Source organism: Equus asinus, chromosome 5 (assembly GCF_041296235.1).
Source record: "Equus asinus isolate D_3611 breed Donkey chromosome 5, EquAss-T2T_v2, whole genome shotgun sequence".
Lineage (NCBI taxonomy): Eukaryota > Metazoa > Chordata > Mammalia > Perissodactyla > Equidae > Equus > Equus asinus.
This window is the reverse complement of record NC_091794.1, coordinates 87,383,976-87,528,154: the sequence shown is the minus strand read 5'-3', so window position 1 is coordinate 87,528,154 and position 144,179 is coordinate 87,383,976. Positions and strand designations below refer to the sequence as shown.

Genomic DNA, 144,179 nt, shown 5'->3' with positions numbered 1-144,179 from the left:
CTGGTGGGGGCTGCTGGGTTGGCCTTGATCACACACCCAGACAGAGCCTGTGCTGGATCTGGCCCTGTCAAGGGGACTGGTGTCGTCTTGTCATCACTTCTGGCTAGTTCCACTCTTTATGCTTTAAAATAAATAGGACTTGATCACCAGCTAGGTGTGTCCTCGTGCTGTAATGATGTGCCTCGGGCTGGGGGGTGGAGGTGCAGGTGCTTTGCCTGGGTTTGCTCCTCTTTTCAGTCGTGTGTCCTCTCTCATTGGCCTCTGCAATCCCAACTCCAGCCAGCACCTTAAACCCTCAAACCCATACATGCTGCCTTTCAGCAGCCCTGGGTCCTGAGCACTCCGCCTCTTTAAATGCCTCAGGTATGGCCCTCTTCTTTCCATCCACACTGCCCCAGCCCCCTCGACCTGCCCACTAATCAGTGGCCAAGGCAGTGTCTGTCCCCCTCCTGCCCCACAGCCATCCAGTGCCCCGGCCACGCTGCCCCCTGCAGTGGGCTTCCTTACTGGATGCTCTGCTCCCCAAGCCTGCCTGCCAGCCAAGCCCTTCAGAGTCCACCCCATCCCAGCTCATCCTGGACCCCTTGGTATTTGGGGAGGCAGGTCTAGATCACTTACCCTCTCCTACCCTGGCCCTTTGTAGTCTGCCCACCAGAAGGAGTAACTCAAGTGCCTGCATCCTGTCTCCCCGCCATGCATCTAAAACTCATACAGTGAGAACAGACTGGCAGTATAGAGAGGTGGAAGGGACAGTTAGGGTCCAGTGGAGGGACCGAATCTTGTCTCTGAGTCACAAAGTTTGCAGAAAAAAAAGGAACAGTTGAACTGGATCCTGACAAATGAATAGGAGTTCGCTCTAGAGTGGAAGAAGACAGGTTTTCAGGCAAAGAAAACTCTTCGTGCAAAGGTATGGAGGAAGGGAATGGTCAGGGGGTTGAGGGGGTGCTTAGGGCCTGATGAGCCATCTAGGATGTGGGAGTTTTGGCCGAGGATGAACCCAGGGTTGGCAGAGTTGATTTTCCGTGTGAAAGGTGCTCCAAGTGGAGGGAGCACTCAGGGAGTGGCCCTCAGAGGCCAGCTGGTTGTCCTCCCCTACCCAGGGCTACCTGGGGCTGGGGCTGGGGGAGGGAATAGGTCCATGTCACGTGGCCACATGCGTCTCCTTAAGAGCCTTTACGGCACGTGGGCAACCTGGCCCCTCTCCCATCAGGACCGACCTTTAAAACACCAGCACTGTAGCCTTCATCCCAGGACTCACTCACTCACTCACTCCATGCCCATCGGGTCTGGATGCTCAGCCTGACAAGTCACAGCCCTCTGACTCGACCAGCCTTGGTTCCCAGGGTTCCCTCTGAATCCCTGAGATCCAGTCAGACCAGCCTCCTCATGGCTCCCCAAGGTCACCTGCTGTGTTCTCACCCTGCTCCTTTGCCAGCCTGGAAGGAGCTGGGTGAGGGAGTGCCCTTCCCCCAACCTCCCAAACCCCACCGGCCCTTTAAACAGAACTGCACCTTGGAAAAGGCGGAGCTTGAGTGCCAAGAAAGAGTCAGACGAGCTTTGACACCAGAGGGCCCTCAATTTAAAGGCTGCCTCTAACACATACAAAGTCATGTGGTCCTCAGGCAAACATTTCACTCCTCTGAGTCTCAGTTTTCTCATCTATAAAATGCAGATAACATCATCTGTCTCACAAGTGACAAGAAATAAAAATAAGAGAAAGTATTTGAGTGTGCCTGGCTCCTCGTAGTCACGTAATGAAATTCAGCTCGCCCTCTCCAGCAAGGTTGTCATAGGTCCTTCCCCCTCCGGGAAGCCCTCCCTGACTTCTCCAGCGAGTCTCCAGTAGTGATCTCTACCTCTTAGGAATCTGGACCACTGCTAGGTATGAGCCTATTTCATCTCCCCAGGGAGTCTCTAAGGATCGCCAGGGAGACACTTTTATTCCCCATGGGCCTAGCCCTGCATTCACTTAGCTATGAAATGAGGGATTGAGTTAGACTGGGTAGAAAGTAGGCTGTCCACGCATTGGAGGAGCGTAACTCTAGGAGGCTGAGGTCCTCTTTCAAGGGATTCTTCCCCAGCCAGGGTGAGAGGCCAGACCTGGGGGTTAGAAGTTGGTCTCCTAGAGCCAGCCCAACCTGAAGGCCCTGGGAGCCTGAGTTTCTGGTGTTCCCTACCTGCCCTCGCTTGGAAAGGTAGGAGGAGACAGGATTAGCGGAGTGAGGAGGCATCCTTCCCCTCCCTCAAAGCCCACCTGCTCTGAGCTTGGTGTTGGGGCTGGGGCAGGCCAGGGCCCAGAGCCTTGACTTTGGCAAGGCTGGGTCCTAGAGTGGTGGCCACACAAACACAAGGGCACATGGGCTAGGGGTTTAAGGGTGAGAATAGAGTCGTGGGGATGGGACCACACAGAGTGGGGTGGGGGCAGTGGGGTAGGGTAAAGATTTGTGCAGTGAAGAGGGCTGCGAGCTCCATCCCACCTGCTTTCACTTCCTGGGGCTGTCAGAACAGAGAACCACAAGCTAAGTGTCTTCAGAAAGTCACTGGCCCACGGTTCTGGAGGCTGGAAGTCTGAGATCGAGGGGTCTGCAGGGCTGGCTCCTTCTGAGGGCTGTGAGGGGGACTGTCCCAGGCCTCTCTCCTGGCTTCTGGTGGGTTGCTGGCGACCTTTGGCATTCCTTGGCTTACGGGAGCTTCACCCCCTTCTCTGCCTTTATCTTCACACGGCGTTCTCCCCGTGTGCATGTCTGTCTCCCTGTCCAAATTTCCACTTTTTATAAAGACACCAGTCACATTGGATTAGGGCCACCCTAATGATGTCATTTTCACCTGATCACCTCTGTAAGGACTCTATGTCCAAATAAGGTCACATGCGGAGGTACTGGGGGCTAGGATTTCAGCATACCTTTTTGAGGGGACACAATTCAACCCATACCACCACCCTACAGGCCCCACCTCACCTCCATCACTGGTTTGGGGAGGCCAAGGAAAACGTTAAGTATATGTGGGACCGGGACATCTCCTTGGTGACGTGGCCTGGATGGAAGACAGCAGACTGACACCTCACTTCTCCCGCCTCCTTCTTCCTCCCCCCAGCCTATCCCTCTCCACCACCGAAATCTAAGTCGGCAACAGGCAATTCTCATCACACACGGAGCCACGGGAGGCCTGACTCTTGCCTCCCACCCCTCCCACTCACTTGGCTATTGTCCTTCCCCTCTCTGGGCCTCAGTTTCCCCACTGTGAAATGAAAAGGTCGGATGAGAAACAGATTTGTGGCAATTAGGTATGTAACGTCACCAGTAATTAGGTGTCAATTAGGTATGACGTCATGGAGTGACGTCACGGAGTAACATCACTAATCACCGATCTGAAGCTCATAAGTGATGGGCTGTTTTTCGTGAATCAGAACGGAGTGAACGTTATTTCTAGAATGAGGCTGATCCCCGATCCTTGAATTCACATTGCCTTTCTGAGTAGGAAAGAAACAGATGGGGTTATGTGGAGTGCAGTGGGAATTCTGCATAACCTGAGGTCATCTTATCTGTGACCCATGGGAGCATGTGGACATCATGAGCCACATATAAACAAGGCAGAGAGCTGTCAGGCTGAGTGATGTCAAGACTTCTTCCCAATCTAACGTGCTGGCTCCATGACCACTGGGTTGCTGACCTCATGATTCTACCACTGACCTCTAGGGCCTTGCCTGGGAGTCCTTCGTTTCCCTTTCACCCTAACCTCAGCATGACCGTTGACATTTGCAGGAAGAGGTATCCATCACAAGACTGTTGGAACGTCTTTCTCCCCATTACAGCCTCTCGCACTAGCCCTGGCTCTGACCCCAACGGCCGCACGAGGCTCACCTCTTCTGTCCTTCCCATGCCAGCACCGCAGCCACATCCAGATAGCCACCAGGCCAGCCCTGAGCCTGCTCTTCTGCCATTCCTCCAGCTGACTCTGATTTCCAGAAGCCTCTGGCCAACCCGGAGTTCATCTCCTTTCCTTTTAACATGGGTCAACCTCCTCTGGGTGCTAGACGCGATACTCCTAGACACGATACTCCAGGGGATCAGAATCCAGATTATTACCTCTCTTCCTCAAAACTTCCACCTCCATTACGGCAACCTAGGATTACATTAACTTTTCTATTTTATTTTCTTTTCCATATACAGAAACTTTTTCTGGATTATAAAGTTCATGGATGATCATTGTAGGCAATGAGATCCCACTATCCCAGGGTAACAACTGTTGATATTCAAAAGTAATTCCTTCCAGCCTCTTCCATGCATATGTTTAAGTAAAATCTGAGTAAAGGTGTACCTATGATTTCATAGTCTGCTTTTTTCATTTTACATTAAATCATAAGCCTTTTCCCCATGTCATCAAATATCTTTGGAAACACCACTTAATGGCTTTATCATAAGAGTTTACCACTATCTGCTTAAACATGACCCTGATATTGAATTTTTAGATTGTTTGCAACTAATTATCCTCTGTTATAAATTGTACTGTGGTGTAGATGCCTGTACATAAATATTTTCCAAATTGCCTATTGCCTTAAAAGAAAGACATTACAAGAAGTGAAGTTACTGGGTCAAAAGGTATGAAATGCTCAATTTTTAAAAAGTTAGGGGTTTTTTTTCTGATTGTGAAAGTTATTCACTGTGGATGATCTAGAAATGGAAAAAAGCAAAAGCAAATGACAAGAAGTGAAGGCACCAGCTGCCTCTGAGAATGAGAGAGAACGTGGAGCTGAAAACAGGAGAGCTGACCGAAGGCCGTTGGCCCACGGATCCCCTTCTCCATTCTGCACAGCCAGGTGGCCACCCTTCCCCCACCCTGTGGAGGGATGGAGCTTATTCTCTAGAGAGGATCCAACAGAGATGGATGGGGAAATACCACACAGAGCAGAGGGTGCGAGAACCAAAAAGAACACAGAGGAGTGGAGTGAAGTTCACATACTGAACAGCGACACCCTCAGCCTTCTCCCCCTAAGTGGCTCCCACAATGCTGGTTGACAGACGAGGCCACAAAAAGAAGATCTGATCTAGACTGTAGGCCGTGGAAGGTTGCCTTGAGGATGTGAACTTCGGCGCCTGAAAACTGAGGAGGAATGCTCCAGGGAAGAGATGGAAGAGCATCCAGGCAGAAGGATCAGCATCCTCCAAGGCTTTGAAGAAGAAGGGAAGAGACTTAATGTATTCATTGCTCAGGGTTGTTCTTGATATGAACTACAAGTTGCTTTCCAGAAAAAATTACTCGTATGTTCAACAGCATTGTATGAAAGTGCCCATTTGAAGGCACTATTATACTCATAATACACTAGTATTATTAAACATTTTAAATTCCTCTGTTTATTGATTATTAAGCAGGCAAAAAATATGGTATCACCTTTCAAGGAATAAGCCTTGATTACTAATGAGGCTAGACATTTTAACATATACTTCCTCAGCACTTATGTTTCTTTTGTACTTTTCTTTTTGCCCATTTTTTCCTCAGGTTTTAGTGTTTTCTGATCAATTTGTATAAGCTGTTTATAGAGCTCTTTTATCTCTCTATAAAGATAAAACTCTTTATCTGGCCTATTTGTTATAAAAAAGAATTCTCAGGGTCTGGCCTGGTGCCATAGTGGTTAAGTTCGCGCACTCCACTTTGGTAGCCCAGGGTTCACAGGTTCGGATCCCAGGTGCAGACCTACACACCACTCATCAAGCCATGCTGTGGTGGCACCCCACGTACAAAAACTAGAGGAAGATTGGCACAGATGTTAGCTCAGAGACAATCTTACTCAAGCAAAAAATAAAGAAAGATTGGCAGCAGATGTTAGCTCACGGCCAATCTTCCTGACCAAAAAAAAAAAAAGATTCTCAGTGTGTTATCTTGTCTTTTTTAATTTCTATGTACTCAAATTTGTCGATTTTTTCTTTTCCAATAATTTTATGCCTTTACTGTTTCTCCCTTTCTAAGATTACTTTTCATCTTATATATTCAATACTTTAATCTGTCTCAAACATAACAGGAGACAAATAATTGTGACTAAAGAAAAGAATGAGCAAATAAATTAATTTTAGTATATAATGTAAGGTGAAATGCTTTTTTCCCCAAAACTAATGATTCCACTTATTGAATAATCCTTCCTACACTAGTTCATGATATCAGCTTGACCATATACTACGTTTTTACGCATAAAACAGTCTATTTTTGGGCTATCTAAAAGTCTATCCCATTGATCTACCGATTTATAGGATACCATCACTCTTCAGTAGTGTAGCTTTGTAACACATTTTACTATCCTGTGAATACATTCTCCCTTATTATTTTTACTTTTTTTGAGAATTCTGGAAGCCAGGTCTACATTTTCTAGGCAGGTGTTTGAAAGAGTCTTCTCAGTGGAATCTGACAGACCCAAAAGGAAATACCTAAAGATATGGGCACCAAGGGGCTCCCCAAGGACATAGACAGCGAGATGGCCACACACTGAAGACCAGTCAGGAGCCCCACCCACCCACTCAGAGCATAACAGCTTTTTAGGGACCCACTCTCACATATGAGCACACGGCCAAGGACCCCGGGCACTTGAGGAAAGTACCTTCTGTGAAAGAGTCTGAATCAAACAGACTAAAGCTTTCTAGAGGAAATAGAGGTTACATACGGAGAATAAAACATTTTTTAAAACTATTACTGCTTTCTTCAGAAAGATAAAAATGAGGATTGTATCCATGAAATAAAATGATGCTCTAAGAAAGAAATATGCAAAGAACAACAACAAAACCAAGGTCTTGGAAAAGAAAAACATGATAGCAGAATTGAAAACTTCAATAAAAAGTTTGGAAATTAGCCCCTTGTCAGATACATGATTTGCAAATATTTTCGCCCAGTAGGTGGGCTGTCTTTTTGTTTTGTTGATGGTTTCCTTTGCCGTGCAGAAGCTTTTTGCTTACTCCCATTTGTTTATTTTTTCTTTTGTTTCCCTTGCCTGAGGAGACATGGTATTTTAAAAGATACTGCTAAGATGGATGTCAAAGAATGCACTGCCTACGTTTTCTTCTAGGAGTTTTATGGTTTCAGGTCTTACCTTCAAGTCTTTAACCCATTTTGAGTTAATTTTTGTGTATGGTGTAAGGTAATGGATACCAGAGGGGCTGGGGTAAGGGGAGGGTGAAAGAGGTGAAGGGGCATGTATGCATAGTGATGAATAAAAATTAGACTATTGGTGCCAGAAACAATGCAGACTATACAGCAGCTGAAATATGAGAACGTACACCTGAAATTTACACAATGTCGTAAACCAATGTGACCTCAATAAAATAATTAAAATATGAAAAAAAAGTTTGGAAGATAGCTAGGCAACTGCCCTGAAAACAGAGTAAAAGACAAAAGCGTAGATATCAGAAAAAGGTTAAAAAAAAATTAGAGGACTGGTCCAAGAGGTCCAAGTAACAGGAGTTCTAGAAAAGGGAGGAGAAAGAACGGGAGTGGATATAGTCAGAAAAAATTCCAGACTGAGAGGGCCACTGAGTGCCCGGCCCAACCGACAAATGTGGATTTAAACAACTGAAAGTTTTCAGAACACAGGAGACAAAGAGATGAGCCCACAAGTTTCCAGAGGGAGAACACAGCTCCATAGACGGTCTCAAGAATCAGAACAGCATCACGCTGTGCAGCAACAACAGCGAGAGCTAAAGACACTGGAGCAACACCTTCAAAACTCCGAGCAAAGTGACTTTCAACCTGGAATTGTATACCCAGGCCGATGACCAATTAAAGTGGGAGGGTAGACTACACACTCTGCAATTGTTTTAAGAGCATGATTCCTTGAAGGTTTCAACAAACTTGCCTGTAAAGCCATCTAGACTCGGTGCCTTTTTTATGTCATTATTCAAAATCTTTTTCACTGTCTTCAGCAACGATTTGTCTACTCAGATTTTCTTCTTCACGAATCTTACTAAAAAAAATTGCCTATTTGAATTAAGTGTTTGGCAGCCTTACATGTCATCACACGTATAGTCTCACTTTGCTTACACTTCAAAGAAAAGCCCTAAATTAAACTGCCCCTGGGCCTCTTTGTGTGCCATGTGGAGACATTTTGTAAACAGAGTTACGCTCATTTGGTAAAAGCAATTGGAAAGCTTTGCAGCTAAAATCCCTGAGCCTTTTACATGTGGGCTGCAACTAAGCTATTACTAAGCATGAGCTTATGTAATTGGGAATTGGAGCAATAAAAGTGACAAATCTGACATCTGCACCAGTGAAATGCCATCATGTCCACTTTAGCCCATTGTTCCAACTGACAAGAACCATCCTCTTAAATCTGGATTCTGTTGTCCACAGTATTAGCACTGCTAGCTTCAATAAATTGGATTTATCCTTATCCGATAAATCTGAGTTTAATGCAATTAAATGGTCTTCCCTAGTGGAGACAATGTTTCTTTCCCAGTCTGCCTGTTCAGGGTCTTTGTTAAGTGCAAAACACTCTTTCTAAAGGCCATATGCCTTCTTCCACGCCACTCCACTGGAGGGGAGGCCGCAGAGCAAGTATCACAGAGAACCTGAAGGTGTGAAGGGACCAGATTGCCTAGGCCATGCCCTGAGCTCAGGCAACCTCGTCAGTCCAGTTCAGCTGTGACCCAGAGGGATCTCTAAAACCAGAAACAGGAACTCGAGGGTGGAGAGGCGGGGGGTGGATTCCTGGAAAGGGATATGAGAGGCAGACACAGGAAGCCAAGCCCAGCACAGGGCCCAACAACTTCCCAAAATGAGGTGCGCATTCATTCGGTTAAGACAGTATGGGCACAAGCCAAGCTTTATCCATGGCAAGAACCATTCTTAGCCTTACAGTAGTCAGATCCTCCCGAGAACAGAACACGGTAAGCCAGGGAGCCTGGATGGCTTCCCAGGATTGGCTCTAGAGACACTGAGGAGAAAGACAGGGTGTATCAGAGCCGGACATACCTGGAGTAGAGAGAACGAAGGGACAGACCAAGACCAAGAATTCTACCAATCCAGCAGCAACATCAACGGAGTTTTGACACTATTTCCAAATGAGGTTACACATACAATTGTTTTTTGCACGTGTGTGTTTAAAAGCATCTAATATTCACATATTTGAAACATACCACAATTTTTGTAACTCTGTCTATACAATTCTTCATTATTTAATATAGCAAGAGCCTCAAAAAATGAAAGCAGCCCAAGCGTTTCAACATGTGAAAGGCTTGTAAAAGAGTCAGAAACCTGGACCAAGAATTTTGATATTGATAGTCTGGGTTTCTAGGTCTCCCCCACTAGACCACGAGTTCCTGAGGGCCTGGGCTGCACATCCCCAACACCCAGAACCGGGAAATCCTACAAAGGGCCACCATTTTCTGAACCAGAAAAATGTGTTCATTAAAGCTTGTAGAATTTAATTGACCTGAACTCAGAGATACTGACAGGGCTCAGCAGGGAATACTTGCAAAAGAGTAAAGTCCACGAGCTTATTTGCAGAATATGAAGAAGAGAGCCGGGGAGACTTACCCTGTCCAAAACCAATTTAGGAGAAGAGAATTCCAAAATATGGCATGGAAGACAGGTGAGTGTCACAGAAGGAAAGGAAACGAAGCTACGTCCCCGGAGCTCGAGGCAGGGGTGGGGGACATGGGGCACACAGAGACCCGGGCAGAGAAGAGAAGTCCCCTCTCTGGGGTTAGCAACTGTCTCTGAGCAGGCATCTGAACCCCTTCTCAGTGGGGAGGGGATCCTAAGATAAACTGAAGGCAGGGTCTACCTCCCAATATGGAAGCTGCAATAAGGAGATGGTACCTTTTCCCTGGAGCCCAGCAACCAGGCCTTGGGCCCATGGCTTAAGTTCAGCCAATCAGATGCTTCTACCCAGGACTCTCCAGGAAGTGCTGCCAAGACACAGGACAGTTAGAGATGAGCCCAGTGGTATGATGGTGTCTTAGCTCAGGCTGCTAGAACAAAAATACCATAAGCTGGGTGGCTTAAACAACAAACATTTATTTCTCACAGTTCTGGAGGCTGGAAGTTGGAGGTCAGAGTGCCAGCATAGTCGGATGCTGGTGAGAAGACTCTTCCTGGCTTCTTCGCACGGCAGAGAGAGGGGGAGCAGGGGTAAGCAGGCTCTCTCCCATCTCTTCTTATAAGGGCACTAATCCCATGATGAGGGCTCTACTCTCACAACCTAATCACCTCCCAAGGCCCAATCTCTGAATATCGTCATTTTAGGGATTAAGGTTTCAACTTATGAATTCTGGGGGGGACATAGACATTCAGTCCTTAGCAGATGGTGTGTTCCCAAGGACCACAGAATTCAAGAACATGATAGGATGTGTCCACTGACAACATGCCCAGCCGAGAGGTCCTATCCATTTCCATGCTGGGATCTTGGCTAGGATTTGCCTTTCTTAGTTCCCATTCAAGCCCAGTTCTCAGCCTCTGGGTCAAGTCTATGAGCTGTCTAATACCTTTCTCATTAAATTCCTTTTCTGTTTGAATTAACCAGAGTCTATTTCTGTTGCTTTCAACCAAGAGTCTTGACAAAGCCTGTATAATATTCTCTGACACACTCCATAGATGTCATCCTCCAATCACTGGTTAAGACATTGACCAGAACAGTCTAGGGCAGAGCCCTGACTGAAACCCTCCCTCATTCACATTCTCAGGCTTTGGGAAACCACACTTGGTGAACATTCTGGAAATTATTTTGACTAACGTAATATCACATGTACAACGTAAATGACCTAGGGTATTCCAAATACCGTGGCCATCCATTCAACAAATATTCATCCAGGGCCTGCTATATTCTAACCGTTATACTAAGCTCTAGGATCAGTGAAAATAAAATAGATCTAGTTTCTGTCCACGGGGAACTTGCAGTCTAATGGAGAAGACAAATTAAATACAGCATATAGCAATAGGATTATAAGTTGTTGTAAATGCTATAAAGGAAAATAACTTTCTAGTAAGGAAGAATAACAAGGATACCTTATTTACTGGAGGTTTCAGAAGAAATGAACCCTGAGGGATAAAAGGGTATTAGCCAAAGGATTTGAGGAAGGGGGAAAGGAGGAATCCAGGAAAAGTGAAAAGCATGTACAAAATGGCAATATAGTTAATGCAAGGATCTGAAAGACGTCCCTCTACAAAACAGAATTTTTTTTTACAAACAACTTTTCAAGTGGATAGTTGATCTGAGAAGAGACAGCAAAACTAAAGAGGAAATGTAAAACCAAAGTGAGTATGTGGGTACCGATGCTTTTGGTTGTCCTGCTTTTGGTAACAGGGGATTGGCTTTTAATGATGGTATGGGAATAAGAGACAAGGCTTTGGGCCCACTTGCGGCAGAGAGTTTGAACTAGACTCCTGCAGAAAGCCAGTACTCTGTCTCTCAGCCCTGGTGCTGGTAGGAAAAAGAAAATGCCCCCCTTGAGATTTAGTAATCACAGCCTTGTTCTCACATGAGTATGGGGCTTGAATTTCTGCTCCTTGCAATGTCCAGGTACCCTCAAGCTAAGAAATTAACATAATAAGTAGTCCTTAGCTAACGTGAACCTTAGGGCACCTGAAAGAAACTGAAAGTCTGGGAGTCCCGCAGAAAAGGCCCCACCATATATGAACACACAATCCAAAATTACAAAACACATAAGAAAACGCACCATGAAAGAGAGTAAGCAAAACAAAAAACAGAAGAATTTGACCTCAAAAAACTTCAAATCATTGAACCATTGGATAGGTTCAGTAGATTGAATTGTGATAGATTAACTTCCTGGACCACAAACCTTATCCTTCCTTGCATCCACTCCCTATGATGAGGCCACACCCATGGCCTCAGCACAGGCAGAGTGTACTTCACACCCCTTCACCTAGAGCGTGGCTAGATGCCTTGCACTGACCAGTGGCATGGGGAGGAAGTGACCATGGATTCGTTCCCAGACTAATCCTTAAGAAGTCTCAAGTGCTTCTGTTTGCTCTTTTGTGTTTCTGCAGTCATCCTGAGAAGATCTTGAACCCTGACTGACTGCTGCCCTTTTGGCTGGGGATCTGAATGAACAGTCTAGAAGCAGAACTGTCCCAGCAGACCACAGATCTCCAGTGAGAAGTGGAGCCACACCAGCTGCCACAGTTTTAAGCAGAGACTCCCAACTGAGCCTAACTTCGTTCCACAGAGCTGCCCCAGCCAATCAACTGATGCATAAGAGTAAGTGATTTTTGTATTAGGGCACTATGTTTTGGGGTGATTTGCTATACAATATTATTATGGGACTAGTTAACTGATACGAAAAAGTATACTTAAAATGATTCAGGAAAAAAAAGCGAATCAAAGGTGAGAAAAAAATGTATTATTAAGAAATAAAGGTCCATGCACTTTAGAAAGAGAACTAAATAGAACTTCTAGAAATTTTTTAGAAGTTATTGACATTAAAAAAATAATGGAGAATTGTGCTTCTAGTCACAAAGGATTAACTGCTATGAAAAATTCCCTCCCATCATAAACAACAAGAAAAAATATATGAAACAACACCTTTTGGACATTGGATAATAGGCACTGAAGGACTATGATCCCTGAGAGAAGGGAAATAAACTAGGTGAGCACTACAATTGCCCCAGTTTACTGTGTGGAAACAGTTTCAAGTTTGCAGAGCAGGGAAGGAACCCAAACAGAGACCAGAAGTCTTGCTGAATTGAAGAGAAAGAGATCAGAGTTCAAGGAGGCCAAGAAAGCCAGTCTTTCTGGGGCAGAGTGCCACAGAAGATAGAACTGCACAGAGAAAAGGCTCCAGAGATCCTCAGAAGAGTCCCCTTCAGTCCACAGTGAAACTCCAGGAAGACATGGCAAGAATCATTGGAAAACTATAAACCAAAAAAATCCCAGAGCTCCAGAGGTCTGGGAATAGTTCACATTCCCACCTGCCAGAGTGGAGAAACCACATAAGACATGGGCAGTGAATAAAGTCCTGACAACAGTATCATGTAGCAGTGAGGTTAAACTGGCCACACGCTACAGGATCCTCTGACTCACCCTAACAAAACTTGAAAGCTGGCCTCAAGAGGGCCCAACCAATCCCAAGTAATTTAGTTACATGCTAGAAGAATTCAAACATTTAGGAATACAACAAAATCCACCATCCAAAATGTACAACTCACAATGTCCAACACTCAGTAGAAATTACCAGGCACGCAAAGAAGCAGGAAAATGTAACCCATAACCAGGAGAAAATTTAACAAATAGAAACAGACCCCAAAATGATAGAGATGATGAAATTAGCAAAAAAGTAAGTTTAAAAAGTTATTTTATATATTAAAAAATTATGGTCAAAGATAAATGGAACTTACACAGAGAAAAATGCAATATCTGAAATTTAAAAATGCACTGGGTGAGATTTACATCAGATTAGACATTGTAGTAAAGATTATGAGTAAAGTTGAAGATATACCGAGAGAAACTATCCAAAACAAAGTGCAAAAAGAAAAACTGAAAAAAAAATGAGCAAAGCATCATTGACCTATGAAACAATATCAGATAGTCTAAGAAATGAATGGGAAAATATCAGAAGTAGCAAGATAAAAGAGAGGACAGAAAAAATATTTTAAAAAAGAAATGGCTGAAAAAATTTCAAATTTGATGAAAAACATCAACTCACAGAATCTCAATGATAAAGCTCAATGAAACTCAAGAAAAGTAAATATAATCACACCAAGGTACACATTAATCAAACAGTTGAAAAACAGAGATACAGAGAAAATCTTAATAGCATCCAGAATAAAAAGGAGCATTACAGGGGCTGCCCCGTGGCCAAGTGGTTAAGTTCACATGCTCCACTTCAGTAACCTGGGGTTCAGCAGTTCAGATCCTGGGCACAGACCTACGCACTGCTCATCAAGCCATGCTGTGGCAGCATCCCACATAGAAGAAGTAGAATAACTTACAACTAGGATATACAACTATGTACTGGGGCTTTGGAGAGGAAAAAAAAGAGGAAGATTGACAACAGATGTTAGCTCAGTGCCAATCTTCCTTACCGAAAAAAAAAAAGAAGAAGAAAAAGTATTACATATAGAGGAAGAAAGAAGGAGAGAAAACGTCTCATCAAAAACTAAGCAAGTGAGCGGCCAGCCTGGTGGTGCAGCAGTTAAGCGTGCACATTCCGCTATGGTGGCCCAGGGTTCGCCAGTTCAGATCCTGGGTGTGGACATGGCACCACTTGGCAAGCCATGCTGTGGCAGGCATCCCACATATAAAGTAGAGGAAGATGGGCATGGATGTTAGTTCAGGGCCAGTCTTCCTCAGCAAAAAAAGAGGAGGATTGGCAGCAGATGTTAGCTCAGGGCTAATCTTCCTCAAAAAAAAAAAAAAACTAAGCAAGTGGAAACAAAATAGAGCAATATTTTTGATGTTTTCTAAACCCAGGGAAAATATATTTCAAAAATGAAAGTGAGACTTCCAGTTTCCAGTCTAGTGTGTAAGGACCTTAGGGTGCCACTCCATCCAAACAACAAGTAAAAACTGAACAAACTGAAAAACCAACTACTCTTCTTGGATCTGTAAGAGAAGTGAGGTCACAGAGCAAACCATGGCCCCCCAAAAACGAGAGACCAACAGGCGAGTATAGAAAATCACGACATACTGGACCCGTGAGCTGAAACCTCTGAGAGAACCAGTGCTGGGGTAGGAAAACCTAAACTGTAATTGGTGAACCCCTGGAGTCTCAGAAGGGGCAAGTCTGAGAGTTGAACACTCCAGGGGAATCCAGTCACAGGGAGGTCCTCACAGTTATGTGAGTTTTACCTTCAGGAGTTCAACTAGGTTCTCACAGTGAATATCAGAGGAAAATCCCCTCGTGCTTCCAGCAGGGGGAGGGGGAAAGTAGCCATTTTTAAATACATCTCAGCATTCTGACCTTCTTAGCAACGTCTGTCCTCAGGAGAAACTATTTAACCATAGCCTAACCTGCTAAAGTTTTATCAGAGTCTAACTGACCTGGGGGAAGGGAAATACTCAACTCCAGCCCACTGTAGCCAACTTGTCCCACCTAAGTTGGGGAGGGGAGAAAAACCTGAAACGCACTTGTGAAGCTCACAGTACAGAGACACAGGCTCATTAAAATGCTGAGACTAATCATAGGACTATCAAACATTTCCCTTGCCCCACACCTTACCACCACAATACCAAAGACTTATTTACAGCAGGTCCTTTTACCTAGTACGTCATGACCAGCTATCAAGAAAAAATTACAAGGCATACTACAAGACAAAAACACAGTCTGAAGAGACAGAGGAAACATCAGAACTAGACACAGATATGGCAGGGATGTTGGACTTAGCCTAGGAATTTAAATTGCTATGGGCTCTAATGGATAAAGTAGACAGGATGCAAGAATGGATGGGCAATGTAAGTAAAGAGATGGAAATTCTAAGAAAGAATCAAAAAGAAATATTAGAGATGAAAAACACTCTAATAGAAATGAAGAATGCCTTTCATGGGCTTATTAGTAGACTGGCCATAGCTGAAGAAAGAATCTCTGAACATGAAGATATTTCAACAGAAACTTCCAAAACTGAAAAGAAAAAAGAATGAGAAAAACCAGAACAGAATATACAAGAACTGGGGGGACAACTATAAAAAGTATAACATACACGTACAGAAATACCAGAAGAGAGAGAGAAAGGAGCATAAGGAATATTTGAAGCAATAATGTCTCAGAATCTCCCCAAAATTAGTGTCAGACACCAAACCACAGATCTAGGAAGCTCAGAGAATTCCAAGCACAATAAATGCCAAAAAAAAACCTACACCTAAGCATATCATATTCAAATCACACAAAATAAAAAATAAAGAAAAAATCCTGAAAGAAGTCAGAGGTAAAAAACATCTTACCTGTAGCAGAACAAAGATAAGAATTACATCTAACTCCTCCTCAGAAACTATGCAAGCAAAAAGAGAGTAGAGTGAAATATTTAAAGTGTTGAAAGAAAAATGTCACCAACCTAGAAGTCGGTACCTACAAAAATTGTTCTTCAGAAGTGAAGGAGAAAAGAATTTCTCACACAAACAAAAATTGAGGAAATTTGTTGCCAGTAGACCTGCCTTGCAAGAAATGTTAAAAGAAGTTCTTCGGAGAGAAGGAAAATGATATATATCAGAAACTCAGACCTACACAAAGAAAGGACGAGAATCGGAGAAGGAATAAATGAAGACAAAATTAAAACCTTTATTTTTCTTATTCTTAGTTGATCTAACAGATAGTTCGTTCAAAAATAATAGCAAATATATATTTGAGTGTGTGTGAGTGTGTGCACTTATGTATAAGTGAAATGAGTGAAAGCAATGAAAGTGGATTTGTATTAGTTGTAAATGTATGTTGCAAACTCTAGAAAAACCACTAAAAATATTTTTAAGAAATATAACTGATATGCTAAGAAAGGGAAGAAAATGGAATCATACAAAATGTTCAGTTAAAACCACAAAAGGCAGAAAAATAGTGGAAGACAAAAATAAGGAAAAGAACAAGGGCAACAAATAGAAAAGAGCAACAAATATGGAAGATATTAACCTAACTATATCAATAATCACTTTAAACATCAATGGTGTAAATACACCAATTAGAGGACAGAGATTGTCTGAGTGGATAAAAAATGAGACCCAACTATATGTTGTCTATAAGAAACCCACTTTAACTAAAAAGACACATATAGATTGAAAGTAAATGGATGGAGAAAGAAACACCATGCTAACACTAATCAAAAGAAAGTAGGAGTAGCTATATTAATTTCATAGAGGGAAGACTTCAGAGCAAGGAAAGTTATGAGGAATAAAGAGAAGCATTACATGACAATAAAGGGGCCAATTCTCCAAGAAAACAACAATCCTCAACGTGTAAGCACCTAACAGAGAATCAAAATACACGAGGCAAAAACTGATAGAAGCGCAAAGAGAGAAAGACGAATCCATTATTACAGTTGGAAACTTCAACACCCCTCTCTCAGAAATGAACAGATCCAGGGGCCGGCCCAGTGGCACAGCGGTTGGGTGCGCACGTTCTGCTTTGGTGGCCCGGGGTTTGCCGGTTCGGATCCCGGGTGCAGACATGGCACCTCTTGGCACACCCTGCTGTGGTAGGCGTTCCACATATAAAGTAGAGGAAGATGGGCACGGATGTTAGCTCAGGATGAGTCTTCCTCAGAAAAAAGAGGAGGATTGGCAGCAGTTAGCTCAGGGCTAATCTTCCTCAAAAAAAAAAAGAAAAGAAAAAGAAATGAACAGATCCAGCAGGCAGAAAATCAGTAAGGACATAGTTGAACTCAACAACACCATCGATCAATTGGATATAACTGATATCTATAGACTACTTCATTCAACAACAGTAGATGAACAACACATTCTTCTCAAGCTCACATGGAACATTCATCAAGATAGATCACATTCTGGGCCATAAAATACAGCTTAACAAATTTAAAATAATAGAAATCATAAGATTTCTGCTCTCAGACACAATGAAGTTAAACTAGAAACCAACAATAGAAAGATAGCTGGAAAATCCCAAAATACCTGGAGATTAAACACACACTTCTAAATAATATATGAGTCAAAGAAATCTCAAGAGAAATGTAAGAATATCTTGAACTACACAAAAACACAACTTACCAAAATTTGTGGGATGTCACAAAAGCAGCACTTAGAGAGACATTTATAACATTGAGTGCCTTATTGGAAAAGAAGAAAGATCTAAAACCAATCACCTAAGCTTCCACATAAGGAAACTAGAAAAAGAAGAGCAATTTAAATCCAAAGTAAACGGAAGAAATGAGATAATAAAAAATTGGAGCAAAAAAAAATCAATGAAATTGAAAACAAGAAATCAAGAGAGAAAAATCAACAAAACAAAAACTGGTTCTTTAAAAAGTTAACTAAAATCAATAGGCCTCTAACCAGACTAAGAAAAAAAAGAGAGAGAACACAAATTACTAATATCATAAATGAAAGACAGGACATCAATACAGATCACACAGACATTAAAAGGATAATAAAAGAATACTATGAAAAAGTCTATGCCCATAAATTTGATAACCTAGATGAAATAAACCAATTCCTTGAAAGATACAATCTGCTAAAACTCACACAAGAAGAAATAGATGATCTGAACGGCCTATGTCTATAAAAGAAATTGAATCAACACAGAAAACACCAAACTTCCAAAACAGAAAACAGAAAGCACCAGGCCCAGATGAGCTCACTGGTGAGTTATTCCAAACACTTAAGGAAGAAATTATACCAACTCTCTACAGTTTCCTTCAGAAGATAAAAACAGAGGAAATACTTGCTAACTCATTCTACGACGCCAGCATTACCCTAAGACCAAAACCAGACAAGGACATTATATAAGAAAAGAAAATTACTGACCAAAATCTCTCATGAACATAAATGCAATAATCCTCAACATATATTAGCAGATCAAATCCAACAATGTATTAAAAAAAGTATACACCATGACCAAATGGAATTTATCCTAGGTGTATGCAAGGCTGGTTCAACAGTCAAAAATCAATTAATATAATCCATCACATCAACAGGCTAAAGAAGAAAAATTACATGATCATATTAATAGACGCAGAAAAATATTTGACAAAATCCAACACCCATTCATGATAAAAGTTCTCAGTAAACTCGAAACGGAGGGGAACTTCCTTAACTTGATAAAGAATGTCTACAAAAACCCTACAGCTAATATCATACTTAGTGGTGAGAAACTAGAAGCTTTCCCATTAAGATTAAGAAGAAGGCAAGGATGTCCCCTTACCACACCTTTTCAATGTCATACTCAAAGGAGTTGAAAATTATGTTCGCAAAAATTTGCACATAGATGTTTATTGCAGCTTTATTCATAATTTCCAAAACTTGGAGACAATTAAGATGTTCTTCAGTAGGTGAATGGATACATAAACCGTGGGACTCTAGACAATTGAATATGGCTCGGCACTAAAAAGTAATGAGGTATTAAGCCATGGAAAGGCCTGGAGGAACCTTAAATGCATATTACTTAGTAAATGAACTCAACCTTAAAAAGCTGCATACTGTATGATTCCAACTATATGATATTCTGGAAAAGGCAAAACTATGGCGACAATAAAAAAATCAGTGGTTGCCAGGAGTTAGAGAGGAGAGAGGGATGAAAAGGCAGAGTATAGATGATTTTAGGGCACTGAAACTATTCTGTATGATCTATAATGGTGGATACATGTCCTTATACAACTGTCAAAACCCACAGAATGTACAACACCAAGAATGAACCCCAATGCAAACCACTGGCTTTGGGTGATGACAATGTAGCAATGTAGGTTCATCGATTACAGCAAATGTACCTCTCTGGTACTGGATGTTGATAGTGGGAGCAGAGGAGGAGGCAGGGGGTATAGGGAACTCTCTGTACTTTCTGCACAATTTTGCTTTGAACTTAAAACTGCTATAAAAAATAAAGTCTATATTTTTAAAAAGGATGGCAAAAATATACCATGCAAATACTAACAGATAGTGACTGACTAAATTAATATCAAACAAGATATACTTTAGAACAAGGAATATGACTAGGGATAAGAGGGGAATCTTATAATATAAAGGTACCAATTCAAGAAGATACATCAATCCTAAATGGGTATGCATGCACCTAGTAACAGAGTCAAAATACACGAAGCAAAAATTGATAGAATTGAAGGGTGTTAAAAACAAGACAACAGGCCCAAGATGGAGTAACTTAGGTTGAGCCCCACATCACCAAACTGAGACTTAACTTAATTAAAGTTTCAGTTCTTCCAGAAATGGAATCTTAAGCCAGTCGATCAGGAATCGCCTGATCAGCACTAGTTAGGTAATCTGCCTGGTAGACCCCTGTCATCCGCTAAAGAAAAGAAATCTTGCAATAAACAACCTGCTCTTTTGCCCGGTATAACTTCCTTGTTCCTGCTCCCTTCTGCTTATAAAAGTCTTTCATTTTGTACAGCTCCTCTGAGCTCCTTTTTATCTGCTAGACTGCATGCTGCCCAACTCATGAATTGTTAAATAAAGCCAATAAGATCTTTAAAATTTACTCAGTTGAAGGTTGTTTGTTAACAAGGGAGAATTAGATAAATCTGTAATTATAGCTGAAGATTTCAATCTTTCTCTTTCAGTAATTAACAGAATAGACCAAAAAATTAGTAAGCATATAAAAGCCTTTAACAATATATCTACCAGTTCGATCCAACTGACATTTATACAACTCTCCACCTAACGAGAGCAGGATACACACTCTAAGTGCACATGGAACATCACCAAGATAGACCATATATTGGACCATAAAACCAATCCTAATAAATTTTAAAGGACTGAAATCATACTAAATAAGTTATTTGACCACAATAGAATTGAGCTTGACAACAACAATAGAAAGATATCTGGAAAAACCCAAAATATTTGGAAAATAACACACTTATAAATAAGCCAAGGGTCAAAGAAGTCACAAGGAATTTTTTAAAATATTTTTAACTGAATGAAAATGAAAATGCAATATAAAATCTGTGTGGTGAAGCTTAAGCAATGTTTAGACAGAAATTTGTAGCTTTAAATGTTTCTTTTAGAAAAGAAAAAGTTCTAAAATCAATAATCTAAGCTTCCACTTTACGAAGCTGGAAACGGTCAGATTGCACCTAAATTAAAGAAAAGAAATAATAAAGATAAGATCAGAAGTCCATGAAATAGAAAATAGAGTAACAATAGAGAAAATCAATGAAATCAAACTGGTTCTTTGAAAGACATATAAAATTGATAAACCATCAGCCAGATTGATCAAGACAAAGAGGAAGACAGAAATTACCAATATGAAAGAGTGGCCCCCACCAGAGATCCTACAGACATTAAAAGAATGATAAGGGAATATTATGAACTAATTTGTGCCAACAAATTCAACAATTTAGATAAAATGGGCAGGTTCCTTGAAAGACACAAACAACCAAAACATACTCAAGAAGAAAGAGAGAACATGAACAGCCTTATATTTATTAAAGAAATAGAATTTGTAGTTTCAAACTTTCCCACAAAGAAAACTCCAGGCCCAGATGACATCACTGGTAAATTTTACCAAACACATAAGGAAAAAATATTAACAATTCTACACAAACATTCCAGAAAACAGAGAAGGAGAGAATATATCCCAGCTCAATTTATGAAGCAAAAATTACCCTGATAAAAATAACTGATAAAACCATTCAGGAAGGAAGGAAGGGAGGAAAGAAGGAAAGAAGAAAAGAAAGAAAGAAAGGCTAGACCAATACCCTTCATGAACATAGACACAAAAGTCCCTAACAAAAGTTTAGGAATATATAGAAAGAACAATATGCCTAAGTGGACATTATCCCAGAAATCCAAGTTTGGTGTAACATTAGAAAATCAAAACCACATGAACATTTAACAGACATAAGAAAAGCATTTAATAAAATTCAACATGTGGGGGCTGGCCCAGTAGCATGGTGGTTAAGTTCACGTGATCTGCTTCGTGCAGCCCAGGGTTTGCAGGTTCAGATCATGGGCATGGACCTAGCACTGCTCATCGAGCTATGCTGTGGCAGCATCCCACATAAAGTAGAGGAAGATTGACACAGATGTTAGCTCAGTGATCATCTTCCTCAAGCCAAAAAAAAAAAAAAAAAGAGGAAGATTGGCAACAGATGTTGGCTCACAGCCAATCTTCCTCACCAAAAAAACAAAATTTAGTATGTAATCATAATTTAAAACTCTCAGTAATCTAAGAATAGAAGAGCACTTCTTCAATCTGATTAAGAGTGTCTACAAAAAATCTATAGGTGGGGCCAGCCCAGTGGCGCAGCGGTTAAGTTCTCACGTTCTGCTTCTTGGAGGCCCTGGGTTCACTGGTTCGGATCCCAGGTGCAGACATGGCACTGCTTGGCAAAAGCCATGCTGTGGTAGGCATCCCACATATAAAGTAGAGGAAGATGGGCATATGGATGTTAGCTCAGGGCCAGTCTTCCTCAGCAAAAAGAGGAGGATTGGCAGTAGTTAGCTCAGGGCTAATCGTCCTCAAAAAAAAAAAAAATCTACGGCTAACATCATACTTAATGGTGAATTAGGCAAGGATGTCTGATCTCACCACTTCTATTCAACATTTTATTGGCCAACGCGATGAGACAAGAAAGAAAAAGCAAAAGAGATACATGTTTGTCAATAAAGTCAGATTGTCTTTATTCTCAGATGACATGATTGTTTATAAAATCCTAAGGAATCTGCCCAAAGAGGAGATACTAGAACTAAAAAGTGAATTTAATGAAATCTCAACTTACAAAGTCAATATACAATAATCAACTTTATTTTTAGATTCACAAAGCATAATTGGAATTGGAATTTTTAAAGTACCATTTGCAATAGCATCAAAACTATGAAAAACTAGGGATCAATTGAACAAAATGTGCAATATCTGTACCCTGAAAACGACCACATTTTGTGGAGAGAAATTCAAGAAGATCTAAGTAAACAAAAGGTATACCATGTTCATGGATAATGACTCATTGTTTGTAAGATGTCAATACCCCTGAAATTGATTTATAGATTAAATACAGCATAAGTTAAATATCATATAGATTAAATGTAATCACAATCAACATCCTGGCAGGCTTTTTGGGTAGAAATTGACTAGCTGATTCTAAACTAATATAAAAATGCAACATACCTAGAAAAAGAACTAGGTTGGAGACCATACACCACCTGTTTTTCAGACTTACTATAAAACTACTATAATCAAAAAGGTGTGGTATCAGTATAAGAATAGACACATTGCCCAACAGAACAGAACAGAAAGTCCAGAAAAACACCCCACATGTGTGGTCAGTTGATTTTTTACAAAGAGGCCAAGGTAAATAAGTGGGAAAAGGATAGTTTTTTCATCAAATGGTACTGAAACAATTGGATGTGGAGGAAGAAAAAAGGAACCTGACCCCTTACCTCACACCATACACAAAAATTAACCCAAAATAGGTCAAAAACCTAAATGAGAGCTAATCATATAAATCTTCTAGAAGTAAAAAGAAGAGAAATTCTTGGGTTAGGGAAAGATTTGTGAATTTGGCTTAAGTAAAGATTTCTTAGATAGAACAAAAAATGCACAAACCATAGAAGAAAAAATTGATAAATGTGACTTCATCAAAAGTAATAACTGAAATACATGAAAATATCTCAACAATATTAGTAATTAAGGAAATGCAAATTAAAACCATAATGAAATACCACCATAAAACCCACTAGAAAAGCTAAATGAAAAACACGGCTCATACCAACAACCTGGGTGAATCTCAAAAACACGCTAAGTGAAAAAACCAAACATAAAATACACACTATATGATGCCATTTATGTGGAATTCTAGAAAAGACAAAACCTCAGTGACAGAAAGCACACTAATGCTTGCCTGTTTCCTGATCTGTAAAGTGGGGAGTCATCTCTGTTAATACCTACCTCACAGGGCTGTTGCAAGGATTAAGTGAGAATTAAATGAGATAACCTCTACAGGGAACTAAGCATAATATCTTGCACATGGAAAGAGTTCAATAATTGTTAGCTATATTTTTTAAATTATCAACATTTTTGTAGCAGAGGCTGCTAGGGCTCACCTATATCATGTTGTCCTCTTCTTCTGGACACACTGCTAGACCCCATTTTTAGCTTCCTTGTATCTAGGTAGGACCATGCAACTAGTTCTCACCAATAGCAAGTGGATGAAAGTGATATGAGTTACTTCTGGACAAGGCGGTTAAGAGTGGGTTGCCTTCTCCCTGCTCTCTCTGTTTGCTGGAGGATGGAGAGGATCCAGTGGAGGACTCTGAGACCTGAGAAGATGATGGAACCACAACCTGGAGGCAGCCTGGGTCCCTGAATGACTGCATAGAACAGAGCTTCCCCCTGGCCACTGGGCTGGACTATGAAATAAACAAAAAATAAACCTGTAGTGTACTAAGCCATAGAGAGCTGGGTGGGTTTTGTTTGTCTGGTATTTTTTTAGAGATTTCCCTGAGCTAACATCTGTTGCCAATCTTTTTTTTTTTTTCCTTCTCCCCATAGCCCTCCAGTGCAAGGTTGTATTATATATTCTAGCTGTAGGTCCTTCTAGTGCTACTCCGTGGGACACCACCCCAGCATGGCTTTATAAGCGGTGCTAGGTCCGTGCCCAGGATCCAAACTGGCGAACCCTGGGCCGCCAAGGCAGAGCACACGAACTTAAGCACTCGGCCACAGGGTGGGCCCCATGGGTGGTTTCCTGTTGTTGGTATTGTTGTTACTCTGAACACAGCCCACCAAGAGCCCTAGTTCATGCTGGGCTCAGCTCTTCCGTCTCCATCTCTAGCTCTATGCTCAAACCTCCACCCTGACTTCCAAAGTCACTGATAAACCAAATCTCACCAACAGTTCAAGGTTTTAACTAGCACATCTTTATCTCTAGGCAGTGAGGCACAACAGAATGAACACAATTGGCATTTCTAAGACCTGGATCCAAACTTCTCTATAAATTACCAGCCACGTGACCTTGACCATGTGACTCTCTCTCTCTGAGCCTCAGTGCCCCCTTCTGTAAGATGGGGGTAATAATGTCTTCTTCACAGGGTTGTTGTGAAGATTAAACTAGGTGATGGATGGCAAGGGCCGGCATGGCCTGATACACAAGTCCCTCAGGAGACCCAAAACTGCTTTCCTTAGCCCGAGGGGCTACCACAGCTGACCAGGAGCCAACCCATAATGCAGAGGCTGTGAGTGGGGGGGTGGGGGGGGTGGGGGGGGGGTGGGGGGAGGCACTCCTGGAGGGATAGCATCTGCTCAGCCTCTCTTCCTGTACCCATGGAGACGAAACTATAGACCTCTTACTACTAATCTTGTGACAACCTCCTCTAAATCACACATTGACAATAATACCAATGGCAACAATCTTGTATTAACATTAGTTACAATCTGTTGGGCTTATTATGTTGTATACTCCTCAGGAGAAAATCAAGATTCTAGATTTTCACAATTCTATGAGGTACTTTTTCTATAGATGAGGAAAGTAAGGTTCAGAGAGGTTAAGTAACCTGCTGAATGTCACATAGCCACCAGGTAGCAGAGCTAGAAATTGAACCTATTCATATGTTTGATCTTTCATTGACTTAGTCAACAAATCGCTTCTGCCATCTGCTCTGTCCCAGATCCTGTGCTGGGCCTGAAGACACAAAGACGCAAGGAGACAAAGTCCTCAAGGTGCTTACAGGGAAACAGACCCTACAGTACCAGGCAGAATGGATACTGTGCAATGCCAGCCCCTCTCTGGTTCCCTCCCCCAGCTCTGCTGCCTCCCAGAGCTGTGGAACCCCAGCAACAGCCCAGAGACATTTCCTGAGGCTGCTGTTTTCCTTGGCCCCATGGTGGGAGACAGTGTGCCGAGCAAGGTGGAAAACAAGACAGAAGGTGGGGGAGGCGGGGGGAGCAGACCTCCCAACAACCTGTCCCCATCTCTGGTGGGAGCAGGGAACAGAGGGGCTGCCCTTCCACCCAGCCACCAGCCCATCCAGGCTATTGTTCCCTTGTTGTGACAGGGGGTTTGGCTGGGGCCCGCAGACCGAGGTCTTCCTCCCCAGCCCGCAGTGCTTGGACAGCTGGAGGAAACGGGAGGCTAGGAGCCAGCTCGCCACTCCAACAACAACAGGCTGCCCGCTGGCTGGCGGCCTTGCTGGGGGGCCGGCCTAGAGCCAGAGAGGCCACCCCACTCCACCCCGCCACTGGCAAAACATGTTTTCTTGTTTTCTGAGGGAGAGGAGGAGGCCCGTACCCATCCTGAGCAAACACGGGAGCTGATAAGCATGGACAGGCCTGGCTGCCAGGCTGCCAGCTGGGGCTGCAGAGCAGGGGCAGGCCAGGCCCTCCCTGGCAGTCACTCAGTCCAGAATGCCAGGCTTAGAGGCAGAGGGGGGATAGCAAGGTCCTGGCCACTCCAGGAATAAAGTCCCCAACCCAAAGTCTGCCTTCTCTGAAAAGGGAAGACCCCGGGGGCTGCCAGGCCACGAGGACCATCGCTGACCTCAGAAGCACAGCAGGATAACCTTTGAGAGCAGGAGCGCACCCATCACTGGGTGCCTGCTTCTCGGCCAGCCTGGGTGCCTGTCCCTTGCCCGGCATCACCATTGTCAGTGCTCACACAGAATATGAGAAGGAAGGCTTGCGGCCCATCACCTTTTTCAGGTAAGAAGACTGAGGCTCAGAGAAGCAAAGTGACTTGTCCAAGGCCACACAGTGATGGGTGCACAGTTGGGATCTAAATCCATACGTGCCAGACCACAAAGTCCATGTTCTTTTCATCCTGTCCTGGCTAGCCCCACAGCCCGTGATATTTGTAGGGGTCTTTTTACAAAGCACTTACCAAGTTACTGTATTAGTTTCCTAGGGAGCCATTACCAGCCTGCCATAGCTACCCCTCATTTTTTATCAGAAAGCTCACAACAGACCCATTAGGTTAAAGTCTTAGTTTGGGTTCCCCCTAAAGCAGGCCCTGAGGTAAGGGTTTGAGTGCAAAGCAGTTCATTTGGGAGCTGATCCCAGGAAGCTCCCATAAGGGCAGAGAGAGGGAGAAGGCAGGAAACTAATACACGGGGCATCAGTGGGCAGGGACCGTGGGCAACTGGGGCTCAGTCCCACAGGAGACCTCTGGGACACAGCACAGAACACCATCGTCCCCCAGAGATGCAAGGAAGCTGAAACACTTATCCACTGTGCCCGCCCATCTGGGGTGAGGGCTGCGCCTGGCACCTCAACTCTCCAAGCTTCCAGACCGCCCTGTGAGGGGGCTGAGCAGGCTGCTGCAGCCAGAGAAGGTTCAATGCAAGTTGACACGACAGCAGGTGCAGGAATAGTCGGGGCCAAGGGGACATGAGTGGGGCACTGATGGCCCCTGTTACCATTGGTAAAACAGGGGGCATCACCCCCATCTTGTAGATGGAACCCCTTGTCCCTCTAGGCCACATCACTCCAAAATCCTATGCATACTGGGACTCGGTCCCTGAGGCTGCTCTTCAGCTCTAAGTAAAAAGATGACCTCTCCCAAGGGTCACAGTCCCTGCAGCCAACCCACATGGTCTGAACCCCACCAAATGATTATGAGTCCCACCATCCTCACCAATTCTGCCTCTGTCCAGCGAGAGTCCTTGTCCTTCGATTCCTCCCACTTCCACCTCTGCCTCCCACCCCCATCCATGACCTCCTCCTCCAAACAGTTGGTGCAGTATTTACTTCCTCTCTTTTTGGGGAGAAGATCTTAATATTACTGTCCAGGAGCCATATGGTCAATCCCCAAATACCCTTCGCCATTTCACCCACTGCACCCAGGGGCTCTTGTGCAAACAAGACCTCTGGTGGCCTCGCAATGCCAGAGAGCCAGTGCAGGCGGACAAGAGAGGGTGCACCAGGCACGTCCCTGCACAGATGAGGAAAGCGCCAAAAGTCAAGGGGTTTGTCCAGCTTGAACGCAGCGAGCTATCTTCTGATTCCAAGTCTTTGGAAAAGAGGGAGAATGAAAGAGGCAATAGAAGGGTGCATTGTCTGCAGCAAATTTCAAAAGACTAAGAAAACTCACTAAAACTCAGCCTCCTTTTTATTATTACCATGCACTGGCAATTCTAGAGAACATTAGGGATAAAATAGGCCCCCACCAAGGTGGACTGCTCCCACCCCCACCCCTTAGTGCACCTGCACCGGGCTCCTCCTCTCCCATTCTCTACGACAGACGTTATGACTTAGTCACGTCTCTCTTTTCCACTGAAGTGGGATGCTGCCTCTTACATCGCTCTGAGCAACGGTATTCTGTTCCACAGGCTGTTCTCTGCACTAGGGGTCTAGCTTGGACTCCACCCTCTCACACTTACCCCAACTCCCCACCCCCATCTCTCTGCTGTCACAATCCTCATTCATCTTCCCTCACTGTCCGCAGCTCTACCCTTGCTCTGCCCTTGTCTAACACACACCTGCTTCCTGGCCCCAGGGCACCTATGGCCCTAGCCTGAGAACTCAGTCCAAAAAGGTTTGGCCTCCTGCCAGTCTACCTCTGGGCCATGATCTCCGGCTGGTCACACAGCACAGACCCACAGGGAGCACTGCACAGTGACTTCTCCCCTGTGCCTTGTGTGATCAACCCAACCTTGAACCCTCAGGGAAATCCCCTATAGGGAGACCTGGCATCTAGTGCTTCTAATCTGAGGTTCTATTAGGGGTTTGCTTCTAGGTTTGGCGTCTGTCTCAAGTTCTATTAGAGATTTGCTTCTAGGTTTGGCGTCTGTCTCCCTCCATCAGAAAGTAAATTTCGAAAGGGCAGAAAGCTGGCCCATCTTCTTCCCCGCTGTATCAGCAGTACCTAGAGCAGTGCCCGGGATGTGGCAGGCACTCAGTAGCCAGCAGTTGAAAGAGGAAGTAAATGAGTTTTCCTCCACCCAGATTTTGGTCCCCGAGGCCCAGACCCATCTGGGGTAGCCTCAACACTCAGAATGGCTTCCCCCAGGATCTCAAACTCAGAGCCCCCTTGGAGCACACTGCCCTTCACCCCACAGAGGACCTCCAGCTCTTCTGTCCCCGCAGCCTGTGTCCCTCAGCCCTGCTGTGCTCTCCTGCCTCCTCCCTGGGCTCTCACCTGTCCTCTGGTTCCCTGAGATCTGTGTCTTTCTCCAGTACCTGTTAAAAGAAAGCAGCAGCCCCAGGGGGCTGGCCCAGTGTGGTAGTGGTTAAGTTCACGCACTCCACTTCGGTGGCCATGGGTTCAGATCCCAGGTGCAGACCTACACACCACTCATCAGACCATGTTGTGTGCTCATGGGGCCATGCTATGGTGGCGTCCCACATACAAAATAGAGGAAGATTGGAAACAGATGTTAGTTCGGGGCCAATCTTCCTCACACACACACACACACACAAAATCAGCAGCCTCAGGGATGGACACACAGGAGGTGGAAGGGCAGAGTATTTGAGAGCTAGGACCCTGAAATCAGACAGGCTGATTACCCAACCTCTCTAAGGTTCGTTGTCTTTTCGTCAACAAAATGGCAAAAGTAATAATACCCATCTCAAAGGTCCTTACAGGGATTAAACAGAGAGCTAAGATATACCAGATGTGTAGTGAGTACTCAATAATGTTTACTGTTAACAACACATTATTAATGCCAAGCTAAGAGCTTTTCTAATAGCCCAGAGGAGAAATTCCAACCCACTCAGCCTCTCCTAAGCCTTACAGGGATCATTGAGGAAAATGTTCAGAACTTTGGGTTGCAAAGAACTCAGATTGAGAAACACTGTTCTAACCACCCATTTGGTCTTGCATTAATGACCCTAATTCTTCACTCCTCCCTGGACCACAGCCTTTGTCACATAACCTTGGTTTTTCTCACTGAAGAGATAGAGTCTACTTCCCCACCCCTTGAATCAGGGCCAGCCTTGTGGCCTGCTTTGACCAGCAAAATGCCCCAGAGTGCCTGTGTGCCAGCTCTGAGCCTAGCCCCCAGAGGCCTTGCACATTTGCCTCTCCACCACAGCCAAGAGAACATGCCTAGACTAGCCTGTGGGAGGAGAAGAGATGTGTGGAGCAGAGCCCAGCCACACCAGTCACCCAAACCAAGGCAGTGTCTATCAGCTGACAGCCAAGCAACCCACACCCATGTGAATGAGCCCATCCAAGACCAGCAGAGCTGCCTAGGCAGCTCCCAGCTAACTCCAGACCTGTGAGCCCCAAATCCTTATTGTTGTGTACCACTGAGCTTTTATGATTGTAATGCAGAAAAGGCTGACTGATACACTACCCGACCAGCTATTGGCCCATGTACCGTAGCCTTCCTACCAATGGCTGACCAGCTGCTCCTCAGACAGCTCCATCAACAGAAACCTGATTGCCATCAAAGGCAGCCTATTCCCAAAATCTTTCCATATTTTGAGCTAAAATCTCTCTCCATGTCTTTCAACCCTTGGGACGAACTCCTAGATCTACACACAAGCAGCCAACCTCTCTCCTAGGCCCATGTGCACGTTCACGTGGGAGTCCTCCAACCACTTCAAAGTCAGCATGTCCAAACCAAAAGGCTTCTTTTTTCCCTCTCTGTCTTGCCCAGGACAAGAACCTCTCAGCTCTCTGGAGTCTCGCTCTTCCTCCTCCCAACATTGAAGTAGTTGCCACGTTGTGAAGATTCTATTTCCTCAGAGTCACACATCGCTCTCAGTGCTGACCTCATGTCCCTGGCCTGGATCCCTCCAACACTTGCCTCCCAAGAGTCTCACCCCTCCACTCCTTCCTCCACACTAGCTACAGTTCTCCATCCAGCCATCTTTCCTTCAAAGAATGCTACTCGCATCTGCTCTGTTCCAGAAACTGCTCTAAGGATAACGACACAACAGGCACAACCCCGACTCTCGGGGAGTTCATCCAGTGAAGGGGCTCATCCTTCTAGCACAGGGATCTGATGATGATGATGATATCATCCTTTATTGGGAGGCTGTTATAAAACAAGTACTTTGTACCACACAACATCTCAAATCCTCCCAACAATTCTACTGGGTTTTATTGTATCCATTTTTATGGATGAGGAAACTGAGGCTAAGAGAGTCCAAGTGACCTGCTCAAGTTATAGCTCATCAGTGGCAACATCTGGCTATTGGTTCCAAAACCCAGGCTCTTCCTATGGTACTAAACTGCCTCTCAGGCTGCCACCATGTCCCTCCCTACTCAAAACATCAGCGACTCCCGTGGCTAACAGAATAGAAGCCAGTCTCTTTAGCATGGAATTGGGGCCTTGCCTTTTGCTATACTCACACCGGGTCTGCATGCTCCAGACTTGCCCATCCCCTTGGCTTCTGCTGTTTCCTTAGCCTGGGATGTTCTCCCTCACATCCTGACGTACCCATTCGTCAAGACCCAGCACAGGCACACCTTCTCTGCAGTAGCAGGACTCTCCTGTGTTCCCAGAGTACTGTCAGGCCCTCTGTGCTGGCACAGGCCAGTCTCCCACGGCAGACTTGGGTGTCCTTGTAGCTACTGAGTGCTGTGGAACCAGACAAAATGAACTGGACTGGATTGCTGAAAATAGGAAAGTGGGCTCAATCGTGGGACGGAAATTGGTTGTGTAGAGTCATTCAACCAATATCTATTGGACACCTGCTAAGTGCGCAGTCAGGATTCTTGATGGTGAGTAGTAGTAACAACTCTGGCTAACACATGTGGAAGAAATTACTAGAGGGATGTAGAGTGGCAATAGGAAGATTTAAAACAGAGGCTCAGAGAAGCACCGGGAACTAGGGAGGCTCGGCAGCAGGAGCTCCAGCTGAGGTGACACTGCGGCCAGAAAACTCAAGCAGCGCTGCCGCAGGAGCCCGTCCCTGCTCCTGCAGGCTTGGCCTCTCTGAATGAACCCTCTGTTGACCCTCATCTTTGGGCCGTTCTCTCTGGATTCAAAGTCTGAGCCCAGATCACGTGCCCCCACCCAAGGGGGAAGAGGAGGATATCTTGCAAAGGCAGACCTCTGTAGCAAGGGATGGAGCTCTGCTTCCTCCAAGACTCACATGAGATTCCCTCAAAACAAAGAGGGGGCTTGGGGCACAGGGAAGCCAAAAACATATGAAGAATGTCAGCAATAGACCTTGACCTCGAGGAGCTTAGTAGAGGTGAAGAGGGACCTGAGAGATTATCTCTTTAAACAAGACCCAACATGTTCTCAGTGGAACACCATGAGGACAGGAGTATGGGAAAGGTGAAATGAGAGACACTGGCTAACTCGGGTTTCTCCATTTTAGGACTTCTCAGAGCCTTCGATACACCAGTGGGCACTGCGAAAGTCCAGGGCTGGAAGTCCATGAATCTTCAGCTCTTCTCTTATTTGACCACGCAGCCCTTTTCTTGGAGAGTATTCTGTAGGACTAAGGTTCAGCAGACCACACTCAGGGAAACCCCACTCTAACTCAACCCTCATTTTCAGACAGGGAAACTGAGGGACTTTCCTGGCCTCGCTGGTTCCCTGGGCTCCTGACTGTCAGCCCAGGACTCAGGGAAAGGACCTGTTCCTAGGAAGAGGGGGCAAAGAGGCGGGGACCTGGGCCAAGGGAGCTGCTCGGCCCTCCTCAGCCTGGCGCTGCCTTCCCCACTCTGCCTGCCGACATGAGCTCACCCTCCAGGTGCAGCTGAACAATGCACACCCTCCAGGCCCTCGGGGCCCACTTCCACCCTCAGAAAACCCCTTCTGGGCGAGAACAGTCATGGGCAGAACCAGGCAGCCCGGGCCCAGCTCCCAGCTGCCTCAGCACCAGAGGAGAGTGGGCAGGACACCCAGAAAATTAGCAGGAGCTCAGGGCCCGGCTGAGGTGTGCTAGCATCCAGCCCCAGCTCCACCACACAGCTGTTGGGCCTTGGGAAAGGTTAGTGAATTCTCTGAGCCTCGGTTTCTTCAGCTGAAAAAGAAAGATCAGGTGAGACATTACAAAGGAAAGGATTCTTTTAAAGTGTGAAGCATTCTTCAGATGTGAAGAGTTATTGTTACATTGGGGATCAGATATGAAACAAACTTTCCTAATGAGAGATGCTGCAAAAGACTTCTCAGGGAGGGCGCATTAATTCTGGGGTGACTTCCACAAAGGGAAGTGTCTCTTATTTGGTTATGTTTGGCAGGGCCAAGACCTGCCTGGAAACAGAGATAGGCCAGCATTAACACTGAAGGATTCATTCCAGAAACATTTCCTGAGTGCCACTAGTGTGCCAGGAACTGTGCTCATAGTTATTTTAACACACACACACACGCACGCACACACCCCCCTCATGCTGGCTCGCATTGCATCTCCATGCCCTTGCTCTGACAGCCCAGGCTGCCAGAATATGCTTCCCCCTCTTCACCTGGTGAATTTCTATTCATCCTTCCAAATGCAGATGAGGCGTCACGTCCTCAGGGATGCCCTCCCGGCCTCTCCTCTCTCCAGGCTAAGTTGGGTGCCTCCTCTGTGCTCCGTCTATGCAGATCCTCTCACCCATCTTCCTACCCTAGAGTGATATTACCTGTCTGTACACTCGTCTCCCCCAGTAGACCGTGAACCTGGCACGTACAGGTTGAGGGAATGAATGTGTAACCCAGCTTTCAGCTTTTTCCGTTGTGGGAAGCCTGGGGTTTTTCCTCAAGTCAACCCTTGAAGCAAGAATCCACGTCTTCACATTGCGCCCAAAGAAAATAAATTCCACAAAGCATCTGGGTGCTGGAGATTTCGTAAGGAATACAGAGGACTTGCACAGCCCACAGCAAGATCCCCCAAATACTCATCAGATGTGTTTATTCCAGTCTCATTCTCACCGCCAGCAGTCCTCGGTGGTGGACAGAATAATGCCTCCCGCAAGATGTCCACGTCCTAATCCCAGATCCTGTGAATATGTTAGGTTACATGACAAAGGAGAATTAAAGCTGCAGATGGAATTAAGGTCGCTAGTCAGCTGAGATTAAGATAGGGAGATTATCCTGGATTAGCAAGGGGTCGTTAAAAACTGGGAGAGGAAGGCAGAAGGGGAGGTCAGAGTGATGTCATGTGAGAAGGCCTCAAGCTGGCTTTAAAGATGGAGAAAGGAGAAAGGGGGCCATGTGCCTATGAAGGGAGGTGGCCTCTAGAAGCTGGAAAAGGCAAGGAAATAGATTCTTTCCTGGAGCAGGAACACAGGCTGACAACACCTCGCCTTTGGCCCAACGAGACCCACTACAGACTTCTGACCTCCTGAACTGTAAGAACATATTTGTGTTGCTTCAGGCCACTAGGTTTGTGATCATTTCTTTCAGCAGCAATTGGGACACTAATGCATCCTCTTACCCCTGCGCTTTACCAGGCCCAGACTCTCCTGTCTCAGGCAATTCCACTCTGGCCCCAGACGTACACAGCTCACTCAGCTAAACAAAAGCTCTGCGGTTGCCTAAACTCACCCTGCTTCAAAGGCAGTTTAGTAGCCATCTGTTATTATCCAAGGATACAGCCCTTGACAAGAGGGCCCACAGCCTAGCAAATAGTCAAAATAGTCCTTCCAAACAGATACAGTACTCTCCCTGAGGGAAGTACCAGTAAATCAGTTGTCTCCATCTTACCACGAGTGAAAATAGTAATATAGCTAACATTTGGGAGCACTCACCACGGGCCAGGCACAATTCTTCCAGCTGTTAACTCATTTCACGCGTTATATCATTTCATCCTCCCCACAACCCAGTGAAGCAGGTACTAGTCTCAGCCCCATTTTACAGTTGAGGGAGCTGAGATACAGAGTTTAAGTAACTTGCCCAAGGTCACACAGCTGAGATTTTAATTAGGCAGTCTGACTCCGGAGTCTGGGCTCTTAACCACTGCAGTGTCCTATCTCCCAGAACACGAGTAAATGAATAAATGAGGCATGGACACGGACGCATGTGTAGATGTCTGTCTACGCATGCAGATGCTGAGAAATAAAGTCATTAAGACAGACAGTCCAGCCAGGAGGCGGAGACATGACCCATCCACACAGTCCAGTGCTCTGAGAGCATCCTGCTCAGAGCTCTGGGAGCAAAGGGGAAAGGAGTCCCGAGTGGATAGGAGGGGTCAGGGAAAGCTCTCTGGAAGAAGTGGCGCTAAGGTGAATTTTGAAGGGTATGCAGGCAATCATCAAGTGAAAGATGTCAAAGGGCATGGGATCAAAAAGACCCTGAGGCCTGAAAGAGAAATACAGAGACAGGACAGACACTGAGAGACAGAGAAACACTGCCTGTAAATTACAGAGGCAGAAAACAGCTGACTGTGTCGTGACTGGCTGTTCCTGGCCCAACCTCCCTCCAGCTCTGGGACAGAAAATAGCCTGGCTGACCCATAGTGTGCACAGCACTTCCTGTGCAGCCCTGGGGACCCCGAGCTGTACTTTCTCAGGGGTGGGGCTGGGGTGGTGCGGACAGTGAGGGCAGAGGGGGAGGGGATAAGAAGTCCTGGCCCTGGATGAATTCTCCAGGACAAGAGTGGCTGAAGATGAGAAGGAAGCGGCATGCATATGTCGGGGTCCGTGGATGTGCATGGGTGTGCGTGTGCATGAGGGTGCCCAGGGTGGGTGATGAGCCTCCAAGTGTGCACATGACTAATCCTGGGGTTCCACGTGTCTCTTCATGGAAAATGAAGCCTGGATGGACACACAGCAGGTCATGGTGGCCACCTCCCTATCTTAGGTCTGTGAGGGATTGGAATTGGCCACCCCAAGACACATCTCTTTGGCATGAGGATTATTTTGGGCTGGTTGCTTTTAAAAAAAACTACAGACATGAGAAAAACTCTGAAAAGTATAAGTTACCCTTTGTAAGAGACATTTACATTTGTCAGGAGAATCGCCATCTGTAAAGGTCTCTCCCTCTCTGTACCAGGAAGAAGGGGGATGACCTTATCTCTAAAAACTCTTATCAATGAGGAAAGCAAGGACTTAAATCTGCATAATAGCCTTACTCTTGTTTACTGTACTTTTCTGCTAACCTCCCATAACTGACACCCCCCACCTCCAACATGCTCCTTTGTCCTTAGCTGAAGATGGTATTTAAGATGAGTGCCTCCACCACTTGGGTGAGTTGCTCAGTTTTCCTGAGTCTCTCCCACGTATTCATGTTACAAAGCTTTGTTTAATTTTCTCCTGTTATTCTGTCTCATGTCAATTTAATTCGTAGCCTAGCCAGAAGGATCCAGAGTGGGTAAAGGAATTACCTTCCTCCCCTACAGTCCCAGGGGAAAGGGCAGCTCTGAGAGCCTTCTTGAGCACACAAGCCATCTTCTCTGGGAAGCCTCCAGTTTCAATGTTCCTGAAGCAGCTTCCAGGGGCCTCTTTATCCTGCCTGGTCCCTAAGGACATCACCTCTGCATGCTCCCTTCACGGGTCAATGACCTGGTCCCAACTTTTGCTGGGGACTTAGTGATCCAGCCAGAACCTTCTCTGAGGGCCTTCCCCAGGGAACAGGGGGAGAGGTCGGGGCACAGCTAGGCCTGGCTCCCAGAACCCAGAACATCTCATTAGGAAGGATATCCTCCTCTTGAGGAGATCCCAAACTCCCCCGGCGATTTCTCCATGCCTCAGCCTAGCCCCTTCCCTCCGCTCCTCATTGAGTCCCCATCTCTACCACCCCCAAGGTTGTTTTTGAGACTGTCTGTATTCCAGCTCTCCCATCTTGTCTTTGTGCAGTTTATTATTTTACTCTCTCCGCCTGTTGGATTTTTATCATTCCAACACATGGAGAAGTCTTTGACTGGAGCACGTGTTTTTCTTATTAGATGGACCTGCGTTCCGAAACAGTCCAGCAGAGACTGCGTGGCCATCTGCCGGGCTACCCCAGAAGGACTGCTGCAGAGGGGGTTCCTGCCCGGGAGGGAGGCTGGGCCTTCATTTTCAGCTGCGTAGACATGCACCTTGGTGGAGGCAGTCCAGGTGAAACAAGAGTTTTCTGGACATTCAAAATTACACTCCCTCGCTCTCCTCCTAAGTCTGAGGCCTCAGCCAGGATTACTTCTCCATGACCTTTTGGCTCAAACTCTGACACACCTAACAACCAGCCAGGATCTTTGATTCCACCACAGTGGGACCATGGAGCTCACCCCAAAAAGCCAGAGAAAAGCTGCTAGGCTGGAAGTACACTGGCTTCATCTGGCTGGGCATGCCAGGCCTTCCCGGCCCTCAGTGGGACTGCTCCCCTGGCTCCCAGGCAGCTAAACAAATAAAAGGTGATATTGTCCCAGTCTTCCCAAAAGGAACTCAATGAACTCCTGGATTAAGAAAAGGGAAGTGACATCTGTTGAGCACCTACCACGTATCTCCCTTAATCAATACAACCACCCTTAGAAAAGGAAATTGCTATTTTAGAGAAGAAGGGATTTCCAGATAAGGCTAAACCAGGATTCAGAGTTGGGTTGTTTGATACATTGGAAGGACAGCGCCCCCTCTTCCCGGCATCCCTGCACAAGGGGAGGGTCTGACGCAGAGGGAGTATACAGGAGGCGGGCTTCTGGAGAAAGAGAGGCCAGAGCAAGATGACCTTTCCCCGGCCCAGCTCCCAGCACTGGGGCGGAACCTTAGGGAGACCAAGGAGGAGCTACTGCCAGAGGCGGTTTCTTTCCAGGGGAATTCTGTGAAAAAAGACTCACAAGACACACTGCTTTGGGGCCCAGAGACAAAGTATGATCTGGATCTTTCCCCCACTTTTTTATGGAACTCCAAGTAGGTCCAGTTCAGTGAGGACCGAGGGAAACATGAGGCCACCTGGAACCCGGTCTGTCTGCGGGTTTGAGGGCACTGGGATGGCACTGGGCATGGAACAAGGGCCCTTTCAGGAGCCCCGCAGCCCTTCTGTGGCCTGCAGGCCAGGCCAGTCATGACACACCAGGCTAAGAACACATGTGAGACATCCTGGGGACTCTCTGAGTAGGTAGAAGTCTGGGTCCTATAGTTGGGGAGCCATGAGGCAGGAAAAGTGGGGCATTAAGGTCAATGTGATTTCATCTGTAGCCACAGGTTGGTGAGGCCAGGGAAAGTCACATCACACACCCTTTAGAGCTGAGGACCCAGCTCAAAGAGGCCAAGTCACTTGTGGAGGTGGTGGAGCTAGTGCCCAGCCTGGGTCTTGGCCCCACAGCCATGCTCTCTCCGGTACACTAGTCTGCCTGAGCCACCTCTAACGCCCATTTCAAAGCCCAGGTCCCGGGAAGCCTCTTCGCCATCCCCACCCCAGATCCATTTCTAAGGCCCATGCACTTCCAGCGAGAAATCACCACAGCAGAGAGGGCTGAGTCCACATCGCAAACCCCTGGCCTGCCCTGCCCAAGAGGCACCATCACACCTGTTCCCCTCATAAAGCCACCTAAGAAACGGTCTGCCTTCTCTGGGAGTGGTAGCCCCATCCACAGGCCACTGCAGAAGTGGCCGTCTTCTCATCTAACGCTTCTTCCTCAGCCACAACCTATCAAGGGACAGGCACCCAGGCCAGCATGTCTCTTCTCTGGGATTTTTAGATTTGGAAACCAAGGACTAAAGTCGGTCCTGTGACTGAGGCTGTACGAGATCAGACTTGGGAGCTCTCAGCAGCTCTGTTTTCCTCCACGTGGAAGGAACAGGTGTGCAGTGAGAGGCTGAAGCCACTGTGGAGAAAGACACAAAAGTGAGAGGCAGAGAGAGTACTGGTGACTCCTGTGTACCACCGAAGCTGCTCTGCGAACTGGTAAAGTCTTTTTTTTTTTTTTTTTTTTGAGGAAGATTAGCCCTGAGCTAACTGCTGCCAATCCCCCTCTTTTTGCTGAGGAAGCCTGGCCCTGAGCTAACATCCGTGCCCATCTTTCTCTACTTTATACGTGGGACGCCTGCCACAGCATGGTTTGCCAAGTGGTGCCACGTCCGCACGCCGGATCCGAACCGGCTAACCCCAGGCCGCTGAGAAGCGGAACACTTGCACTTAACTGCTGTGCCAGTGGGCCGGCCCCTAAGGTCTTCTTTTTTTTTTGCCCGAGAAGATGAAGTTGGATTTGGTCACTTGCCTAAGGCCCCGTCCAGCCCCCACAGGCTTCCATCCATCCCAGGATAGGCAGGACAAAGAGCAGCAGCAGCAGGGAAAAGAAAAGCCGGGTGGGGGGGTCCCCAGGGGGGCTGTCCCTTGGGTCTCTCTCAACAATGACGAGGGTAGCACATTGTTTGTTCTAGGTTGAGATACTTCCCCGGATACCCCCTCCCCTGACTGGCAGTTGAGTGAGGCAGAGGCAGGAGTGGGTGGTAGGGGCAGTTGCTAGTGTCTTTGGAAACCTTCTGATGCCTGGGGACACCGCTCTGACCACAACTTCCCATAGGCAGGGAGGGAAAGAGGAGAGGTCAGATGAGGAACAAGAGAGCAACTTGTTCTGTGCTAGGAAGCAAGGCAGTGACCCCAGGCTGTGTGGAGAAAGGGGCTGGGAGACCTGTGACCAGTAGAAGCAAGAAGGATGCTTGATCCCTAGTCAGACCCCCATATGGCCTTTGAGTCAGCCATTTCTCTTTTCTTTCCCTTGGGGTCCCCAACTGTGGAACTAGCAATGGGAGCAGAACATACTCTGAGCCAGAGAACCCTGATTCTCCCAAGTTTGGGGACAACTTGTCCTCATATGTGATCCTAGGCCCACTCCTAACCTTATCATCTGCCAAGCTCCTCAGAACTCTAACTGCTGTGACCGTCTGTGTACCTGCTCAAGGTGGGCAAGCCTATGGGCCAACAGTAGTAGCCTCAGTTCCCAGACATTCTGGGACTTCACTGCTGGTGCAAGCTGATGGGAAAGGGCAGGAAGCTGGGCCTTGGGCAGGGAGAGTGAGCCACTCCAAAGGCAAGACCCAGCCCAACACTAATGTCTGTAGGCCAGTTTGATGTTCAGAGCAGACAGGTTTCAGAAGTGGAGTTTCAGGAGATGGGTGTGTTCAGGGCGGGATCCCAGTCCACAGCTTAAGAGCACAGAGACCTAGCCGAGCCCTTTTTTTGGGGGGTGGGGGGGACACTAACAAGATTAGTCAAGGCAGGGCTTACGAACTGAATAAACTGAGAAAGTACAGCTGGGATTAGGCAGCTAAAGTCCAGGGGTGCCCAGGACTCATACACACCAGGCTGCTGGCCACAAAGATCATTCCAGAGCCCAGCAGCCTGCCAAGACTTGGGGACCAGGCCAGGCTGAGTGGTGGCATAGGCACTTGTAGCTAAGTGTGGGAGCGAGGAGAGACTGAGAGTCACACGCAGGAACTACAGTCTACACCTCGGAGGAGGTTGTGTCACCAACGTCAGGGCAAGGCCATGTGAATGGCGGTGGTTTCTACAGCGAGGATGGGACACAAAGGGGGAAGAGAGCCTAGAGCAGCAGGCTTTAGGACAGAGAGTCTTATGATGCTTGTGGCTCTCCCAGGCCTAAGCAGTGGTAATTCATACCTGCATGGGGGCTGTGGGACACAGGGCAAACTGAGTTCGTCTGTAAGGCCTGAAGATGACCCAACCCTGGAGCACAGGACCCACTTGGGCGGATGTCTCAGCCCAGCCTCAGAGGTCCCTGGTCTGTGAGTGTTGGCCCAAGTGTGGTCTGGATGAACTCCACTGACGGAGGAAGAGTGCTACACAGGAGTCCAGACCCCACAGGCGCTCCAAGAAGTAGAGGGCCATTATTTGACTCGGCTCTCAGCTACCCAAATCCTCTCTCCCCATTTGTGTCTTTCCGCTTAGATTCCGTGATACAGCACATCCTCCAGTTCGGCGCTGCCCAACAGAACCTTCTGCAGTGATGGAAATGCTCTGTCTCCACGGTCCAGCACAGCAGCGCCCAGCCACAAGTGGCTGTTGGACATTTGAAATGAGGCTAGTGAGGAACCGAATTTTTAATTTTAGTTCATTTTACTTTTAATAGTTACATGTGGCTAGTGGGTATCGTAGTGGACAGTGCAGTCCTGGCTCTTCCATGCAGTGGGGCAGAATGAGGTCCAACCACTTAACCATGTCTGTGTGACAGGAACGATCAGAAGGGTTCTCTCTTCAAAGTGGGGCTGAAATGACAGAGGCAAGAGGGAAAGGGAAAGAAAAGAAAAGAAAACATACCCAGGTGGTGGGCACATGCATTACCTTACTTCATCCTTCCAGAAACCCTGCAAAGTAAATACGGTCATCCCCACCTTACCATGAAGAGACTGAATCTCAAAAAAGTCTAACAACTCATCAAGGGCCACACACTTAGTTAAGGCCAGAGTCAAGGTTTGAACCCAAGTGTCTGACTCAGACTCTCAGCATCTGTGGTTTTCCATCTGATCACATAGCTGAAAAGAAAATTGGCCCTTCCAGGCACCGACAGGTTCGAGTCGGGCAGGGCAAAGTCACGGGGCTACCACACAGTTCTTGTGCTCGTCTCTTCCTGAGCTCTATGGGCCCTGTGACAGCTTCATTATTTGGCCCGAAGGGAATTTCTAGAACTCAGACACACCCAGATTCATACATAAAGCCAAAGGCACATGGCCAAAGAAAAATTATCTGCTCTGTGCCGTCCATTAGTGCAGATAATTAACCACTGATTTGATATTCTTGGCATAAAGGCAGGCGGAGGTCTGCTTTGTTTGGGCTGATATTAACATACTTCTTCGTCCTCCTGCACACGCTGACTTGCTCACTCACTGGAGGCCCAGACACGGGGGTCAGCACTGAGCTGGGAGGGAAGGAGACGAGGGGGGAGAAAGAACTCACATTTCTTAGACAGCTAACATGTGCCAGGCACCAAGCTAAGAACTTCAGCAGGTTATCTCAAGGAATGACCATCTCTAAGAGGTGGCTCTGATGCTTGTTTCCCAGGAACAAAACTGAAGCTCAGAGAGGTGAGGTGACTTGCCCAAAGCCACACAGTTGATAGTGGCAGAGTATGACTCCAAGCCCATTTTATACCACACTGGCTCTTGCCAGAGATCCAGAAAGCCTTCCACTGCTGAGAAAGTGCCTGAACTCCTTTCCAGCTCTATCTGGCACCACGCCTGAAGCCAGGCTCCTGAGGCAGCCATCCTTTCTCCATTCCTTCTCCAGAAGTTCAGGTTCCCACGAGCAGGATCGGACCCCAGCCCCCAACCCATTGTACAATCAATGACAATGAGAGGCAGGCACCCCCTTCTTACCCACCGCTTTCCTGCCCCTCATGGGGTGCTGCCAGGTCAGCACAATAGTGCATTCTGTGTCCAAGAGCCTCTACTGGTGGCCCCCAGCCTTTTGCAACCCCTCCAGACAATGGCAGAGCCCAAATCACCTGATAGCCAGTGACAAACTTATGTGACTGACCAGCTCAAGGAAGTGGCCTTCAATAGTCCGATAGCTTCCTGTATCCTGACATTGTGAAGGCCCACTTCCTGTGCTGTCTCCGAAAATACAGCAAGGCAGAGCTGGGGGCAGGGGCAGGGGCAGGGCTCCCCCATCCTCCCACTGGCCCTGGCAGTATTCAACTCGCTCCCCTAAGAGTGTCTCACCTGATTTCTGATTCTCGGGGAAATTCCCTGCTGGCCTCTGACCAGTCCCTTCACCTCTTGGCCAAACCCCACCCAAGCCCAGTTGGAACAAAACTATTTTTGTTTTTTTTAAAGATTTTGTAGTCTTCCTCAGCTCTCCCCACCACCACCCAGTTCCAGGATCTCAGGCTTCTGCTGGGAAGGGCTTTCCCACGTCTGCTTGCAAAGTCCTGGTGCACATGAAACACACTTCCCGGGGTCTGCTGCTCCCTCGGCTCTGAAGGATAACCTTCGATAGGCTTACAAAGGCTTATGTAGTCACCCCTCAATCTTATCTTCCCAGAGTGGCTAATCACAGTTCCTTCAGCTTCCTCCATGTTGCAAAAAGCAAAGCACAGCAAGACAGCGGGGACGCAGGGAGGCCCCTCTCTCTCTCCCGGGGCTCTGGCTGGACTCGGGAAAAGGCTTTCCCAGGTTTTGCCTCCCCACGCACCTTGCCTGCCAGCAGAAGCTGCTCAGAGATCAAGACCACCTCCCAACCAGCAGAGGTAGGGGCAAGAGGGGAGCTAATGTACTGCTTTCTGTGGAGTCAGGCTCTAGGCTAAGAGCTTTCCTTTCGATTACCTGGTGATGTAGGTAGTAAATCCTCCTATTTAAAACAAGGACACAGAGAAGTCGAGTCACTTGGCCAGGATCACCCAGCCAATGGGAAGCAGAGCCATACTACCCCCTGTCTTGCATGGCATTGGGAGACGGGTTTAGATATAGGGGAAAGAGAAGGATATCATTTGCCCCCTCCTCCCACACCCCCTTTTAGGACCCCCACCTCATACCCCAAAGATTGAAGGTCTTCCCCCAACTTCCTGGTGCTGGAGAAGCAGCTCCACTGAGAGGCAGGGGGCTGCGCCCACCCTGCCCGCAGCCTGCCCCTGCATTGTTCTCCACTTTCAATAAAGCGGGCGCTGAATCAGCTTCAGGCCATTGTGGTTGCCTGGGTGGGGGGGCTGGTGTGGGAGGCAGGGACAGGTCAAGAGGTAACAACCCATTCATTCCGGCCCAGCCTCGGGAGACCTGAGACCCAGGCTCAGTCAGTTAGGAGCCCCAGGGCCCGGTGTCCGGGAATCAGGGAGAACAAAGAGGTCTCTGGAGATGGAAGGAAGGAGGAGGGGAGGAAGCCCCCGCCAACTTTCCCACCCTCCACCCTCCACCGTCACAGGGGAAGAAAGGCAAAGGGCACAGTGAAATCCAGAGGGACAGCCAGCTTCCCTGGAGGTAGAAAAGAACTCCAAAGCCAGCAGACCTGGGCTTGACGCCCAGCACCTTCTTCACCTGTGACTTAGAGGTGACTCATCTCTGAGCCTCAGTTTCCTCATCTGTAACAATGGGGACAGCCATCCCTGCCTTGGGGATCTTGGGAGGATTAAGTGAGATGTCATGAAGCACCCAGGCCAACGCTTAGCCTGCAGGAGCTCAGTGAGCAGGCAGTTTCTCTCTCTTCTTTTCTGGGATTTGTCTGTTTCAGGTTCCTGAGACTGACAAGGTCAACAGCAGAAACAGGGTGGCTGGGGGCCTGCCCCATGGCCAAGTGGTTAGGTTCATGCACTCCGCTTCAGCAGCCCAGGGTTCGCCAGTTCAGATCCCAGGTGTGGACCTAGGCAGTGCTCATCAAGCCACGCTGCGGCGGCATCCCACCTGGAGGAACTAGAATGACCTGCAACTAGAATACACAGCTATGTACTAGGGCTTTGGGGAGAAGAAAAAAAAACAAGAGGGAGATTGGCAACAGATGTTAGCTCAGGGCCAATCTTCCTCATCAAAAAAAAAAAAAAAAAAGAGGGTGGCTGTCCTCTAGCCCTTTTTCAAGAAGCAGGGAACCTCTGCAATCCTGGGACATCTGGAACTGGCTGGGCAGGAGGAGGCTGGCAGCCTGACCTAAAGCATCCATTGTGCCTGTCTCCACTGCTGGCTCTGGACTCTGCAGGGAAACAGCAGCCACCTGAGACCCTGGGCTGCTGACCCCAGAGGGAGACACAGAGGGCTGGGACAGGGCAATGCACCATCGGAGTCCCCTGAGATGATCTCTAGTCCACCTAACGGGGCCGCATGAAAGTGACAGGGAGGTGGGCTCCAGGGTAAGGCAAGGTGCTCACTTGTTATCAGGCCAATTCTGAATCCCAGCAAACTTCTGAGCCACTTCCCCACCCTGCTCAGCTTTCGTCCAAAAACACATGAGCTCAGGGGAAAAAGTCTTTACTAGAATAACAGCTTGAACCAAGCCAATCAGGCAGGTAGATCTTCTGGAAAAAACAACAGAAGTGATGTTTGGATTCTCAGTACTATTTCTCCCACTCCCTACCTGGACGGGTGGAGAGTTGCAGAGCTCAGCTAAAACAAGGACGGGCTAAGTTATCTCCTTCAAAGCCAGAGTGCCCCCACTGGGAGAGCCTGGGGCCGCAGCCAGGGCCTGGAACAGCTGCCTGAAGGAGGAAGGGCGTCCAGGCTCTGATAAGACAGCGGAAGGACAGGACCTGAACCTGGGGCCCGCTGACTGTTCCTTCACCCCAGAGACCACAGGGATAATCAGCTCGCAGAGCCTTCCGGCCTCGGGCGTTAGGTTCCCTCCCTAAGGCCTCTTGGGGAGAGGAGGAGGAGGAGGAGCCAGCACCAGCCTCACCCCAGGACCAGGCCAGCAGCCAGGGACCCGCAGGCCCCTGCCTCAGGAGGCTGGACCCCTCGTCCAAGGCCTGGCTGCTGCCACTCTCCCCGTGGAGGTTTCCCCAGAGGTAGCCCTTTCCGGGCGGTTGCCCTGTCCTCCTGTTACAGACTGAACTGTGTTCCCCTAAAGTTCATATGTTGAAGCCTGACCCCCAGCACCTCAGAATGTGACCGTATCTGGGGACAAGGCCTTTAATGAGGTGACTAAGTTAAAATGAGACCGTTGGAGTGGGCCTTAATCCAATCTGTCTCGTATCTCTATAAGAAGAGATTTGGACACGGAGAGAGACATCAGGGGCTTACAGGTACACAGCAGCACAGCCACATGAGGAGACAGCAAGAGGGCAGCCGTCTGCAAGCCAAGGAGAGAGGCCTCGGGAGAAACCAACCCTGCTGGCACCTTGATCTTGGACCTCCAGCCTCCAGAACGGTGGGAAAATAAACTCCTGTTGTTTCAGCCGCCCAGTCTGTGGTACGTTGCTGCAGCAGCCCAAGCAGACTAAGACACCTCTCCCGCCTCAGCTGGGGGATCCCGAGGAAGGGTCTCCGCCCTGAGCATCACCATGGGCTGGTGTCCGAGAGCCACAAAAACCCAGGCAGGGCCCCTTCAGCTCAGCCCCAGCCCTCAGCTGCCTCCTCCAGGAATCTCCATGTGCCTGCAGGCGCATCTGTGAGCCAATGGGGGCAGGGCCATGTGGGTGCTGGGGACCCAGCTGGAGCTGGGGGATGCTGCAAGAGTCCGAGGCAGTGCAGGAGGGACTGGGGCGTGGGGGAGGCAGTGAAACAGGGGGCAGAGAAGCACCAAGCGGCAGAGCCAAAGGGCCTCAGGGCTGGGGATCGGGCTCCCTCACCATTCCCCAGCCTTCAGCCACATTACTGTAGGCCTCAGTTTCCCCTCTATCCTTGGGCACCCCCTCTTAGAGCCCAAGAGAGATGGGGGTCTTGAAGCAATAGTAAACGCACGGAATGGAAAAACTACCACTGATCCAAACAACCAAGTTTTCCTCCGTGCTAACTGTCTGTGAGTCTCCGATCCAAATGCCTTGTGTGTGTTTTCTTTTAATCCTCACTGACCCTATAAGTAATATATTATCCCCATCTGACACATGGGACTGAAGCACTGAGATGTTAAGTAACTCGGCAAAGGCCACACAGGTGCAAGTGGCAGTGCTGGGCTTTGAACCCAAGCCATCTAACTCCAGAGCAGAGTTTTGTGAAAGGGGGAGGGAAGATTTGGGATTTGAGCCCATCAAGGCCTCGGCGGACGTCAATGAGCCACACACAGGGCTTTAGGACAACAGCAGCTGAACAATCCACCTTGTCATCAATTGACTAGATAATAAGGACACAGACCCATCTGTGGGAAAGACTGTGACCTCCTACCCTCCTGCACGTGGGGAAAACACCATGGAGAGCATCAAAGGGGCAGAGCTAGCCCAAAGGTTTACCTCTGGTCTGTGCACTGGGGAAATGAAACCAGGAGGAGGGCAGGAAAAGCAGGCTGCAGCCTCCATCAGGGGTAAGTCATGCAAACTGCCAGCAGAGGGACTGGGGCTGGCCTGCTCTGTGCCCCATGGCCAGGGGGCCCTCAAGGGTGTTTCCCTCAAGTCAACCCGTCTGCAGGCTGGCTGACCTTGGTCTGGTGTGACGACAAGATGCAAACTGGGAAGGGGAGGGGGTCACAGGGTGGCCGCCAGCCCAGCTCTGCCAAGAACTCCCTGTGTTATCTTGGGTGAGCTATTTCCCGCTCTGGGCCTCAGATCCCCTTTGTTGGCAAGAGGAGGACCGGTGCTCTTCTCCCTTCTGTTTGAACTCCTTGGGGAGGAGGGACAAACGAAGAGGGCTTCATATAAATACGGAAGTTTACATGAGCTTTTTGATGAAATGAAGAAACCAAAGCCTGTCCCATCCATTTCCAAGGCTTCCACCTCACCTACCAGCACACCCTCCCCTCCCAGGCCTCGGCCAGAGGGAAGGCGCTAAGGGAAAATGGAGACAAAGCAGAGACACTCCAGAAGCAGTGACTCCCTCAGGCTCCTGGGCATTCCCAGACCTCCCCAGGATTTCCGCCTCCCACAGGGTGGGCCCAGGGGTCTTCCAAGGCTGAGGACGAACTCTACCTGGTAAAGGCATTAAGTGGTTCCCTTGCCGGGTTCCTTGGAGTGTTCCCATCCATCCTGCTGACCCGCTGCAGAGCTTTGATCACTACTACATGAAGGGCTTCCTGAATGCTTTCCTGAGGACATTGTTCCCCACTCCAGAGTCATCAGGGTCAAATTCATCATGGGCTATGCTGCTCCAGGTCCTACCCAGTGGGGAAAGCCAGCCCTCTGCCTGAGCCCCACTTCCCCTGGGAAAAGTCAGCCAGCAGTTTCTTTAGTTTGGCTCATTACAGCCTCGGGGGAAGCAAAGCTGCAGTGAAACACCGCAGCTGTTGGCTCAAGGCCGCCAGGCACCTCAAAGCACACACCTGGTAGCCCTGCTCCCTGTCTGCCTGGGGCCGGTCTCCGCACCCCAGCATCTCCATACCCACACTCCAGCCCCACTACCAGCTCCAACCTAGCATCACACTCAGGGGTCTCTTAATTCATTCAACATTTATTGAAAATGACTGCAAGGTCCTCTGTGAGGGGCAGAGAGGTAAGACTTTGTCCCTGCCCTCAAGGAACTCACAGTCTGCAGGGGACAGACACATGCCCATCACAGCGCCTTGTAATAAATGCTGCAGCAGGGAATGAACACAGGGCGCCAGAGAAGCACGGACAGAAGGACGACCTCTGCTTAGGGCAGTAGGTATGGACTCACATCTGCCAAGTCCTGCAGCATAACAGTTCACCGGAGAGGCACGAGGCAGAGTGCACGCAGACGCATCAGGATCTGAACAAGCATCACGCACTCAGGAAACAGCGGAAGCTAGGTTCTGTCCTGGAGACAGATGGGAGGGAGGCTGGGGAAAGACGGCAAAAGATCTTGCATGACATGCAAGGGGCTTTGGTGACAAGAGCCACGGAGGTCTTAAAGGAGCGACCTCATCAAAGACATGTTTTGGAAAGAAAATGTGGCAGAAATAGGGAGGATTTTCAGGAAGAGATCAAAAGTTTAGGCAAGAGATATTGAGGGCCTGAAGCAGGGAAGTGTGATGGAGAAGAGGATGAATTCCAGATGTAGAAGCAGTGGGTCTCACAGGTTAGGGGGAAGGGCTAAGAGCTGACTTGAGCCACAGGAAAGAGGAGACAGACTCTGTGTCAAATACCGTGCTGGGCATTTTACAAACATTCTCTCAATCTTCACAAGAGTTATCCCCATTTTACAGATGATCCTTAGAGAAGTTACATGAATTTTCTAGTCATACCAACTAGATTACAGAGTTAAGCTTCAAACCCAGGTCAACACTTCGAACCATCAGACTATATGGGAACTCTAGACAGGGATGTATAGTAAGCTGTTTCAGACAATGATATGGAGTTTGGGGGAAATTTACCACTAGAGATAGACACTGGGGAGTCATCAAGGTGGATTCAGGTGGTGCTTGAAGCCAAAGATAAGGCTAAACCTGCCCAGTAAGAACAAAGCCAAGAATGAAGCTAGGAGAACACTCGCATTTACAACAGGAGGGAGTGGTGGCAGGGGAGAGAGCTGGAGGAGGAAACCGAGATGGTGGTGATGTCAAGAGAGAATGCCAGGAAGAGTGCTGAACATGGCAAAGAGCTATAGGATGGCTAGGACCAAAATGAGGATACGAGACTGGCAATTACAAAGGCTTTTAGCCAAAACGGCTTCAGCACTGTAGCAGTCGAGGCAGAGAGCAAGCAGCAAAGGGCTGAGAGGAGTGCAGGGATGGGGCTGGGGGCTTGAGGAGCTTGGTGTAAAAGGAAAATCCCACGGAAGGGTGCCCCCAGAAGCCATCAGTGGAGAGCACCAGGCAACAGTGTCATGCAAATTTCTCCAGCTGCACTTGGCAGCTCAGGCCCAGAAGAGGACAGAGGAGCCAGGGTGGGCAGTGAAGGGACAGGGGCCGTGGAGAGAGGACAGAAGGGCACAAAGGACTTTGGACTCTTCTAGACAGAGAGCTGTCCTTGCTGGGAATCCAGTAAAGATTTTTTAAAATCTCAAATCTTTGGAGGACCCATTTGGAATTTTTAAACAAAAAACAAAGCCAGAGTTTACCTTTGCATTATGTAAAAAGGATGTGATAAACAGATTAATGTTAACAAATTTAACTCAAGAAGGATAAACTTTTTAAGTACATCGGAGGCACCACTGGAACAGGATGCAAACCAATACACTACTTACTAACCACTCCTCTTTACTCTTAAAGCTGACTCCCCAAAGACTTCTATTTAGCCAATCCTTTGGGAGACTGTACAGAAAAGGAATAAGAGGGCATTTATTTCTAGTTCATTCTTCAGACTGGCTGCCATCCCAGTTTGATGAAAGTGAGGTTTTCCCAGGACATAACACAGCCCTTGCACGTTTTCAAAGCACTCTCTAAACTGGTTTCTCACTTGTACACTATCAGCAGGGAACACATCAGTATTCCCATTTTGCAGGTGGGGAAACCAAGGCCAGGAGAGGAGAAGGGGCATGCCGCAGGCCACCCAGTTCTCTTGCCTCCAAGTCCAAGGCTCTTTCCTCTACCCATTCTCCTGATACATGACACTCTTGGGCATTCTGCAACACCTTGCTCCCCATGCCCCATCTCCGACCTTGCAGACAGCACCGATGGAACCACTATGTAGCAACATGGGTCTGAAGCCCGCACTCCTCCCAGCTTGGTTCTCACGCAAGGCGGTCCTTTCTGTAAAATACTCCTAAGCAGCCCCCAACCACCAGGTCTATGAGGGTCTGTTATCACTTTTTGTGTGTGAGGAAGATTAGCCCTGAGCTAACTACTGCCAATCCTCCTCTTTTTGCTGAGGAAGACTGGCCCTGAGCCAACATCCATGCCCATCCTCCTCCACTTTATACGTGGGACGCCCACCACAGCATGGCTTTTGCCAAGCGGCGCCATGTCTGCACCCGAGATCCAAACCAGCGAACCCCGGACCGCCGAGAAGTGGAACGTGCAAACTTAACCGCTGCGCCACCGGCCCGGCCCCACTGTTATCACTCTTGCAGCAAGGTTGCTCTCTCCCTTGGATCCCCACATCCCCAGGGTCACAAGGATACATGCAACTATTACAGGAAATGGAAGCTTTTCCTGCAATAAAATTAAAGCGGCTAATATTTATGGAGCACCTACTGGCTGCGACGGACTCTGCTAGGAACATTACATACATTACACTTTAGCCTTGCAACAGCCCAGCAAAAATAGGTATTCTTATCCCTGTTTTATAGATGAGTATATAGCCCAAGGTCATTCAGCTATTGTTGAGACAGTATTCACAACCCAATCTGTCAGAGTCCAGACTCCACTTGATTTATACTCCGCCACACAGGCTTACCACCCTACAACTGCCTAGAGAGCCACCCCAAAGTGGAAGAGGACATTTAGGCAAGGCAGGAGCTTCTTCATTTTCACCACCTGGCTCCGAGACTCCAGGGAGGCTGGTCCCACGGGGTCTCCCTCGGCTGACAGCCCCATCAGCCCGGGGCCCTGGAAAGCTGACAGGAGTCAAAGGGCTCCCTGGCAGGCTTGTCCTGGCCGCTGCCCAGCTGACTTGTGCTAACACAGCAACAGGCACAGGAAAGGCTCTGGCGAGAGTTGAAAAGCACCAGACAGTGGGCTGCTGAGGGCAGAGACGTGATCCCTGCCGTGCTCAGACAGGATACCCCTGCTCTCAAGCCACTGCCACTGGGCCGGGAAGAGACCCAAGGCGGGGGCAAGCCAAAAGCCCCAAGCACATCGACTTCCTAACGTGCTTCTCTGAATCGTGACTGCTGGGCCAGTCCAAAAGAGGGCCACCTACCTCTGAGGTGAATCAGCAAGCCTGGAAGAAAGCCAGCCCAGGCCCTGGTTCATCCCACAACCCTGGCCTGCCTCTGCCCACAGCCACATACACCCTGCTTCTTCATGTCACCCGAGCAGAGGCAAGAAAGTGTGCACTGTCCTACAGCTCCAGGGCAGCAGCAGATCCCAGCCAGCTCGTGGGAAAGAAAGATCCAGCTGAGAATATTAATAGACTTGCTGGAGGCAGAAATGCACAGAGGGCAAGCCCTGGGAAATAAAATTATTTGAAAGGGGGCACAAAGTGAGGCTGGAAGAAGGCAGCAACTTGCATTTCCAAGATAGGGCTTCCTCAGCCAGGCACTGGGAGGAGGTACCCCAGTGCTTATTCTAAAATATCTGGAAATCCAAAAATGTCTCAGTCTGTGGGAAAAATTTTTTGGTGTTGTTTCTGTAGGTTTTCTGTCCTCTAATGTTTTGCTTAGGCTGATACTAAACTAAGGATGTGCTGGATGCCCAAGAGTGTTCTGAGGAAAACCAATCCTGGGATCTAATATTTGCCACAAGTGTTTAAACTGCTAAAAAAAACAAAGCATCCTTCTTGGATTTCATTAGAAGGAGCGGGGCACTTTGAGAGGTCGCCAATGGGTCAAGTTAATCCCATGGGTATGTTAGCATGCTTGGAACTTTTTTTAAATGAATTGTCAGCATTCAAAAATCAGTTTACACACACACACACACCAAAAAAAAAATATGCACAAAAATCTGAATTTCTAGCATCTTTTAGAAAAAACCTGAAAAATCTGATATCACCAGGCAAGCAACACAATTGGAAGGAGCTGCATAGCCACTGCCCCCGTATGCAGGCCTGTGCTTTCTAGTTCCTGGCCCGGCTGGCTCATTTCAGCCACGTGGCTGACCCCTGCAGGCATCCCAGGTTGCTGCTCCTGGTCCAGCCCCGTGATGGGATCCCAGGCTTGGTCGTGCTCAGGACTGCCACAGGGCGGCAGCACCGGGCTGTCAATGAGGCCTGCCCAGCAGCCAGAGTCTGTAACCAAGCTGAGCTTAGCATATCCTTTCAGCACCAGAAATCTCACCCTTACTTCAGTAGCAGACACTTCTTCCCCAGACTCCCCATCACGTTTGTTCCCTGAGAAGCAAGAGCAGCTCGTTTCAACATTCCCGTTAGGCCTCAAAGATGGAGGGGAAGCCACTGACTTGACCTCCTTCCTCCTCTCTCTGGCCACCACCTTCTACATCCTTGCAGCTCCTCCCACTCCACAGCCAGCATCTCTACCTGTTCAGGAATTCGACCCTCACCCACCTGTTGACACCACCAGGCCTCAGATCCTGAGATAAGCAACAGAGCAAACATTTTAAAGGCAGTTTGTTCTTCATCAAATGCTCGTTACTTGCCTTTGCTCACTTAGGTTAAACGTCAAACTTCACAAGGCACTAACTATGTTCTTAAGCCTCTTCCTGCCTCTGCTCTCACTCCCCTTCCAGCCTCACCAGCGACACCTTAAGTGGTAGCATGTAGTACAACCTCCCACAGCCCTCTGGGAAAGACATTTGGTATTATGCATGGAGACCCTTAAAACTGCTCATTCCATTTCATCCAAAATGCCATTTACTGTTCCTTCCATTGAGTCCCAAGTGCAGGGAAAGCCTTACATAAGATTGTCTTTGCAGCATTTATACTAGTGAACAACCAGAAACCCAAACATCCAGCAACAGGAAAATTATTAAAAACAAACTATGCTATATTACCACTTGATGGGCAATTATGCAGCTATTAAAAACAATTTGGAAAGGAAAAAAAAGGGGGGGGGCAGCCCTGTGGCCGACTAGTTTAGTTTGCGCGTTCCGCTTCAGCAGCCCAGGGTTTCACCACTTCGGATCCTGGGCGCGGACATGGCACCACTCATCGGGCCATGTTGAGACAGCGTCCCACATGCCACAACTAGAAGGACCCACAACTAAGATATACAACGATGTACCAGGGGGATTTGGGGAGAAAAAGCAGAAAAGGAGAAAAAATAAATAAAGAAGATTGGCAACAGTTGTTAGCTCAGGTGCCAATCTTTAAAAAAAAACCAATTAGGATTATGAAGATCACATGACAAGATGGGAAAATGATTATATGAAAAACTATGTGAAAAAATATAAAATTAAATGTACAGTAATGATCATCTAAAAACACTATGCCAAGAATTAGTGAAAGATAACAAAATGTGAACTTTTTAGCTGCACTAGAGCCCTGGGACTGTGGGAGCCCTTTTTTTAAAATCCCTACTGGATGTTCTCTAAGGGACATCTATTATTGTTAGAGGGGAACGTGTGTGTGAAACCGGCAATTTTGATAATAATCGTTAAGCCCCCAGGTCTCCTCTAATTCAGACTCTGAGAGGTGCTATAAGCCTCTCGCGATCATGATAAAAGTGCTCTTGGGATCCTGCGCCTCCAGGATTCAGTGCACCCACAGGACTGAAGCAAAGCCTCCAGGCCCCGGAGCCTGGAGGTGAAGGCGATGTCACCCCACCCTGAAACACCTGCTCCTGCACAACTCCTACGGAGACCCCAAACACCATGTGGAAGACAGCATTAGATCAACACGGTTCTCAGATGCCACTTTAATCACGTTTTGCGCTACATAGTGATGGGGTGGCTGGAAGATGGCGATTGTTTTCAAGCAAATTCACCTGCCCGGAGGTGAACAGCCTGGGCTTCCAAAAACAGAAAAATGCTTTCCCTCCCCAGGGAATCCCCCTCCTGAGCTGACGGGACAGGATTTCAGGAAGAATGAGCGCAAAGGACAGGAAAAACTAGTGAGGGAGCTAGGTCGACTTGTGAATTCTTCCCAGCGCAAACTGGCACAAGACACGTAGGTGTCCCTCCCAAAGGCAACACCCCAACCCCAGCCACTCCCACTTGAGGCCGAACCGCCTCCCCACGGAGACCGAGAGCGAAACGTTCATTTCTTCACACCGTTCCCAGCAGAGCAGTCACAAGTGCAGAAGCCTGAGCGGTTGTGGCCACCATCCAGCAGACGCAGCGTTGAGGCCAGAAGCCTCAAGGGTCTTCCTCTTCACGGGCCCTCAGCTGCCACTGTGCCTGCCTAAACACAGCAGAGCAGCCAGTACGTGTGTGGCTGGGTGGCGGGTGCAGTAGGGGCCAGAATAAGCAACAGAGCAAATCAGATGTGGGTTCTGGGGCTGGGTTGACATGGTGGCAGGACTAGTCATGGCCCACGCAAGGACCCACGGGGCCCTGCGTCCTCCATTAATTCTTCTCGGGGCGGTTTCTGTTCAGGACGGCTTTAGGGGCAAATTCCAGCTTGTCCTTAAGGCTCACCACTTGGGTGTGGTCCTTGCCCAGCAGCTCATCCAGCTTGCGGTCCTCCCGGCGCTCTGAGATGCTCTTCTCCTCCTCCACAGGCTGGGGTTCCTTTCCCCTGATGAACCATTCCAGGTGGTAGCCCACGGCCCCGACCACAAAGGCAACAGGAAATGTGACATAAGGAGCATAGGTACGCACCACGGTCCAAAGCACAGGCCACATGACATCTGCAGAAGAGCACAGGCAGCATCAGAGAGAAACTAGCACCTCCTGCCCACCAAATACGGACAACCCACTAGGGCTCTCCACTTCTCAGGTGGCCCGGCACAATTCACTGAGCATCCACCCTAAGGAGAGTAATGCAAGGGGGAACCTGGCTTCATGCAGCAGTTGGGTTCCTGAAACGATCTAGGAAATTGTGAAAGATTCAACTGTTAGGGCAGGGAGGAAGAATTGCTATTTTATGTACTAGACTCTTTGACATTTATGCAAATTATGCAAGCATGTATGGCAGTGTTCCCCACGAGGGGACCTCTGAGCCTTACCTAAGAAAGCTTCAAGCCAATGGAGACCTCAGGCCCCCGTGCCTGTTTGCCAACATCTCAAGAACGGGAAAGAGCCTTTCTCCGTTCTACACAACTTCTCCATGAGCACAGCCAGCCGCTCTCTCCCCATCACACACAATCCCATTATGAGTCTCCTGGCTGCAGGACAACGAGCAGTAGCTCCTTCGCCTCACATAAAGAATAAGGAGCACATTTACGCAGCCAAAATCCTAATCCACTACCCAAGCATTCTGGATTTTAGGTAAATAAATAGATAATTTTTCTTTCCTATTCTGAACTTGATTTTTCTAGCAGTGACACAAATCTATACTTTACAAATCTGCTGGCCAAACTCCTTTCAAAATACACACTCTTCAATTAAACCCATATCCTCACGTTTGCATAATAAGCTCCTAAAAATGTCACCAACCCATTATGCATACTTTGGACATATGAGGACTTGGAAATTCTCCGTAAAAAAAACCACTGTACCGGGGCCGGCCCAGTAGCATTGTGGTTAAGTTTGTATGCTTTGTTTCAGCAGCCCAGGGTTCCCGGGTTTGGATCCCAGGGGCCGGCGAACACACTGCTCGTCAAGCCATGCTGTGGCAGCATCCCACGTACAAAACAGAGGAAGATTAGCACAGATGTTAGCTCAGAGACAGTCTGCCTCAAGCAAAACAGAGGAGAATTGGCAACAGATTTTAGCTCAGGGCCAATCTTCCTCACCAAAAACCAAAAAACCACTGTACAAGCCACGGCAGAAAAAAAAGAAGTGGAATGGCCCCAGGGCCTCCTGAAATGAAGTAAGACAACACCAAAGTAATGTAAAAACACACAAACTGGGTCACTCTAATAGCCATTTAGTCTCAAATGATTATTACCACTATTAACAATTATCAAAGATTATTCACAATGATCATAATAATGATAGCTACCATTTATTGAGTACTTATTATGTGCCAGACTTGGGGCTAAGCACTTTATAAACACTATCTCCTTTAATCCTCATGTCCACGCTATGAGGTAGATGGCATTATCAAAGGGTTAATTAAGTAGCTTGCCCAAAAGTCTCAACTAAAAAATCATTCCATTTGTGCCCTGGTAGGTATTTCTCCAACTTGGCTATGTCCGGTCTAACGTGAACAGTGGACACCTTACCAAAGACTGAGATGACGCTCTCCGTCTCTTTGGTTCCAGTTCTCTTTGGAGGAATCCCAGCATTTTGTGGACCCAAGAAAGACTATAACGGACCATCATCAGGGAAAGTACTGCAGCAGCTCCAAGATTCCCCTCCCAGCCTTTCGTCTTAACACCAGGCACTACGCTGGACAATTCATACACTAGTCATCAACTGATCTTCACAACATCTCTGGCCCAGATTTTTATCTGAGGCCACAAAGGCTCAGGGACACTGCGTCAACTTGCCCGAGATCACCAGAAGCGATGGAGTCACTGATTTTGAACCCAGGTTCTCCAACTTCAACGCCTGTGTTCTCTCTAGTGGAAAGAACACACTGCAGATAGATGTATGGTTTCTGTCCAAATCCTGGACTTGAGGAGAGCTTCCTGCAATTTTTTTCCCCATCCACTTGGCATTTCACTACCTAGAAGAGCTTCCCTTTTAGCAAACTCTAAAATTATTTTCAGAGATTTATGAAATTATAAGATTTGGAAGTTGTTTAAAAGCACCCCCTAAGAATCACTAACCTACTACTTCTCCATTTTCTTTCCTTTTAGGCAAGTTCTCTCTTTATAAGCAAACACTTTCCCTAAACAGCAACTCTCCACTAAGATTTCCAGTTTGTCTTAAAATATTATCAAGCACGAGTCCACAACTACTATCATCTCTCATATGCAGCACAAGGTCTCTCTCTGTCGTCCTGCTCACATTCTAATCTTTCCCAAATAAGTCAATTCATTTAGTCAACACTTACAACCACTTTCTCTGTGTCAGCCATTGTGCTGGCCTACCCCACCAGTCTGCGTTTCTCAAAACGCTTGACGCTCCAAGAGGGCAAAGACCATGTTTGTTCGGCCCCACTGTGCCCTATCCATCCCTCTCCTCCTCCACTCCACCTGGCAAAAAATGCTCCAAAAGTTTGTTGAATGACTGACTGACAGCTCAAGCAACGTACTAGTGTAAAGCCACAGCAGTCATTCACCCAGCCGCCCTCAACAGGCGGCAGCAGGTGCCTTAGCTGATTACGAGAAGCCGGATAGTCTAACACGTCATCCGCAGGGCATCAAAAAGAAAGAGGCAAACGTGTCTGGCAAATACCGTGAGGCATATTTCCAGCCCGGCATGGAGGGGGCCTGAGAGTCCGGTAAAGGTCAACTGAGTTGCCGGGAAACCTGCCCTGGTACCGGGCCCTGGGGCCCAACGAGACCCGAAGCCGCAGCCCGAAACTGGCGAAGAGGACAGAGAAGATCTGAGCCGGGGGAGAATTAACCCTGACCGTCACTCAGCCCGGGGCAGGGATGGGAGCGCACTTGAGGGCAGGGTCCACGTACCTACCCTTCTCCCTCCTCGGGGCTCCCGCTCCCCCGCCCTATCCCACCACGCTCACGGGCACGCCTGCGTCCGTCCTCACCCACGTGCCCGACGCCGAGAAGCCCTCGCCGCAGAGGGTCCCCGAGCTCCGGGAAGAGAGGGACCCGTCAGGCCAGGCCGGAGCGGACACTCGCGATGACCCCTCCCCCTACTCAGAGGTCACGGCCCGGAGCCGTCACCATGGCAGTGGGCAGCTCCGGCAGCCGCCCGGGGCGAGGGAATGCCCGCCGGGACCGCGTGCTCACCTGCGCCGCGGCCAGCGATCCTCGGTCCGGCCCCCGCCCTCCACCCGCCGCCAGGAGCACCGATGTCGCCACTCCCAGCGGCCCGCGGGCCTCGCCCCGGGGCCCCGCCCCCCGGCCGCCGGCTCCCTCGGAGCGCAGGGATTGGCTGAGCTCCAGCCAAAGGCCCGGAGGAAGCGAGGCGACCGCAGCCCGGCCCCGCCTCGCGGAGATGGTACAGCGCCCCCTAGTGGCCAGGAGGTTTACCAGTGACGTCCCCCCGTGCTTTTTCTCGCGGGGAGAGTGAAAGGTCGGTCAAGCAGGGGTTTATTCAACTGATGTTTATTAGGCGTCTTCTAAGACCTAGGTCTGGGCGCGCAAAAACAAAAGACATGATCCCTGACCTCAAGCAGCTCTCTTTAGCAGAATATAGTTTAGTGCTTAAGAACGCTTCAGATCTGGGCTAGCTTTCTAGCTGTGTGACCTTGGGAACATTATTCATCTGTCTGAGCCTCCTTTCCCTCTTATGTGTAAAGGTAGTAACACCTGTTTCACAGGATGTTGTGAGGGTTAGAAGAGATGATGTATGTAAAGTGCTGTACCAGGCACATAGCAAGCAGGGAAAGAAATGGTACGATTGTTAGTCTACAAATAATAGAAATACAGTAAAACCTAAGTCTTACCTAGTGGGTAAGATTTGGCGCTCTAACCAGGGTGCCCCAGGTTGTTTCCCTGGTCAGGGAACCCCACCCCCCACATCCCCACTCCACCCCGCCCAGTCTGTCAGTTGTCATACTGTGGTGGCTGTGTGTTGCTGTGATGCTGAAAGTTATGCCACCGTTTTCTCAAACACCAGCAGGGTCACCCATGGTGGACAGGTTTCAGTGGAGCTTCCAGACAAGACAGACTAGGAAGAAGGACCTGGCCACCACTTCCAAAAACATTGGCCATGAAAACCCTGTGAACAGACGGGGAGCACTGTCTGGCATAGTGCCTGATAGGTGAGAGGATGGCGCGAAAAGACCAGGCAGGGTTCCACTCTGCTGTACACAGGGTCACTGAGAGTTGGAGTCAACCCAACGGCACTAACAACAAAAGTCTTACCTGACCCCTCAGGCACAGATATCCACTCCCTCCTCTGTGTCCCCGCTGCGCCTTGTACCTACGTCTGTTTTATCACAGATGGAAACAAACGCCAAAGCTCAAGCTCGGTAATGCCCCCTCCCAGCCCTGCCTTTCCACCCTCAGCCCTCTAGTCTCAGCCAGGCATATTTATTTATCTTTAGTAACACATGCTAAACCCCTCGTATTCCCCCGTGCCGACCAAACTGTTTCACACCTCGGTGCCTTTATTTATGTTGTTTCATCTACCTGAAAGTGCCCTTCCCACCTTTCTTTAGCCAAGGTCGCTCTGGCTCATTTTTCAAGCTGAAGGGACACCTCAGTAGGAAGCCTCCTAGACTGCATAATCAGGTTTATGGATACGCTTTTCCTCTACAATCTCGAGGAGCTCAATGCTAACCTCTGGCAGTGGAGATGGAGAGAAAGGAACAGTATAAAGAAATACGTGGAATAGCAGACCTTGTTCACTTATTGAATAGGTAGAGGAGAAGGGAACAGAACTGCCTGGAATAACTAGCATTCAGTAAGCCAATTAATGTGTGATAGGCATTGGGGATGCAAAAATGACTGAGACCATCCCTGCCCGCAGGAGTTCTCTGGCTGACCAGGAAGAACACAGGTCTAAAAACATCAATAGAACAGGAGAAATGTATCAACAGAAGTATGCACAAGTGGCACAGAGAAGGAGCCCCGGGAAGAATCGGGGAAGGCTCCCTGGAGGAACTTGCCCTTGACCGGAGTCTCCAGTGATGGCTAGCAGTTCCATCAGGCAGAGCCGAGTGGGGCTTGAGAGCACAGACTTAGGAGCCAGACAGATCTGGGTTCAAATCCCGGCTCTGCTGCCTCCTAACTCAGAAAAGCTATTTACACTCTTCGTTTTAAAAAAAGACAATAGTAGTACCCACCCCCTAGGGCTTTTCTGAGTACTAATTCACCAAATACCTAGAAAGTGCTTGGTTGGTACCTCCTAAGTGCTCAGTAAATGGTCACCGGTATGGTCAGTATCCTCCAGATTTCTTCCTCCTTCTGTAATATCCTATGTCCATTTATGGCATTACTTATTCACTAAGTTAAAAACCTGAGTGGCATCTTCAAGGCCTCTTCATCTTTGCCTATTCCCCAGATCCAGCACATAGCACCTCTGCCTCCTGAATCTGATGCCTGAATCTCTCAGATTCATCATCATCATCTATGACCTGGACCACCTTCACGACTCCCTCAGTGGTGGTCTTGCCTTCCATTGCCCCCTCCAGTCCATTTCACTTCTCTTGGCCAAAGAGTCTTTCAAGAACTTAAATAAAACCATGAAATCTCCAGCTTAACCCCCCTCCCCATGGTTCCCTTTTGGCCACATCTTCTCTATGCCCTCTACCCCTCTGTCCTAGCCTGTCACCTCTCTCCAGTCTCTGCTCTTCCCATCCTTCTCCACACACATACCCTTCCATGCCTTTGCCCAAGCTGGTCCTGTTGCCTGAAATGAACATCTTCCCCTCTTTTTCTTGATTGCAAAACTCTATTTCATTCTGCAAGACCCAGTTCTCTGAGTCTGAAAGCTTTCCCAGACCCCCCAGCTGCTAGAGGCTCCCTCCCTGGTCTCTGCAGCCCCTCTGGGAGAGCAGGCTTCCCTTTGTACTGTACCTTTCTGTTTATGTGCCTGGCTATGCCAGACTGCGAGCAACTCAAACACAGGGACGGGCTCTAATCCTTCACTTACCTATGGAGCCCAGCACAGCTACCCAGCCACAGCACCCCAAGGAGACTCCTCTCAACATCAGCCCACACAGGGAGATCTTAGACTTCATGTCTGCAGCAGGATGCCCACACAGTTGCAGGTACTGCCCTGGTCCTCTGTGCCCACTCCCATATATCTCACGGTCCCTGGGAAACCTGGCCCAGTTTCTGGGAAAAGACATAGACCCATAAAAAAAACACATACTGTACTATGAGAGTTAAACCCAGACTCAGCCACTTCCCAGCTTTGTGATTTGGGGTAAGCTGTTTAACCTCTCCAAGCCTCAGTTTTCTCATCTGTAAAATGGTGCTGATAACAACAGGATTGCTCTGAGTATTGTCTAGTTCAAACCTCATCCATGTCCCAATTTCAGAGATGAGAAAACTGAATCTCAGAGAGGTAAAGTGACCCAGCCAGAGCCTCACTTGGCCAGTCTGGGGAAACAGACAAGTGAGCATTTCCAGTTGAAACCTTTAGACCGTCCTCCAATCTAAGTGTTTCCACACCTGGCTGCCCAGCAGAACCACCAGGTGCACTTGTTAAAAACTCATTTGAGGGCAGAGAGTCTCTTCACTAAATCCTGGATAGGGCTAGGGAATCTGTTTGGCATAAGCTCCAGGCTGATTCCTTTGTGGGAACTGGGATCATATGGGAGTCCTCTCCACCTTCCAGTGGTCTCACAGGAGTGTGTGTGTATGATCTCTTGCTTTTCAGGTGGTCTCCCAGACCAGCCTGTAAAATATCTGTTCATGCCACTCACCTGTTCAAACTCCTTCTGTGGCTCCCCATGGCCCTCAGGGCCCAGACCCACCTTCCTCAAACTGACCCAAAAGCCCAGCATGATCAAGCCTCTGCACTCCCAACGCCTCTTTCTCCTCCAGGCCTTTGCATGGCTGTTCTGTGATTGTGGATCATTCTTCCTAGCCCCAGCCGCCCTTCAGTGGCTAATACCCAGTCATCTTCCCAGCACTCACCTTTTATTGTAACTGCTTGTTTACTTGTCTGTTGTTCCCATAAGACCGTTAGAGCCATTGAAGTAGAAACTACACTTGTTTAGGGCTATCTCCCCGGTGCTGGACAGTGCCAATAGGAAATCTTGAGAAACGTTTGCTGAATGAATGAGCAGAATTGGCTAGTGTGGCCCATGCTGTGCGCCAGGCTCACATCCAGTGTGGCCCAGAAGAGCAGCCAACCCCTTGGAAGGCTTTTTCTCCTGTCTCAGGGGCATACATCAACCCCAGGGATTGGAAAGGTGGCTTTCTGGGTGAGGGCTGCCATCAAACTCTTTCTGGGCTCCGAAGGCTGTCGAGCTAAAAACTCATGGTTTAGCATTCGACAGACCCAGGCCCACCTCTCTTAGCCCCGCCTGTGACTTTGGACAAGTCCCTTAAGCTCTCCTGAGCTTCTGCTGTCTCACCTGTCCTAAGGATGAGCCTCATGCATGTGAAGCACTCACCCCCTGCCTAACCCACAATAAGCACCCCATAAATATTAGTCATCACCACTGCGTTTGGGTTGCCATTTAGCTTCCTAGGAAAGTTGTGTTCTCCTCCTCCTGTGCCCCCACCAAAGTGCCCACCCATAGGAGGCATCAGAAAACGTGATGCACTTAATTGAAGAGTTTTTCTACTGCTGATCAGGAATGACTGGAGCAGAGGGAACAGTGGGCCTTTAGGGGAAAGGAAACCAATTATTTGTCCATATCTGAGAATAACAGCACCCCCTGTTTATTGAGCACATGCTGTGTGCCAGGCACCGGGCTCTGGGCTTCCCTCTCTGCGGGGGCTCTGGGCTTCCCTCTCTGCGGGAACCCTGGGAGGCAGAGAGAGAAATGGACTGAGCTAGGAGGAGTGGAGAGGTCGAAGTCCTCCTCTCTTCACCCCATCCGGATCCCTCCAGCACTGCTCAGGTCTTCTGTGGCCGCCAGAGGGCCGAATCCCCTTTTCCCTGGCTGGCCCAGGCAACCCCCGCTCTCCCGAAACCAAGAGCGTGGGCTCCCAGCCGCTCCTCCCTCCACCCACTGTTCCCCACGCACGGGGCAGAGGTGGCTTCTTCTGGAGAGAGCAGGTGGCTCGAGTGCAGTTCTGCCGTTTTATTTTTCCTGGGATACTCAAGGGGGTGTGGGAACAGCCACAGGTGTGGTGAGGGGAAGCCCCCATCTCCCCTCCCCAGCAGCTGGGAGAGGGGAGAGGCCCAGGCGCCCTGGTCCTGGGTTGGTCCAGCCACTGTGGTCCCTGGGCCCGGTGGGCTGAGGGCTGAGGGTGGAGCGGGCTCCTAGGCGGGGTTCGGGATTCTTCATAAAAAGCCACGAAGCTTGATTCCCCACGAAGCCCAGCCCCGCGGGGTGGGGGGGACGCAGAGCCCAGATGGGGGACCCGGCCCGGCCTGGCCCGTGGGGGGAAGTAATGGTAGAGATGGTGCCCATGGGGAGGAGGTGGGGACGAAGCGTCGGACCAGGAGGGAGGGGAGTCCAGGTGGGGGCGCAGGGCGGAGAGGCACGGCCCCCAGCCCAGCCCGGGCGCCTTCGCGTGGGGTCAGGAAGGTAAAAAACCCACGAGAGTGTGATGGGCAGGAGGGGCCGGGGCGTGCGGTGCCGGCGGGGCGGGCGCACGGGGCGGCCCGCGATCACAGTGACCTCGACGCTGGGTGTACAGTACGGGTAGAAAACCGCGGGCCCGGGCTGGGCGGGCCGGGCCGGTCACAGCCTGGTCTGGGCCTCGGGGATGTAGATCTCGATGCTGTCGGCGCTCTCGGTGGCCGAGCTGTGGCGGAAGGAGGCGGCGCGCTTGGCCGCCAGGAGCCGCTTGCGCGCTTCCTGCCGCTGCCGGTCCACCGAGTCCAGGGAGCGCTCCTTCACCGGCACGCCCCGGCCCCGCGACGGCTTCTTTGGTATCGGCGGAGGGACCTTCTTCTCCTCCTGCCGGCAGAGGGGGCGGCGGCTTAGTTCGGCGACGGGGTCCCACCCCGACTTCCCAGTTTACCCCCCACGGCCCGGAGGGATTAACATCTTGTGGCTCCGCCACGTGGGTGCGGTTAGAATCCGCCAACACCTGAAGCCCCAGATGTACTTGTTCTGACAAGGTCAAACCCACATTTTTCATTAAAAAATAATTGATTTGATTCGAGCGCCCCCTGGTGGAGCCGTTCTGGAGCACTCCCTCCGGGGAAGCGGATGTTTTCATTCCAGATGGGGAGGAGGGCAGCTCCCCCGGGCAGGGCAATGGGGGTTCACATACGAGGCCTCTGGGCCCCATCACAGACAAGGTCTCACAAGGTGAGATGAGGGCTGAGGGGACCCTCAAGGTCGCCTCTGGGCCTCGGTTTGAGCTGAGGGCAGTCTGCCCTTCTGGAAGCTCTAGTTCTGCTTCCTCAAACTGCAGCTGGTCCAGGGTGGCTGCAGGCACCTCAGGGTTCTGGCAGCTCAGGCAGTGATGAAGCCAAGCAGACGGCAGTGACCAAGAGTGCGGTCATTGTGGAAGAAGAGGGTCCCCATCACCTGTCCAGGGCTGCCTTTGCTGCCCATGGGTCTCTTCTCCTGCCCCTTCCACCCCTCCACTTTGGGGAAGGGCATTTTCCCAGGTCTGGCCTCTTGGCTTGAAGGGACCTCCCCCCACCTTAGGTTCCAGGAGTTTCCAGCTGTTGGCCTTGAGTTGCTGTAGCTCCAGGAACTTGAGGGTCACATCCTCGATAGAGAGCTGCAGGAGGTCCCAGAAACCCGCCAGGTCCTGGAAGGTGGGCACAGGGAACGCAGTGGGGTCCTGCAGCAGAGAAAGACAGAAGAGGGACAGCCAGTCAGCGAGGTCTGTGCTCCAGCCAGGATCAGAGAAAGCCCCACCCACCCTTACTGTCAGGAAGCTCAACTTGGGAGAGTGGAGTAGGGCCTGGGAGACAGGGAGACAAGAAAGAGCCCAGACTTCTCTCTCGGGCACAAACACCTGGTCTCACCTCCAGGCATATACACACTTGGCCTCCTACAGGTACACACATCTGGTAGGCTCTCCATTCCTGGGCACTCACCATGCTTTGCTGACACAGCCGGAAAAACTGCTGAACCTTCTGGGACAGGAGAAGTTGTGTGCTGCCCACGGCACTGCGGATCTTCTCCAGGACTGGAGAACAGAAGGAGATTTAGGGAGAGCTCTCCTTCCCCCACCTCCAGGAAGTCTGCCCTGAATGACTCTGACCCGTCCATTATCTGGCACTGTCTACCCATCAGTCTCCTCCAATCCCCTCCCCATCCCATCCTCCAGTTCCTAACAAGCAGCTCCTATCCCATGTCACCAAGACGGAATCCTCAGACACTGATGTTTCTTCCTTCATATAACTGGCATTTCTTGAGTGCTTACCCGCCTGTGTCCTTCTTCCCTCCCACGTCACAGAACAGATGGGCACCAGCTCCAGCCTAGCCCTATAGCCTCAGCCAAGCACTAGCTTAATAACTACCCACTGGCTGAACTTTGTCACTCATCAGTATATGATTCCTTGGCTCATTAAGAATTACTGAATAATTTCACGTGTGTGCCTCTTGTCTTCCCAGTCACCATCCCATCAACTTGGGGATTCCAGGGTGAGACTGTGTCTCCCCTCAGTCTGGACTTGCAGGGAACGGCCATGTCCTCCCTCAGGCCAGGGCCATGTCTCGGCTGAATCCCCTTCCCCTACGCCTCAGGCATGACCTGAAATTGTGCACTGCCTCCTCCTCTGCCTTGAAGTCCTGGTCGCAACACCTGGATCAGACCCAGATCCCCACACAAGCCCAGGTCGGAGCAGAATCCCCTTGACCCCCATGGACTTGGTGACTTGGACTGGCGGCCATCTCCTAGACGGCTCAGCCTTTTTGCCTCGTCACTTTCCCTGGTCCTAGCCCTGGCCTCTGAAGCTGCTCCCTACTTCCTTCCAAGAGCTCCCGGCATGCCCTGCTGCCAATGGGGACCCACCAAGGTTCGGGGCTAAAGAACCGAACAGCAAGGAAGGCACGCTCACACCCAACCAAAGTGCTCTCCCATTGTGCTGCTGGCCCGCTGCTCTCCAGTGAGCCAGGATGCCTCCACGCACACGAGGCCGGAGGCGCCCCCAGAGCATCCCACTCACTCTCCTCGGGCAGCTCATAGTCCTCCGCCTCGCGCTCCATCTGCTGGCACCAGTGCTCCAGCTTCTCCACCTCCGCCCTCAGCATCTTGATGAACCACTCGCCGTCCCGTGGGCAGGGGGACGTGCGGCCTGAGTCGGGGAGGCTACGTGAGCCCCGCTCCATCCAGGAGTCACGGCGGCCGGCCCCGGGGCCGGGGGTGGAGGCGGGGGCAGGGCCGGGCGACCCATCGGTGGCCGGCGGCTCATACGGCAGTGGGTAGCCCTCGCGGTAGGCCCACTGGCCTTGCGTGTGGACCGTGCGGAAGACTGAGTAGGTGGGGGCCCGGGGCCCGGGCTGGGGCTCAGAGGCGTGCCTCTGGAAAGAGCGTCCAAACTGCAGAGCCTTGTCTTCTGTGGCCACTGTGGCCAGGCCGGCCAGGCCCTCCAGCTCCAGGTCTGCCTGCACGCCGGCTGTCACACTGTTGGAGCGCTTGAACCTCGCCCGCCTGGTGAGAGAGGTGGCTGTCATCTCTGCCCCTGCCCAGTCTTATCCCAGCCCTCATCCCCTACTCAGGCCAAAAGGAAAAGGAAGGAGAAAGGAAACGTGCAAAATGATGAACATTAATCCACGACCTTTAAATATATCAGTCCTTGCAACGGGTGGGTACCTAATATACTTCATAACGCCTCTGGACAGCGGTGATATTCAAAATATTTAACTATCTGTACTCCATGGGCAGAACAGATGCTGGCATACACCAACCAGAACAGACACAGAGAAGTGCCAGGGCATCACCCTGCAGAAGCTGGATCATGGGGCAGACCAGAGGGGCCCAGGGAGGGTCTAGGGTGGTGGTTCTTTACCAATGAATACAGAAATACTTCAGCATTTTAACAAACGGTATGTCTTTGCTAGTTTACGCCAGCTGTGCTGGTATGTCCTCAGCCCTACAGAGAGATGAATGAAAGAAGGCCCAGAGAGGCCCATGGTCACCCAGAGAGCCAAGATTTGGACCCAGGGCTGCAGGCTGCACAGCAGAAGCACTTCCCACCACACAGGCTGCTAGAACATCAGGAAGAATTGCCTTGGAGCAGCTGCGGGGTGGGGGTGGCTGCAGCTGGGAGGACTTTTCCTCTGGGGACCCCCATGGCTCAGCCCAGAGCCTGGCCAGACACAGTCAGCCAGCCGGTGCCAGTGGAGTTGAATTAAGTTGTTGGCAGGAATAACACAGGGCCTGGAAATTTCTTGTCTTTGAGTTAATAATATGCAAATACTATGCAAAACAGAAAGTCAATTGGCCTTGTTCTTTTTTTTACCCCCCTGAGTTCAGAGTTGGGGCTCTTTTCTGTGAAGAAGTCAGTGGCCCCCTGAGGTGCATGAGGCTGATCAGCCAACACTTGAAGAAGAGGGAGTCAGGAGATGCGGGGGTGGCAGGGGAGGTGAACAGAAGTTTGAGGTTTGGAAATTCAAGGACTATAAAAGAAAGACCCATGTGTCCTAAGCTACTGCCACCCCCATATGGTCAGACGAGAGAAGGCCTTGGGGGGCCAACTCCAGGGGCCCCTCCAGCTTCCCAGGAGACTCCCCCAACCCCCACAACTTCAGCTTTCCTCCTGCTGCCCAGGCCGTCTCTCCCTGCCTGCCTTGCCTGCCTGCTTCCCTCCAGCTGGCGGGCTGCCTGCTGGGAGCCTGTTGCCATAGAAACCAGGCCCAGAAGGATGCTGCAGGACCCAGGAAAGAGAGATGCACTCATGTGCAGTCTCCAACGAGCCCTATGTCCCAACCCCCACCCAGAGGGAGAGAAAGCGAGAACACATCTGCATTGCTTCCCACATGGTCTTCACCTTGGCGTCTGCCCTCGTCAAGATTTGCATCACCCTCTGCCTTGACTCAGACCCCTCTGCCTCCACTCAGGACAGTGCAGAAGAGCACTGGACTAGGAGTCAGATCTGAGTTCTAATACTGGCCTTGCTGCTCTATGCCTTTGGGAAGTCACTCACTCTCCATCTAGGTCATCTACTATATATGTGTATTTAAAATATATGATATATATGATTATATATTATATGTAAATACACACACACATATATACACACTATATAAAATGATAGGAATGGACGAGTAATTGCCAAGGTACCTCCTCTCTCTAAAATTATACCTTGCATATTTTAAGATCTGGGGCCCAACATTCCCTCACCCATCCATACTGGAGTAGTCTTCCTGAAGCTGACCTCTGCCAACTCATTCCCCTGCTCCATACTCTCCCATAGCTCCCCATCACTAATAAGATAAAGTTCGTGCTTCCAATGCTAGCATCTACCCCATGCTGGCATATTCTCTGGATGCGGTCCTCCTCTCCAGCCTCTTCCCCCCTCCATTCTCCTTGTTCCCCAAGTGGCTTATACTAGCTCTCACTCTGAGCCTTTGCACATGCTATTCCCCTGCCTGAAATGGCATTCCTCCTGCTCGCTCCCTGTCCATTCCCTGCTCAAGTCCCCTCTTCTTCTGCGAACCTCCTGACCGCCCCCAAGAACATCCTCAGTACCGCACCTCCCTCAGCAGTCTTCTTGCATTTGGAGGCAGCCCCACTGTTCGGTTAAATTGTTCTGTCTGGTGAGAGTCTTGTGTGTCTAACTGAATTATTAGGACACATTTTGGTTCCCTTTAAATATTTTTGTGCCTTTGAGCTCCAGTTAGCTTTGGGCTCCTTCAGAGATCCAGCAGTTGCAAACCACGCAGGGAAAGGTGGGGCTTGCCCCAAGAAACACATTATTGAAGATCTGCCTTCCCAGCCTGCTTTCCTGTTATCCCCACAGGGACCTGTCCTTTGGCATCACTGGGTTTGCTGCCTTTCACCTGTCCTCTGAGGGGTCCAGAGAGGGTCATGCTCTGTCTTGATGGAAATAGGACACACAGTCTGGAACAGAAGCATAAGTGCCCCAGGCTTCATGGTTCTCAAGTGAGCTCTCTCACTGTGTTTACTTCAAGGAAGGCCAAAGAAGTTGAGGAGCTTATGGTATTACAGGAAGCACCATCTCCACCAACACTCCCAGCTAGGGGCCAGAGATTTGCACAGCTCATGCAGGAGTCCGCCATCCTTGTGCAAGTGGCATTTAGAACCAGCAGTGTGATTTCCAAAAAAAGAACAATGCAACAAAGCTCTAAAGCCCTGGGAGACACAGACATTTCAGGGGTGGGTGGAGATAGTGTAGCCCACAGAGGGGTCTAGGCCAGACAGGAAGAGGAAGAAAACGAGCAGAAAGTCACCCAAAGGCAGATAGAGGACAGAGGGTCTCAAGAAGGAATGAGCAGCCAACAGGGAAAATGCAGCCAGTTAAGAATGAAAGGTGTCCACTGATCTGGCAATATGGAAGCCATTGGCAATCAAGGCGAGAGTAGGTTTGGTGGAGGATGGGGGCAGACGCAGGTGGCAGGGGGTTGTCAGGAGGTGGAGAAAACTAGGCAAGACAACGCTTTCAAAGAGCTGGGTTGAGAAGGGAGGAAGAGAGAAGACAGTGTACCTTTAAGGGAGGAATATTTTGGTTGTCAATTATATCTCAATAAAGCTGGGAAAATAAGGGAGGGGTATTTTGTTTAGGATTGTTCTCATGTGCCATATCCCAAGGGGAGAGAACCTGTAGGGTAGGTAGAATAATGGCTGCCCAAAGAGGTCCATGTCCTAATTCCTGGAACCTCTGGATTTGTTACCTCCATGGAAAGAGGGACTTTACAGATATGATTACATTGAGGATCTTGAGATGAGAAGAGCCTGGATTATCCAGGTGTGTCCAAGTTAATCACAAGAGTCCTTATAAGTGAAAGAGGGAGGCAGGAGAGTAAGAACCAGGGAAGGAGATGGGACGACAGGATCAAGGTTGGAGCATGATGCAAGGTGAGGACTCGACTCGCCATTGGCGGCTTTGAAGACAGAAGCGGGCTACAAGCCAAGCAATGTGGGCAGTCTCTATAAACTGGAAAAGCTGACAAAATGGATTCTTCCCAGAGCCTCCAGAAGGGATCAGGACTGCCAACACCTTGATTCTAGCCCAGGAATCCCAGTTCAGATTTGTGACCTCCAGAAATGTAAGATAATAAACATGCATTATTGGATGTTGCGAAATTTGTGGCAGTTTATTACAGCAACAATAGGAAACGAATATAGCCTGTAAAGAGAAATTGATTAGAGATAGAGAAGAGAGAGACAGTTGTCCAAGGACTAGATATAAGGGGGGCAAATAATAATTAACACCCTCTGAGCACTTAGTATGTGCCAGGCTAAGCACTTTACATGAATCGACATGCTCAGCCCTCAGAAACAGTGCTATGATAAGGGTGTTAGTAACACCCCTACTTACAGATAAGAAAACTGAGGCTTAGAGAGGTTAAGTGACTTCCTAAGATCAGATGGTTACCAAATTAGTACAGTCTGGCTGCAGAGGGCAGCTCTTAAACCATTCCACTGCAGTGCCTCCCTAGGAATGAGCGAGAGGGGTGGCTCTCATCAGGAAGGCAGATGCTTCCACCTCCGAGGCAGGACTGGTGGAGGGAAGAGATGCAAGCAAGTTGGGGGTTGGTCGGGAAGTGGAGAGACGTCCCACCAGATGACCTCAGTGGTTACAGTGAAGTGAGCAGGGAGGTTGTCTGCTGGAGATTCGGGGGTGGGAGGGTGGAGGAAGGAAGGAGAATGAGCATCTTTCGGGAAGGCAGCCCAGCTCCATGGCTTGTGCCTCAGTTTCCTCATCTATCAATGAGAATGACAACACAACTGCTGGTAAGGTTGTTATGAGATAACAGATGTAAAGAACTTAGAAGAGCACCGGGCCTGCCCATTGTGAATGTAAGCTACTATATAGAGAGGCAGGAAGGGTTGTTGCTCTCACTGAAAAGAAAGGGACAAAGAAAATCATGGGAATGTAGCACTGAGAACCCAGCTAGGGCATTGTAGTTATTAATTATTATGATTGCTGTTGATCGTTTCCATCTGTTCTCCCACAGTACTCAATAAAACCTCTTTTATACTCCATAGCACATTGGATTGTAGTTATTTGCATATCTGTCTCCCTTACTGAATAGGGCAATTTCTCAAACAGACGCTGGGTGAGTGGCTGGTTGGTTGGTTGGAAGGATGGAAGAGACCACTAATCATCCCCCAGCATCCATCCTCCTTTTCTTCCTTAGTAATAGAATCCCACAATTTTATGCTGGACACAAGGCCACTTTGAATACAGATTCTTTTACCAATCTCCCTAGCAGCTAGCTGTAGCCATGTGGCTAAGTTCTAATTCATAGGATATAAGCAGAAGAGGTGTGTGCAACTTCCAGGAAATGTTCTTAAAAAGAGAAGGCATGACATTTTTTGTTCCTTCCTCCTCCCTGCTGACCAGAATGCAGACATGATGGCTGGATCTCAAGCAGCCATCTTGGAACATGAAATGGAAGCCAAATGAGAAGGATGGAGGAGCAATAAGATAGAAGGAGCCTGGGTCCTGTCATTGTGGAGCACCTACCAGCCCTCACCTGACTCTCTCTGACCTTCCTCTAAGCAAAAGAGAAATAAATTTCTATCATATTTAAGTCACTATCATTTGAGGGTTTCCTGTAACTCACAGCCAAACCTAATCCTAACTATAACAGATGCATTTTCACGGTAGTGAAGTCCAGGGCTTATGTCCCTATTTGGTTCTGGATTTGGCAGTATTTGCCGTGGTCTTCACCCACAGCTGAAAACACAGGTTAGAAACCAGCTCTAGTTATGAATTATCACTAATTCGTAACAATGCCTTTTGCGATATTTTCTGCCCAAGCCTTTTAACAGGATTGAGGAGGCCTCCTCCGCTAGAGTTCTTCAAGGTGACAGGGATCCCATTGCTGACAATTCTGGAAGTTGTTATCATGGTTACTTCACGGAGACACTGCTACTGTGATTCTCTAAGGGATAGCACGAAAGGCTCCGGGAAGAAACTGGCTTATCCCAAGAGACACAATGTCCAAGGAAAGCTCAACATCCAGGAGTTGTCAAGAGGTTTTGCCAGGAGTATTTGGCAGCAGGCTGGTGGGGGTGGGAGGGGGAGTGGGCAGGGAGGAGGAAGAGCAGGGACGTTTCAGCAAGCTCAGCCCATGTGCTAGCTCCCTCTCTGAGAAAGCATCTAAGAGCTTAAACATATCATCAATCAGGGGTCCCCAAGTCCACCGCCCCAGCCTGGGGGCTGTGACAGTGATGCCGAGGTGGGGCTAGGGTGGGAGATTTAGGAAGAATCGTGATGGTCAGTCAGGAACCATCCTGGAGCTGATGGCTGAGGAATGGAGGTGGTATCCACTGCCAGGGCTTGTGGTCAGTCAGCAACTCACTGCTTTTGCAGAACTGTTCTCAACATATAGCTTCATGAGGATGGAAGCTTCCTTCTCAGGGCTCGAGGGCCTCTGTTCTTTCAGCTCGTGCCCTTCCCAAGGTCCCCAAGTCAGAAGTGACCATCATGCTAAGGAAGGGGTGGCGGGGGGCAGCCTTCCCATACAGAGTTCTCCAGGAGGCACTGGTTAGGCACAAGTGGGTATAAGCAGGTTTGTCAGATAGAACACAGGACTTCCAGTTAAATTTGAATTTCAGGCAAATATCAGATAATTTTTTGGTATAAGTGTGTCTCATAGAATATTTGGAACCTATTTATCATAAATGTTATTCATTGTTTATCTGATAATCAAATTGAACTGGGAATTCTGGTATTTTTTGTTTATGTTATTTTGGTTTTTTTGCTAAATCTGGAATTTAAGGTAAGGTCTTAGTAGGAGGAATCTGGAGGTGGAAGACACAGGGGGATCCCCATGGTTAGAGAGAGTTAGAGGCAGAAATCGCATGGCTTCTAAGTTCTCCAAGGGCCCCAGGATCAGTCTTCTAACGTTCAGCAAGGACACTTGATACATTCTTTCATCATGGCCCAGAGTATGCTGGGTCTGTGAAGACAGGAGCTGTGGGATGCCCTAAGACAACGCTGGTTACTGTTTCTTAAGTATGCTCCCTCCCACCACAGGACCTTAGCACATGCTCTTCCTTCTGCCTGGAACACTCTTATCTCCCATTTTCACTTCCTTAATTTTTGTTCATCCTTCAGATCTCTGCTCAATGTCACTTCCTCAGGGAAGCCATGCCTGACCCCTCTGACTGGGTCAAAGCCCCCTATGATACACTCTCATAGGGCGTATACCTCTCCTTTGTGGCACCTGTTACAGCTTTTCTTCTACATCATTTATGAGGTTCTTAGATTAACGTGACAGTAAGCTTCAGAGGCCAGTCAGGAGCTGTGTCTGGTTCTACTCACCTTTGTATCCTCAGTGCCCAGCACAGGACTTAACAAATAATAGGGATCCAATAAATATCTGTGCACAAATGAATCTTGGGTGTGGGTGCAGTGTAGAAGCAACTGAAGGGGCACCAACCCCCACTCTGCATATTTCTAAGCCAAGTCACCACTGATGATGAACAACTGGAAGGACCCACAGACAACTCCCAGGTATAAGGGGCAATAAATCTGAACTCCTCACCCAATAGGTTAGCAGGGAACGCCTGAAAGGCAGAAAAGGAGGCCTTTCCTTCCTGGCAATTTTTAAAACCAAAGTACAGAGAGAGAGAGAGACTGCAACCAGTGAGACAGGAGCAAGGACAAGAGAGTCCAAGAAAATGGGGTGGCAGTGGGTGGGGGGCAAGCCCTGGATGTCTGCCTAGAAAGGCTGCTGGTAGTCATGGCTTGCTTTTATGTACCAGTTGGGGCATGGTGTGTGGTAAGTCAGACTTAAAGTGCCAGGGACAAAAGGGACAGAAAGGACAGTGCAGGTGTATAACTAAGGATGCCTTCAGCAGACAAGCAAGGGAGCCTAGCCAGAGAGATGTGCCAGATTTCTTCTCTCCCCACCTGTCACCCCCTCTGAATACCCAGTGTGATCACCTGTCCCAAGCAATTCAGTTCCTCAGACATTTATCCAACACTGTCTCCCCCCGCCCAGCCTGCCCCATCAACACCTCCCCAAGCACCTACAGGAGAGCAAGGAAGACCTCATTCTCTGCCCGTCCCCGCCCTTCCCTGACTTCACTCCAAATGCTTCTCAGACTGGTCCACTACTCTCTGTATCTGCTGCTATCAGCCCAGTCCAGACGACTGATCAATACCATGGACGGAGCCAACTTAGGAAATCCCCCCCAATATATAGAAATGATGGATAAAACAAAATCACAAAAGCGTTTTTGCTACCATGCCAAACTTGAAAATAGGACAGAGTAATCTTCAGGTACCAGAAACAAAAAGGCAATCCAAAATCTGAGTAGTGAGAGGGAATCTAAGCCAAGAGAGCCACAGGAAGTTGGGGCCAGACATATGCTAGAGGCTAGATGGGAACACCCAGGGAGGACGATAGGAGAACCCCCAAACCTGTGCGGCGTGGGGAGCTGGAAAGAGATCCCATGCATAAAGCCAGCAAGCAAGGAGGTTCATTGCATTTACAAACTTGGACCAGAAAACTCATGTCTTGATTCAGGAAAGTGGCCTGGAAGTAGGATGCTGAGAAATCAAAACATTAAGACTGCTTTGTGTGTGGGTGTGGGGTTCAAATGAGTATTACCAGTGAAATGCAGAAACCTCAAGCTGAGATATTAACTCGAAAACTGGTCCCAAGTTCAAGCAGTACTTCAGCATAAAGGAAATTGAAGCCATGAGGGACAAGTGGGCAGTAACAAGCAGTAGTGAACACATAAATTGTTAAAACATGTTTGTAAATCTGAACTATTAAACCATAAAAGACATAAGAACAACTGATTTAGCAGGGTTTTTAAAAGAGGTATAATCAAAATACTAGACAAATATAACATGGAAGATAGGAGGAAGGAGTTAAGAAGGAAATGAAAGTGTTCCAAGGTTCTTGTTCAGTGCCTAAGAAGGATAGAAATATTAATTTTAGACTTTATTAGAAAAATATGAAATTAAGTAAATTTGTTAAAAATTTAAGAAAAATTACTATTAAAATGTAAACTTCCAAACCAGTGGAAGGAACAAGACAAATAAAGCCAAATTGATCAGTTTAACAGAAGGCAGAAAAGTAGAAAAGGGGAAAAGCAAAGAAAAAGCATGTCAAAGAAACACTTTAAAGAAATGATAGAAATAAGTCCAAATAAATCAGTAGTCAAGATATATATAAATGGATTAAAATGTCTATTAAACTCTAGCGCTATACTGCTTACAAACAGCACATCTAAAACGTAAGGATATAAGACAGCTAAAAATAGAAAGAAGGAAAAAGATATACTGGAAAATTAATCAAAAGAAAGCAGCCATAGCAATAAACTCAGGTAAAATAGACTCCCAGGCAAAAACCATTAGTAAGGATGAAAAGCAGCCTATTTACTGACAAAAGAGCCAACCACCAAGAAGATATAACAATCATAAGCCTGAATACTTCTAAACAGCACACTGTCAAACTAAAGAAAAAATTAATAAAATTACCAGGGAAAACAACACATCCGCAATTATGGTGAGACGTTTTTAACACACCTTTCTCAGAACTGGTAGATCAAACATCCAAAAAAAATCAAAGATAAACATTTGAAAAATATAATTTCTAAGTCCGACCATATATGTAATATATATGTATATGATGGAGGAAGCCTCAACAAATCCTAAGGAATAAATATCACACAGAATGCATACTATGGCCACAATGTAGCAAATCTAGAAATCAATCTTGAAAAGGTAGACTCCACCCCCAAGAAATACATTTGGAAACTAAAAAAAATTCTTCTAAATAATTCACAGGTTTAAAAGGAAATTATGATGAAAGTTACAAACTATTTAGAACTGAACAATGGAAATACTGCATCTCAAAACTTATGAGATGCAGCTACAGCAGCATAGTTAGAGGGGAATTTATAGCCTTAAAAGCACATGTTAGAAAATAAGAACTAGAGCTTGAGAGCCTGAACAAAAGACAAAGATGGTAGAAGAAAGAATATAATAACACAAAAGTAGTAGAAGAAAGGAAATATTAAAACTAAAAGAGAAAGAAACAATAGAGATGCTCACTAAAACCAAAAACTACTTTTTTTAAAGACTAATAAAATATAGTTTTTAAAATATACAAACCTTCAGCAAGATTGATCAAGAAAGAGCAGGAAGGCATAAATATATGGTATTAGGAATGAAAAGGGGGGGCATAACCTATGGATACTATAAAATTATAGTACTAAGGCAAAGAACATTTGTGCCCCAAATTTTGAAAACTGTCAATTTTTATTAAATGGTCCATTTTTTTGGAAAATATAAATCACTACAATAGACAAAAAAATAAAACCAGAATAGATCAATAACCACTAAAGAAACCGAAGCTGTAGTTCAAAAACTTTCTCCTATCCCCAAAAGGCATCAGGTTCCAATAGTTTTATAGGCAACCTTTACTAAACCTTTAAGGAATAGACAATTCCTACTTTACACAAATTGTTTCAAAGAACAGAAACACAGAAAATGCTACCAAACTCATTTTAGGAGTCTAGCATAAGCTTAATACCTGAACTGAATAACAACAATAAAAACAAAATCATAGGCCAATATCACTTATGAACACAGATATAAAAACCTTAAATAAAGTAATAACTATTCAAAAATCCAGCAACATATATAAAAATAACACAGCAAGACAAAAACTGCTGGAGGTCCATCTATCTCTTCTTCTTTTTGTCTTTAGCCATAAGAACCCTGCTTTTCAGCCATGTGCTCTGCTCATTGCATGTTACTTCCCAGCTAAAAACTATTCCAAAGCCCCCCTTGCAGCTAGATGCCACCATGTCATGAGGTTTCAGCCAATGTGATGTAGGTGAAAGTGTTGTAACTTTCAGGAAGTCTTCTTAAAAAAGAAGGACTGAATCCCTCCTCCTCTCTTCCTCCTTGGTACCACTCAGAATGCAGACAGGACAGCTGGAACCTGAACTTCAGCTCCTTGAGATGAGGTGATAAACAAAGGGTGGAAGAGCAGCAAGATAGAAGGAGTCTGCGGTCCTGACACTGCACTTCCACATCCAGGCTTTTTCTTTTCTTAACTGAGAGAGAAATACACTTAAGATACTATTGAGGCCCTGTTACTCACAGCCATACTTAATCCAAACTGGCAACAATGTCAAGCAGGGTTCCTCCCAGGAATGAAAGAATGGGTCAACGTGGAAAATCTATTAATATAGTTCACCACACTACAGATGAAAGGAGAAAGCATATGATCATCAAAGTCAATTCTGAAAAAGCACTCAATAAAATTCCACTCTCATTTTCTATTTAAATAAATAAATAAATAAAAACTCTTAGCCAACTAGGAATAGAAGGGAATTTCCTTAACCTGATAAATAGTATCCATCAAAATCGGTAGCAAATATCATCATACTTATGAGCGGGGCTTGAGAAGCATATCCACTGAAGTCGGGAATGGGACAAGAGTGCTCCATTCAACAGCGACCTGGAAGTCCTATCCAATGCATTATCACAAGAAAAAGAAATGAAAAGAATATAGATTTAAAAGGAATATCTTCATTTGCAGAAAATATAACTGACTATATAAGAAAACCCATCAAGACTTTCAGATAAACTATGAGATCCCCTATGAGAGAACAGCAAGGTTGCTGACCACAAAATCAATATTCAAAGGTTAGTCCTGTTCCCACACACTAACACTGTCCATTTATAAAATACAATAGGAAAAAAGATCCCCCACCCAAGAGCCTCTATAGTGCAAAGGACTATCACCTTTCTTCTGGATCATGAAAAAGTCCTGCTTACTAGCCTCCCCATGCCCACTATTGCTTCCCTTGAATTCATTCTCCACTCAGCAGCTAGTGACCTTCTGTAAACATAAATTAGATCACGTCACACTTCTTCTTGAACCTTTTAATGGCTACTCATTAGCTATAACTACATTCTAGTTCTTCATCACGCCCATGCCTACTCTCCATTCCACTCCCTCTCCACTCCCCCATCCCATTCCACACCAGCCACATGAACCTTCTTTCAGTGCTTGATGCATGTCAATCTTCTCCTGCCCCAGTACCCTCACATATGCTATTCTCTCTTCCCGGAACACTTCCCCCACATCATCTTCCGAGGGTTCCTAGTCAATCCTCAAGTCTCAGCTCAGATGTCACCTGCTTAACCTAAATAAGGTCCCTTCCCTCTTAGCTCCTGCTTTTTTCTTTCATGTTCCCACCATAATGCATAGTAATATCCCATTACATATTATACCATAATGTGTAATCACATCTTTATTCATGGATTATTTATGCATTACCTTGATTCCCTTCTAGACCATAACTTCTATGAGGGCAAGAGTCATATCTTTGACATTTCCCTGAGCATTTAACAGGAGCTGTCATATAACAGATGCTTAATAAGTATTTTCTGAACGAAGGAATCAATGACTGAATGACGGAGTTTGCTGATTTAGCTGGAGTCTCAGTAGAATGCCTGCTGCTCTCTCGGAGGGGACCTCCAGGGTTCCACCTGGATGAGGGACCAAGAAACCTCATGAGGGAGCGAGTGGGCACACACGGGCTTGGTTCATGGTTCACGGGGTAGAATTAGAGTTGGGGGCAAGATTCTGAACACAGAGCTGCATCCATTCACGACTTCAAACCCATCTCCCAAGAGCACATGTCATGGACTTGCGGAATTGAGTTTGCCCAAAGTGCTACTTTTCTGTGATTTTGGTGAAATATCAAGAATTTGGAGGACAGCAGCTTTCAGGAGGGATGGGGACAACAAGGGCGGCTTTTTGCCACCCTTGATGGAGGCATTTACAGCCTCAGGAGCATATGGAACTGCAGGAGCTAAAGAAAGAGTAGAGAAAAATGGTGAATCCGACAGGAACCCCAAAAAGACTTGATCAGACACCCACACACAAGACACCCCCAGGGGTTCCCAGAAATAATTGGATGAACTTTAGGGGAGAGCTAAAGGTCCAAAACCACGGCAAGTGGGAACAGAGCTGTGAGGGACTGCCACTGAGACTCTAGCTTTATTCCTCTAATGGGTATGGCCTGAGACAGGCAACACAGATTACCATGAAACTCTTACAGCCAGCCCCAGGCAGGTGCCCAGACACCACACTTAGGGCCACTGGCCTGGTAGCATTGCAGCCCAGAGGGCCAATGGGCCACTGAGACATGGTCATTAGAGAAAGCATCTTCCCACAGGAACCCAACAACGGGGGGACTCCTCCCAGTATTCCCTCCAGAGCTTGCAGTGCTCATTTTTCAGTTGGAAATTAAGGAAGCAATGTTTCTAAGGCCACCTAATGCCAGAATAGTGGCTGCTGGTAATTCTACCATCTCGGGTACACCACAGACGCAGCCATATAATAGGTACCCCCGACTGGTTAAATGCTTGTGTGAGCCAAATGAGGAGGAGTGTTATATCTGCCAGGGGCCCCTGAGAGGCAATCTTCATGTTTATTTGTTTCTTTTTGAGCTCACATACTTGTACGCCACGGGAAGTAACGAGGGACTGGAAAAATCCTCTGTAAAGGACCATTGTTCGAGGCCTGCTCAGCACCCACCTGCTATCTCTCCCTACCAGCTCCTTCCCCCATCACTGTACATCTCCTGTCCACCTCAGGGCACCTGGGACAGGCATGGGCATAGGAAGAATTCACTTTAGATCCCATGACTGCCCTGGTGACATCTCTGTGAATAACCTCTGTGGCTGCTCTGACTCTTCCCTCAATAAAAGGGCGTGGTCTCACGTCCAGGAAGAGAGTGCAAGCAGGGAGACCCCGCCAGGGAGGTCCTTATGCAGCCCTCTCTCCGCTTCTCCCACAAGAAAGCCTGAGATGCCCCAACTCGGACCTACCTCTTGTCCTCTTCCACCTGTACGCCGATGGAGTGGAACTCTCTTCGACTCCTGTTCTCCGTGTCCGAGTCCGAGATAGTCTCCACCTGGTGGCAGGGTTGGGGAGTCAGTGGCCGGGGCCAGACCAGGGACGCAAGCCCTTCCCAGGGAGAAGGGACAGCAATGTCTGAGCCCCAAGCCAGCTGGCAGATTCTGCAAAGACAATCTGCCTGAACAAGATGAGAGACCCAGGTGGTCAGAGGCATCAAGGTGGCAACCTCTGGGCACCGCTCTCCACTCGCCAGTAGGGGTGATGGTGTCAGGATAAAGGACAGGGAGTGAGCTGGGGCTGGTTAGAGCAGCCCCGTCGATGACCAGGCACTGGGGACCACCTGCAGCTCAGAGCAAGCCAGGAAAAGGCCTATGTATCCAGAAGGCCCAGTGACATCCTCAACCCATCCCCGACCGCCCAGGGCCTGAGTTTTCGTCGGCGCCTCCTCCTTTCATACCTGCACCCCAATGGACGGCCGCCACTTCCGCTGCCGCGCCAGGCTCCGCAGCTCCTCCCTGCCAGGAATGGTCTTGATGATGAGTGTGGGGGGCTTGGGGCTGGCCCGGGGGGGCACCGGCGCCAACTCCAGGGTGCGCGCGCCCATGGCGGGGCCGTCCAGCCCGTCGGCGGAGCTGCAGCGCCGGGCGGGGCCCTCGGCCGCGGTGAAGCTCTCGTGGGCGGAGTCGGTGCTGCTCTGGGCTGTGATGGAGATGCGGGGCGGGGCCTGGCTTCCCGGTGGGATGGGGGGCGGGGCCTTTCTGAAGTTGAAGGCTGCGGCCAGCGAACGCAGAGACGCAGCGGGTGAGGAATGCGACCGGGTAGGTGCCTGTGGCCGACCACCCCACACACCTACGCGATGCCACAGGACCCAGCAGCCACAGGTACTCCACGTGCTGCTAACCCACAGAGCCAAGGATTGTTCTCCCCATCATCCGACCCAGAGAGGCAAGCAATCTGCCAAAGGTCACACAGCAAAGCTGTGGCGGGGGCCAGAACCAGAATCCAGGGCGCTCTCCAACCTAGAGCGGGGCCGAGGCAGAGAGGGCGTACTCACAGGAGCCGGGCCTCCCTGAGACAGAGGCAGGGGCAGCAAGGAGGGGCAGGCAGTCGTCGTCTTGAGAGCAGCCGGCCTGGATGGCCCGGAGGTAGCTGTGGCTCCGCATGCGGAAACAGCCGGGCAGGTCCAGGGCGTCCACAGCCTGGGACTCAAGCTCCCCAAACACGGACCCGCACACGGCCTCCAGCTGCTGGTTCAGCTCCTCGCTGAGCTGGGGGCAGGGCCCAGGAGGACAGTTACTGGGGTGCTGGCATGGGGTGGGCCCTCCCTGAGGCACTTTGCCTTAGTAATATATCTAGATCTGCAGACGCTTATCTCTGTGTCACTCTTCTGCACGGACTAAAAGAAACGCTCTCTCTGCAAAGAAAGGTGGAGGCACCCGTGCCCTGTGCTGCTTCCCAAAATGCAGTGGGGCCCACCTTGGGGTCCAGTCTTTCCTCTAAATACTCTTCCCTCCCCCCCATCTATGCTGTTCCCAGATGTCTGGCTGTGCCCCAGTCTCCAGATCACCAGTCTTCCTCTCCATCTAGTCCCGGCCCCTGATGTTTCTCACACCTGACCCCAAGGGAGAGGACTAGAGACCTGACACTCACCCTCCTGCCCAGTATGGCTGTACAGGATGGGTGACCCTGAGCTTCAGGGCAGCCAAAGCATCAAGGAACGTAGCCTGTGAGTTGCCAGCACAGGCTATGGAGTGAGACCCACCTGGACTCAAGCACTGGCTCTGCTACTTCCTAGCAGTTTGGCCTGGGAAAGTTACCTGAAGTTTTTGGGTCTCAGTTTACTCATCTGTCAAATGGGAGTGGTAATGGTACCATCTTCATAGGGCTATTTAGAAACACATGTGAGGCACTGGGTGCAGGTACTGGCACATAGTAAGCACTCAGTCAGTGGCATGTGAAGGTCTCAGGGCCTACCTGGTAAACACGGGTCACCACCCATGAGAACCTCGACTATTCATGTCACTGAGCCCAAGAGAAATTCTCCCATGGGTGATTATGTAGAGACCATTGGATGAAATGACAGACAAGGTCCTCGGTAGCATCCACATGGTGAATGTGACAGGAAATATCCCATGGCTGCATCTTGTGTCATCTCCCAGGAAAGACTCATGGCATCATATTTATGTGCGATCAACAGAGGCCCAAAAGAATGGCTTGATCCGTGTGTAGAAGGCAACACAGCCTCCAAAACATAACATGATTTCACTAGATTCTACCTCAGACTGAGCAGGAATTTCCATCCCATTCTACCAATGGCAAACTAAAGCTCAGAGAGGGCAGATGAATTTTCCAAGGACGCCCAGCTTGTAAGTGGTAAAACCAGAGTTAAATGCCAGGTTTCCTGGCTCTCTGCCAGGCTGACTGAGCATCAGAATCTCCTGGGGAGCTTGTTAAACCTGCATTAACTCAGGCCCCACCCCAAGGATCTGAACCCAGGGCTCTCAAACTATATGCCTCTCTTTGCTTTGGCTGCTCTAAAGCTCACGGCCAAATTTGCTAGAGATTCAGATTCCGTGGTTCCAGCGTGGGCCCAGTAATTAAAAAGAAGGATGGTCTGGACTTCTTTCTGAAGCTTTTTTTAAAGGAACTTCATTATAAGAAATCATAGACCATGGAAAAATCAATCCAAGATCCTGTAGAAGTTCTCCCATATTTGACTGGCACAAACCATGCCCCTGTGGCAGCTGTGGCTTTCACCACGACTGCTTGAGTCCACCTCTCAGTTTCCTATCTCTGGACCTGTGAGGTACAAAGGACCAGCAAATACCTGGCTATTTCCTGAAGCTCAGGAGCTGATCTAATTCCTGCTAATTCTAGACCAGGCTCAGGAAACTCCCCAACTAGAACCAATACAGACCAGAGGGGCCTGCCCAGAGCACAGGAGAGCTGACCTAACCCCAGCAGAAAGTGTTCTGGTCTCAAGTCTGGACACCAGGAATGGAAGGACTCTCACTCTGTGGCTTATCCCTGTATCTCCATCCCTCTTCCGTGTGTAAAGCACTAGGCATAATATCTGGCATACAGCAGATGCTCAATAAGCATTAGCTACTATTATTAGTAGCAAGAGGTTCTGAAATCACAGTGACAATGCTTCTGAGACGCCTCTCTTTCCCAGGGGTTCTGAAGCTTTTGAGATCCCAGGACCAATGCCATTCAAGGCAGACAGAGGGAGGGTGAGAAACTCCCTGGGGCCACACACCTTCCATCTCTACAGGCCAAGAGGAGCTTCTAGAGTTCCAACAAGGAACCAGGACCCAAGGGAAATGTGGGCTTATACAGACTCTCAGAGGAACACTGCACCTGAGTTGATCTTGACTGTATCATGATTATAAAATTATAACATTGTACTGTGAATTCTCCCTTTACCCCTGCACTGCCTTCCACTCTGCCCCTCCCAACCCCCTGCTTTCAGGAGAGTCAAAGTCAAAGAATCCTCTTGGGAAATGAGAACCTTAGTCTTTCTCCAAACCAGCCTCAGAACCAGTAAATATTTCCACGGGTGTGGGACATTTAGAAGAACATATTTTTTTGGGACCTAATTGAAAATTGTTCATGCTAGAGTTGGTGGGTCCATCTGGGGGCTAGACAACATCCTGTATACTTATGTCATTTAGTTTAAATAACCTTGGAAAACCTTCTCATTTCAAAACACTCTAAAACACTGGATAAAATATAACAAATGTTTTATATGCATAGCTGAGCTCACAAGAAAGCCAGTGAAGTCCCAAGGGGACAAAAGCTAAGAAGAGACTGGAAAATCAGAATATTAACTGTGTGAGTCAATGCTGCAAACAGCCCAGTGGAGGTGGGAGGTGGGGCAGGGGTTCCTGGTCTCACTAACCAAAGGGCTTCTCTTTTAACACCCACATGGGTGCAGGAGTAAGGTTTTGGGCTCAGATGAAGACGGAATTGGAAATGAGAACTTGCATAAAGGTAGGAAAGGAGATGCCTTTGATGCAAAGGTGGACGAAAAAAATCAATTATCAATACACACTGATGATAAAGAAGCTAGTCTGTGGTCCAGGCATTGGAAGGAAAGGAGGCCAATCTCCTATTCTGTATCTATTCAGGACTCTGTGTCTGCATGAGCCTGCATGGGCCAGACCCCCCAAATTAAAAATTAATACAAAATGGTCCCAGACCAAGAATAGTCTAATAGAAGCAATTGCAGAATATTTCCTGGCAGACCCACTCCTAACGCAGGCTGCTCAGGAATCTCACGGATAAAGCTCCATTGAAGATGAACTAATATTAGACTGTGATAATCCCTGCCATGGCCCCAAATCGTCTCTACCTCCTGATGTTCACACCCTTGTGTAGTCCCCTCGTCTTGAGTGTGAACTAGACTTCTAATTCTAATTGGCCCACTTCTAATAAATAGAATGTCACAAATACAAAGGGACGTCACTTCTGACATTAGATTACAAAAGACTGTGGCTTCCATCTTGGATACCTTCTCTCCCTCTCACTCTCAGAGCCTTTGTTCTGGGAGAAGCAAGATGTTATACTGTGAGTAGCCCTCTGGTGAGTCCGACATGTCAAGAACCTGATGTATGTGGCCAATAGCCTACAAGGATCTGAGGCCTACTGACAGCCACGTGAGTGAGCACGGAAGCAGGTCTTTCTACAACCAAGCCTTGAGATGACTGCAGCCCTGGCCAACACCTTGAGTGAAGCCATGTGAGACACCTGATCCAGGTGGCACCCAGATAAACTGTGCTCAGTTTCCTGACCCATAAAAACTGAGATAATAAATATTTGTTGTTTCAAGACACTATGTTTGGGGGTAATTTATTATGCAGAAATAGATAACTAACACTAACAGTGACCTAAACAAGAACTAAACTTTCATTGAATTAAGCCATTGAGAATTCAAGGTTTATCTGTTACAGTAGCTAGTATTACCTTAGCTAAAAGAGATTAGCTTTTAAATTATGTTTAAAATTTCTAAAACTCAAAAGATAAAATTAAAAACATAAAAAGAGAATAAAAGCTTTGATCTAAAAAAAAAAAAAAAACTAGGAGAATTTGAAAAGGAACCAAATCAGATTTCTAGAAATGAAAAAAAAAAGCACTGAAATTAAAAACACAATTCATGAGTTAAATTGTAGATGAGATTTAACTGAAGAGAAAACTAGCAAACCAGAAGATATATCTGAGGAACTTGCCAGAAGGCAGCACAGAGAGGTAAAGAGACAGAAAATATGAAGGAGAGGTTAAGATACATGGAGGATATAAAAAGAAGGTCCCACATAAAACTAATAGGAATTCCAGAGAAGAGACTAGACAGAATGTGGAACAGGCAATACTTGAAGAAATCATGATAGTGGCTGAAAATTTTCTAGGCTTCTGACTTCAGGCATGACAGTGAGGGGGACACCAAATCCTATCTCCCAAGACAACTGTAAATCTGGACAAAAACTGTCAAAAACAACCATTTCATCACTCTGAAAATCAATAAAAGGTGTACAACAAAGAAACATTTACTCATGAAAATTACTGAACTTTGGATAAGAATAGCATAAGTCTATGGTGTCCTTGCCTGGGGCTGCTCCCATTACCCACACTCCCAGCTCAATCAGTTGCAACAGTTTAACAAGGGTGGGGCAGGCTGTGAAAACCAGTTGCCTCACTACCACTACCAACGGAACCTCACTTAATTTGGAGCATTGTCAGTTATAGTATCAAGAACAGCAATAGCCAACAGCACTGCTAGGCTGAGGTTTTGGCACTGTTTGGGGCAAACTATGGACTGGAAGACCAGCCAGGGACTTAACAGAGAGTTCCAAGGGTTGAGACAGCCAGAGGGGGTTTGATAAGCTCTCCAAATAACCCAGGTTAACCAGAGGTTGGGTACACGTATACAGAGACCAGAGAGGCCCTGAGTCACCTGCACATCCTTGGCCAATGGAGCCTGTGCACATGTGCAGAGGCAACAGAAGAGAGCCCGGTGAAAAGTAAAAGCCAGGGCAGGCTTGAAAACTGTACTCCTGAAGTTTGTACTCCCTGCCCACACACAGAACCATATGCAGAGACAAGAAGCCTTACTGGCTTGAGGTTTTTGAGCGCAAACTCCAACCAATCTCTAGCTGAATATTGAGCTATGCAGACACAGGAGCAACTCCTAGAAAACCAGGCTTAAAAATAAAAACAAGAAAGAAAAAAGATAGTGGAACCATCAGAGGCCACATTTGGCAGAAAGATAGATTTCACAGATGCAGTCCAGAGATTAACAAACAAATAAACAAAGCAATAACAATCTTCAAGTGGTAAAGTAAGAATCCAGAGTTGCTACAATATATTATCTAAAATGTTCAGCATTCAACAAAAAATGATGAGACATGCAAATAAACAAGAAAATGTGAATGTCTCTAAAGGTTTGATTTATCAGACAAAGCCTATAGAGCCGCTATTATAAATACATTCAAAGAATTAAAGGAAATCATGTTTAAAGATTTTTTTAAAAACATGACAATGATGACTTTATGAATAGAAAATCATAACAAAGAGAAATTATTTTTTAAAAAGAAAAAAGAACCAAATGGAAATTGTGGCACTGAAAAGTACAATAAATGAAATGAAAAATTCACTAGAAGGGCTCAGCATAAGAAATGACCAGTAGACTTGAAAATAGATCATTATAAATTATCCAGCCTGAAGAATGGAGAGGAGAAGAGATTGAATAGAAACGAACAGAGCCTCAGAGACCTATGGGACAACATCAAGTCTACCAGTATACAAGTAATGGGAATCCCAGAAGAAGAGAGAGAAAAACAAAAACTATTGGAAGAAATAATGGCCCCAAACTTTCCAAATTTGGTGAGAAACATTAATATACAGATCAAAGAAGCTCAATGAATCCAAAGTAGGTTCAACACAAAGAGATCCATACCCAAACACATTCTAGTCAAAATGTTGAAAGCTGAAGACAAAGAGAAAATCTTAATAGCAACAAGAGAAAAACAATTTATCACATAAAAGGAAACAATAATATGATAATAACTGGCTTTTCATGAGAAACAATGAATACGAAAGGCAGTGGAATGATATATTCCACTATATGAGTGCTGAAAGAAAAACTCAACCAGGAATTCTATATCCAGCAAATTCTATATCCAGCAAAACTATCCTTCAAAAATAAAGTAAAAATAAAGAGATTTCCAATTTACTGCTAGCAGATCTATCTTACAAGAAATACTAATGGAAGTTCTTCAGGATAAAAGGAAGTGACACTCAATGGTAACTCAAATCCATAGAAAGAAATGATAAATATGAGTAAATATAAAAGACTCTATAAACATATTTTTCTCAGTTTTTATCTTAGCTTCTTTAAAAGACATAAGATTGTACAAAGCAATTACTATAATACCACCAATGGTTTATAATAATTCTTAGGTTTACGATGTATATATGGTGATATATATGACAATAATAGCACAAAGAGGGGAGAGAAAAAAGGATATTGATTCTAATAAATTAAGATATACATTGTAATTCCTAGCACAACCACTAATATTCAAATAATAAAGTAAAAAGGAATTAACAACAAAGAAGTTAAAATGGCATGCTAAAAATATTTAATTATTTAATACAAAAGAAGGTAGTAAAGAAAGAACAGAGGAACAAAAACAACGTGAAACAATCCAACCATATCAATAATCACATTAAATGTGAATGGACAAGACATCCCCATTCAAAAGGCAGAGATTTTCAGATTGGATAAAAAAGCAAGTAGGTTGAAAGTAAAAGGATGGACAAAGATGTACCAGCAAACAGTAATCATGAGAGAAGTTTCTAGATTTGATGAAAGACATGAATCCTCAGATTCAGGGAGCAGGCACGTGCACGCGCGTGTACACACACACATCATAGCGAAACCGCAGAACACCAAAATCAAAGACAAGATCTTAACAGAAATCAGAGAGAAATGAAAATTACCTACAGAGACAATTAGATTGACAGTACACTCCTCAACAGCAATAACAGAAGACAAATGACAAAGGAATCTTCAAAACACTGAGAGAAAATAATGATTGACCTAGAATTCTATAATAAGGTAAATTATCTTAAATACTGAGGGTAAACTGCATTTTTTGTTAAAGGCAGAATTTGCTACTAACAGACACTCACTGAAAAAATTACTACAGAATTTAAAAGGAAGGAATGAAATGTAAGAAGGTACAGTGAGGGGAGAAAAGGTAAAGATGTGAGTATATATAACCAAGTACTAATAGCATAAAATGTAACAACAATAATAAAGACTAATTTGGAAAGACGAAAAGAAGATGGCACCAGGGACTGGCCTGATGGCATGGTGGTTAAGTTCATGCGCTCCACTTCAGGAGCCCGGGTTTGAGGGTTTGGATCTTGGGCACTTACCTACACACTGCTCATCAAGCCATGCTCTGGTGGCATCCCACAGACAAACTAGAGGGAGATTGGCATAGATGTTAGCTCGAGGCCAATCTTCCTCACCAAAAGAAAAAAGAAAAAAAGGTTGAACTAAAATACTGGGCAACAAGTACACATAAGAAAGGAAGAGGCGATCAAAGTTAAAGTGCCCTAAGGTCTTTGCATTGTCCAGGAGAAAGGCAGAAGAAATTGTCAACTTTAGACTTTGCTAAGTCAAATAGGCACACTAAAATTATAAGAGTAACCATAAAGAATGAAAATAGAATATATAACTGCTAAACTAGTTTGAGGAGAAAAATGAAGAAAACCCAAATGATCCAAAAGTAGGCAGCAAAGGAGTAGAAAAGCATCAACCAAAAGACAGGATAAATAGAAGGTACAAAGTAAGATGACAGAAACAAAATCCAAGCATATTGGTAATCACAATAAACATAAATGTGCCAAATTCTCAAACAATTGTCAGAATGGATATAAAATAAAATCTAGCTATAAACTATTTACAAAAAACATACCTAAAACATAAAGAGACAAAATGTTTTAAAGTAAAAGATGGAAAAAGATGTTCTGGGAAAACACTGAACAAAAAAATAGACTTAAAGGCAAAATGCATTATTATAGTAATAAGTTGACATCTCTCATGCATTAAACTTTCTTCCTCTTCTGTAAAGCAAAGATTATAAGCCATGCCTCCCAGGAGAAATATGTATTATATACATGATGTTAGATAGTGTAAAGTGCTAAGAAGAAGAAAAGAAAAACAGAGAAAGGAAATAGGAAATGTTGGCGGGTGTAGTTAAAATTTAGATTTTAGAATATTTGGGGAAAGACCTGAAAGAAGAGAGGGAGTGATCCATGGGAGTGTCTGAGAAGGAGAGATCCGGACAGAGGCAGCAGCAAATGCAAAGACCCTGCGGCTGGAGCACACCTGTGGTGTCAGAGGAGCAGCAAGGGGACTAGTGTGGCTGGAGTGGTAAGGGAAGAGAACAATGTTAGGAGGGGAACTTAGAGGTAGCAAGGGCCAGATCATGCAGGGCCTTATAAGCCATAGTAAAGTCCTTGAATGCTCCTCTGAGTAAGCTTTTGAGTGAATGTAGTTCTATTTTTAAATGATCACTCTGGCTGTACTGAGAGAGAATGAAGTGGAGCAAGGGCAAATGCAGGAGACCAACTAGAAGGCAGTGCAACAGACCAGACAAAAGAACATGGCAACATGAACTGGAGTGGTGGCAGTGGAGGTGGAGAGGAGTTGAGGGATCCTGGTTATGCTTTGAAGGTGAGACCAACAGGATTTGCTGGAGGACTGGATGTGGGATATGACAGAGAGAAAGGAGTCAAGACTGACTTCAGGCTTCTAGACCAGAGCTCCTGGAAGGATAAAGTTGCCATTATCTGAAACGGAGAAGACAGTGTATGGGGCAGGGAATTTGTGGGGGAAAGGACACCAGCAGTTTAATTTTGGACATCTTAAGTTTGAGATGTTTACTAAACATCCAAGTGAGACTTCAATACACAGATATACACACCTGGTGTTTATGGGAGGGTTTGGGCTGAAGACGACTTTGGGAGTCATCAGGCTCTTGATAATATTCAAAGCCATGAGGTTGGATGAGCTCACCCAAGGAGTGAGTGTAGAGAGAAGTCCAGGAACTAAGCCCTGAAAACTCCAATGTTCAGATCCCGGAGAGTTTGTAGGCACCAGTGACACAGACTGAGAATAAGTAGCCAGAGAGAGATCTAGGAAAACCTAAAAGGTGGGTTGTCCTCCAAGCCAACTGAGTGAGGTGTTTCAGGAAGGAGAGAGTCATCAACTGTGTTAGATGTTGATGATGGGTCAAGTAAAATGAACACTGAGCACTAACTAGTGGGTTTAGCAACAGAGGCTGGTCTGATGTGAAAAGACGGCTGTGCCAGTCAGATTCCCTGATTCAGGAAATGTAGCAAAGAAATGCTGAGAGACTGAAGCAGCAAACAATAGGAGCCAATGTGGACAGTCTTTTGCACTGCTTTTTGCATTGCTTTTTTCCCCAGCAAATAGTAAAAATAGCTAACCCTTCTTGAGTGCTGGCTATGTGCCAAGAACACTATTATGATGCCTATTTTTAAATAGGGAAAGTGGGGCTCAAAAAAGTCAAGTAACTTGCCCCAGGTCACTCAGCTGGTAAGTTGGTAAGTCACTGAGCTGGAATTCAAACCCATCTCATGCCCTTAATTACTAAACTGTGCTGCCTCCGTTTCGTTGAGGGGAAAGTCTACACTTAGGTATGAAACTCACATTTACAAAATAACAATTTGGGGCCAGGTACCTTGTGTTTGCAAACATTGTTTCACTGAACTGTCACAAAACCCCTGTGAGATAAATACAAGTACTGTCGTCATTTTAAAGATGAGAAGACAGAGGTATTGAGAGGTGAAGTGTCTTGCTAGTGGTCCCACAGGGTGGAGGTGATGAGGGGAGAACACAGCCCTGAGCATCTCTGAGGCTGAAACTCTGCTCGTCCCCTCTCTGTACAGTCAATCCTACTGTTCCCGGGAGGGTGGGCTGAGAGCAATAAAGTCAGGCCAGGGCTGGGGAACCTGAGAGAACTGATGTTGCCCTCACAAGCTCATCACTTTGAGGACACTTGGTGGTTTCTAAGGACGTGACTCTCTGAGATCTCCAGTCTGAGTCAGCTCCAGGAATCCCAAGTCGGGCTTCCCAGCTCCCCCAGAACCAGACCCAAGCTCTCTCCTTGGGCAGATCTCTGATTTTAAGGCCTAGGCTGAGCATGGGACTGACTCTCCCTTCCCGCCCTTTCCTTCGGGCATCCTGGGCCTCTCCCTACCTGTCCGGTAGTGAGGGAACGGGTGTAGCCAGGAATGGAGCTCCGTGGGTGGATCCGGGGTGGGACACAGCAGCTGGGAAAGGTCAAAATTCCAGATTCAAAACAGGAGTCTGCTAGGAGGCAGGGGAGGGGAATGATAGCATTGGGGCCCATGAGCAGCTTCTATCTGCCAGAAACCCCCAGGAGACTCCTGGGTAAAGGAACCAACCCAAAGAGGCACTCAGACATATGTTGTCACCCGGGACCCCCTCTTTATATGGGGACTACCCAGTTGAACCCTAAGCAGGGAACCCGACCGGTACCCACCTTACACACACCCCCTGCAGGTACCCAGCATCAGCTTCCCGCCTCCCAGCCCCCAGCATTCCCTGTCCTTACTTGATCCGGGCCTGGTCCACGCTGGAGGAGCGGCGGGAGGTGAAGCGCCGGGCGACAGCTTTGGGAGATGTCTTGGGGCTGCCATCTGAGTCTCCGCTCTCCTCGTCCCCCATGGCTTTGATGTAGCTGCCGCTGCGCATCCTGCGGCAGGGGATCTCCCCATCCTTGCCCCCAGTGGGGTAACCCCCCCAGTCATCTTGCGGCACCTGTGGGAACAGGGGCCTCTGTCTCTCAGACACGTCCCTACTAAAACTAGAGGCCAGGACCCTCTTTCCCCACTGCCAGTGGGAAATGCTCTGCCCTGGCTCCAGCAGGCCACACTCAGGAGCATGCAGACATGGAGTGGGAAGTGAGGTCTCAGGCTGTCCTCCCCCTTACAGGAGATGCCTCATCCTCCTCCATGGACCTTTTGCTACTTAACCGAAGGCCACCTAGAAAGTCCTGGGGCTGACAATGCCAGATGCCAAGAGGTCGAAGATCAGAGGTCAAAATGACCTGTGTCAATCCCACCCCCAGCAGTAAAGTATCACCTGACCTCAGTCACCTTTTGTCCCTCCTTCTCCTCCATCCTCTTCACCTGCTTAGATCCCAAATCCTCTGACTCCCCCTCCTTCCTTCTGTGAGGAGCCACAGAGGGTTTTAAGCAGGGGAGTGACATCAGATTTGTATTTCAGAAAGAGCACTCTGACAGTCCAAAGAGAGGATGGACTGTGGAGGGCCAGGAGCAGGGCAGGGGCTCAAGTGGCAGGAGGGAGATCAATTAGGAGGCTGATGCCGTTATCCAGGCAAGAGATGATGAGACCTAAATTAAGACAATGACAATGAGGAGGAAGAGGAGATGGAAATGAGAGGTGTTAAGGAGCATCAGTGAGCCTGATTAGATGTGGGGGGTGAGGGGGCGGGGAGAAGTTGAGGATGACTGGGAGGCTGCTGGCTGAGGACCTGGGGGATGGTGCTGTCGCTCACTGAGCCATAGAATCCCAGAGAAACAGATTTGGGGAAAAGGTGATGGGTTCAGGGTTGGGCATCTTGAGTTTGGCAGAGAACTGTTGAGCAGGTGCTTGGATATTTGGTTCTGGAGTTCAGTGGAGAGATCCGGGCTGGAGGCAGACGTGGGAATCATGGGCGGCCGCTGAATCCAGAGGAGTGAATGGAAGAGCCCAGGGGAAAGAAGAAAGAGAGCTGGGAGGGATCCACTGACATTTAAAAAGAGATTGCAAAGAAAGGAAGAGGAGCCTATGAAGTCACCTGAGAAGGAGTGGGCAGAGGGGTAGGAGGGAACTCAGGAGAATGCCATGTCATGGAAACAGGAGACATTTCCAGAATAAAAGGAATTGATAATGTCAAATGCCACAGTGCATTCAGAGGTTAGTAATTCAGGCTCGGGAGTCAGACAGATCCATGCTCAAATTCTGGCCCCATCACTTGCTAGCTAGGTGAACTTGAGCGAAACTGATTAATCTCTATCAGTTTCCTCATCTGTGAATTGGTAACGATAATTATTCCTACATCACAGGGTTGGTGAGAAGGGTAAATGAGCCAATATAGAGTGCCCAGCACACAGTAAGTGCTGAATAAATGTCAACTATTATTATTATAAACATTGAAAAGTACCTTTCAAGGAGAGCTCTCAAGAGACCATTGGTGACCACGGCCAGAACATTTTAGAGGACAGAGGGTGTGGAAGTCAGACTGCAGTAAAGGGAAGAATGAAAGAAAGTGAAGAAGCGGAGTGTATGCTCTAAGAACTTGGATACGAAGGGAAGACACGACGGAAGGGGCTATGGGATTGAGGAAAGGATTTTTTGGATGAGAGACTTGGGCATATTTTCAGGATGAGGGAAAAAGCCAATAAAGATAAAGACAGTCTTTAAATGTGGGGAGGGAGGAGGGACAAACAGCTCAGGGATGGAGGGGGTCCTGGGGAGATGGGCTCAAGCCCTACTGAAGGGATCATCCTGGGATGGTGGTCCTGGCTTCTCCTCTGAGCCAAGAAATAAGGAGGTGGGGGTGGCTGGGAAGCTAAATGAGTCTACAGGTGAGCTGACAGGCAGGGGAGGGGGCTCCGTGATGGTCGACTGCACTACAAAGAATGAGTGTAAATGAAGGTGTGGGGGAGGGGGCTGGGGCAAGTAGGGAAGACTTAAAATACTTGTTGTAAAGAACAGGTTAAATGGGGTGGGGATTGGGGCTCAGAAAGGGATCAGGGATCAGGGCTCAGGGGAGGGACAGAGACTCTGGGAGTGATGCTAGGTGAGGGGATGGAGACCAGTGCGAGAACAGGGACCCAGGGATGGGATGGGGCCCGATGAAGGAGCCTACAGGGAGGAACAGGACTCAATGAAGGGTTGGGGCTCAATCAGAAGATGCGAACACAGGGAGGAAACGAGGCTCCATAAAGGAACAAGAACTCCAAGTGGCAAGAGGAGTTCCGGGAGAGGGTTGAGGGAGAGCTGGGGTCCAGTGCGAGAAACAGGGTCTTGACAAAAGGACTAAGGGTCCAACAAAGACACCTAGTTTGACGGGGCCGGTTTCCCCTCCTTTTGTGCCAGGGGAGCAGCAGGCTGTCTGGAGGGTCCCAGCAGCCCCTTGTTCTCCCCCAAATGGGTTGAGACTTCCCAGTCCTAAGATGCCCTGGAACCCTAGGCCCTGATGGGTCATTCACCTTCCCCATACTCTACAGAGAGGAGCCGCAGGCAGGCAGAGAAAGCCAGGCCAGATGATGGGCCAGCCAGGGCACGCTTTGCCACACTGCAGGGTTCCCACTCCGTAGCCACTGCAGAGCTCCTCGCTCCTCTGCAGGACACTGTGAGGTGCATGTTAAAAAGGAAGCCCCCAGGGAGGCCAGGGCAGCCCTAGAGAAGCAGCAGGGAGCAGTGGGGTGGCAGTGAGGCTCCAGGGATGGCAAGGGCTCAGTTATGGGAGAAGGGTTGGTGTTCCCACCTTGGCCTTTCCTGAGGGACCCTTCAATTCCCAGCTTAGAGAACCTCTCTACGCAGGGAGGGGGCAATCCAAGGCCAATTCAGTAGTCCGGAAGTCTCCAACCTTCCCTTCTGTCTCCCACCCCTCTCTGCTTCCAATGTGGCTCTATCTGTTCCCTTGAGCTTCCGTAAGTTCCCCACCCAGGAGAGCCCTAACACGTGAACAACTTACCAGCAAGCCCAGTGACACCCAAAGACACATGCAACCTCGATTCTCCACACCTTTGGACATGTGCAGCCTCTTCCTGGAACACCCTTCATCCACTTCTGCACTAACCCAACTCCTCCACTGAGATTTAGCTCAGGGGACATTCCTCGTAGAAGCTGCTTTGAGCAATCCCTAGCCACCACCACCCCAGGTGGGTGCGGTGCTTCCTCTGTGCTCCCACGGTACCCAGCACTCTCTCCTACCGCAGCCTCATCGCACTGTGTTCTATATGTTTCCTTGCCCATCTCACCTCTAAACAGTGAGCTCTTCACAACCTGCACCTGTGTCTTCATCTTTGCAGCCACAACACCCGGGAAATACTCACTGAATGAATGACTGTGGAATAACTACGTGAAATATTGGGCTTGGGGGATGACCGGAGGTCTGTTGGACTTCTACAACTTGTATTGACTTTTTGTCCTAAACTATGGGAGGGCTCAAGAAAATATGTCAGGGGGTATGAGAAGAGACCCGAGGCAGAGAAGAGGAAGGTTGATGGTGAGAAGAGCCTCCGACCAAAGTTCAGTAAAAAGATGGAGAGTGGACAGTGTGGGATGGATGAAGGCTCCATAAGGAGTCAGAGCTCCCAGCATCACCTGCGGAGATCACAGAGCTGGTGAGACAGGATGGGGATATCATGCCCTCTATCACCTGCACCATCCTCTCCCAAGAAGCCCTGTCTTGGCGTTGCATCCGGGGCTCAGACCTCAGTGTGTCTCCAGTCTAGGAAAATCCACGGGACAGCCTCCCAGGGTTCTTCCACAGCTTCATGGGCTGTCCTACTGCAGGTACCCCAGAACGACAAACTCCAGCAGAGGCACATTCTGGAAATAACTGACCTTCATATTCAAACAATATCTGGACCACCCAGATTTGAGCAGAAAAGAGGTCTGGAGAAGGCCTGGGGCAGGAGAACCGCTTTCCAACTGCTGACCTCCAATCTACAGCCTAGAAGCTACAGCCAGGGAGTACCACACAGTCCTGTCCACTGCCTACCTTAAACCTCATTCTGCCTCCAGCCTCATAAGACAGAGGCCAGCACAGCTGGTCCAAAACAGCAGGTCAAGGGGAAGTCTGCCTGACATGGATACAACATCAGAATAGGAGGGACCCTTCATTGCCCAAATGGGGAAACTGAGGTTCCAAAAGGGCCTCAAGGGGACACAGAGAGGCAGGGCAGAGCTACCCTGCCTCCAAGCTCTCCATCAGGGGCACAGCTGGCTCCCATCCAACCTTTTCCATAGCTCCCTGAGTGACAACACTGATGAGGGCCGAGGACCCAGTTCCCCACACCCACCAAAGCCTCACCTGCAGATAATGATAAGTCCTGGCTTTGGCCTTGGTCTCTGGACCCAGGAGCCCCTTGCCTGGCCCAGCCCCTGGGTATCCATCCCGGCCTTGGCTGACCATCATGGTATGCCAGGCACTTCGCTTGACTGATTGTCCATCCAGTGACATGGACATGCCAGTGCAGGCAAGACAGCGGCCTTCTGACCCGCCCGAGCGCCCCTTGAAGCTCAAGTCCCGGTAGGACCCATCTGGAGCCTCCAGGCAGAAGGGACCACCAGGCTCCCCCGGGGGCCGCCCACCCGCCAGGAAGCCGCTATCACTGTCCAAGTTGTCGTCGGAGCTCCACCAGCCCGCGGCCTTGGCCTGGTGCCGCCCGTCCCCCTTGCGGTCCTTGCTCTTGCTCCTCTTGCCGTGCCGGGACTGGTGGTGGTGGTGGTGGTGGTGGTGATGGTGGTGGTGGGAGGTGTGAGGGCCTCCAGAGCCCGGGCCAGGGAAGCTGTCTCCCCCAGAGCCACCTCTTCCCTCGGCCTTGGGCCCATTATAGTCCCTCTTCCCTGGGGCCTCCAGAGAGTGGGACTTGGCAAAGAGCTTCTGCACAGAGTGAACCAGGTGCCGGATGCGGCTGGGGCTCTCACTGCGGGCCTCCGGGGCAGTGCCAGACCCCGGCCCTGGTCCTGGCCCGGCCCCTGCTGGACCTCGCTGGTATGGTAGCGTGTGGAAGCCATCCTGTTGAACTGGCAACTGCTTTTCAAACTGGTCCAGGAGTGTAGGAGGCAGGCGGGGGGCACCCTTGCCCTGTGGGTGGCCCACACAGTCTTCACAGGTGTCAAAAGGGCCCTGGCCAGGGTACATCCTGGGGAAGGTGCTGCTACCCCCCCCAACTCCGGCCCCCCCTGGCCCTCCCTCGGGGCCTACTGATGGCCCCTCACTCAGGCTCAGGGGCCCTTCGGGAGAAAGGTGTCCCAGGCCTGCTCTCGGGGCACAGAAGCGGGGCTCGGTGGAGAAGGCCTCCCCGGAGCCCAGCAGGTACGGGGCCCTGGCAGCTGGGCCCACATCCATATGCTGCTGGTCAGCAAAGCGGGTTGGGCGGGGATGGCTGCCTCGGTCGCCATGGTAACCCCTCATGGCCTCAGCAAGGGCTCTTCATAGTGTTGGGGGCCAGGCCCCAGGAACCTCCTGGGAAAATAGGGAGAAAAGGGATTCAAATTGAACAACAGGTCACTTCACCTAAAACTATCGTTTATGAGGTGTTCTTGTATTCTTTTTGGTAATGCATACCAATTTATTGTGATTAACTATACTATCTTTCCACAAATGGGCTTAAAATTCCTTAAAACAGTCGTACTAGACAAAGACACTCACAAGGGCACAAAATAATACCGTCATTCATCAAATTCTGCAAATGTGATAAATACTTATTCCCAAGAGGAAATGCCCTCAGCCAAATGAATTTTTTTAAATCCTTAGGTTAGCAAAAATAAAAGGATACCCAAACAGACATAAAAAAAATATTCAAAGAAACCAGTCATTAGGTGAACTTTTAACAAGCTGGCTTTAGGCAAATTGACCCAGGGCCTCACCTCTGCCCCATCCCTGCCCACTTCCACTGCTGCGAGAAGCCAGGTCTCAGGGTGACAGCTCCCAGCAGCAGTAATGAACAAGAGCACTGGACCCAAAACTACATCTCCAGCATGATTCTGCAGGAAAATCCCTCCCCTTCCTTCCACACCCTGCTCCTTCCAACTGACTGCAGGCTCATTCTCCCTCCTTCCAGGACTGAGATAGGAAGGAATAACCTGAGATGACTCCTCCTTCCTCTTCCGGGTTCCAAATAGTCCCCAGTGGAATTTCTTCTCCTTTTGCCTTTTACCCACCCCCCGCCAACCCCATTCCACTGGAGGGAAGTCATAAAGGGAGGAGACACCATAAAGAGGGGGAATACTGGCTGTTCAAGGCAGCATCTGAATCCTAAACTGGGATGGGAACCCGAGAGTTCCTCCTCCTAGGAACAGTGGGCTGGCAGGGCAAGGAGGCGATGGAGAGAAAACGTTGGAATCAGTGTCCCTGGCCCCCATCCCAGGCTTGCCAAGGCTACAGGACAGAGAGGTCAGCTCTCAGCAAGAACTGCCTCCAATCAGGACTCCAGAGCTGCCAGGACAGGAGCTACAGCAGGAGGGGGTGTCAGCAGGAGGGACAGGGACCGATAGGCTGGCAGACGGCGCCCTCCCTCATCCCAGACCAGGCTCCTGGACCATCTGCTGACTAGGAGGGGATGACAGCCTCAAAGACTCCAGACAGCAGCACCTCTGCGACTCACCCTCCCTTCCACCCCGCCACCACCTCCCCATACCCACCGTATTTCAGGCTTCTTCCAGATCCTGCTCACAGCTCATCTCCTACTATTTCCCAAGCACTTGCTATGTATATGGTACTGTGCAGACCTAATGTTCTCTAATCCCACTGACATTCTGTGCATAGATATTATCCACATTTACCCATGAGAAAATTGAGTTCAAAATGGTGAGGTCACAAAGCCAATAAGTGGGTAAATCACTTTGAATCAAGATTCAAACCCAAGTTATTCTGATTTGAGAACCCCCAATCTAATCCCCATCTCTCAGACTCTCCTACCACTCACCATCCTGGGTGTCCCATCCTCGGTGTCAGGATCCCCACTGCCAGGCAGAATACTAACTTCAGAAGGCTCAGGACCACTGGCTCCTGATAGAAAAGAAGAGTGGTGAGTGAAGGGGACAGAGAGTTTCCCAGAGTCCTCAGAGGACCAGTCTCTGGCCTTGACAGTTTCCCTTCCCAACCCCCCCAACCAGGAGTGATTGGATCCCCCACGATGCAGAGCCTTTGGACCCCCAGGGAAATGAAGTTGGCTTCATTATGCAAATACATGCAAATGAGCTTACAGGTTGGACTACCTCCAATTGCAGGTGTCTGTGTGATTGTGCTGATCCACTGCATTTTCATTGCCCTCAAATATGATTCCATTCTACAAATATTTGTTGAGCAGATACCATAAGCAAGACTCTGAGTGAGAAGTGTTTAAGGTGATTTAAGTGTGGTCCCTTGTCATCAAGGGGCTTATAGTCTAAGAGGAGAACAATCTCTCACACGACAGGGTTATTTTAGGTCCCTGTTTTTTTGCATAAGCTGTTCCCTCTTCCCAGAATCTCTTTTCATCCACCCCCCAACCCTTTCCCCTGGCTAATACTACTCATATTAAGCCCTACCTTCCCTTGAAGACTTTCTGTACTTTTATTCTGGGTTATGCCTCTCTATTGGGTTTTTATAACACCCTGGGTTCCCCCATGAAAGCAGCTTTCACACTGCACTGAAATTATCTGTTTCAGTTTCTGTCTCTCCAATTAGAATGTGGTCTTCTGCAGGGTAGGAACCAAATTTTATTTATCTCTGGATCTCCAGCACCTAATTCAGGGCCTTGCCCAGAGCAGGTCCTTAATAAATGTTCATTAACTAGATGAATAAATGACAGGGCTGGAAAGAGGTACCAAAATGTTAGGCTAGTTCAGGTGAGGGCAAGACCAGATTCAATAGAGAGAAATTGAAGAAGACTTCCCAGAAAAGAGTGTGTTTGAGTTGGAGAACAAGATGGCTGTGTGTTCCATAGACAATGGTGATGGGGGAGAGAGAATTGCCAGTGGAGGAAACAGCAGGCACAAAGGCAAACGAGGTGGGAAAATTAGGAATTCTGAGGAGTGGGTTGGGAGAGTTCCAGCAGACATTTAGGGTTTGGAAAATACTGGGAAGAGGTGGGAGAGAGAGAGTCAGAAAGGAAGACAACTCTGAAGTTTGCAGCAGCCGTGACTGGAAGACTAATGATGCCATTATTAGACATGGGGATGTCAGGAAGAAGAGCTAGCTTTGCAGGCATGATTAATGGTAGTGGAAGAGACACAGTCAGACATCAGGAGGAACTTCCTGACCTCGAGGGATGTGAGACAATGAAGAAGATTGTGGAGTCTCCTGGGAATCTTCCACAGAGGAGAGGGTGAGACATGAGCAGCCCCCTGCCGACCCTGTGGCCTGGACTGGAGAAGCTGCTGGTTATCTCGCCTGGAGGGAAACTGGGGTGACCTCACAGATTTCAACTGCCTGGCTCTAGACAACAATTCTCCTCCATTGCTCTTCCCTGTGGAAGCAGAGGTGACTTCAGACCAAGATGGCCCCGAAAGCAGTTGTTGGAAAAGCACCTGGAAGCATCTCCCTGCCTTGGAAAGAAGCTTCGATAGCCTGGTCCTTTGTCCATGGCATGGTCCTTCTTATCCTGCCCCAGGCAGCGTCCACATCTGAGACTCAAAGCACGAAAGGCCACTTTGGCAGAAGCCCAGACCAGCCCATGGGCTTTGTTTGTGGTCAAATCAAGCTGCAGCCTCATGCTGAGCCTTCCCAATGGTGGCCATTCCCAGGCTCCCCCCTCCTCAACCCACACAGGTGCTGCTGCCAAGCCACTGAGCCCGCATCAAGATCTTCTCAAACTTCCATCTTTTAGCATCAATCCATATTCTCCTGGCTCTAGTCTCAGAGGTTATGGGCCCCTGTAATTGCTCCTCTCCAGACAAACCACCCCTGACTCCCTTACCAATGTCCTATGGAGCAGCACTGCCTAGTGGGAAAAGCGCAAGCCCTGAGATCAGAAGGTGTGTGACACTAGACAAGTGACCTACCCTCCCTGAGCCTAATGACACCTGCTCACCTATCTCCCAGGGCTGTAATGAATATCAAATGATACAATGTATACAAAACCAATTTATAACCTCTAAGATTCCATAGTGTCATCCTTCATGTGAAGCCTTTATTTTGGATTTCCAAAATCTCCAATGTCCAAAAGAGTAAATAATACAATCAAATCCAAATTACCGGGGGAAGAAGATGGTCAACTTACGAATTTCCTAAAGAGAAGATTTAATTGATATAGATTTAACTATATAGGCTTCCTCCTATATATTATGCTTTATGATCACATTCCTCCTGCTGCCATCCCATTACTAAACATAATCAATAGGAAGGAAAAATGAGCAAGGAGGGGACTAAGAATGCAATCCATCACCAAGTCCTGTGGATTTTGCTTTCTAAGAATAGATCTGTCCACTTATTTCCATATCCACCAAATCATTGTTGGCTGACTAGCTAAAACAGGCCCAACTCTTTCCCCTTTCCCAGCCTCCCTTATAACTAGAGGCCACATGATTCACTTCTGGTTAATGACATAAACATAAAAATATGATGAGGGTTTCTGGGAAAGATTCTGCCTTTGTGATAAAAGGGATGGAGCTTGTTAGTACCAGCCTTCCTGCCTTTCTTCTCAGCTTGAATACAATCGTGATGCCTGGAGCTAGGGCAGCTGTCTTGCCACCATGAAAGAAAGGCCTAGAGAATCACTGAAATGCTAGTTCTGGAGTCATTGAGGCATGGAACATAAGCAGTTGCCTTCCTCCAGGCCTAAATGCAGTAAGGAATATACTCCTCTTTATTTAAACCATTGGCCAGATTTTCTGTATTTGCAGCAGTAAGCATTGCTAACTAATCTGACTACCTCAGAACATCCTCTCCTGCATGGACATCAGCAAAAGCTCCTAACTGGTCTCTGTGCTTCTGTTCTTCCCCTGCTCCAATGCATAGGGTCATTTGGAAACACAAATCTGATCATGTCACTTCTCTGCTTAAAACTCTTTATTGGCTTATTGATGTTCTTAGGATAAAATGCCTTGACCCAGCCAATGAGACCTGCAGGGTCTGGCCCTTCCTACGTCTCCAGCACCCTCTCACGACATGCTCCCCCTTACTTCCTCTGCTCCAGCCAGGCCAGTCTTTTTGCAGTCCCATGATCCCTCCCATCATGAGGCCTATTCCCCCTGTCCGGAAAGCTTTTCCCGCCCACCTCTGCCTTGCTAACTCCTCCACACCCTTCAGATCTCAGCCCAGTTGTTGCTTCCTCAGGGAAGCTTTCTCTGGCCTCCCTGACTAGGTCAGATCCCCCTGCTGTTTGCTCTCGAGGCACCGTGTCCCTGCATAGCTCTTACAGCATTACCATTTTCAATCTGCATGATTCAGAGGTTGTCTGTCTCTCCTACCAGAATGCAACCTCCAGGTAGGTGCAAGAATTTCATCCATCTTATTCACTGCGTTATCTTCGACCCCTAGAACAATGCTTGGCATGTGGCAGGTGTTTGCTGAGTGAATGTGAGCCTACAAAGAACAAGATCCTTTCTCTTAGGACATTTTATCTAATTCTCACAACTGTTCCAAGGGATAGACATTACCCCTCCTCCCAACTGACAGAAGAAGAAACTGAGGCTTGGAGAGGCAAACTGACCTGCCCAAGGTCACAGAGTTGGTGGTAAACCCAGAAACAAAATCCAGTGTTGCCTCACTCCAATGCCTTATCTCTTCTCCTGCCTGTGCTTCAAGCCCAGAGAGGCCAAACTTATTAAACGTCAGTCTGAAGCAAACACAGTAATGAAAGTGGATTTGCTTTAAAAAAAAGGAAACAAACAAATAAAATAACCTCACCCATACCACACACTCTAGACCTAACCAGAGTATGGTTTCGCCTTTCCCCCGTGTGGTGAGTACTGAGTTTGTTCCAAGTCCAATGTCAGATAAGTACTAAAGGAAGCTCCCTGAAGCCCTATGACAACTCTGGGTGCTGGTGTTATTTTCCCCATTTTACTGCACCCAGGCATCTATCCACTATCCCAGGACACAGAGAGCTGCCCAGATGTGGAACCTCTGGGCCCAGAAAGGCAGCCGCTTTTGCAATTGCCTGTGGCTGGCTAGGAAGTGGGGAGTGAAGGAGTCTGGGAGGGTGCCGTGTGTGACAATTTCTCTGATGCAGCTCGAATCTATCTGGGAATGGAAGAAGTGGCACACATGCCGTCACCAAGAAATTACCCAATTTAGCACCAACTACACAATCCAGCAATTAGTTTCTTAAACCGGAACTTGCTGGGGGCTGCCAGGCTGGCGGGGTTGTTGTTACAAATCTCACTGGGAAACCAGCTGTGTAATTCGCCAGGAGGTTGTCACTGCCCCAAGCAATTACCTTCCAGAAAAAGAATGGAAAATGGAGGAAGGAAAAGAGCTGCAGAGGAAGGAGTCAGAGTGTTTTCTTCTGCTCTCCCCCAGGGCCCTGCCTGGCCAAATCAGTTGATTTTCCTTTCTTGAGACCAAGGCGACTCACAATCTCCCTGGATCAAAGCAGTCATCGGTGTAGACTCTGTTGTGAGTCTCTCTGGGTTCAAATCCCTTTCCACTCACTAGCTGTGTGTGCTTGGGCAGGTGATGCACCTCTCAGCTTATTTTCTTATCTGTAAAGTGGGGATAATATTGGAGCCATCAGGAAGGTATTAATGATGTGATGGTTAATGGGGCAAAGCACACAAATCCCTTAGTCTTGTACCTGGTGTCTGGTGGATACTCAGTAAAGGTCACTATCATTATTTGTACCTTCATTTCTACAACTTTCTCCATTGTTTTACAGTGTGACCTTGGGTAAGTCACTTAATCTTTCTGGGACAGCCATATGAAACCAAAGATATTCTGCTGGGGAATAGCAGTTCTTACTCAAGACTGCCCAAACGTGGGCACCCAGGGCTCCAGGTGTGTTCGACAAAGGCCAGTGTCTTAGAGATTGACACAAAGTGATGCCTTGGGCAGTGGGGAAGATTTCAAAAAAGCAAATATTAACTGATTCATGTCTTCCCTATGAAGTTGTCTGGGAGAGCAACAAGCTGGGCACAACGGTCCAGATGGCAGGAAAGGGAGACAGTTGCTCTCTTGCTGGGGATCAGCCCCATCTAGTCCCCTCACACTGGAGCCTATGAGGTCATGCCATACCAGTTCCAACACAGCAGAACTTACAGCAAGTGAGGTCTGGAACTCATTTTGCACCTGTGTGTCTGGGATCCTCCATGCCTATGGGTGGAGCCATGTGGGCCCTTGGGAGCCCAAAGTTTCGGACTTTGCCTACCTGCCCCCTTTCCCTGTGTTGACTTAACCAGAATATCCAGGATTCTGCCTCAGTTCCCCTGTCCAGTCCTCCACCACCGCCTGTCCTGACAGCAGTTTTCGGGGCTGGAGCTGGATGTCCACTGTGAAAGGGTTACCTACTGGGGAGCCTTAACACAGAGCCTCTGACGTGTAGCCCACACTCCTGTGCCCAGGGATAGGCACTCTGCCCTCAGCCTCCCGCCTCCTCCTGCATCCAGTTCTGCCAGAGCCCACTGACCATTTCAACACTGGCGTTGCCCAGCTGCCTTTGGCAGGATCTCTGCAGCTGGGCTGGTGCCCCCATCCCCATCTCTCAACCCCGCTACCCAGTCCTGTCACTGAGGACTCAGCATGCCTTGTGCCCAACTGCAGCCCTTAGGACCCCAAAGGAAAACCTCCTTCTCCTACTCTCACTGCTCCAGAAAACAGAGAAGAAGGAAAGAAGAAGAGAATCGAAGAAGGGAGGTTTAGGGTCTTTTCATTCACCTTTACTACTTTATTTAATCAACTCTTCCTGGAGGATGGGGTAGGAAATTTACAGAAAACGGGCTGACTGTGCTCCAAAACACTGGAGACATTTAGGCAGAGCCAAGTCTAAATCCATCTCCTGACCCGTTGGACGGTGCTCAGCCTGTGAATAACCCACACTACCTGGAATCTCTTTGAAAATCCCACCTCAGGGGGCTTTTGACTTGATGTTCTCTCTGCTGGAACACTCTGCCCCAGATATTCCCATGGCTTCCTCTGTCTCATCTTTTGGGTCTCAGCTCAGAGAGGCCTTCCCTGACCACCCACGAACTAAAGTCGAGCCCCATCCCCCAGGCACACTCTACATCATCCGTGTTTTATTGCCTTGATAGCACTTGTTGCTCTTTGAAATTATTTTCTTTATCTATTACATGTTTACAGTACGTCTCCTCATAGCAGAACATAAGCCCCAGGGGGACAGGGACTACGTCTGTCAAATGCGTTGCAGTATTCTGAGTGTCTAGAACAATGCCTGGCACTACAGGTGCTCAAAAAATATCTATTGCATGAATGAAAGTCTTCACTTGCCACCCTCGTCCACTCTACAACTGCGCACAACAGTCCACAGAAAGGACCTCCACTCCTTTCCCTCTAAAGGCTGTGGAGAGCCCCTGAAGGATCTGGTATTAGAAATCGAGCCTCCAAACCCAGCCCTGCTCATCGTTTATCTAGCCCCTCTCAACTAGCAGGTAAAGATGGTTCTTTTCCAGCCACATCTGGCTCTCTCCAGATATGCCCCTTTGCATAGTTCAAGGAAAGTAGTGGGGGGAAAGAGGAAGGAAGAGGGGGGAAAGTGACCCTCCCCACACTGCAGAGAAGAAGAATGAGAATGTGGGGAGGGTTCTCAGGGCTCAGGGTCCACCATCCAGCCCCAAGGAGGTGTCTTCCTTCAGACTCTCTGGGCCTCAGCTCCTCTCCCAGCTGGAGCCATGTGGCCAAGAGGCACCAGAAGTGACGTTCAGGCTTATTCTCCCTTCTTCAGGACTGCCAAAGGGCCTATGAGACACAACTCAGCCTAATCAGCCTCATGCCCCCACACTCCCTAATTGCAGCCACGGCCAAGTGCTTTTGGCCCGTTCTTCCCTTTCTGTGAACAGAACCAATTCTCAGGCTGTTCTGCCTTGTCATGTCCATGCTCCCCCTCCTGAGGGTCTCCAGGAGCCTTCTTTGGGGAAGTCATCCCTATCTATTGCTGAGAGGCAGGACTCCCAGGACAAGACTCCTATAGGACCCTGGTCAGAGGCAGCTAGTGAGAGAGGCTGTGAGTTCTGAGCCTTGAGCTGAACTGTTTGGGTTCATGTCCCAGGTCTACCAATTATTAGACATGTGGCCTTAAGGAATTCTCTTCATCTCTCTCAAGTTCACTTTTCTCAACTTTCAAATGGAGGCAAGAATAGTCCCCTTTGTGATTTCACAGGATTAAGACAATACAAGTAAAATGCACAGCGCTGAGGGTGAGCTATTGATAACTCAGGAGAAACCACTAAAATGCATGAGGTCTGGAAGCAGAGCCTCTGAGAAAGCTTCTCAGTCAGCCATGGGCCAAAGCTGGAGGCATCCCTGACTCAGGCTGGATCAGAAATGGGTGCTCTGAAAACTCATTGTCTCACGTTTCATCCAGGACTGTCTGTTAGCCTGGGCTCCTTTTGAAGACCTCCCACACCCTGAGCATGCTGAAGACAGCACAGCAGCCCTGGCGGACAAAGATGGCAGCATCTGAGGAACTAGAGGCCCTCGCTTTGCAGACCCTCACCAACCCCTGCAGCCGGGGCAAGTGGTTTCTCTTCCAACTCCAGAGATCTGGAAGGAGAGGCCCAGCACCCTGACTGCTGGTTGTTGGGAAGCCAACTATCTACCTCCAACCATTATATTGCAACCTACTGCGTGACCATGAACAACCTGTTTTATCTGTCTCAACCTCAGTGTTCTCTTCTGTAAAATAGGGATAACACTACCTACCTCCTAAGGTTGTGGCAATGAGGAAATAAGCTGACCTATCCAAGGTAACGGGCACATATGTCCTCATATGCTGGCTTCTCCTGACTTTAGCACCCTAGCACCTTCTTTCATTTGTATGTATTTGACAAGTATTGGGATGGTGCTGCCCTGGCCTCCAGGATGTTGCCAGACCTGAGCCTGCCAGGGACATCAGAGAAGAACAGGTAGGATCCCAAGCCCACGACAAGGTCTACTGGGCAGCAGCTTCTCAGCCAGGTCAGGCCCATGGCCTTCCTACCCTCTGGCCCAGATGTCCGGTTCTGCCATGGAGTCCAGATCTTAGGACTGCCTCCTGGGTTAGCACACTGTCCTGTAAGGTCTCTATGTGAGCTGGAACAGGGCTGCCAGCACCAGGGCCCGTCTCCTCCTTCTATGCCTCTCCCATGGGGAGTCAAGCACAGCGCTGGGCCCCATGGAGATGGGTGCTTAGCTGACTGCCAGGCTCACGTGGTGGCACCTCTCACCCCTCAGCTCTGCCTGATCCTGCCCCAGCCTCCAGTGTATCTTAGCCTCTGCTCTCCTCTCTGGATTTCTGGGCTTAGCAGGAGCCAGGACCACAGTGGGAGAGAGCATGGGCAGCACAGACTGTGAGATCCCTCCATATGGAAGGCCTGTCCTCCCAACTTTGCCCTCTGATACAGTCTAGGTATCTTCTCTTCCAAGAAACCATCCCTAAGAGTGCCTTCCCCATCAATCCCAGGGCACAGCTGTTGCTACCTACTCTTGGGTCTTCAACACAGTAGGGTAAATATTTGTTGGCAGGCTGTGAGCTCCTTGACAACCAGGATTCATCTGATCTGTATCTGCATGGACAAGATCTGGCATACAGTAGGTGCTCAATAACTTTAGGGTCAGTGATTGAGCCATCAAGAAGTAGTACCCCTCAGCTGGGGCATAGCGAGGGGGGAGAAACAGGAGAAGGCAGGAGGGAAATGAGTCCCTGCAGCTGCACCAGAACTCCCCAGAAGGCAGGGCTGGTCCAGTGTGAGGTGGGTTTCCTGAAGACCTGGGAGTGTCCTGTCCAGGGAAGCATGCAAGCAGAGGTGGGAGGGTCACTTCGCAGGATGGTATAAGCACGGATGGATTCGAGCACTGAACACATTTCAGGCCAGACAATCTCTGATGCCTTTCAACTCTGAAGTCTAAGGCTAAGCTCTTTGAATGCCTACAACTGAGCAGGCTTTACGTTAAATACTTTAGATGCACTTCTTCGTGTAGTCCTCGCAACTATCCTTCGCAATAGGTAGCATTATTACCCCCATTTTACAGATGAGGAAAATGAGGCTTAGAAATGGAAAGAAAATTGCCCAAGGCCACACAGGTGCTGGAAGAGGGATTTGAATCTGGGTCCGAGTCCAGGCCCGACACTCTCAACCATTAGGAGACCAAGCCCTGGCAGGTCTAAAGTAGCACATTCTCTGACTAAACTGGTCTGATGAGGCCACCAGGTGGACACCCAGTGTGCCCTGACTCATCACTCAGCCTCAGGAAACCTCTACCCTTGCCATCCCTCCTTCCCACATGGGCACACATGTTCCCGAAACTGCTTATTCACAGTGTAACCCATGTATTATCCAGAAACAGATTACACAGCAAGGCAGAGTCATCCAACACAACTCACATGGCATCTGTCCTCACGTATATTGTCATCATTGCGTAATGTGCACAGATACACACATCCTTGTTCCCACAAGGGTTCACATGCATGTGCATTTTCATCCAATGGACATTCATGCTCCTGCACACAGAAGCTGTACAGGTACAAAACCTTACATACGTGTTCACATGTTTATCCCCATACAACAGACATACATGTTCATTTCGCCTCACTTAGGCACCCACGTCTTCTCAACGTCATACACCAAATCCTCCCCCAACAAGAACTTTATCCATTGTTCCCAGGTCCAATACTAGGCCCAGGTGAGCGATAATGCTCCCTCCCTCTGGGGTTGGCCAGGCAGCCCTGAGAGGGGGAGAAGGCTCAGCCTGCCTGTGATGGATGGAATTAATCTACTGAGCTGGAGAAACTAAATAATTAAATCCCTAATCACCCCCCAAGCCAACCCAGGCCAATATAGCTGAGGGAGGGAGGGGGCTCTGAGGCCCAGACCAATATCCTAGAGAGGGGGAGGGGTTTGGGAAGAGAGGCACAGACAGAACTCTCTAGGAGGGTTCTCTGAGAGCTCTGGCAGGCAGACAGACAGACAGACATGGTTCTCCAGTGCCACAGGCTCTCCCTTTCCCCGTGGAAATGGAGCAGCTTCAGAAGGCAGCCCACCAGCAGCCACTGATACAGAACGAGAGGAAGCATACAGTCCTCTCCTACCTTCCCCACAGCCTTTCTTGACCCTCCATGGGGTGTGTCCTGGGAGCATATGGGGAGGGCAGACAGGACACTCAAAGTACCCAGGACCATGGCCATCAGTGAGGTCCACCAAAAGTGGAGCTGACGAGGGATCAGTTGGGCCCTGGTCCAGCCTTGCCCCACTCAGAACAGGCCCTTTCCCAGCCTGGCACAGAGGGCAGGGAAGGACCCCTCCACGCAGGTGCACCTGCTTCCCTCAGAAGTGGGTCCAGCACGTGGCTAATAAGCTGAGGATGGGGCAGAGGCCTGGGCAGGGGGGCTCAGGGAATCAGCCAGGGAAGAGGCCCCAGTCCGATTGGCTGAAAAGTGGGTCATATTCCTTTTGAAAAATAGTGAGAAAATGGATAAGTAGGTCGGGCTCTCATCCCCTCAGCCCCAGGCACCATCCCCGACTTGCGATGGGGAAAGAAGGAAAGGCCTGGACGTGCCAAAGCCCCATCTCCCCAGGACCCCCGGGGCCCCCAGCGCAGGAGGCCAAGGTCATCATCACTCAGGACACTCAAGGACATGCACACTCTGAGGCCAGGACTGGAGCACAAGCCCCACCCCGCCCTGGGCCCTGGAGTGAAAGGTGCTAGGGCCCAGCCAAGCTGAAGGGCTGGGGGTTCCAACACGCAGGTCCCTGAGGAGCCCCTTCCCATCCTCACGTCGATCGTGATGTCTCCTCTCCTCTCTTCTCCTCCCTTTCCTCATCGTCCACGTGGGCAGAGTCGTTGCCATGACACCGCGGGCAGGTGGGCGGCTCTGGCGGCTGTTTCGGCCCAACCCCCATGCTCAGAGCCCAGGTGGGAGGGGATCGGCTGCAGCGCCCCCGCCCCTAGTCCGGATGAGCGAGGAGATTGGCAGAAGGCCCCCATACACCCCAGAAACTACAAGGGGCTCTAACACCGGCTTCGGGAAGGAGGCAACCCTGGCGCAGGCTTGGATGTCTGGGGGAGGAACTCTCAAAGAGGATTTCAGGCTTTAATGCCCCCACCACACCTAACAGAGGTCAGAGACTGGCATCCTGGCGGGACTGACCCACAACTCCCACTTCCTCCCCCTTTTCTCACCAGCACCCCTCCCAGATTTCCCCACAGAGTACTAAGTCTCAGTCCCTTCACCCTAGCAGCTGACTGGTCCTGCCTGAGGTCTAACCTCAGTTCCTCATTCGGCAACACAAGCTCAAGTCTCCATGCTCTCTTCAGAGGGGAAAACAGCCAAAGTTGCGAGTCTCAGAGAGATTCCTCCCCTACCACCAAACCCCCAGCCTGTCCTCTAGATATTGGGTCCCCTTTCCCTGGGTGTCCCCCATACCTGAATTCACATCACCGCCTGGGGGGACCACTCACTCCTAAGCCCATATTTGGCCAAGGTACCACCCCGCAGGAGAGAGGAGGGGCAAAGGTGGGGGCTAGATGCTGTCTGAGGATGCTGCCCTGCCTCCCACCACATCTGGCCTCAGGAAGTCTGGGTCAGGCCCAAGCTCACGGCTCTGAGCCCTCCTCCCAGGGTCTACATGCCTCCCTGTGTGTGTCTCTAAGTCTCTGTGGCTCTGACTGCCTAAAACCCTTCCCCCTGTTCAGGACTCTGCTCCCTATCCCTGTTCCCTAAGGCAGGAGTCCTGTATCACTGGCTAAATGGAACCAGAGGGACCCCTGCTTGGTAGCCCTCTGCAGCCTGGCGTATGTGGGGTGGTGGTGGCAAGATCCAAAACGAAGGGAGAATGGCAGCCAGGGTATCCAGCTTGTCATGGGGCATTCATGACATACATACCACATATACACATAAAGATACTTTTACTTTCTTCCTTAGCCTTCCCATACTGACTAAGATAGTAGATCCGACTGGCTAAAATATATACGTGCACACGTGTGCTTGTGTGTTTGCATGCATGCATGTGTTTGCACATTGCATCTCCTTTTCTCCACCTCCACTGCCAGGGCTGCCCTCATCCTAAGTCCTCACCAAAGCTATTACAGCGGGTTGCTAACTGGTCTCCCTGCCTCACATCTTGGTCCAGCTCAATCCATTCTCCTCACTGGCTGCCAGTGCGATCTATCGAAAATTGTCTATTCACCAACACGCGTTGAGGGCCTACTCTGAGCCAAGCACCCCTCTGGACACAGTGGGGGCAACAGTGAACCAGACAGATGAAGCTCCCGTTCTCATGAAATTTACATTCTAGTGGGAAAAGATAGAAGATAAACAATGACATGAAAGAGTGGAGGTGGTAAGTGCTGAAATTTTCTTTAAAAAGTGGGTGAGGGGCTAGGATGACAAGGGGCTATTTAAGACAGACTGTGGGGGAGGCCTCTCCAAAGAAGTGACTTTTGAGCAAAGACTTGGATAAAGTGAGGGAGCGAGTCACGTGGGTGTCTGGGGGAAGAGCATTTCAGGGTGAAGGAAAACCCAGTACCACAGCCTGGAGGTGAGACTGCGCTCAGCATCTCTGTGAAACTGAAAGGAAGCCCTTGTAGAGGGGGCACCTGACACCACGGAGGTCACTGGAGGCTATTGTACACACAGAATTTGTCACTCAGGCCCCACGAAGCACTGTGGATTTAACTCTGAGTGAGATGGAAAGCCACTGGCAAAGCACGACCTCATCCTTGTCTGGCTGCTTCTGGGGGAGAATCTATGGTGTGGGGCCTGGCAAAGGTGGAAGTAGGGAGACCAGTGGGGACATTTCCTGTTTCCTACAGCTGCCCACCTGGTGACCACCTGTTCAACCTTCCAGCCTCAGCTCAAAGGTCTGCTCTCCTATGAATCCTTTACCAAACCCCTCCCTTCCCCACTCCAGAAATGACCAAGCCCTCCATAGGTCCCCACTGCCCCCAGTGAACACGTATGTCTTCCTACCTTCCTTAACACTCTCCTCACTTGGTTCCAGGGCTTTTACCTTCTCTAGATTGTAAGTTATCTGAGGGCAAGGACCATCCACAGTATCTAGCACAGTATGTGGCACATCACAGGCATAAAATAAACATTGGTTGAATGAATTGGTGCATTGGGTGAAGCACATGTGATGGCAAAGGGACTATTTGCTGGCTGTTGTTAACCTGGGTGAGTGAGGTGCAGCTGTAAGTGGTCACGAGTTGCAAACAGGCCAATGTTAGCATGTGCCCACATATTTTTGCATACTCTGATCATATGGATATGTGTGTTAGCATGTGTGTACATGTTGACAAATCCCTATGTTGGTATATACAACCCTGTAGATTTGCTCATGTATGTACATGTTAGAAAGCATATTTATGTTGAGATATGCACATTAAGGCACAGACAAGTAATGTACACACATATTGCCACGTACCCTGTATGTGTGAGGGTTATGCACACATTTGGACTTCCATAATATCCCTGCCCCTTTCACCCACTAAGCCCAACTTGTTCTGCTTGATTCTTGAAATTTCTGGGATAATATTAACGTTCAAGTTCCCATACTCTTCCCCCACATTACACCCTTAAGAACCATAACATCTGATCAGCTTTGGGTTCAGTTTCTTACTCAGCTGTCCCAAAGGCCTGCACAGGTTTCTCCTCTGCAAACTCCCATCATATGGATGGTGGCAAGGAACAACTGGGTCCCTGTGACATGAGAATTTGAGAGATCTCAAGGAGCCTACTTTATGGAGAAGAGTCACAGGCATCAGGATGGATCAAGTTCAAGTTTGTGGGAAAACAACGTTTGGACAGTCCCAATGTTTAGTCAGAACCTCCCTCTCTCACGCTCGCTCTCTCATTTTTTCTCTCTGTCACATTTATTCACATGTATGACTCAACTTATGTACATATATTTGTATGTTGTTAAGTCATGTGTGCATATATGTGCCCCCAAATACAAGCTCACATGCATCCTCACACACATCTATGCATCATTGAGTGAGTACTCCACACATACACACACACAGATTTAAGTAATTACCTTCAAGTCACATATATACATGGATGCACACATAGAGTCATACACATATATACACATGTATATATGTGTCCACACTTATGCACAAACTCATAAGTGTGCTTGTACACATTCACACAGCACACTCACACACATGCATGTGCACAGTACGTACATAGTCATATGCCCACTCCTAGGCAGAAGTACACATGCATGTGCACTGGAATCACAGAGATATCCAGCCCCTCCTCTGGCTTCTACCCTGTGCACAAAGCCAGGAGTCCATATTCTCTCCAAGTGACATCACAAGTTTGCATTTGCTCTTTCGTCTTGCCAATCTCCCACTTCGCCACGTGGAAAGTTATCCCTATCCTCAATAGGATATGCCCCACTCCTGGACTCACTCCATTCCCACCCCTCCTCAGAAAAAGAAAAAAAACAGTCCTTTTAATAAAGGGCTCTGTTATCCCCTTGTCCCATGCGTGGAGTAACCAATATTTCCTCAGACAACTGCGGGGGGCGGGTAACAATGAAGTAGGCGCACCTCAGGGAGAAGATGCACCTTTTCCCACCCAAGAGGCAGCCCCCACCCCCAAACCCATATATATATATAACTCTTTAATTCTAAAAGGGGAAATGAAGAGAAAATATCAAGGCCAGAGTTCTTCCTCCCAGTACCTCTGACTATGGTCCACTGATCTCAGACTCCAAAACAGTTATTGGGGCAGAGGAAGGAAGAGTCAGAAAATTATCTCTGGGCCCTAAAACCTCGGAGGATGCCACTCTTTTTCCCTAGAAAGCAGCTTCATGATGTTCAGTGAACCCCTCTCATCGCAGCCCCAGGGCCCTGCCAAGGAAGCATAGACCTGGAGGCTTAAAAATGTAAATAGGGTGACCTAGGCTCAAGATAACAAGAAAAGCAAGTATTTAAATGCAAGAGCTGAGTAGGGAGCAGGGAGGCAAGCTGAAGACACTTCACAGCAGGAAAGCAGCTGCTGGAACACTGGACCATGAATGGCAGGACTCTCGAAGGGGCCAGGGAGAAGGGGGTGGACATCCAGCATTCCGTGTGGGGGTGGAGGGGTGATTGCTTCAGGCAGTAGCAGCAGCTCCAAAGTAAAGTCTTATCAAAGCTGTTATGTAACCAAGGGAGCTGAGTGGAGCACAAACACCTCCCCTCCCCAAACAGGCACCCACACCCACACCCACCACCTCCCAGCACCCACAGCATAGGAAAACTCAGCTCCTTCCAAGCAGCTAGAGAAGGGAGGAATCATCTTGATGAGTTACATCAAAAACATGATTGGTGAGGGGCTCCTTATTACCTGGAAATCACATCTGGGAAGAGATGAACTGGTTCAGTTTGGGGTCCCTAGATACCTCCCCCTTTTCTTGAACTCTCTGCCACACCCAATTTTTGCCCAGCATCATCTGGAAACCCTCTCCTTCCTCTCCCCTCAAGAAGGATTCCATTTGAATATTTGATTGTGCTCTTGGGGATGGGGAGGTGAAGCTGCCATCAACCCCTCCTGCCTGTTGTTCCCCCACAGTCTCATCTGCATGTCCTGACATTTGGCTCTCATCTCCCTGGGATGACAAGGGAAGAGACCTGGAGAAATAACTCCTTGCCCTATTCCCTTCAGAGTTACAAAGACAGAGCATAAGAACCCAGAAAATTGAGATGACCCTGACCCTAGGTTAGTGGGGAAAAGGTTTCCAAGGGAGTTGAGGATTGAAACCCAGACCCTATCCCCCAATTTAAATATTTTTTCTTCCCCTGATCTTCCTCTTTCCCCACTGTCCCATCTCCAGTAGCCTTTTCCTTCTCTGCTCATGGCATTGAACAACCCCACACATACACTCCTTAAATCCTTTGCTTGGAAATCTTCCTCCCTAACAAAAGTCTCTCCAAAATGCTGCTCTGAGCTGTGGCTGGAGTAGGCAGAGAATGAAACAGGCTTGCAAAACATTTCACTATCCTCTGTCCTATATTCCAAAGTGTGGTGGGCAGGGGGATGACATGTGGTCAATCAAATTATCCTGAACTTCTGAGCTCTATCCACCCCAGACCTAACCAGAAAAACCTAGCTCTCCTAATCCAGCACTGCCTTGAGCCTGAACTTCTGGGATCCAGTAGAAGAAAGGCTGGTGCCAGTACCCATAAGCTTGTTACACTAAAAACTATCTTTAAGAAGAGAGCTCACATCCACAACATCATTCTCCATCCCTACCCCTACACTAACAGTAGGGTAGTTTTGGAAAGGGGAGGGGGAACTGAAACAGGGAAAGAGGAGCTCCTTTCCCAAATACCACTAATAACTATGAGGCCTAAAGCTAGAGGGAGGACTCCCAAATCTATCTTTCCATCCAGGGACTCTGTCCTTGGAAAGTGGGTCATCTGGGAGGATTTTTCTAGTGAGCCCTCAGCACTCCCCAGCGGCCTTTCCATGATCGGGCCCCAACGCAGCCCCTTTCAGGACCCAGGACAGTTCCGAAGGAGCAAAACCACACGAGTCCCGTTCAGCACTCGGGACAGCTCCCATCGACTCTCTGGACCCGGTTGCCCGAAACTCAGCCTGCCAGAAAGGAACAGGCTTACCCCACCACACACCTTCTTCAGAGCAGAAGCCCCTCGCCCCTACCCCTCCCACACTCGCTCCAATTCACCGAGGGCACCTGGTCCCCTCCTTTCCCTCTATGTCCAAAGAGAGAAAAGAAACCGAGACATGAGGCTTCCCTGAAGGAGCCTAGAGAGAAGACCCCACCCACCTCCATTCAGCCCTGAGCCTCTCAACGCCACTCACAGCTGGTTCTAAAAACCACTTTCTTTCTTAACCACCATCCCAAAAATAAAAGAAATACTCACGTGGGGGCTCCCAGCCCTGTAGGCAGATGTGGTGGGGGGAGGCAGAGAGAGGTAGCTCCCCACACCCTGCTCGGAGCCCCCTTGCTGAAGGAGCCAGCTCCCATCTGGACTGGGGGGAGGAGAGACATGTGGAAGCACTGAGTGAGGGGAGGGGAGAAAAGAGAGGGGAGGAGGCAAGAGCGGGGTACTGCGGGGTGGGGGTGTCGGGATGGGGGCGAGGGAATCCTTTTTAATTTTGTTCTCTCCCCATGTCTACATCAGCCCTGCAGGCTCAGCTCTTTAATATTTACACACAGGAAGAGGAGAGGATGAGAAAGAATAGAGAGTGAGGGGGGCAGGGGATACCTGAGCTTAAAGGGCATAGAGGCAGGGGCCTTCGGGAGCTGGAAGCTTGGGGCCCCCACACCATCCCCAGCCCTCTCTCATTCCAAGCTCCTCACTGGAAGGAAGAAGGAACTCTGGGACCATTCTGTCCCTTTGTTAACAAGACACTTTGAAGCCGCATCAGAAAAAGATCAGATCCCCACCCACATACCTGGACACCCCCACAAACCCAGATTTCTTGGGTGCCTTATGTGCAGATGGTAGAGGCAGTATTCATGCACAAGCATGTTCTTATGCTTGGAGGCATGTTTGCATATGGGATGCTGTGTAAAAGCACATGAACATATCATGTAGCATGTACAGATTTATACAAGTATGTTCCGAGTGTATTCACATGTAACAGTCCATGCAATCATAGGCAAACTTATGTAATCATATGCGTAAGCCAGCCCCCAAGTGACCTCCCCCGAGCTCTTCAGTTACAACCCCAAGGACAAGGCTACCCACCTCCCCAAACTCCTTTATTCACAGGCCCCTCCCTCACAGCCTCACTTTTTCTTTCTGTGACATGGGGAGAAGGGCTGGTGGGAAGGCAAGCTGCATTTAAGCCTAGGGACTTGACAAGTTATTAGCAACGATGAGCTGGCAGCTCGTTACCATAACGATTGTGCCACCGCCTCACCCCAGCTCAAACCCAGACTCCCCAGACGGCAGGAGGCCCGCTGAGCCAGCAGCCTTCAGACGGGAGGGGGCGGGGTGGGTAAAGAGAGAATCGAGACATAATGCTTGTATAGTGGAGGGTACGCAGCTGTTCTTCCAAACCCCACTGAGAGACAAAGCTTTGAATCCACCAAGTGTGAATGAAACCAGACTCTGGAAAGGTTTCCTGACCATGGGGATGGTAAGACACTGGAAGGGGTCTGTCGAAGACCCTCTAGACAAAAGCTGCTGCTGTCATTTGCTCTCTTCATCCCCTCACTCCAAGAACCTCTTCTACTGATCTTCGCAGATTAAAAGCAACCAAATGGGAGTCCTCTCTCTGAATTGCAGTCTTCCCATCTGTAAAATGGGAACAATTATCTTTATGGTTTACCCGAGACTCCTGGAATGTTTGATTAGAAAGGGTTTAAGGGTAACTACACACTCTTCTAAAATCAGACAAGCCCCAGGAGTTTCTCTACCCAACAGGAACCCACGAAGTAAGGAACTGTCAGGCCAGCTGGAGGCAAAATGCATCAGAAACTGGGTAGGATGAAGGAAAATGGAGCTGAGCCAGCTCAAGCCCCAACATCAGCTAGAGAGAGATGATGTGAGGTGCCAGGCAGCAGCTGAAGGCAGGCACTTCCTCAGAAGAAAGTCTGGGAGTCTGGCCTGCAGCATCTTCAATGCCTCACCAGCAGGAATCAAGAAAAGCCCACAACCTACCTCAGTGCTTGGTATGGCTAGGAATCCCCATCTCCAGGAATATCTGTAGCTTCCTCTCTTTTGAAAGGGGTCCCAGATTGAAGGATCTACAGCCTTAGGCTTATTGAGTCTCTGATCCTTCTCCCCAGATCCCCTCTGTTCAGCTCTGATGGCATGGGGATGGCCGTGGGGAGGGGAGGTTGGGGCGGCAGGAATGGAAAGCAACATGGAGGGTTGGAAAGTTCCTGGGCTAAGACTAGCCAAAAACCCACAAGTTTGCTGTGTGACCTTGGACAAGTCCCCTCCCTTCTCTGGGCTTCAGTATCCTCACTTTATAATTAAGAGTTTAGATCAAGTCAATTCTAAGGTTCCTCCCTCGGCCATCATTCGATAACTACATACAAGCTCACTCCTTGGACGTGAGCCCCCTGGCATAAAATGCAGTGGGCACTGCCTGCCAGATCAGTGGGGCAGTGGGGGTGGGGGATGCGGGGGTTGTATCAGAGGCTGTTCATCCTATGTTCATGTTCCTTTTAGAAGCACCTGCCACCCTAGCCCTCCCGCTCCCTTTTTAGACCCTGATTCACTGCCAACTCACGAAGCCTCTCCCTCCCCTCCCTCCCTTCTCCCCCTCTCTCTCCCTTTTAGGCCTTGGCAGCTGGGTGCAGAAGTAGCCCCAGGACTCAGGGACTGCTGGGCAAAGGTGGAGATCAGTGCCCCCAGGGTCACAGAGAGCACACCAGGGGCTACCACTCTCTTAACTTTGGCCCAGCCCAGCTCTTCGGGTTACCAAAGGACCAGGGATGGAGTCTTTCTGTACCACTAACTAGCAGTGTGGGATTATGGGAAATGCAATTCACCTCTCGAGCCTCAACACCTTCATCTGTAAATTGGCATTATAGTGGTATAGTAGGTTGAACTACATGAAATTGCTGCTTTTGCAGGTAAAAAACAAGAACAGTTGAATATTGGCAATTTCATATGGCTTAACCTGACCCGCCTGCTTCCTGGGGGCTATTGGGGAGATAAGATGAAAGAGTTGCGAGGGAAGCATTTTTCAAAAGCCTTAAACTGATAAAAGGGCATTTATTATTATTATTATTATTATTATTATTATTATTATTATTTTATTACTTCACAGAGCACAGACCCACCTAGAGCCAGTGGGCTGAACCAATGACCCAGAAGTTAGAAATTTAGGGCTTGGGAGTCTGGGAGACAGCCACCTGCTCTGATGACTAAGAACAGGGCAGAAGCTTCCACCTGGCCTCCTCGGCTCCAGGCTCTAAAGGGCTCTTGGTGAAACATTACTGGGTTGACACAAGTTCCCAGGCCCCAAGAGGAAGCACACACACTCCAGCTCACCCCAGGCCCCACCACCACCAGGTGCCCCAGCACGCAGCAAGGACACAACCAGCAGCATCACAGAGGGTACCCCCTGAGGTGGCTGAAGGTGGGGACCAAGGTGGGAAGTGCAACGCAGCTCTTGCCTGAGTCAGGGGTGAGGAGTCCCCGGGGAGGGGGCTGATCTGACTCTGAAAAGTCTGATCTCCCTCTCCCATGCTCCCCGCCACCAAGAATCCCTGGGGGGAGTGGGGACAAAGACCAGGTGTGGATGATTCAGAGTGAACCCTGCTCAGACACATTCTCACACAGCCAACACACACACACACACACACACACTCACACAGGCCACAGACACCTGAACCCACTCACAGAGACATAGTCACACCAGCACACACACATCCACTCACACACACACTCACAGACACATATACAGGCACACGCGGTGACAACACACTCATTCACACACATGTCCAGAGATACATACACAGTAACACCCTCCACACTCACACTGCATACACCCACTGACACGCGCACACACTGCATACACTCAGGGGCACACAATCACCCACAGACTCACACGGTGACACACTCACACTCGTCACAGACACAGTGACACGCACTCACACTTACACACCAGCACAGGAAACTTCTCTCCGGATCTCCCCAACACCACCACTTCCCCCCGCAACCCCGCTGGCTACTCCCTCCCGAACCCAAGCCTCCAGCCCGGCCAGAGCTGGGCCAGGGCTGGCCGGCCCCGGCGGCTCTACCCGGAGAGCCGGTCCTCGCTCCGCGTGGTCCCCTCGCCGGTCCCTCGGGTCAGGACCGCGGGCCGCCAGGCCGGGGCGGGGCGGGGGCGGCGGAGGAGGCCCAGCCCTCCCCCGTTCCGGGGCCAGGAGCCGAGGCCGCCGGAGCCCGGGGCGTGGGCGGCGCCGGGGCCGCAGCCAGGCCGAGGCTGGGGGGCGCTGCAGAGGGCGCGGCGAGCGCGGCCCCGTCCCCACCCCTCCCCGCGGCTTACCTGGCCCGGCTCGGGCTCCGGCCGGGTTACATGGTGCCGGCGGCCCGGGCCGGGGGCGCTGCGGCGGCGGCGGGCGGGCGGGCGGGCAGGGACGGGGCCCGGCACTGCGGAGCCCCCAGCGGAGGGGCCGCGCCGGCTGCGGAGCCCCAGCGAGCGCCGAGCGGCAGCGGGCGCGGGAGCGGGAGGCGGCCAAGCCACGGAGGCTGGATTTCCCGGGGACCAGGAAGGGGAGGCGGGGGGATCCCGCCCGCGCGCTCCGCCCCCGCCCCCGCCCCCGCGCAGGGCTGCCGAGCCCGGAGCCCGAGAGAGGGAGGGGGAGCCCGAGCTCCCCGCCCCCGCACCGGACCCGGGAGGGCCGAGGTCGCAGCCGGCGGGCGGCCGCCGGGGTCTCGGAGGAGCGCCCGCCTCGTTGAGCGACAGCGCTGGGGAGGCCCACCCCGGGAGTGGGAATAAGCTCCCCCTCCCCGGGGACCACTGGGTCAGTGTCGCCGGGGACCCTGAAACAAGCACACAGTGTCACCGCCACGCGCAGCCGACCTAGGCACAGGGAGCCGAGCCCAGAGGCGGGCGGCTGGGGAGACCGTCACACAGTCTCACGGACGGGTCTCGCGCCCCACCGAGGCACTGTCACACCCTGAATGTCACGGACGGCCCCCCAGGCACATCCCCTCAGGAGACTCTCCTTCGGGTTTTCCTGGTCAGCTACCCGACTTCAGCTCCTGGCCTCGGTTCAAAGAGCCCCCTTCCTCTGCCCCAGCCCCGGCCAGGGTGGGGCGCTGTGCCCGGCCTCAGAGCCTCCGACAGGCGTTCCCCACCCACAGTCCGCACGGCCGAGGCATCCCCGGTGTGGAGGGAGAACCCGGCTACACCTGCCGACTTTGCTGGGGCCCCCACCCGTGCCCACTGTGCCCGCCCACCTCTAGGCCCTGAGCCAGGGGTTATGCCATGGCGGGGGCGGGGCGGATGAGGGAAAGGGGACTGTCCGAAGCACAGCCGGAGGCTGCAGAGCCAGGACACAGGCTGCAGGAGCCAGGAGAGGCGGAGGAGAGCTGACTGCAGCAGTCCCTTGGCTGGAATCCGTCTTGGCGCCCAGAACGATGCTGTAATCGGGGGGAGGGGGCCGCATTGGGGAAGCCGCAGGGGGAGGGGCTGAAGGTGTGGGGGAGGGGCTGGTCTGGATTCTGATTTCCCAGGGTGGGTGTGAGGGAACACTGCCTCAGGCGCTGAAAGTTGGGGTGAAGAGTGGTATGCATCCTCCAAGCCCTCTTCCCCTCTTCCCACCTCCACCTTTTCCGGTCTTGAAAGCTTTGGGGTAGTGATGTGTGGGCTCAGGCAGCTTGGGAGACCAACTGTCCACCTCTCTAGGAACAGACCTTGGAGTAGTTCCGATTAAACGCCCACCCAACAGCTCCCTTCTCCCTATACTGACTCTCCTCCTTGTATAAAGGTGGAAACTGAGGCACAGAAAGTGGAAGTCACAGGCCCAAAACAGTTAGAGCTGGGAGCCAAGCCCTTCCTCTTTCTCCGTGGCGATGTTTAAAGATGCCACATTACATAAATGACATAAAGGGCGTTGGCGGGCCCTTTCCCCAGGAAACCTAGAAGTCTGGTGGGAGGCTGGCAGACTGGTCACCTATCCTGCTGCCTGTAAGACCAGTTCACTCAAGACTTTTCAATCATGAGCCAAGGTTGCAGACAATCCCAGCCTGGGGATCAGCCAAGAGCAGATATCAGAGAAAATAAGACAGAAAGTTGTTCCCAGGAACTAGCTTTAGAACTGAAAGAGGCATTTCACTTTCTATGAAGCATAAAGAAGAACAGCCATCATGTAGGATGCTAAAAGGCCCCACCATGTTTTTTCAGTTCTAAGATGTACATTTTGTTAACTATACTGAAATTGGAAAGCATTTCACAATGGATAGGGACATTTAATATGGTTTTCTACTTTTTCTTAAAGCTGTTATCAAAAAGATGATGTGTTTTAGAATTGAGAACATAGTGTAGTTTTCATCTGTTCATTCAACAACCATTTATTGATTGCGCCTCGCACCTTGCTAGCCTCTTGATTAAAGATTAATCAGACAGGCTTACCTTAGTCAGCATTGTCTCACACGCATCCGGTATATATAAGGGAGATGGAGGTGTACAGCAATAGTTACTCTCAGGGCCAGCTTCGTGGGAGTGTGAGCTGTACAGTCACACAGAGGCCCGCACTCAAAGGGGCCCCACTCTTGCTTTAATACTCTGCTGTCACCATCTTGAAATACTTAATAATTTTCGAATGAGGGGCTCTGCACGCCACAAATTATGATTGCTGTATTAGGAATTCCATGCCTTAATAGAGATGGGCACAAAATACTTTTAGAGTCTAAAGGCAACAGCCTACTCTGCCTAGGTGAAGAGGGGCAGTTAAAGAGGTAAAGAAGCATAAAGGAGGCATTTGAGTAGAATCTCAAAGATTGGGAAAGAGAATTACAGGTAGACAGCCATATATGTGCAAAGACAGAAACTCATCAAAATGTCAATCAAGCAGTATGGCCGACCAGGTGCTTGGTTGATCCTTTGCTGAAAACGTCATAAATGATACATAAAATATTTTTTTAAATCTTCTTAAATGCATCAATGAGCTGGCAAGAAAATATGAATCAGTGCAGCCAAAATCTAAGTGAAGGCAGAACCGGAGAAGTAAGCAGAGCACGGAAGCCAACTTTAGCCTTGGGGGCTATGATACATTGGTTGCAAAAATGACACCAATTCTCCACCTGTCCCTGAATCCATGTCCTTTGCCCTGAGACTTTGCAACTCTCTGCATGAAGAGATGGACTCTATTTTCCTTCCCCTTGAATCTGGACTTGTAACTTGCTTTGGCCAATAGAAAGTGGAAGAAGTCATGATGTGCCAGTTCTGAGCCCAAGGTTTAAGAGATTTGCATGCTTCTACTCTTTCTCTTGGTCTCCTGCCTCCACTGTAGAACAAGCCTGGAATAGCCTGTTGGAGGACGAGAGACAAGGTGCAAGAGAGCCGTGCTATCCCAGCCAAGACTATCATAGAACAGCCTGTAGCCAGCAGACCCCCAGACACATGACAGAGCCCAGCCAAGATCAACGTAGATATCTACCTGACCACAACTAGCTGCAGACACTCAAGTGAGACCAACCAAATGAGAAGAACCATCAAGCCAATTTGAGGACTCTTGAGCAATAATAAATGCTTATTAATTTAAGCCACTGAGTTCTGGAATGCTGTGTTATGCTACAATATTATGGCAATAAATAACCGATACAGAGATATTTGCTAATAGATGAAATTGAACTTCAGTTTTCATGATTTCTCAGGGCATGTGGATAAGAAGATAAAGTGCAGGGTCTTCCCAAGTTGAGCAAATACTCCCCTGCATAAACTTAAAAGCCCAAAGGGCTCTACTCTAATGCACAAGTGAACTAGAAAAAACTCACCCCATTCCCACACCTAGGAAATTGCAAGGAAGATTATCTGTTTTAAACCTTGGCAATAGCAATGTGTGTAGGGAGAAAGAATCATCTTCTGAGAATCCATAACTACAGCTTAGACTTCACACCATATGCAATCAAATTCACTCCACCCAGGTGATCTGAAAACCTCAAACTATGAATTTAGTATAAAATGGTCCCAGATGGATAGTACCCCAGGTGCCTGGCAGAAGCAAAATTAAATCTTTGTTAGAGGAACTCACCTTTATCTCAGGCCTCAAATAATTTCCACAGATATAAAGTTCCAAAGAAAATGAACAACACACAGTCAAATATCACTAAACACACACAAAAAAAATGACACCAAGAACAAGAACCAATAAAAACAACAAACAGCTGAAACACATCTGCAAAGAACTCAACTGTTAGAGTTATAAGACACAGAATATAAAATAGTTATTTTTAATGTATTTAGAGAAATAAAATAATCCTATTGCTTTTGGCTTATTTTCCTTGTCTATTGTAGTGGCCAGGTCCTGAAGCACAATGATGGTGGATATGTTTCTCTTGTTTATAACTTTAGTGCTCTGATATTTTTTCTTTAGGATGATATTTATTGTAGGATTTTTGGAGACCTCTCTTGAGCCGAGAAAGGAAGCTCTAATTTGTGTCTAATTTACTAAGAGTTTTAATCACATGTATGTTAAATTTTATCAAGGGCTTTCTCCATCTTTTGACATGATCATATGGTTTTTCTCCCTTAATCTGTTAATGAGATCATTTACATTTAGAGATTTTCCTACTATTAAATTTTACTCTCCTGAGATAAACTCAACTTACTCAAGGAGCTTTATGATTTATTTTACATATATCATTGGATTTGATCTGCTAATTTTTTTTTGGATTTTTGTACCTATATTAATAAATAAAATGAGCCTAATATTTTCCTGTCTTTGTTATCTAGGATTTGATATCTAAGTTATTCTAGCCTCATAGAATGAGTTGGAGTGTTATGTTTTTTTCTTTCTCTGAAAAAGTCCATAAAAAAGTACATAAGATTGGAATGACCTGATATTTGTGAGTTTGTTGAAACATATCTGTAAAACCATCTGGGGGACCGGCTCCATGGCCTAGTGGTGAAGTTCGCACGCTCCGCTGCAGAGCCCCAGGGTTCGGATCCTGGGCGTGGACATGGCACTGCTCGTCAGGCCACGTTGAGGCAGCGTCCCACATCCCACAACTAGAAGGACCTGCAACTAAGATATACAACTGTGTGCGGGGCAGGGGGGGCGGTTGGGGAGATAAAGCAGAAAAAAAAAAAAAAAAGATTGGCAACAGTTGTTAGCCCAGGTGCCAATCCTTAAAAAAAAAGAGAAAAAAAAGGAAGATTGGCAACAGTTGTTAGCCTAGGTGCCAATCTTTAAAAAAAATAAAGTCTGTTTTTAAAAAAATAAATAAATAAATTTAAAAAATAAATAAATGAATAAAACCATCTGGAACTGGTGTTTTCTTTATGGGAAATTTTTTGGTTTGTTTTGTTTTACTATTGCTTCTGTTTCTTTAACAGGACTATTTCAAGGACTATTTCAGGCTTTCTATTTCTTTTTGAGTTAGTTCTAATACGTTATATTTTTCTAAGAATATGTCTATTTGTCTAAGTTTTCAAATGTATTGCCATAAAGTTGTTGATAAAATTATATCATTTGAATCTCTGCTTCCTCTGTAATTGTGCCCCTCTTTATAATATTTATTTGTGCCTTCTCTCTTTCATTGCCAAAGATTTGTCCATATTTTAATCATTGTAAAGAATCAATTTCTTAGTTTTGTTGATCTTCTCTGTTGTATCTTTTCTAATTTCTTGATTTCTGCTTATTTTTATTATCTATTTTCTTTAGATTTATTTATTCTTTAACTTACTGCTTAAATTGGAAACTTAGTTTCCTAATTTTCAGCTTTTCTTCTTTTTTACTATAAATATATAAGGCTATAAATTATCCTTGAAGAATTATTTTCACTGCATTTCACATGTTTTCATTATAATTCAGTTCTGAGTATTTTAACATTTCCATTATGATTTCTTCTTTGGCCTATGAATTATTTCAAAGTGTGTTTTTCATTTCCAAATGCCATTTAGTATATATTTTTGTTATTAACTTCTAACTTAATTGCATTATTATCAAGAAATCTTGCCTGTATGATGCTTATTCTTTGAAATTTATTGAATCTTGCTCTATGACTAGTATATAATCAATGTTTGTAAATGTTACATGTGTGCTTGTGGCTGTCAGTCTCCAATGTCGCCCCCAATTAGTCTCATCTCAATTTATGGTATTGGTTAGTCCCAACCTACATTGAGTAATAGGGCTGATATGTATAACCAATAGAATGTTGCATAAATGACAGTATGTGACTTCTGAGGTTGTCATAAAACACTTGCAGCTTCTGTCTTGCTGTCTGAGGTTGCTCACTCTGAGGGAAGCCAGCTGCCATGTCACAAAAACACTCAAGGAGCCCTGTGGAAAACCTACATGGGGAAGAACTGAGGTTTCCTTCCAATCACTAGTGCCAACTTACTAGTTATGTGGGTCAACCAGTTTGAAAGCAGATCCTCCAGCTCCAATCAAGCCATCAGATGACTGCAGCCACTCACATCTCGGTGGATCTCATGAGAAATGTTGAGCCAAAACCACCCAGCCAAGCTGCTCCAGAATTCCTGACTCACAGACACTGAGAGATTTAAAAAATGCTTATTTTTCTTTTACGCTACTGAGTTTGTGCAGCAATACATAACTAAGACAGTTCTGGAGAAGATCTTTTACTCTCTAATTGTAGGAAGCAGAATTACGTACATGTCAAGCCTTTGTTGTTCAATTTTATTGTTCATATCTTCAGTATATTTAGTGGATTTTTATCTGCTTGACTTATCAACAATTTAAGAAAATGTGTTGAAATCTCCCATTGTGATGGTAGATTTGTCTAGTTCATATCTATTGTAGCCTTATCAAATTTCCTTTTTATATTTTAAGGCTACTTTGCTAGGTGCAAAGTAGGATGTTAGGATTAAAGAGGAAACATAATTATCATTATGTTCAGATGACATAATTGCTCAGCTAGAAAACAGAAAAGAATCCAAAGACAAAGTGTTAGATGTAATTGTATTTAGCAAGTGTCTGGATAGAATATCAATATACAAAAGTCACTTGCATGTTTTTACATTAGCACAAGTATAGGTAGCACACAATACATTACATTACAGTGTTTTTACATTAGTATACAATAGTAAAACATGTAACTTGTGAAAGTACATCATTTACAATAGCTACAATAATGTTAGACATTTAATAATAAATCTAAGAAAAGATGCAGAAAAGTATAAATATTTACTGAAAGTCATTTAAAAAGACCTAATCAGTGGTGAGAGATTTCACATTCATGCATTAGAAAATTATAATTTTGTAATGATGTCAGTTCTTCCCATCTTGATCCTTGGACTCAATGCAATTTCAATAAAAAACTATGTAATTTGATAAGCTGATTCTAAAATCAATATGGGAAAACCAAGAATCAAGGATGATTGACACGTTTTTAAAAATTTTTATTATAAAAAATTTCAAACATACAAAAATATAGAAGAGAGAATAGTACAATACATCCCCATGTATCTATTACTGAAATTCAATGATTATAAATTTCTGGCCGATATTGTTTAATCTATATCTTTCACTCCCCTTCTCTTTGTATTATTTTGAAGCAAGCCCTGGAGATAATATTTCATTAATAAATATTTTAGTATATATCTCTAAAATACTAGAATTTTTTTGTTAAACATAATTAAAATATGGTGATCACATCTAAAACATTTAACAATAATCTTTTAATATCATCAAATATCTAGTGAAATGGCCAAATTTCTCTGATTCTTCTTATACATTGCAATTTATTGATATCACTTAAGTCTTTTTTTAACCTATAAATTCTCTCTCTCACTTTTTTCAGAAAATTTATTTGTTAAAGAAGCAAGATTGATTATCTCAAGAATTTCCTATAGTTTGGATTTTTTGCCTGCAGGATTATTTATCATATTTCTCTATATCCCATATTTTCTGAAATTTAGTAATTAAATATAGAGTTTTAATCAGATGCAGATTTCAATTTTTGGGCAATAATTCTTCATAAGTAGAGTTGTATATTTCCATCAGTAGACATATCGTATCCAGTAATCTTTCTTTTTATGATGTCTGTCTTTTATGCAATAGAGGTTGTAAAACGGTGGTATATCAGTTTCATGATTCCCTCCTCAATTATTAGCTGGGGCACTTCCATAAAGAGAAACTTCTCTCCTTAATTATTTTATTACTCTAATGTATAGTTCATGCAGGAAAAGCAGGAAAACACTTGATGTGTTCCCTTTAGCTTTCAGTTTGAAAAACAATGAGCTGGATAAAAATGAACCTTGATCTCAAAAAGTAGGAACCTTGACTACAAAAAGCAATTCAAAATGGATTCTATACCTAAATGTGAACAGTACAATATTAAAGCTTCTGGAAGAAAATATAGGAGCATATTTTTATGACCTTGGAGTGGGCAAATATTTCTTAAGCAAGATGCAGAAAGTGCCAACCATATAAGAAAATATTGACAAGAGGATTCTGGGAAGATGATAGAGTAGGAAGGACCAAGAATTTGTCTCCCCACCTAGACAACAATTGCATTGGTAGAATCTGTCTGATGTAACTATTTTGGAATTCTGGAGTCCATTGAAGGCATGCAACTTCCAAGGGAAGGTTTGGATGGAAAGTTGCTGTTAATTTTGGTCAATTTAAGTTCTTAGCACAGTAGCATCTGCCCATCCCCCACCCCCAGCCACATGGCAGGCAGCTGTGCACATGCTCCTGCAGCAGCTTGCAGAAACCAGGGTACAAAAAGGACCCTGTTCTCTATATATCAGAGATCTATCCTCTGATCACTGAAAGCTATTTCTAATACAGAGGTGTAGACAAAGTGGAGGTAGCCATTGTTGTTGGACCTCCTTCCTTTGTTGCAAAGCCCTCCCCCTCTGGCTAAAGTGACTTCCAGGGCATATGAGGAGCTGAAGCCTTTTTTTTTCTCCCTTTATTTTTCTCTTTTTCCCTTTGCGGGAGCCAGACATTAAAGACTAAGATATTCAAAAGCAGCTACATATACCAAAGAAATTAGAGTGTCATTGTGCATGCCCCAAAAAAGGTACAGGCTCAGAAAACATCTGAGAAAATCTTAAGGTTACACCACAGGTGGATCCTTGGCATAGCACCAGCCTACAATAATTTATTAAAAAAAAATTAAAAACAGCAAACCCTGGGGATAGGGGAAAAATCTGATTTCCAGTGTTAACCCATTATTAGACACAAAAGTCCAGTTTTCAACAAGAAAAAATCAGAAAGCATACAAAGAAGCAGAAAAGTATGCCCCATTCAAAGGAAAATAATACGTCAACAGAAACTGTCCCTGAAAAAGACTCAACGGTGGATCTACTAGACAAAGACTTTGAAACAACTGTCTTAAAGATGCTCAAAGAACTAAAGGAAGACGTGGAGAAAGTCAAGAAAACAATGTATGAACACAATGGAAATATCGATAAAGAGAGAGAAAACCTGAAAACTTATTCTGGAGATGAAAAGTACAATAACTGAAATAAAAAATTTATTAGAGGGATTTAAAAGCAGATTTGAACAGAAGAAAATATCAGTGAACTTGGAGACAAGACAATGGAAATTATTGAGGCTGAGGAACAGAAATAAAAAACATTGAAGAAAAATGAACAGAGTCTAAGGGACCTGTAGGAGACCATCAAGGGACCAATACACATATTGTGGGAGTCCTAGAAGGAGATGAGAAAGAGAATGGGGCGGGGAGCTGGCTCCATGGCCAAGTGGTTAAGTTCACATGCTCCACTTCGGTGGCCTAGGGTTTTGCCAGTTGGGATCCTGGGTGTGGACATGGCACTGCTCATCAGGCCATGCTGAGGTGGCATCCCACATGCCACAACTAGGAGGACCCACAACTAAAAATATACAACTATGTACTCGGGGGCTTTGGGGAGAAAAAGGAAAAATAAAATCTTTAAAAAAAAAGAGAGAGAGAGAAAAAGGGGCAGAGAGAATAGTTGAAGAAATAGTGGCTGAAAATGTCCCAAATTTGATAAAAGACATGAATATAAACATCCAAGAAACTCAACAAATCCAAGTAAGAGGAATTCAAAGAGACCCACACATTATAATCAAACTGTCAATAGAAAAAGACAAGGAGAGAATTTTGAAAGTGCAAGAGAGAAGCAACTGGTCACACACAAGAGATCATTAATAAGATCATAGCAGATTTCTCATTACAAACTTTGGATGTCAGAAGAGGGTGGCTGATATATTCAAAGTGTTAAAAGAAAAAACTGTCAAACAAAAATTCCATATTTAGCAAAATTGTCCTTCAAAAGTGAAGGAGAAATTAAGACATTCCCAGATAAACAAAAGCTGAGGGAGTTCATTATGATTAGTTCTGCCCTGCAAGAAACACTCAAGGGAATCCTGCAGGTTGAAATAAAAGGACACTAGACAGTAACTGGAAGCTGTTGGAAATAAAGCTTCCATGGAGAAATAAAGATCTCAATAAAGGTAAATACATGGGCAATTATAAAAACTAGTATTATTGTAACAATGGTTTGTAACTGTATTTTTTGTTTAAGAGACTAAAACACAAAGAAAAAAACAATTATTAATGTAAAATCTAGTATTACTGTAATTTTGGTCTGTAACTCTAAATCTTGTTTTCTACATAATTTAAGACACTAATGCATTTCAAAAAAATTATTATTGGGGCTGTCCTGGTGGTGTAGTGGTTGGGTTCGTGCATTCTGCTTTGGTGGCCCAGGGTTTGTGGGGTCGGATCCTGGGCATGGACCTACATCCAGTTCATCAAGCCATGCTGGGGTGGCATCCCACATACAAAAATTGGAGGAGGATTGGCACAGACGTTAGCTCAGCAACAGTCCTTCTCACTAAAAAATAAATAAATAAACAAAAATTATTAGTTTATGTTTTGGGACACTATTATAAAGATGTAATTTTGTGATATCAACAACTGAAAGGGGTGGGGACAGAGCTTTTTGTATGTTATTGAAGTTAAGCTGGTATAAATTCAAACTAAAGTGTTGTAACTTTAGGATTTTAAATGAAATCTCCATGGTAACCACAAAGAAAATAGCTCTAGAATGTACACAAAAGGTAATGAGAAAGAAATTTAAGTGTTTCACTACAAAAGCAACTAAACACAAGAGAAGACAGTAATGCAAGAACAAGAGTGGCTGTACTAATATCAGACAAAATAAACTTTAAATCAAAAAACATTACAAGAGAGAAAGAAGGACATTATGCTAAGTGAAATAAGCCAATCATAAAAAGACAAATACTGTATGATTCCACTTATATGAGGTACTTAGAGTAGTCAAAATAATAGAGACAGAAAGTAGAATGGTGATAACCAGTGTCTGGGGGGAGAAGGGAAGAGAGAGTAATCGTTTAATGGGTAGAGTTTTGGTTTTGCAAGAAGAAAGAGTCCCAGATGTGGTTGGTAGTGATGGTTGTACAACAATAAGAATGTACTTAATACCACTGATTGCAACTTAAAAATGGTGAAGATGGCAAATTTTATGTGTATTACCACAATTTTTTTAAGTTGAAGAAAAAAATATTGGCAAATTGGATTTTGTTAAAATTAAACTTGCATTCATCAAAAGATACCATTAAGAGAATGAAAAGGCAAACCACAGACTGGGAAAAACTATTTGCAATACATGCATCCAATAAAGAATTCATATCCAGACTATATGAAGAATTCCTGCAAATCAATATGAAACAAACGGAAAAAAGCCAAAAATTTTAATGGAGAAAAAAAAGTTGAGTAAGCACTTCTCAAAAGCAGAACTCCCACTGGCCAAAAAACCTCAACTGAATGCCACCACACACCCAACAGAATGGCTATATTTAAAAAGAACAATACCAAGTGTTGGTGAAATGTGGAACAACCAGAACTTTGATACATTGCTGCTAAGGGTGTAATGGTACAACCATTTTGAAAAACTGTTTGACAATATATACTAAAGCTAAACACGTACCAACCCTATGACCCAGCAATTCTATTCCTAGGTAGGTACTCCTCCAAAATTGAGTGCCTATGGCCACCCAAAGACATGGACAAGAATGTTCATAGCAACTTAATTCATAATGGCCCCAAACTGGAAGCAACAAAAATGTCCATCAATGGTAAAATAAGTGAATAAATGTTGGAATATTAATACAATGGAAAGTCATGCAGCAATAAAAAATAAAAGAACAAACTATTGTTACAGGCTACAACATGGAAGAATTTATATCCTTGTTTCTCAAGTGTGGTCCACAGACCAGCAATATCAGCATCACCCGACAGCGTGTTAAAAATGCAGAGCCCAAAGTCTCACAATAGACCCAGTGAACCAGAACCCACATTTTAGCAAATGCACCAGTTGATGCATCTCCATACTAAGATTTGAGAAGCACTATTCTACGTCTTCTTTTGAGTGATAGTTGCATAGATGTATACTAATGAAATTTTCATCAATCTATACACTTAAGCTTATACTTTAGATCATACATATTAAGATCTATACATTTAGGATGAACTTTACTGTGTCTTTTTAAACTCAATACAAAATTAAGATAATCAAATAAAAGTAATGCTTTGGCTGACTTGCATATTCCAAAGATGACAAATGAGGGGTTTTTTTAGTATCATTACAAACTCACGGATTTAAACATATTTGATGTATTTTAATCCATTGAAGTTATTGCGCTATTTATGCTCTATTTTTTCCACCTTGGACCAAAGAGAGCCTCTTTAGGTTGGCTGCTGGGTCCTTTGCAACCCCAGAAATATTGGTAATTTTGCTTTCTAATATAAGAAAATGTTTCAACTCATTTTGTACATTTTCTGTCCAGATCTGAAAAATAGTCATTTTTCCAAGGATCCAGGGTCCTTTTAATTTGAAATGGTACTAACCAAAGTGGATAGTAACAGATTTCATTAATTATGTAAAACACTTCTGAAGAAGAGGATAAAGAGTGTGATTTGCCCCATCAGATATCGGGACTTATTAAGAAGGTACAGCATCAAGACCGTGTGGTGCTGGCTCAGAGAGGCAAAATGATCAGTACAATAGACTAGAGAGCTCAAAAACAGATTTACATATGGGACTTAGATGTGTAACAGTGGTGGCATGGCAGATAAGTAAAAGGAAAGGAATTAATTGTCTATTTAGAAAAATAATTAATTGGATCCCTACTTCCCATAATATACAAAATTCAACTTCAGTCTTAACAGAAATGGTATTAGTCAGAGTTCTCCAGAGAAACAGAACCAATAGGAAATATATATATAAGGATTTATTATAAGGTGTATTTATGAAATTTATTAAAGATATATTTATATATATTTAAATGTATAAATATATAAGTATATTTAATATATTTTAATATATAAATATATGTAAATGTTTATATTTATAATTTATATGTTTTTAATAAATGTAATTATATTTTTATAAATCTATAATTATATATTATATACAATTAATATAATTATATATTTATTAAAGAGATATATATATACAAAGACTTATTATAAGGAATGGACTCATGTGATTATGGAGAATGAGAAGTTCCAAGATCTACGGCAGGCAAGCTGGATACCCAAGAGAACCAATGGTACAGTCCTGGTCCAAGTTCAAAGGCCTGAGAACCAGGAGAGGAAACAGTCTAAGTTCCAGTTGGAGTCCAAGTCTGATAGCAGGAGAAGACCAATATCAAAGCTCAAAGACAGTCAGGCAGAGAGAATTCTTTCCTATTCAGCTATTTTATTCTCATCAGGCCTCAATGGATTGGATGAGGTCCACTCACACTGGGGAGAGCGATCTGCTCTGCTCAGAAGTCAAGCTCATCCAGAAACACCTTCAGAGACATACCCAGAAGTAATATTTAACTAAATATGTGGGTACTCCATGACCCAGTCGTGTTGACGCACAAAACTAACCATCACTGAAGTATAGGTAAACATCTTTCTGACCTTGGATTAGTAAGATTTTCTTGAACAAGATATACAAAAAGCACTATTTAGGAAAGAAAACATTAATACATTTGACTATATTAAAATAAAGAACTTCTATTTGTAAATCATCTTTTTTGATGTATTTTTTAATTTCATAAATCACCTTAAAGAAAGTGAAAAGCTACAAATGGTGAGGACACATCTGTAACGTACATAACCGACCAACAATTGGCATCAAAGATTTTCTAATTTCTTTATAAGAACTCCTTCAAATCAATAAGAAAAAGACAAGCAATCAAACAGAAAAATACATGATACATGAGCAAAATATATGACCAGGGAATTCTCAGAGGAAATGCATATGGCCAATATATGCTTGAAGAGAAGCTCAAACTTATTAGTAAACAGGAATGTAAATCAAGGCCAGAATGACATACTCATTTATATCCATTCGAATGGCAAAAGTTAAGATATCCAACAATTCCAAATGTTGGATAGAATGTGGATCAACAGGATCTCTTATATATTTCCAGTGGAGGTATAAATTAGAATAACCACTTTAAAATAGTTTGACGTTAGCTTAGAAAGTGTGCCATTCACAGACTCTCAAAGATAATATTCAAAGTATTAACAATCAATGCCACATGAGTACTGACCAATCAGAAAAGAAGTCTGACCGACCAGACTGAACGCTATCCAGTAGCTCCACTGGTGCGTACTGGCTGACTGCTAATCCTACATATACTACAACCCGGCATTGCACCCCTAGTTGTGTGCCCAATGGAAACTTCTGCTCATGTTTATCAAGAGATATATACAAAAATATTCACAGCAAGACTGGTTGCTGTAGGGGAAAAAAAATAGAAACTATTCTAATGGGAAAATGCCCATTAACAGAAAAATGGATAAAATAATCATGGAATAGTCACACGATGGAATTTTATAGAGAGCATGCAAAATATGGAAAAATCTTTTTAAAGTCCCAGATTTTTTTTAGAGTCTCAGAAGATTATATACACTATAATACTCTTTGTATAAAGTTCAGAAACAACTAAAACTGAACAATATATTTAGGTCACATATATATATGATATAAAACTATAAAAACAAAAAAGAAAGGCAATGATAATCACAAATATAGGAAGGGGGAAGCAGAGTTCTAGGATGGGGATGGGTAGCTCTTCTAGGTCTTGGGTTGGATGGTGGGATACAGGTATTTATTACATTCTTTTATAAATACATACATGCATATATTCATACACAAAATAAGAGGTCTGTTTCCAGTGATGACAATCACTGTGAATGAAGCATTATGATTTATCCAATTCTGTGTGTCTCAGATTCATTAAAAAGTAAAAGACGATTTTGAAATATGAGCAAAGAACAAAGAATTTTAAAGAATGACCAAGCATATAATAAAAGGAACTAAATATAACTTCTAGAAATGAAAAATACAACTATAATTAGAAACTCAATAAATGAGTTTAACAGCCAACTGGATGCAGGTGCTAATAGAGTCAGGCAACAGAAAGATGGAGCTGAAAATATATACAGAAAGCATCATAGGGAGATACAGCTCTGAGAGAGAGGTTAAGAAACATGAAGGGCCTAACATACATCTAATCCGAAGCCCCTAAAAAGAGGGAGAGAGTGGGGCAAAGGCAATATGTGGAGAGATAATGGCTGATGACTTTCCAGAATTGATAAAGATACCAAGCTACAGATGCTCAACAAACTTCAGGCAGAATAAATGGAAATAAATCCATGTCTACAACATCATATTAAAACCACAAAATCAAAGATAAAAAAAAAAGAATTTAAAAGCAGCCAGAGAAAAGATAGATTGCCTTCAAAGAAGCAATAGATAAACTGACAGCTGACTTCACAAAGCAGCAGCAGACACCCAGAGGACAGTGGAATGGTACGTTCAATGTCCTGATGGAACAAAATGGTCAAGCTAGAAATCTGGGCCCAGTTAAAAAGACTTCAAGAATCATGGTGAAATAAAGACATTTCAGAGAAACAAAAATTGAAAGATTGCCCTTAGCAGACCCTCACTAAAGAAAATTATAAAGCAAGTTCTTTAGACAAAATATGACCTCATGTGTAAGAAGTAATCTCGGATGGAAGGTCTAGGATGCATAGAAATAATGAAGAACAAAGAAAACGAGGAATATGTGGATACATAGAAAGAAGCCATGACTGTATTAAATAGTAATAAGGTCTGGTGGGTTTTTCAAAGATAGAATTAAAACATATGACAACAATAGCATCTATCTCTGGAAAAGAATAGAGTTACAGTGTCTAAGGCCCTTGTATTTGGGGGCAAGAGGAGAAAGATATTAACTTCAGACTTTGATAAGTATATATGTTAAAATTTCTAGAGTAATCAATAAAAGAATAGAGAGAGAGTATATAACTTCCAAAATACTAGTAGAAAAATTGAAATAAGAGACATCCGATGAAAGTGGAAATCCAAGTACCATTTCAGGATGATTATACTGTGGGGATAGTGGCAGGACATGAGATCAATGATACAAAGAGTCAGGTGATGGAGGGTCTGATGAGCCTGGCTGAGGAGTTGGACTCCGAAGCAATGTGGAGTCAGTGAAGAGTTTTCATTTAAGCAAGACTGACATGATCTGATCTGTTCTAAGAAACAGCTCTCTAAAAACAGTGTGGATGTAGAGTAGATTTTATACACACACACATACACACACACAAATATATATATCATATATATATAATATATATATAAAATCCCACAAAGATAACCAGAAATCTCAACCTTTGCCAGTGGGTGAATACAAATGTCAACTGTCAACATTCACAACTAAATCTTGGTAGCTTAAAACCCAGAATTCTTGTGAACAAGCAAAAAAAATGGGGGCTTTAGGCCATGGCTAGCCAAGCCAGAAATCTGCACACTCAGGGCCCAACCATTCATGAAAGCGCCACGCCACACTGGCAGTTGACTCCCATCATTGCCATGAGCCATTGTTAGTGGGATTGAAATGCTGCTGCTTTGGCTTGATGCTTGAGATTAAAGTTCTCTCTTCTCAAATGGAGAGAATGCCTTTTCTACATTATGCTCTATTGGAGAGGTCCTGCAGTGAAATTGCTTGAGTTGTTTGTTATATCATTCTTTTACTTACTGTCATGGACTTCCAGGCTGGGACTCCACAATCTCAGGCCATATTGATTCCACAAGAGTCATACTCTGGCTGAAACTCCATTCCTGTTGATGTTATCACTATACACCACTACCACTAGTAACCAGTGAAGCAGGAACCCAGCCATGCCACATGCTGGTGTAGCTGGAATTCAGCTGTAGCCTGGAGGCCATGAAACTTGGACCCTGCATTGCACTCAAAGCCGAAAATCCATTTCTTCACTCTTTGGAAGTAAGGAAGACTCTTCTGAAGAATGCTCAGTGGAAGAGAGGAGAGGGGCCACAGCAAGGCTGACTGAGCCCTATGGCGTTTTAGACATCAGTGATTTAACTCTTCCAATTTGAACTCATAACCCATGTCTCCCAAAACGCACACCTGCCAGCACAGCAGCTGGATTGGAATTACCTCCAGCATTAGCCACTGTCTTGTACCTGGAAACAGCACTCTTCTCCATTGCTTAGGATCTATTGCTAGAGCTGGTTCACGTACTCAACCAATATTTTCCATTTAGAGGGAGTTCTCCTTCAGGGACTTCTGGTCTCCTTCCCTATCATCAAGCTTCTGTTGGGATCTCTCCTGTTCATATTTGTATACATCTGAAAAGAGTTCAGGACTTCTCTTTAGGGGTTCCTCAGGCCTGTGTAAGTCAATAGATGCAAATGGATACAAAAGGAGGAGGATTTGCCCTAGCTCTCTCTGAAACACCTAAGCCCTAGGTACCCAACCATGGCATTCTGTTACATTTATGTCATTTTAAAGTAGTTTTTAAAATACTTTTTTAGAGTAAATGTTCCTTTTTTAAAATAAATTAAAATTTTAAATAAATTTCTAAATAGTTTTATTGACTTTCAATTTGGTTGCATATACATATGCATACATATGTACATGCCTACACACATTGTATAAGTTATAAGTGTACTACTTGGTGAAAATGTCACAAAGTAAACACATACTTGTAACCAATCCTAATCAAGGAACACCACATTATCAGCACTAAATTATATGTTTAAATAAGGAGGCTTCTGTGGGAGAAGAAAGGAAGAGCCTGAGATCACCCCAGGGTCTGGCTCAGATGACTGACTTGATTGTGGTGCCGTTCATTGAAATAAGAAACACAGGAGGAAAAGCAAGACTGGAGGAGAAAATTATGAGTATGATTATGAACATGGTGAGTTGGCGATGACTATGGGACACACAGGGGACTATTTCTAGCACTCAGTTGGAACTATGGGATAGAACTCCTGGGAGGGGTTGGAATTGGGTAGAGATTTGATGACCATATGTTCTGAAACAAGAACTAGGAACCGTGGTTTGCAATGGATTTTTGTGCTTCTCCCAGATTCGAGAGAGAAAATTTTAACACCAAAGTGTTGACATTCTTGGGCTATTTCAGGGCTTTAGGCAATTTGCTTAACCTGTCTATCCTCAGTCTCCTCATCCATAAAATGAGGGTAATCGTGCTATCTACTTTACAGAGTTCTCGTAAGTAAATACTGAATATTTCATGGGCAAACAAATATAATGTGCTTGGAACAGTGCCTGGGACATAGGAAACACTCAATAAATGTTAGCTACTCCCATTCATGGAGACAATAGGACTAAATATTTGAAATGAAAACCGTTCTCAATATTGGGAGACACAATTTCTTACTACAGACCAGTTGTAAGGAAAGAAAACAGATGGGCCCAGCCAGTGGCCTCCTTAAATTGAGGCAGAAGGGGTCCATCTCTGGTCCCAGTGCTTTGGAGAGCCTTGACTCTCTCTCCCTCTCTCTCTCTTTTTTTCTCGCTCTCTCTCTCTCTGGCATACACACACACACACACACACACCAATTTATTAAAGAACACATGGATGACTCAGTCACGCTGGATGTGGAACTGTTGAAATTACATCTAGTAATTATATCTGAAAAAAAGCCTAAAAAGAGAGCAACAATCAATAGTACTAAACAAATATAAACCTTGATATAGACCATTGGCATGATAGTCTAAAAGAATAATATCGTATTTTGATATTTAACCAACAAAAGCACAATATTTCTAGAAAGGGATATTTTCTAGGTATAGTAGAAATGAGTTTGAAATTTGATGTAATGGACAAACATGTAAGATGGATAAAACAAACAATGATAAGATAATCTCTGTCTGAGATAGAAAGTTCAAAATGAGGTTAGTAATTTAATGAGCAATATGGTGAGAAAAGAGATTATATACAAAATTTTAAAAAGCAAATATTACTCTATTCAACTAGATTATACAGAGACAAGAGTCAAGTTGAACAACAAACTGTTTTTCCTTTTTTTGTTTTTTTGTTTGTTTGTTTGTTTGTTTGTTTTGAGGAAGATTAGCCCTGAGCTAACATCTGCTGCCAATCCTCCTCTTTTTGCTGAGGAAGACTGGCCCTGAGCTAACATCCGTGCCCACCTTCCTCTACTTTATATGTGGGACGCCTACCACAGCATGGCCTGCCAAGAGGTGCCATCTCCGCACCCGGGATCCGAACCAGCGAACCCCGGGCTGCCAAAGTGGAACGTGCGCACTTAACCGCTGTGCCACCGGGCCGGCCCCATTTTTCCTTTTTTGTTGTAGTAAAATACACACAAAATTTACCATTTTAACCATTTTTAAGCACACATTTCAGTGGTATTAAATACATTCACCTTATTGTGCAACCATCACCACTATCCATCCCCATAACTCTTTCATTTTGTAAAACTGAAACTCTTCACCTAGTAAATAAGAACACTTCATTCTCCCCTCCCCCCAGTCCCTGGCAACCACCATGACACTTTCTGTCTCTATGATTTTGACTACATCATATAAGTAGAATCACACAGTATTTGCCTTTTTGTCATTGGCTTATTTCATTTAGCACAATGTCCTCTAGTTTCATCCATGTTGTAGCACATTGCAGAATTTCCTTCCTTTTTAAGGCTGAATAATATTCCATTATATGTTTATACCACAATTTGCTTATCCATTCATCCACCTTCAGACATTTGGGTTATTTCCACGTTTTAGCTATTGTGAATAATACTGTTATGACCATGAGTTCTCTTCAAGTCCTCGTTTTCATTTCTTTTGAGTATATACCCAGAAGTGGAATCACTGGATCTTATGGTAATTCTACTTTTAACTTTTTGAGGAATTGCCATACTGTTTTTCACAGCAGCTGTGCCGTTTCACATTTCTACCAACAGTGCATAAGTATTCCGATTTTACCACATCCTTGCCAACACTTGTAATTTTGGTTTTTTATAGTAGCCATCCTAAGGGGTATGAGATGGTATGTCATAGTTTTGATTTGCATTTCCCTAATGATTAATGATGTTGAGGGTCTTTAATGTGCTTATTGGCCATTCACACGTATTCTTTGGAGAAATGTCTATTCAAGGCCTTTCTCACTTTTTGAATCAGGTTATCTGGGTTTTTTGTTGTTAAGTTTTAGGAGTTCTCTATATATTCTGGATATTAATCCCTTATCAGATACATAATTTAAAAATATTTTCTTCATTCTGTGAGTTGCCCTTTTACTCTGTGAATAGTGTCTTTTGATGTATAAATGTTTCTAATTTTCATGAAGTCCAATTTGTCTATTTTTTCTTTTGTTACCTGTGCCTTTAGTGTCATATCCAAGAAATCATTGCCAAATCTAATGTGATGAAGATTTTGTTCTATCTTTTATCCTAAGAATTTTATTCTTTTAGGTCTTACATTTAGGTCCTTGGTCCATTTTGAGTTAGTTTTTGTCTATGGTGTTACATAAGGGTCCAACTTCATTCTTTTGCTTATGGATATCCAGTTTTTCCAATAGCATTTGTTGAAAAGACTGTCCTTTCCCCATTGAACGGTCTTGGCAATTTTGTTAAAAATCATTTGACCATACATGCAAGCATTTATTTCTGGGCTCTCTATTCTATTCCATTGATCTATATGTCAGTCTTTATGCCAATACCACACTGTTTTGATTATTGTAGGTTTTTAGTTAAGTTTTGAAAACAGGAAGTGTGAGTCCTCCAGTTTTGTTCATCTTTTTCAAGATTGTTTTGGCTATTTACGGTCTCTTGAGATTCCATAGGAATTTTAGAATGGGTTTCTTCAAAATATGTCATTGGAATTTTAACGGATTGCTTTGAATCTGTGGGTCACTTTGGATAGTATTGCCGTTTAACAATATTAAGTCTTTTGATCCATGAACGTGGGATGTGTTTCAATTTCTTTCCATCCTCTTTCATTTCTTTCAGCCATTTCCTGTAGTTTTCATTGTACAAGTCTGCCGCCTCCTAGGTAAAGTTAATTTCTAAGTATTTTATTCTTTTTAATGCTATTGTAAATGGACTTGCTTTTGTAATTTCCTTCTCGGTTGTTCATTGTTCATGTATAGAAATGCAACTGATTTTTGTTTGTTGACTTTGTACCTTTATTCAATTCATTAATTAGTTCTAAGAGATTTTGTGAAGTCTTTAGGATTTTCTACACATAAGATCACGTCGTCTGTTGACAGAGATAATTTTACTTCTTTCTTTCCAATTTGGATGAATTTTATTTCTTTTTCTTGCCTAATTGCTCTAATTGGACCTCCAGTACGATGTTGAATAGAAGTGGTGAAAGCAGGCATTCCTGCCTTGTTCCAGAGCTTAGAGGAAAAGCTTTCAGTTTTCCATCATTGAGTATGATGTTTGCTGTGGGTTTTTCATACGTGGCTTTTATTATGTTGAAGTAGTTTCCTTCTATTCTTTTTTTTTTTTTAAAGACTGACACCTGAGCTAACAACTGTTGCCAATCTTCTCTTTTTTTTCTTTCTGCTTTTTCTCCCCAAATCCCCCCAGTACATAGTTGTATATTTTAGTTGTGGGTCTTTCTAGTTGTGACATGTGGGGCATGTTTTTATCACAAAAGGGGGTGGGTGCATTTTGTTAAGTGCTTTTTCTGCATCAATTGAGATAATTATGTGGTTTTTTCACTTCACTTTGTTGATGTTGTGTATTACGTTGGTTGATTTTTGTATGTCAAACCATCCTTTCATTCCAGGAATAAATCCTATTTGTTCATGGTATGTAATTGTTTAATATGCTCATGAATTCTGTTTGCTAGTATTTTGTTGAGAATTTTTGCATCTATGTTTGTAAGGGATATTGGTCAGTAGTTTTCTTTTTTTTTAAGATTTTTTTTTAATTTTTTCCTTTTTCTCCCCAAAGCCGCCCAGTATGTAGTTGTATATTCTTCATTGTGGGTCCTTCTAGTTGCGGCATGTGGGACGCTGCCTCAGCGTGGTTCAATTAGCAGTGCCATGTCCGCGCCCAGGATTCGAACCAATGAAACACTGGGCCGCCTGCAGCGGAGCGCAAGAACTTAACCACTTGGCCACGGGGCCAGCCCCAGTAGTTTTCTTGCAGTGTCATTGTCTGGCTTTGGTATCATGGTTATGCTGGTCTCATAGAATGAGTCATGAACTGTTCCCTCTTCTTCAATATTTTAGAAAAGTTTGAGAAAAATTGATAGATTCTTCCTTTAATGTCTGGTAGAACTCACCAGTGAACCTGAGGGTCCAGGACTTTTCTTTGTTGGGAGATTTATTACTGATTTAATCTCCTTATTAATTATAGGTCTATTCAGATTTTCTGTTTCTTTGGTATTTAGTCTTGGTAAGTTTTGTCTTTCTAGGGGTTTGCCCATTTCCTCTAGGTTATCCAATTTGTTTTGACATACAATTGTTTATTGTACTCTCTCATAATCCTTTTTATTTCTGTAGAATTGGTGGTAATGTGCCCACTTTCATTTCTGATTTTAGTAATTTATTTCTCTCTTTTTTCTTAGTCTACATAGCTAAAGGTTTTCCAATTTTGTTAATCTTTTCAAAGAACCAACTTATGGTGTCATCAATTTTCTCTATTGTTTTCTATACTCTATTTCATTTATCTCTAATCTTTATTATTTCTTTCCATTTGCTTGCTTTGGGTTTAGTTTTTTCTTCTTTTTTTAGTTCCTTAGGTTGTAAACTTAGGTTGCTGATTTGGGATATTTCTTGTTTTCTAATGTAATCATTTAGAGCTATGAATTTCCCTGTTAGCACTGCTTTCTTATGTCTCATAAATTTTGGTATGTTGTGTCTTTGTTTTCATTTGTCTCTGAGTATTTTCTAACTTCCTTTGTGATTTCTTCTTTGATCCATTGGTTGTTTGAAAGTATATTATTTAATTTCCACGACTTTGTGAATTTTCCAGTTTTACATTTGTTATTGATTTCTAACCTCATCCAGCTGTGATTGGATATCTATTTTTTTATCTATTTTTGTCTATTTTTATCTATTTTTTAATCTATTTGTTGATATCTATCTTTTTAAATCTAGAGACTTATTATGTGGCCTAACATATGGTCTGTCCTGGAAAATGTCCCATGTGCACTTGAGAAGAACGTGTAGGGGGGTTTGTTGGGCAGAGGGTTCTGTATGTGTTCTGTTAGATCCAGTCGGTTTATCATATTGTTTATGTCTTCTATTTCCTTAGTTATCTCTGTTTGGTTGTCCTACCCATTACTGAGAGTAGGGTATTGAAGTCTCCAACTATTATTGTGGAACTATTTCTCCCTTCAATTCTGTCAGTTTTTGCTTCATATATTTTAATAGTCTGCCATTACATATGCAAATGTTTATACTTGTTATATCTTCTTGCTGTATTAAACTATTTATTAATAGATAATATTCTTCCTTGTCTCTTGTAAACTTTTTTGATTTAAAATCTATTTTGTCTGATGCTAGTGTAGCCACTCCTGCTCTCTATTGGTTACTAGTGCATGGAATATCTTTTTCCATCCTTTCATTTTCAACCAGTTTGTGTCTTTGAATCTCAAGTGAGTCTCTTGTAGACAGCATGTAATTGGGTAATGTGTTTTCATGTATTCTACCAAGCTCTGTCTTTTGATGGGAGAGTTTAATCTATTTCCATTTACAGGAATTACTGCTAATGAGGGACTTCTATCTTTGTGCTATTTGTTTTCTATACACCTTCTAGCTTTTTTGGCCCTTGTTTCCTGCATTACTGTCTTCTTTTGTGTTTAGTTGATTTTTTTTAGTAAAAGTTTAGATTCCTTTTTTGTTTCCATGTGTGTATATTCTAGAGCTATTTTCTTTGTGGTTACCATGGGGATTACATTCACCATCCTAAAGTTATAACATTCTAATTTGTATTTATACCAGCTTAACTTTAATAACATACAAAACTCTGCTCCTTTACGACTCTGTCCTCACCCCTTTTGGTTACTGATGTCACAAAATTTACATTATGTGATCAAAAACATAAATTAATAATTCTTTCAAATGCATTAGTCTCTTAAATTATGTAGAAAACAAGATTTGGAGTCACAAACCAAAGTTACAGTAATATTATCTTTTGCACTAATAATTGCTTTTTTTCTTAAAATGTATTAGTTTCTTAAATCATGTAAAAAACAAAAAGTACAGTTACAAACAATTGTTACAATAATAGTAGCTTGTATAATTGCCCATGTATTTGCCTTTACTGAGATCTTTGTTTCTCCAAGTGGCTTCCAGTTACTGTCTAGTGACCTATCATTTCAACCTGCAGGACTCCTTTGAGCATTTCTTGTAGGGCAGGTCTACTGGTAACGAATACCCTCAGCTTTTCCTTATCAATTTATCCCTCACTTTTGAAGAATGGTTTTGCCAAATAGGATTCTGGTTGACAGTTTTTTTCTTTTACCACTTTGAATATATCAGACACCCTCTTCTGGCCTCCAAAGTTTCTGATGAGAAATCTGCTAGTAATCTTATTGACTATCCCTTGTGTGTGATGAGCCACTTCCCTCTTGCTGCTTTCAAGAGTCTCTGTTTCTTTGATTTTTGAAATTTTGATTATGATGTGTCTCATTGTGGATCTCTGTGAGTTTATCTTACTTGGATTTGTTGAGCTTCTTGGACGTTTATGTTCATGTCTTTCATCAGATTTGGGAAGTTTTCAACCAGTATTTCTTCAGATATTCTCTCTGCCCCTTTCTGTCTCTCTTGTCTCCTTTAGAGGTTTCTATTATGTGTATGTTGGTTCCCTTGATGGCATCCCACAGATTCCTTAGTCTCCATTCAGTTTTCCTCAGTCTTTTTTCTTTCTATTCCTCAGCCTCAATAATTTCCATTGTCCTATCTTCAAGTTCACTGATATTTTCAATGAACTGATATTTTCTGCTCAAATCTGCCTTCAAATCCCTCTAGTGAATTTTTCGTTTCAATTATTGTGCTTTTCATCTCCAGAATTTCTTTTTGGTTTCTTTTAGGTTTCCTTTCTCTTTAGTGATATTTTCACTTTGCTCTTACATCATTCTCTTGACTTTTTCCTCATCTTCCTTACTTCTTTGAGCATCTTTAAGAGAGTTTTTTTAAAGCCTTTGTATGTACTCTTTATCTGCCATTAGGTTTCTTTCAGGGATGGTTTATATTGGTTTAATATTTTCCTTTAAATGGG

At 46.7% G+C, this 144,179-nt stretch overlaps 3 protein-coding genes across 6 annotated transcripts in view; 1 reads left to right on the top strand and 2 right to left on the bottom strand.

The window, feature by feature from the left end:
• The window catches only part of GJA4 (gap junction protein alpha 4), a 2,725-nt gene extending 2,576 nt beyond the window's left edge, over window positions 1-149 (top strand). Inside the window, exon 2 of the mRNA XM_070510381.1 lies at window positions 1-149. This exon is cut by the window's left edge and continues 1,399 nt beyond it. The gene's annotated coding sequence lies outside the window, so the exon portion shown is untranslated.
• A 53,062-nt stretch (window positions 150-53,211) lies between these two features.
• Window positions 53,212-57,420, bottom strand: SMIM12 (small integral membrane protein 12). 2 transcript variants are annotated; one of them, XM_014864017.3, is made up of 2 exons: window positions 57,277-57,420; window positions 53,212-54,159 (listed from the first exon to the last, which is right to left on the bottom strand). In XM_014864017.3, the coding sequence occupies exon 2, from the start codon at window positions 54,152-54,154 to the stop codon at window positions 53,876-53,878; it is 279 nt and encodes a 92-aa protein (XP_014719503.1). In that variant the 5' UTR covers window positions 54,155-54,159; window positions 57,277-57,420; the 3' UTR covers window positions 53,212-53,875. The 2 variants fall into 2 exon arrangements, with proteins under 2 accessions (XP_014719503.1, XP_014719504.1); XM_014864018.3 differs by lacking the exon at window positions 57,277-57,420 and adding an exon at window positions 57,072-57,228.
• Window positions 57,421-62,183: 4,763 nt separating this feature from the next.
• On the bottom strand, window positions 62,184-119,132 carry DLGAP3 (DLG associated protein 3). 3 transcript variants are annotated; one of them, XM_014864019.3, is made up of 13 exons: window positions 115,229-115,358; window positions 114,884-114,992; window positions 97,860-97,942; window positions 95,240-96,397; window positions 90,743-90,948; window positions 90,365-90,437; window positions 80,125-80,338; window positions 79,528-79,841; window positions 79,040-79,125; window positions 65,198-65,682; window positions 64,124-64,215; window positions 63,721-63,864; window positions 62,184-63,023 (listed from the first exon to the last, which is right to left on the bottom strand). In XM_014864019.3, the coding sequence occupies exons 4-13, from the start codon at window positions 96,344-96,346 to the stop codon at window positions 62,805-62,807; spliced, it is 2,940 nt and encodes a 979-aa protein (XP_014719505.1). In that variant the 5' UTR covers window positions 96,347-96,397; window positions 97,860-97,942; window positions 114,884-114,992; window positions 115,229-115,358; the 3' UTR covers window positions 62,184-62,804. The 3 variants fall into 3 exon arrangements, with proteins under 3 accessions (XP_014719505.1, XP_044626249.1, XP_044626250.1); XM_044770314.2 differs by having other exon boundaries at window positions 114,884-114,987; window positions 115,229-115,336; XM_044770315.2 differs by lacking the exons at window positions 114,884-114,992; window positions 115,229-115,358 and adding an exon at window positions 118,977-119,132.
• Window positions 119,133-144,179: the final 25,047 nt, after the last annotated feature.

Excerpts from the sequence above, each read along its gene's own strand:
- SMIM12 (XM_014864017.3), bottom strand. The coding sequence starts at position 54,154 with ATGTGGCCTGTGCTTTGGACCGTGGTGCGTACCTATGCTCCTTATGTC.
- DLGAP3 (XM_044770315.2), bottom strand. The coding sequence starts at position 96,346 with ATGAGGGGTTACCATGGCGACCGAGGCAGCCATCCCCGCCCAACCCGC. Across the intron at positions 79,126-79,527 it reads GGCCGTCCATTGGGGTGCAG|GTGGAGACTATCTCGGACTC; the intron begins GTATGAAAGGAG and ends CCCTGCCACCAG. Across the intron at positions 63,865-64,123 it reads GGCTGTGTCAGCAAAGCATG|GACCCCACTGCGTTCCCTGT; the intron begins GTGAGTGCCCAG and ends TCTCTGCTGCAG.